This window comes from Ranitomeya variabilis, chromosome 1 (genome assembly GCF_051348905.1).
Source record: "Ranitomeya variabilis isolate aRanVar5 chromosome 1, aRanVar5.hap1, whole genome shotgun sequence".
In the NCBI taxonomy this organism is placed as follows: domain Eukaryota; kingdom Metazoa; phylum Chordata; class Amphibia; order Anura; family Dendrobatidae; genus Ranitomeya; species Ranitomeya variabilis.
Window position 1 is genome coordinate 291,149,557 of NC_135232.1, and position 144,179 is coordinate 291,293,735.

A 144,179-nucleotide genomic window follows, 5' to 3' on the forward strand; every position below is an offset into this window, starting at 1 on the left:
GCTGTTCCCCTGCTGAGTGTGTGGCAATCCCTCCTATCTCCTCCACCTCCTCCTCCTCCTGTCCCTGGGCTCCAACACCGCTAGTTGTTGCCTGGTAGTGCTGTACGCACAGTCCCAACAGTCCCTCCTCTGTTATTGGGGTTCAGTAACGTCAGCTGTTCCCCTGCTGTGTGTGTGGCAATCCCTCCTATCTCCTCCACCACCTCCTCCTCCTGTCCCTGGGCTCCAACACCGCTAGTTGCTGTCCAGAAGTGCTGTACGCACAGAGCCAAACACCTCGCCAATGTGTTAGTGGGGTTCAGCACCGCCAGCTGTTCCCCTGCTGTGTATACGGCAACGCGTACTGCGACCGCCACGCAGGCACAACAAGTTAAATTTAAGGGAACCTGTCCCCCCCCCCAGGCGTTTGTTACTGAAGGAGCCACCTTGTGCAGCAGTAATGATGCAAAGGGAAAAAGTGCCTCTTTTGCGCCGCCTCCTCAGCGTTGTTTGAATCAGTCCCGGAGCCTGCGCTGTTAGGTTAGCCCTTGGCCATGCACACATTTTGCGCTGCCCGTCTTCTGACATCATTTGGTGTCAGGCTGGCTGAGCCTGTGCGGCCGCGCTGGACGAGATCCCGCCTCGTAGTGTCTTCTGATTTAATCCCACTGGGGGCCTGAGATCCATGGACATGCGCAGTGCATATCTGAACCTCCACCTCTCACTCATCTCCCTACGGCTTCTTCAGACTGTGCGGTGTCAGCTGATCCCTAATAGCATGCCACGGCCATGACACTGCACAGTCTGAAGAAGCCGTAGGGAGGGGAGTGAGAGGTGAGGATATGCACTGCGCATGACCACGGATCCCAGGCCCGCGGTGGGATTACATTAGACGACACTGCGAGGCGGGATCTTGGCCAGCGCAGCCGCACAGGCGCAGCCAGTCTGACACCAAATGATGTCAGAAGACGGGCAGCGCAAAATGTGTGCATGGCCAAGGGCTAACCTAACAGCGCAGGCTCCGGGACTGATTCATACAACGCTGAGGAGGCGGCGCACGGCGCCAAGGGGGTAAGAATGACGGCTGTGCTGCATCACATCACAAAGGAAAGTTCCACCTACCGGACGGTATCACGGTAGGAGGGGACACTTTTCATAAGTGTTAGGTTCAGCATGTGCAAGGACCATAATTAAAAGAGCTAAGTTTACCTTTTCCAGCACTAGTGCTGTACACGATGGCTCTTTCAGCTACAAACGCCTGGGGGGGGTTAAAGGTTCCCTTTCAACTTGCTCCAGTGCAGGCTTCGGCCTACACTCTGCTCCCTCTCCTCCTCCTGCTGACCCTGGGCTCTAACACCGCTAGTTGGGGCCCAGATGTGCTAGCTGCACAGAGAAAAACACCAGCCAATGTGTCAGTGGGGTTCAGCACCGCCAGCTGTTCCCCTGCTGTGCAGCCAGCAACGTGTCCTGCAACAGCCACGCAGACACAAGAACTGAAATTGAAGGAAACCTGTCCCCCCTCCCCCAGGTGTTTCTACGTTGTGCAGCCACCTTGTACGACAGTAATGCTGCATGTGTGCAAGGTGGCTCATAAACTTATTCTCCTTGCCCATGTTGAACTGAACACGTCTAAAATGAGTCCTCTGCGACCATTAAAACGTCCCTCAGGTGTGATTTTCCTTTGTATTGACACGCAACAAGCTCCTTGGTAGCGCTGCCCGTCTTCTGGCATCATTGTTTGGCTGCCTGCGCCTCTGCGGCCGCCTTGCCCCACACAACGCCCCTCGGTGTCTTATTTATTTGTACTGCGAGGGTGTGATTGATGGGCATGAACGGTGCATTTCTTCGCCTGTCCCTCATCTCCTTCCGCCTTCTTCGGACTGTGCGGCTTCATGGCCGTGGCATGCGATAAGGGATCAGCTGACGCCGCATAGTCTGAAGCGGGTGTAAGAACCCAAGCGAGAGGCGAACATATGTAATGCGCCAGGCCATGAATCCCAGCCCCGCAGTGTTTTAACAATGTTAAGACACTGCGGGGCTGGGATTCATGGTCATCGCATTTCGCAACGGCCGACATTACATGATGTCAGAGGATGGGCAGCGCTAACAGCGCAAGGCCAAGGGATAACACGACAGGGCAGACTCCTGTGCAACAAATAACGATGCTCAGGAGGCCGCGCCAAGCACCAAGGTGGCATTTTTGCCAGCTGTACTGCGTCTCTTTACGAAGGGAACTCACGCCTCAAAATCAGTTTGACTGTGTAAGGGCCTAAATGTTATACGTGTTCCTTTCAGCGTGTGCAAGGAGAAAAATTAAAAGAGCAACCTTTGACTTGTGCAGCACTACTGCTGCATAAGGCGTGGCTCTTCTAGTTTGTAACACCTGAGGGGGGGTTAAAGGTTACCTTTAAAATTGGTTCAATTAGGCTTCGGCCTACACTCTGCTCCCCCTGCAGAGCCTGGGCTCTAACACCACCAGTTGGTGCCCGGTACTGCTAGCTGCACAGAGAAAAACACCAGCCAAAGTGTCAGTGGGGTTCAGCAACGCCAACTGTTCCCCTGCTGTGCAGCCGGCAACGTGTCCTGCAACAGCCACGCAGGCACAACAGACCCAAAGCTGCCGCCAGTGCAGGCTTCGGCCTACACTCTGCTCCCTCTCCTCCTGCTGACCCTGGGCTCTAACACCGCCAGTTGGGGCCCGGTAATGCTAGCTGCACAGAGAAAAACACCAGCCAATGTGTCAGTGGGGTCCAGCACCGCCAGCTGTTCCCCTGCTGTGTAGCCGGCAACGTGTCCTGCGACCGCCAGGCAGACACAACAGACCCAAAGCTGCCGCCAGTGCAGGCTTCGGCCTACACTCCGCTCCCCCTGCTCCTCCTCCTGCTGACCCTGGGCTCTAACACCGCCAGTTGGGGCCCAGATGTGCTAGCTGCACAGAGAAAAACACCAGCCAATGTGTCAGTGGGGTCCAGCACCGCCAGCTGTTCCCCTGCTGTGTAGCCGGCAACGTGTCCTGCGACAGCCACGCAGACACAAGAACTGAAATTGAATGGAACCTGTCCCCCCTCCCCCAGGTGTTTCTATGTTTTACAGCCACCTTGTACAGCAGTAATGCTGCATGTGTGCAAGGGGGCTCAGAAACTTATTCTCCTTGCCCATGGGGAACTGAACACGTCTAAAATGTGTCCTCTGTGACCATTTAACCGTCCCGGAGGTGTGACTTTCCTTTGTAATGACACGCTGCAACCCCCTTGGTAGCGCTGCCCGTCTTCTGGCATCATTGTTTGGCTGCCTGCGCCTCTGCGGCCGCCCTGACCCACACAACGCCCCTCGGTGTCTTATTTATTTGGACTGCGAGGGTGTGATTGACGGGCATGAGCAGTGCTTATGTTCGTCTGTCCCTCATCTCCTTCTGCCTTCTTCAGACTGTGCGGCTTCATGGCCGCGGCATGCGATAAGGGATCAGCTGACGCCGCACAGTCTGAAGCGGGTGTAAGGACCCGAGTGTGAGAGGCGAACCTATGTACTGCGCCAGGCCATGAATCCCAGCCCCACAGTGTTTTAACTATGTAAAGACACTGCGTGGCTCGGATTCATGGTCATCGCAAACCGCAACAGCCGACATGAAATGATGTCAGAAGATGGGCAGCGCTAACAGCGCAAGGCCAAGGGATAACACGACAGCGCAGACTCCTGTACAGCAAATAACAACGCTCAGGAGGCTGCGCCCAGCACCAAGGTGGGATTCTTGACATCTGTGCTGCGTCTCATTACGAAGGGAACTCTCGCCTCCAACACAGTTTGACTGTGTAAGGGCCTAAATGTTTTACGTGTCCCTTTCAGCGTGTGCAAGGAGAAAAATGAAAAGAGCAACCTTTGACTTGTGCAGCACTACTGCTGCATAAGCTGTGGCTCTTCTAGTTTGTAACCCCTGAGGGGGGGTTAAAGGTTACCTTTAAAATCGGTTCAATTAGGCTTCGGCCTACGCTCTGCTCCCCCCGCAGAGCCTGGGCTCTAACACCGCCAGTTGGTGCCCGGTACTGCTAGCTGCACAGAGAAAAACACCAGCCAAAGTGTCAGTGGGGTTCAGCAACGCCAGCTGTTCCCCTGCTGTGCAGCCGGCAACGTGTCCTGCAACAGCCACGCAGGCACAACAGACCCAAAGCTGCCGCCAGTGCAGGCTTCGGCCTACACTCTGCTCCCTCTCCTCCTGCTGACCCTGGGCTCTAACACCGCCAGTTGGGGCCCGGTAATGCTAGCTGCACAGAGAAAAACACCAGCCAATGTGTCAGTAGGGTTCAACACCGCCAGCTGTTCCCCTGCTGTGTAGCCGGCATCGTGTCCTGCAAAAGCCACGCAGACACAAGAACTGAAATTGAAGGGATCCTGTCGCCCCACCCCCAGGTGCTTGTGTGTTTTCCAGCCACCTTGTACAGCAGTAATGCTGCATGTGTGCAAGGTGGCTCATAAACTTATTCTCCTCGCACATGTGGACCTGAACACGTCTAAAATGTGTCCTCTGTGACCATTTAACCATCCCGGAGGTGTGACTTTCCTTTGTAATGACACGCTGCAACCCCCTTGGTAGCGCTGCCCGTCTTCTGGCATCATTGTTTGGCTGCCTGCGCCTCTGCGGCCGCCCTGACCCACACAACGCCCCTCGGTGTCTTATTTATTTGGACTGCGAGGGTGTGATTGACGGGCATGAGCAGTGCTTATGTTCGCCTGTCCCTCATCTCCTTCCGCCTTCTTCAGACTGTGCGGCTTCATGGCCGCGGCATGCGATAAGGGATCAGCTGACGCCGCACAGTCTGAAGCGGGTGTAAGGACCCGAGTGTGAGAGGCGAACCTATGTACTGCGCCAGGCCATGAATCCCAGCCCCGCAGTGTTTTAACTATGTAAAGACACTGCGTGGCTCGGATTCATGGTCATCGCAAACCGCAACAGCCGACATGAAATGATGTCAGAAGATGGGCAGCGCTAACAGCGCAAGGCCAAGGGATAACACGACAGCGCAGACTCCTGTACAGCAAATAACAACGCTCAGGAGGCTGCGCCCAGCACCAAGGTGGGATTCTTGACATCTGTGCTGCGTCTCATTACGAAGGGAACTCTCGCCTCCAACACAGTTTGACTGTATAAAGGGCTAAATGTTCTACGTGTTTCATTCAGCGTGTTCAAGGAGAAAAATGAAAAGAGCAACCTTTGACTTGTGCAGCACTACTGCTGCATAAGCTGTGGCTCTTCTAGTTTGTAACCCCTGAGGGGGGGTTAAAGGTTACTTTTAAAATCGGTTCAATTAGGCTTCGGCCTACACTCTGCTCCACCTGCAGAGCCCGGGCTCCAACACCGCTAGTTGCTGTCCGGAAGTGCTGGCTGCACAGAGAAAAACACCTCGCCAATGTGTCAGTGGGGTTCAGCACCGCCAGCTGTTCCCCTGCTGTGTAGCCGGCAACGTGTCCTGCGACAGCCACGCAGACACAACAGACCCAAAGCTGCCGCCAGTGCAGGCTTCGGCCTACACTCCCCTCCCTCTCCTCCTCCTGCTGACCCTGGGCTCTAACACCGCCAGTTGGGGCTCTAGGAAGACAAGCTTGAATAGGTCCCCATCCTGGTTCCAGTACCGTCAGCTGGTTCCGGGCAGAGCCTTTGGCTTAGGTGCCTCCCTCTGGGTATCCGAGTTCCACCAACGTCAGGTGGTCCTTGGTAGTGCTTTCAGGCACGGGTACCTCCTGCTTAGTAACCGGGTTCCAGTAACGTCAGCTGGTCCTCGGTAGTTCCATTGGCTCTTGGACCTTCGGCTACCCATCCGGGTTCCAGTACCGTCAGCTGGTTCTCGGCAGTGTCTTTTGCTCTTGTACCTTCTGCTCCCCATCCTGGTTCCAGTACCGTCAGCTGGTTCCGGGCAGAGCCTTTGGCTTAGGTGCCTCCCTCTGGGTATCCGAGTTCCACCAACGTCAGGTGGTCCTTGGTAGTGCTTTCAGGCATGGGAACCTCCTGCTTAGTAACCGGGTTCCAGTAACGTCAGCTGGTCCTCGGTAGTTCCATTGGCTCTTGGACCTTCGGCTACCCATCCGGGTTCCAGTACCATCAGCTGGTTCTCGGCAGTGTCTTTTGCTCTTGTACCTTCTGCTCCCCATCCTGGTTCCAGTACCGTCAGCTGGTTCCGGGCAGAGCCTTTGGCTTAGGTGCCTCCCTCTGGGTATCCGAGTTCCACCAACGTCAGGTGGTCCTTGGTAGTGCTTTCAGGCACGGGTACCTCCTGCTTAGTAACCGGGTTCCAGTAACGTCAGCTGGTCCACGGTAGTTCCATTGGCTCTTGGACCTTCGGGTAGCCATCCGAGTTCCAGTTCCATCAGTTGTTTCTCGGCATTTTCTCAGCCTTCTTGTACCTTCTGCTACATTTCCAAGTTCAAGACCCTAAAGACGATGACCCGGAAGACCACCCCTAAGATGATGACGACACCAGAGACGACAACCACCGAGATGACGACGACCCTGGAGACGATGACCCTGAAGACGACCCCGATGACGACGACCCCGGAGACGACGACCCTGGAGACAACGACGACAACCTGGAAGACCGAGAAGCAGAAGAACAAGAGGCTGCAGAACAAAGAGCAGAAGAACATTAAGCATAAGACTAAATATAAGAGCAAAAGATATTATCTAAATTATAAGCAGAAGAAGACTAAGCAGTGTATGGGGGTGAGTCCATTCCTCCTCGTGGTGCCCCTGGATAAAGCCTGATGCTGCAGGCCAAACTGAACGCGGACAAATGTAACTCTTTTGTGACAGGCAGAACGGAAGGTGTAATCTTCAAACTTTTATAGATAACAACTACGGGAATGCCTGTCACAAATAAGAATATGATGAAGAAGTTGAATATGAAAAAGATAATAGTTAAATAAAAAGAATATGAACAATGTAAAAAAAAAAATTATAGGCAGAAGAAGAAGAAGATGAATAAGGTGAAGATAGTTGATGTCAAAGAAGCTGATGATGAGGATAATGAAGAAGAAAGTGTGGGAGAAGTAAAAAAGAAGGTGAAGGACGTGGAAGTAGTGAAACATCAATATCTGACAAAATAAAATAAAAAAATAGTCAAAATCTTTCTAACGCCGAACGTCATAAAAAAAAACAAAAAAACCTGCTATTCTATTTGTTTGGGCTAAACCTCTGTGCCTTTAATGTCTCCGCCACCTCCCCCAATACATCCGACATTATTCTTAGTTGTTTTCCTTCATGTAGAATTAACCTACAAGGAAAGAAAGGGTTTATTTTAATTCCGATATTTTCGTCCCATTGACTTGCATTGGGATCGGGTATCGGTATCGGATTAGATCCGATACTTTGACGGTATCGGCCAATACTTTCCGATACCGATACTTTCCGATATCGGAAGGTATCGCTCAACACTAGTCTGGACTATTGAGGAAAAGTATGAGGAAATAAATTGTACTTTTACGTGCTGCCAATACCAGAAGAAAGAAGGTCAGATGGATTTAAAAGAGCTTTATCCAGACAATGCATTTCACAGCATATTTTATTGCTTCATCAGGTAAACATAAACAAAAATAACATTTGACAAGACCTGACATAGCTGCTGTAGCTGTGTATTTATGGCGGAATTTTATTTCCACTCGTATGTACCTGAAGGAGTAAAATCTACTTTAAAAAGTGTTATCTCAATAAAGTGCTTTTAAATCCACAAGAACCCTTTATTTACTTTTCCTTTACCTGGTAATCTAAATTAATATTAACCACAAAAATATATACTGTGACTCCACTCTATCCATGTTACTCCTTTTGCTTCACCGTTGTTCTGTATCTTTTAAAAAAAATAGCATTAGCTGAGTTGTGGGGCTTGTACACATGGGAGCTAATTAAATAAATGATAACACAATGTAAAATTTATAAAAAGAGACTTATTTTTTATTCTTTAAAGAGAATCAGACAGCAGGTTTTATCTACCTCATCTGAAAACAGCGTGATGTAGATAAAAAGACACACAATCTGAGTTTTTTGCTGTAGCAGAGCTGAGAAATCTTCCCCGCCCACAGCAGGCCCACACCAGGCTCTGTATATAAATGTCTACAGGCAGTGAGCTGCTTATCACAGAAGGGGTCAGAGTTGGACCAGGAGGCAGGTGCTGCTGTGTCCCTATAATGATAAGCTCCTGGTGCTAAAACAATCATTGTGAGCAAACTGAACCAAGGAGCGTGATAAGAGAGACATCACTGAAATCTGTGTTTTAACCCCTACAGCATGCTGTCTTCAGATTACATAGCAAAAACCTTCTGACAGATACCCTTTAATCCATTAGTAATATGAATGTAGTGTAAGCTGCACAATTTGAAATACTTCAAATTGGCATCTTTTTCGATTTCCAGCGTCAATGAGAATCTATTCTGAACCATGTGACTGCAATTCAGTTTAGCCGGCTCACAAAGCCTTTTCTGTTGCCCCACAGAAGACGTTGTGATGCTTTCTCAACAAAGGTCTTTGAGACTCGAAGAGAACTAAATTGTTATCACATAGTTCAGCAGAGGACCAGAACCGGACTAGGACTGGTAAGTAGATGATGATTGAAAAGTATTGCACACTACACTATATAAATATTGATAATAGATTAAAGTACAATTTCATCTGATTTCTTCTTTAACTTTTATGTCCTGACTACCATGTGCTAAAATATGTGTAAAAAAAAGCGTCACTCCAACTTGTGATAAACAATTTTAGGAAACAGAGGAGGGCTTAAGATCTGCTCATCTGAGCTGGTTGTGCATGAAACTGCAGGTTAGCATAGGAATGGATACGATATGGCTGCTGCTCTGCCTGCTGAACTTGGAAGTTTCCAGGCTCTGGAATATTGTAATGTTTGAGTAAATATATGGTTCTTGTAAGTGCTGCCAATACCTGAAGACAATGTTAGATGGATTTAAAAGACCTATGGAGACAACGCGTTTCGGAATATATATTATTCCTTAGTCAGGTACACACAAACGGAAATAGCACAGCTACTCATGATGTGATTTGATGGAGCTAATGTAGCTTTGTACAGTATATTAGGAGTTGATTTCATCTACTCAAATACTTAGGTGGTTAAAGCCATTCATGTTTTTTTTTTAATGCGATAGTTGTCTGTATACAAGCAATTTGTATGTTTTAATAAATAAAGGATTCATTAGGCACATACTGTATTCTCAAGACTTTATATTTAAGAAATGTGTAGGGTTAATGTGTTGAAACTTTGAGTTAACACTATACAAAATAAAATGCATAATACATGAACTGGGTGTTTTTCTCAACCAATTTAAAATGTGTAAGAAAATAAACAAATGAACCTCTTTTTAAGGTTGCAATATGTCATCTTTGAACAATATTTTTCGCATTTTATATAAACTTAATGCAAATATAAAGTTAAGTGACTTACGTACATTGCACTGCTACTGCGATCAGAAGCTTTATCATCAGACACATCCCTAACTGTTAATTTCAGCTTGTTTAGTATTATTGGACAGTAGGCCTTTTCAGGAAATTAGTATCTAGTTCCTTGTTTGAGAATTATACTTTCCAGAATGAAAATTATTAGAATAAATTCCAAGTCAAATTCTACATACATGTAAATTGTTGGTGGATAGCTTAAATACGTCTCTGAAGTCTAAATTCCATAGTGAGGGGCCGTAAAGCTATTTTTTGGTGGCTTCCTTTTTAAGTTCTATTTTAAAGAGCCCTTTCTCTATGTCAATCTCTCTTTTATTAAGTATTTGTATTATATTTATTATCTTTTAGATCCAAAGTGCATCTATATAATGGGAAGCAACAATGAAACATATGTATCCGCATTCATAATACTTGGATTCCCAGGTTTGCAGAGAATAAAAACATTTACTTTTATTATGGGAGTATTTGTTTACATGGCAACAGTATTCGGAAACATACTTATTGTTATCATGGTTCGGAAAGAGAGTCGCCTTCATTTGCCTATGTATTTTTTCCTTGCAAACATCTCTATGATTGATATTTTTTACACAACAAACATTGTCCCTCAGATGCTTGCCACATTTCTCATTGCGACTTATACAATCTCTTACACTGTATGTATTTCTCAATTCTTTTTTCATATCTGCCTCGGATCGGGAGAATGTCTTACTTAGGCCATTATGGCTTTTGACCGCTATGTTGCAATCTGCAACCCTTTACATTACCTATCTATCATGAATTATATGACATGTATTTGCTTCATAGGAGGAGTGTGGTTTGTATCTCTAACAGCTAACCTACCACCCCTGATTTTACTTTGCCAGATGAACTTCTGTGGCCCCAATATTGTCAACAATTTTTTCTGTGATGCTCCAGCATTATTAAAGCTTTCCTGCACAGACACACACATGATAGAAAGAATCAATTTTGTTGTTGCAGCCAGCATGATCATGAGCTCTTTTACTCTGATTATCTTGTCTTATTTCATGATCATAAGAAGCATTGTTGGAATTCCAACTACAAAAGGGAAAAAGAAGGCATTTTCCACTTGTGCTTCCCATCTCACAGTTGTGGGAATTTTCTTTGGTAGTTTGATAGTCATGTATGTACGACCAAATTATAATAATTCATCAGACTATAAGAAAATTGTTTCTGGCTGCTATACAATGGTTACACCCATGCTAAATCCTCTTATATATTCTTTTAGGAACAGAGACATGAAAAATTCTATAAAACGCAATTTAATGTGTACTGCTGGGTAAATCTTGCATAACAGATTTATGAAATAAAGATGGCACAATCAGATTGAAATGAAAAAGATCATCATTCAAACTGTTGTAATAAATTTTAGAGTATTCAATAGCCTAAAATGTATTTGTATGCCTAATAATAATTATTAAATAGGTTTTCCACTACTGTATTGTCAGCGGCTGGGTAGATCTGTAATACCTGGTGGCTGACACTATTGAAATGATGGAGCTGTTCTATTCTGGCAGCATTTGAAACAGAATAGGCCATCAATAAAAAAACAGCATTCAACCCTTTCAATCTTTAAATTATTCCTCCTTCATCAGTAAGGCAGTATGACCCATGCAGTTACTGCTGTTTGTCCATGAGAGATTACAAGGCTGTATATTCAATTTTTTTAACATGCTGGAAATGTATATTTACTAACTAATTTTTCTCCCTACTGAATGTTATTTAGAGAGCGCTTAAAGGGGTTGCCTTGGCAGAGGTATTTGATCACCTATCTACAAGATTGATAATTAATAGCACATCAGGAGGTCCAGCACCCAAGGTTCCCACTGATCAGCTGTCTATTGTGCCAACACCGGCCAGATCTGAAGAGCTGCTAAATGAATCTCCCTAGAGTGTCCGCTTCTAGCCTTTGCTGGCTATTACAGCATAACTCCTACTGTTATGGGTAAAAGCTATGCTGCAGTAGGTGGCAACGCCCGCTTCACTTTCAATGGATCTGTAGGCCGGCATCACACTAGCGTAGAATAGGGACGAGTGCTATGAGAAAACATTGCATAGCACCCGGACCACTGTTAATCTATGGGGCAGCTCACATCACTGTCTTTTTTCCAGGGCGTATTCAGCGTGAGAGTGAAATCGCAGCCCGAGTCGCACCAATGCAAGTCTATGGGTGCGAGAAAAAATTGGACACCACATCGACCATCAGTGTAGCTTGTGAGAAATACGAAACCATTTTCCTCATTTTATCCCATTGAGCCATTAAGTTCAATGGGGAAAAACAGTGAGAAATGTAAAGCCATACGCGTAACATACGGATGTCATACGGATGTCATACGTATACATAAGTGCGAGAAAATCTCATCATCGCATTGCAAACGCATTACACACGGATAACCATACGGAGAACACTTGTGCTCTCTCAGCATGGATACTCAGGCCGATTTTTCATACGGTAGGTGTGACCCCAGCCATACTCAGCATCTCAGTTCAAAATGTTTTCATATGGCCATCACTAGATCAAAACACGGCTAATCGCTGTGTGATGAATCCCCACCAATCTGGTATTGATGACTTGTCCTGTAGATAAGAGATCAAATACCCATGCATGGACATCCTATTTATGAATCTGACCTGTTTGGGCCTTAATGATTAAGCATTTTTTTTTTCATTATTACATTCCAAAATCCATTCCTCAGCAACTTTACAATCAAAGTTTATGGGAGCTTGTTCTTTGCAGGACAAGTTTTAAGTCCTCAGTTGTTATATACAATTTATATTTTCTTGGAGAGGGAATGAAAAAAAAATCAACAATTTAACCAAAGTCATGTCTGTATTGTAGTATTGTATTCCTATACTTTTCTTCTATCATTTTTATTTTAGCATGTACGCTGCGGTTTTAATAGTAAGTTATTTTAATTCTACAGCTTGTTACATTTGAGGTGTCTTTTTATTTGTTTTTTTCTTTTTTTAACTTAACTATTTTTTTTCATGTAAACAAAAGAGAATGATCGAAAGAAGTTTTCTTTATTTTGGGGGAGTGACTTTTTTTTAACTTAAAATAGTATTAGAATCATTTTACCTGTATTGTCTCATTGCGGAAAATGAAACAGTGCTCTGTTATTTGCTTGAACTGTATATATTGCCTTCATCTGCAGTCTCCCATTCTGCATTGACTGCTGCGGGTCCTGCTGAGCATAGATGTCAGTCCCAGTGTCTTGCTCAAGTTTGTGCTATCCGTCTGGTTACTACTGGCTCTTCAGCCAAGCCTATGGAAACCAGCGGTAGTCAGCGATGAGCGAACACTCTGGAGACCAAGTCCAACAATCACCCTACTGAGCATGCTCGTGATGTGGTGATATCTCATTGGTGGTCGGTTGTCAGCTGCTCTGGTGGTTTGAAAGCTCCGGATTGGTCCACGGGCAAGGTCCTGTCCGACTGGACTGAGGCTGCACATATAATAGGTTTTCAGAAGAGCAAGCCGGTGTATCAACCTAATCTCATTTGTGAGTTTACTTTGCAACTGTGTGGTCTGTGTCAGCTTGTGCTTAGGGTCGGCTGATAGCCGTTAGAATAAGGGCACCTCCAGAGACTAGTTTGTTCGTATGGATTCAGGGCTGGTGCATAGCCACTAGAATTTCGGCTCCTCAGGAGAGGAGTTGTTTGAATGTTGTTACTGACTGTCTGACCACTGCTATCTGTTCCCTTGGTGAGCTTCTATTCTCTGTAAAGTTAGCAGGGATTGTGTCTAGCATCATGTCTTTAGTTACTGTGTGCGAGTGACACGGCTCTATTGCATCACTACTTCATATGCTGCTCACTGTGTGACTTTTAACTCAGTGCGAGCAAGCAATTGCTCACTGGATTCTCTGCCATTGTTCACATTAGCTGCAGTTTTACATCTCTGCACGGTGTACCCTGGTTTGCGATTGCACTTCCTTATTAAATATATTTAGTCAATCCACCAACCCTAACAGCATACTAGTGCCAGGGTCTGGCTAGCAGTGGCGGGCAAGCAGCTACTTCAGTGGTCCAGCAGCTGGAGGGCAGGTTGTCTGTTCTTGAGCAGACAACTTCAGCAGTGGATTTTTCCACAGTTGTGGCACAAACAGCTAGTGAGGCCGCTATCAGGGTCTCTGCTACAAAACCTGTCCTGTCTTTCCCACATGCCCCACCCCCAGATAAGTTCTCAGGTGATAGTAAGGCTTGCAGGGGATTCGTGAACCAGTGCACTATTCAGCTCGAGCTCGTGTCCTCACATTTCCCATCTGAATGTGCCAAAGTGGGATTCGCAATATCTCTATTGATGGGCAGGGCATTGGAGTGGGCTATGGCGCTGTGGGAGCTCAGGCTCATGCTATACATCTGGCTGCTGATGGCTCTTCAGCCAAGCCTATGGTAACTAGCGGTAGTCAGCGATGAGCAAAAACTATGGAGACTAAGTCCAGAAATCACCTTACTGAGCATGCCCGTGATGTGGCAATGTCTCATTTGTGGTCATTGTCAGCTGCTCTGGAGACAGCTCCGGATTGGTCCACGGGCAAGGTCCAGTCCGACTGGAGCTTAGCTGCACGTATAAAAGGTTTTCAGAGGCACATGCCGGTGTGCTAGTATCAACCTAATCTCATGTATGAGTGTACTTTGCAACTGTGTGGTCTGTGTCAGCATGTGCTCAGAGTCGGCTGATAGCCGTTAGAATTCTGTCACTTCCGGAGATGAGTTTGTTGGTATGGATTCAGGGCTCGCGTAGAGCCACTAGAATTCAGGCTCCTCCGGAGAGGAGTTGCTTGAGTGCTGTTACTGACTGTCTGACCACTGTTGCTATCTGCTCCATTGGTGTGCTTTGATCCTCCATAAAGTTAACAGGGATCGTGTCTAGCGTCATATCTTTTGTTGCTGTGTGTGAGTGACATGGCTCTATTGATGAGCATCTGTTTCGTTGCTGTGTGCAGTTGACACAATTCTATTGCAGAGCATCAGCTTCATTACTGTGTGCGAGTGACGCTATTTCATGTGCTGCTCACTGAGTAACTTTTAACTCAGTGCGAGCAAGCAATCGCTCCCTGCATTCTCCGCCATTGTTCACATTAGCTGCAGTTTTACATCTCTGCACGGTGGACTCCGAGTTGCGATTGCACTTTCTCATTAAATCTATTTAGTGCAATCCACCAACCCTAACAGTATGTGTGTATATATGTATATACAGGTTGCGCCATTTATATGGATACTCCTAAATAAAATGGGAACAGTTGGTGATATCAACTTCCTGTTTGTGGCACATTAGTATATGGGAGGGGGAAAACTTTTCAAGATGGGTGGTGACCATGGCGGCCATTTTGAAGTCGGCCATTTTGGATGCAACTTTTTTTTTTCAAATGGGAAGAGGGTCATGTAACATATCAAACTCATTGAGAATTTCACAAGAAAAACAATGGTGTGCTTGGTTTTAGCATAACTTTATAATTTCATGAGTTATTTACAAGTTTATGACCACTTATAAAATGTGTTCAAAGTGCTGACCATTGTGTTGGATTGTCAATGTAACCCTCTTCTCCCACTCTTGACAAACTGATAGCAACACCGCAGAAGAACTGCTAGCATAGGCTTCCAATATCCATTGTTTCAGATGCTACACATCTTGGTTTTTAACAGCATAGACAATTGACAATTGTGAAAACTGAGGGTCCTGTTCCAATTTTTGTTTTGCCCATTCTGCAAATTCAGCACGCCGATCTGGGTCAAACTCGTTGAGATGCTGCAGCAGCTGGATTTTGTAAGGGTGCCATTTGTGAGTAGCTAATATCCACCAAAGGGATGTTCAACTGATGCCACTCTCCAGTGACATGCGGCTAGTGCTACACTGTGGGCTCTTGCTGAATGAAGCTAGGATAGCCACTGATGTTTCTTCATTAGTGAAAGTTTTCTTGCATCCACATTTTAGCAAATCCAACACTGAATCTGTTTCACAAAATTTGGCAAGCAAATTGCTAACTGTAGCATGGGAGATGGGTGGTCTCGTAGAGTGTCTTGCATTGAAATCTGCTGCAATGACTCGGGTACTGCGTTCAACAGCCATCAACACAATTTATTTCTGCTTCTCACGTGTTAACCTCTGTGACATGTTAATGTCTGTAAACCTTTATTTAGGTGTATCCATATAAATGGCTCACCCTGTATGTATATATACACCGTATTTTTCAGCCTATAAGATGCACTTTTTTCCCCAAAAAATGTGTAGGAAAATGGAGAGTGCGTCTTATAGTGCATATGTATGGTGTGGTACGGTGTAAAGTCTGGCTGTGGTGGGGAGGTGGGTGAACGGCATCGGAGGAGCAGTTTGTTACAGGATGCTAACTCCTGTTCCCGCTGCTAAAGAGAAATGAATATTCACTGCATTGAATATTAATTTCTCTGTAATATTAGCATCTTGGTATGATTTCCCCCCAACCCCGGTCCTGGTATGCATGGCTCCATCCTTATAATTGGCCCCCACCCCCATCATGGTATGCATGGCCCCATCAGTGAACATTAGAAAAAGGAAACCATTATACTTATCTACATGGCGTTCACAAACACCCTCCTGCTTCGGTGCTAGCATCTGCTTTATGCTTGTAAGCAGCACATGGCAGGGAGGTCATGCACTACTCACAAGCTGAGCACAGCTGCCGTAATACTTGCAAGGACTGTGCATGCAAAGAACAGTGAGTATTCATTGCCCTTCAGTAGCACGCAGCGTCAGCCACCGGCTTCCTGCAGATGCTGGCAGTCACGTGTGCCGCTAAGCGAGAAATTAAGGCAAAAAGCAGTTGCTGGCACCAGAGCAGGATGCTACGAGGTAGCACCTGGTAGGTAAGTGTAATGGTTTGTTTTTTAAAATGTTTTATGATGGGGGCCAATTATAAGGATGGGGCCAGGCATACCAGGACCGAGGTTGGGGGAAATCATACCAGAATAGGCAGGGATACCAGGATAAGGATGGGACCATGCATATTGGGACGAGATGGGGCGCTGCATACCAGGATAGGGATGGGGTCATGCATACCAGGATAGGGATGAGGAGCCATGTATACTAAGATGAAATGGAGAGCCCTGTATACCAGGATAGGGCCATGAATATCAGGATAGGGATGGGACCATGCATACTAGTATAGGGATGAGGGCAATCATTCCTGCCAGGATAGGGATGAGGGATCAATGCATACCAGGATAGGAATGAGGGGGCCATGTATACCAGGGTGGGGATGAGGGGGCCAGGTGTATCAGGTTGTGGATGAGGGGACCATATATACCAGGATAGGGGATATTAAGTACAGAATTGACAACAGTTTTTGCTTCAGTTTTTTTTCCCCTAATTTACTCCTCTAAAACCTAGGTTCGTCTTATGGTCTGGTGAGTCTTAAAGTCTGAACAATACATATATATATATATATATATATATATATATATATATATATATATATATATATATATATATATATATATACATATATATATATATATATATATATATATATATATATATATACATATACACAGTACAGACCAAAAGTTTGGACACACCTTCTCATTTAAAGATTTTTCTGTATTTTCATTACTATGAAAATTGTACATTCACACTGAAGGCATCAAAACACATGTGGAATTATATACTTAACAAAAAAGTGTGAAGCAACTGAAATTATGTCTTATATTCTAGGTTCTTCAAATTAGCCACCTTTTGCTTTGATGACTGCTTTGCACACTCTTGGCATTCTCTTGATGAGCTTCAAGAGGTAGTCACCGGGAATCAGGGGCGGACACAGACAGCTTGGGGCCCCTGTGCAGGAAACGTGTCTAGGCCCCCCTCCTTTAAAGGCGACAAAGCTACAATATATATATATATATATATCTCCACACACATACATGTATATATATTAAATAGTCTCCTTTATTATGTATATTGCCGTCCCTTATTATACAGTGCCCTCTCCTATTATGTACTACACAGACCCTTACATATTGGATTTTATAGAGCCCTGTGTTTTTATTACATACCGTCCTGTCTTGTTAGATGTAAAATGCAGAAGAAAGTTTCTTTTCTAAAGGAGGAGCTGATGGACTGGTAGTCTGGTCACCGGCTCCTCCATCAGTAGTCATTTTATATCTAACAAGAGAGGGGACTATGTAATAAAAGAAGGCGCTGTGAATAATAAAAATATCAAGAATACACTATGTAAGAGACTGCACTGTACATAACAGCAGAGGAAGCTATATAATAGAGGGCATCATACATAGCTAGAGAGGATGGAATAAGGGACGGTGTTATACATAACAAAAGAGGAAACTATGTAACTAAGGATGGTTTTATACATAATGAGTACACTATACACTAAGGGACTGTGCTAAAGATAAGTGAGTACACTATATACTAAGGGACTGTGCTATACATAATAAGTGAGTACACTTTATACTAAGGGACTGTGTTAGACATAATAATTATCGATAATAACGTCTTTCTCCACCTCCCCCTGTTCCTAAATCCATTATAAATCCCCCTTCCTCCCATCCCAATCCCCCTTCCTCTCACCCCAATCCCCCACATTCCTCATTGTTCTCCTCCCCCCGCATCCCATCATTGCCGTCTTCCCCACCTCCTTAATTGCCCTCTTCACCACCTTCATAATTGCTTTCTCCCCACCACCCCATTATTGCCCATTCCACCACCTCCATCATTGCCTTCTCCCCACCACCCTATCATTACCCATTCCATGACCTCCATCATTTCCTCCTCCCCACCACCCCATCATTAAACATTCCAGGACCTCCATCATTTCCTTCTCCCCACCATCCCATTATTGCCCTTTCTACCACCCACATAATTGCTTTCTCCCCACCACCCCTATCATTGCCCTCTCCGTTAACCCAATCATTGCCTTCTGCCCCATCACCCCATAATTGCCCACTCCGTCAACCCAATCATTGCCTTCTGCCCCATCATTGCCCTCTACATCAACCCAATCATTGCCTTCTGCCTCATCACCCCCATCATTGCCCTCTCCTCCACCAAGGGCTGCCACTAGGAATTTCAGAGCCCCACGCTGTCAAAATTTTCGGGCCCCTTGAGACTCCGCTAAGGCTTCACCCCAGCTCTGCCTCCACAACTCGAACCTTCCACAGTCTCATTGCCCACTCTTGGAAAAACTCCACTTCTGCACCACGTCCTCACCAATCACACATTAACAGTTCCCATCAAACACCAGATTACATACATAGCCTGCAGCTTTTGTTTTGGCAAAGTCAGGAGTGGAACAATCAGAGGAGAAGTATAATAGAAACACGTCACCACTTCCGCATTTATCGCCGCTCCTGGTTTTGGCTTACAAATACTAATGTATAATACTGACCACATACTGAACGTATGAACGTGGCCTTAGGATAGGTGATTACTTGTTTTCACAGGAGAACAAATGTAAGTGCATCTTTTCTACTGTGTAATAGTCACAGGACAGGGAGGGGTAAAACCTCCAAGTATTTTGACTGTATTGGAAATCAATAATCTTCCCCTTATTGATATCAGTGAGAACAAGTGACCTCAATACACAACACAGTCCCCTATACCAAGACAAATAATACCAAATAAAAGCAACAAATACCGCCACACCGTGACCAGACCACAAATTACCACCACATAGTGACCAAATAATATCACATACAGGGGACACATACCGCCACACCATGACTAAACCACATGTTACCACCATATAATGACCGAATATCACATACAGGAGACAAACACTGCCACACCGTGACCAGATCACATTTAACCACCAGAGTGACCGAATAATATCACATACCAGGGACAAATACCGCCACACTGTGACCAGACCATATTATCGTCATATAGTGAACGAATAATACCACATACAAGGTAGAATTACCACCACACTATGACCATGACACGCCATTACTGATGTAGTGATACCAAAGATGTGTATTTTTTTTGTACTTCCTAACTTGAAGGAGGGTAAGTTGAACTTTTTTTCATATTTTTCAAAGCATTTTTCTTTTACTTTTCTCTGTATTGTTAGTACTGTTAGGGGGCTTGAACCTTCAATAATCCGATTACTTGTGCTATATTTAGCAGTGCCACAGTATTGCTGATTATTGTAAAAATCACAATCTCCTATGAAAGTCAGCTGCAGGCTGGTTTTCACAGAAATCTGTCATGACTCATGACAGACACAGGCTGTCAACAGGCCTCTGGCCATCATGGCAACCCATCAGCTCCCCACCATCATGTCACAAGAGTGCCAATGGATGCATTGATCAACACTCTCCCCTGCCGACATGCTGTAAATGCTGCTGTCACAGATCCACAGCGGTGTTTAACAGGTGAACAGTTGCTGTTAGTGACAGATGATGGCTGAATATCACTGCCATCATTTGTCAGGAAATATGCGGGATCAGCTTGCGAACCCGCATGAAGGCAGGAAGACAACATATGATGTAAGCAGTATGTCATATTTCGTTAAGGGCTTATACAGTCTGTGGAGATTTTTCAAAACTAGTAGTAGGCAAAAATGATGTAGCTGACTACAGTATATCAATGCATCAGTGTATAACTATATATATGAAGTGCACTCATAGTACATACCTATATAAAATGTATACATACTGTAGAATATGCCCATGCATAATAAACACCTGTGTCTACTGCATATGTGACATACTATACAATAATGTATAAGGGTATGGTTCCACGGTCAGGAATCGGCAGCGCTTTGGATGCAGCACATGTCCGATCGGTCCGAAGCACTGCCGGCTTTTGTACGAGTGATGATTCCGCATGTGTTCATTGAACCATGCGGAATCACTGCATCCTATACATTGGACTGTGATATTTATCTTGCGGAGACTGAGCGTCTCCGCAAGATAAATAGACATGCTACGGTCTAGAAAGATGCGCCGCATGTCCGTCTCCACTGGGAAGCTGCGGGGGCCGCTGCATACATAGTGGACATTGGATTCCTTGAAATCTCATGCACTATGCTGTAACATCCGGCTGCTGCGGATTGGATGCTGCGGATGTACACAGTGTCCAATCTGCAGAGTTTACTGACAGTGGAAACATACCCTTATATGTGTCTATGTATTGTACCTGTGTGTTTAATGCAACAGATACAGTATATGTGAAAAAGTCTCCACTGGGGGATGGGCTCAGGGGTCAGTCCCAGCCTGGATCTGATACTGCAGTGATGACTGGAGTCCCGTCAGAGAATAGACCCAGTGATTTAGTGACTGTGTTCCCCAGCTCTGAGCTCTCTGGTCCCAGATGTGTGTGTATGAAAATCCTGCACTGACCAGAGAACACAAAGCTCCGCGGGTCACAGTCTGTAAATCACTGCTTCTAGTCTCTGACTGCAGCCCCTGCCTCCCCTCTTTACTCTGCAAACAATCCGTCACATTCAGACCGTTCTTTACCTCCTGTTCAGGGGGTGATTGAGGTCCTGCACACAGCTGCAGCTTCCTTCCAGGCATGAGTGTGCAGACGCCGTTCTGCACAGGCTGGAAGTGTGTGCAGGGAGAAGGGGGGTGATCTAACAACAAGCACCAGACAGGAGGAGCAGCTGTGAAGAAGACAGGAGATGTCTCACCTCTGCGCACGGATCCTATCCTGAAGCTGCACGCCGGCAGCTTCCTGTCTCGCACAGCCGCAGCGCGGAATGATGATGTCATTCAGCCGCTGCTGTCTGTGTGAGAAAGGAAGCAGGATGGATTCATTCCCTGCAGATCCGTTGCCATTTTCTCTTGCAGGCAGCGGAGCTGCAGGGATTGCTTCCTGCCTGCCGCACATGAGGGCAATCTGGCCAGGGGGCCCTCGGGGCCGGATAGACTGGCCAGATTGCCCTTTATATTAGCCGCCCTGCAGGGGCCCCCCAGAGCCTCCGGGCCCCGGTGCAGCTGCACCGGTTGAACCGGCGGTATGTCCGCCCATGCCGGGAATGGTTTTCACTTCACAGGTGTGCCCTGTCAGGTTTAATAAGTGGGATTTCTTGCCATATAAATGGGGTTGGGACCATCTGTTGTGTTGTGCAGAAGTCTGGTGGATATTGAGCTGATAGTCCTACTGAAGAGACTGTTAGAATTTGTATTATGGCAAGAAAAAAGCAGCTAAGTTACGAAAAAAGAGTGGCCATCATTACTTTAAGAAATGAAGGTCAGTCAGTCCGAAAAATTGGTAAAACTTTAAAAATGTCCCCAAGTGCAGGGGCAAAAACCATCAAGTCACCTCTGCTTCTGAGGATAAGTTTATCTGAGTCACCAGCCTCAGAAATCGCAGGTTAACAGCAGCTCAGATTAGAGACCAGGTCAATGCCACACAGAGTTGTAGCAGCAGACACATCTCTACAACAACTGTTAAGAGGAGACTTTGTGCAGCAGGCCTTCATGGTAAAATAGCTGCTAGGAAACCACTGCTAAGGACAGGCAACAAGCAGGAGAGACTTGTTTGGGCTAAAGAACACAAGGAATGGACATTAGACCAGTGTAAATCTGTGCTTTGGTCTCATGAGTCCAAATTTGAGATCTTTGGTTCCAACCACCATGTCTTTGCGCGACGCAGAAAAGGTGAACGGATGGACTCTACATGCCTGGTTCCCACAGTGAAGCATGGAGGAGGAGGTGTTATGGTGTGGGGGTGCTTTGCTGGTGACACTGTTGGGGATTTATTCAAAATTGAAGGCATACTGAACCAGCATGGCTACCACAGCATCTTGCAGCGGCATGCTATTCCATCCGGTTTGCGTTTAGTTGGACCATCATTTATTTTTCAACAAGACAATGACCCCCAAACACTCCTCCAGGCTGTGTCAGGGCTATTTGACCAAGAAGGAGAGTGATGGGGTGCTACTTTAGATGACCTGGCCTCCACGGTCACCAGACCTGAACCCAATCGAGATGGTTTGGGGTGAGCTGGACAGCAGATTGAAGGCAAAAGGGCCAACAAGTGCTAAGCATCTCTGGGAACTCCTTCATGATTGTTGGAAGACCATTCCCGGTGACTACCTCTTGAAGCTCATCAAGGGAATGCCATGAGTGTGCAAAGCAGTCATCAAAGCAAAAGGTGGCTACTTTGAAGAGCCTAGAATATAAGACATAATTTCAGTTGTTTCACACTTTTTTGGTAAGTATATAATTCCACATGTGTCAATTCATAGCTTTGATGCTTTCAGTGTGAATGTTCAATTTTCATAGTCATGAAAATACAGAAAAATCTTTAAATGAGAAGGTGTGACCAAACTTTTGGTCTGTACTGTATATATATATATATATATATATATATATATATATATATATATATATATATATATATATTGTGTATATATAGAGTTGTACAAAAAAGTATTTGTGCCCTTCCTGATTTCCTTTTCTTTTGCATGTTTACATGTCCGTCACACTTAAATGTATCAGATCACCGATCAAATTTACCAAAGATAACACAACTAAGCACAAAGTGCAGATTTTAAATGAAGGACTTTATTATTAAGGGAAAATGAAATCCAAACCTGTAGGGCCCTGTATGAATAAGTGATTAAACATAAACTGGCTTATCATATTTTTGGGAAACTGAGTTCAAATTCCCTAGCCACAAGCCATTTTGTATCCTCCCTTTTTTGTCTGCCCTGCTATTATTATTTATTATTATTTTCTTATTTGTAAAATAATACATACGTATTTTTAAATTATTGTTTTTGCTCCTCGAGTACAGGCACGTTAATACCATGCAAACGAACCACATGCTGAAAAAACAACGGAACCAAATCAGAAGAGGAAGGCAATTTAGGCAAAGGCACCAAATGGACCATCTTAGAGAACCGGTCACAAACCACCCAGATAACAGACATCCTCTGGGAAACCGGAAGATCTGAAATAAAATCCATAGAAATATGCATCCAGGGCCTCTCAGGGACCGGCAAAGGCAAAAGCAACCCACTAGCACGGGAACAACAAGGCTTAGCTCGTGCACAAGTCCCACAGGACTGCACAAAAGAACGCACATCCCGCGACAAAGAAGGCCACCAAAAGGACCTACCAACCAAATCTCTGGTACCAATTATACCAGGATGGCCAGCCAACACAGAACAATGAACCTCAGAAATCACTCTACTAGTCCATCTATCAGGAACAAACAGTTTCCCCACTGGACAGCGGACAGGCTTGTCAGCCTGGAATTCCTGAAGAACCCGTCGTAAATCAGGGGAAATGGCAGAAAGGACCACCCCTTCTTTCAGAATGCCGACCGGTTCAAGGACCTCAGGAGAATCAGGCAAAAAACTCCTAGAGAGGGCATCAGCCATAATATTCTTAGAACCCGGAAGATACGAGACCACAAAATCAAAACGGGAAAAGAAAAGGGACCATCGAGCCTGTCTAGGATTCAGCCGCTTGGCAGACTCGAGGTAAATCAAATTTTTATGATCAGTCAAGACCACAATACGGTGCTTAGCTCCTTCAAGCCAATGTCGCCACTCCTCAAATGCCCACTTCATAGCCAACAAATCCCGATTGCCGACATCATAATTGCGTTCAGCAGGCAAAAACTTATGGGAAAAGAAGGCACACGGTTTCATCAAGGAACCATCAGAATTCCTCTGAGAAAAAACAGCTCCTGCCCCAATCTCAGAAGCATCAACTTCAACCTGAAACGGAAGAGAAATGTCCGGTTGACGCAACACCGGGGCCGAAGTAAATCGGCGTTTAAGCTCCTGAAAGGCAGAGACAGCCGCAGAAGACCAATTCGTCACATCAGCGCCCTTCTTCGTCAAATCGGTCAAAGGTTTAACCACACTGGAGAAGTTAGCAATGAAACGGCGATAAAAATTAGCAAAGCCCAAAAATTTCTGAAGGCTCTTCATGGATGTGGCCTGAATCCAATCATGAATGGCCTGAACCTTAATCAGATCCATCTCAATAGATGAGGGAGAAAAAATGAAGCCCAAAAAAAAAACCTTCTGCACTCCAAAGAGACACTTAGACCCCTTCACAAACAAAGCATTATCACGAAGGATCTGAAATACCATCCTGACCTGCTCCACATGAGACTCCCAATCATCAGAAAAAATCAAAATGTCATCCAAATATACAATCATGAATTTATCAAGATAAGTCCGGAAGATGTCGTGCATGAAGGACTGAAAAACAGATGGAGCATTAGAGAGCCCGAATGGCATCACAAGGTATTCAAAATGGCCTTCGGGCGTATTAAACGCAGTTTTCCATTCATCCCCCTGCTTAATATGAACAAGATTATATGCCCCCCAAAGGTCAATCTTAGTAAACCAACTAGCCCCCTTAATCCTAGCAAACAAATCAGAAAGCAAAGGTAAAGGGTATTGAAACTTGACCGTGATCTTATTCAAGAGGCGATAATCAATACAGGGTCTTAAGGAGCCATCCTTCTTAGCAACAAAAAATAATCCCGCTCCCAATGGTGAAGAAGATGGCCGAATATGCCCTTTCTCCAAAGACTACTTAACATAACTCCGCATGGCGGTATGTTCAGGCACAGACAGGTTGAAAAGTCGGCCCTTAGGAAACTTACAGCCTGGAATCAAGTCAATAGCACAATCACAGTCCCTAGGCGGTGGAAGGGAACTGGACTTGGGCTCATCGAATACATCCTGAAAATCAGACAAAAACTCAGGAATTTCAGAAGAGGAGGGAGAGGAGATTGACATCAAAGGAACGTCATTATGAACCCCCTGACAACCCCAACTAGTCACAGACATAGACTTCCAATCCAACACAGGATTATGCACCTGCAACCATGGAAAACCCAGCACAATAGCATCATGCAAATTATGCAACACCAGAAAACGACAATCTTCCTGATGGGCTGGCGTCATACACATGGTCACCTGTGTCCAAAACTGGGGTTTATTTTTTCCAAAGGTGTAGCATCAATGCCCCTTAAAGGAATAGGATTCTGCAAAGACTGCAAGGGGAAATAACAACGCCTGGCAAATTCAAAGTCCATTAAGTTCAAAGCGGCGCCTGAATCCACAAATGCCATGGCAGAAAATGATGACAATGAGCAGATCAGGGACACAGATAACAGAAATTTAGGTTGTACAGTACTGATGGTAACTGAACTGGCGATTCTCTTTGTACGCTTAGGACAGACTGAAATAACATGAGAAGCATCGCCACAATAAAAACACAACCTATTCTGACATCTGAATCCTTGTTTTTCTGTTCTAGACAGAATCCTATCACACTGCATAGGCTCAGGCATCTGCTCTGAGGACAACGCCACAGCGCGCACAGCTCTGCGCTCACGCAAGCGCCGATCAATCTGAATGGCCAGAGACATAGAATCACTTAGACCGACAGGCGTGGGAAACCCCACCATAACATCTTTAACGGATTCAGAAAGACCCTTTCTGAAAATTGCCGCCAAAGCATCATCATTCCATTTAGTCAGCACAGACCATTTTCTAAATTTCTGACAATACAATTCTGCCTCCTCTTGACCCTGAGACAGGGCCAACAAGGTCTTCTCCACTTGATCCACAGAATTTGGTTCATCATATAATAATCCTAGAGCCTGAAAAAAGGCGTCTACATTAAGCAAGGCCGGATTCCCAGATTCCAGGGAAAATGCCCAATCCTGAGGATCGCCACGCAGCAGGGAGATGACAATTTTAACCTGCTGAATGGGATCACCAGAGGAATGAGGTTTCATGTTAAAAACAGTTTGCAGTTGTTTTTAAAACTCAAAAATGTGGACCTGTCCCCCAAAAACAAATCAGGAGTAGGAATCCTAGGCTCTAAAACCGGAGTCTGAACAATATAATCTGCAATACCCTGTATTCTAGCAGCAAGCTGGTCTACACGAGAAGCTAATCCCTGAACATCCATACTAGCACAAGACTCCACAGCCACCCAGAGGAAAAGAGGGAAGGAGAGACAAAGCAGACTACAGAAAAAAAAATGGCTCAACGCCCTTCTTCCCTTCTTCTGAGATGCATTTAACTCATTGTTGGCCAGTTGTGCTGTTGTGATCCGGTGGCCTTGGAGCCGCATGAGACCTTCTCTGGAGAAGGTGGTACCTGTACAGACCGCAACCCTAAACTGACACCGCAACTAGAAGTAGCCGTGGGGTGTACCTAACACATCCTAGACACCTCGACACAGCCGGAGGACTAAATAACCCTATCGATGGAAATGGGAATTCTATCTTGCCTCAGAGCAGAAACCCCAAAGGATAGGCAGCCCCCCACAAATATTGACGGTGAATATAAGAGTAAAGACACACACAGGCTGAAAACAGGATTTAGCAAAAGAGGCACTTCTAGCTAAATAGTAAAGGATAGGACAGAGTACTAAGCAGTCAGTATTAAAACTCTGAAAATATCCACAGCAGAAAATACAAAAACTCCACATCTAACTAAAGACATAGAATGTATATCTGCATCTCCAGAGAATCCAGCATGACTGAAAAAATCCAAACTAGTCTAAGCTGGACAAGACAAAACAATAAATTGTTCTTAACTGAAAAGCACACTGTATGTGTGCTGCAGGAAAATAAACAAGACACTTATCTTGGCTGAATTGGCAGCAGAGCAGAAGGAACAAGACAGGGATGTAAACCCTCCAAGAACAATGGACAACTGGCACTGACTAATGAATCCAGCACACCTAAATACCGAATAGAGCTGCAATCAGCAGAAACACCTGCCCGGATTACAACCCAGAGACAACTGCACCATCACAAACAACCACCGGAGGGAACCCAAGAACAGAATTCACAACAGGTATCTTACAAGGTGAAGAAGGAGAAATCTGTAATTTTACTCAGTACCATGCATCACGATTGCAGTGTTGACAGCAATGACAAAAAATTGAAACCAGAAATCATCCTGCATTACAATACAACAGAAGGAGGTGTAGATAAAATGGATGAGGTGGTGGGAGAATATTCGTGTAAGAGGCAAACAAAACGATGGCCTGTAGTACTATTTTCAAATATGCTTGATGTAGCAGCCCTAAATTCATTCATTATTTATACAGAAACTTATCCGGAATTTCATGCACAGAGGAAGGACAGGAGATGCATATTCTTGAAGGACCTTTGTCATGAACTTGTAATGCCTCACATGATAGAGCGAAGCAACTTGAAATGCTTGCCAAAGCAAATTAAAGAAGCAATGAAACGGTGTGGTGTACAGTTTCAGATTATTCCAGAGCCAGGAGAAAGAAAACGAAAGCGTTGTTTCATGTGTCCAAGAAACATAGAGAGGAAAACTGAGCGATATTGTTCCACTTGTAAGGAAACTGTTTGCAAAGAACACTCTTCTGAAAAAATTACATGTCAGAATTGTTTGGAAGACTAATATAATGGAAAAGAAAGTTAGAATAAAAATGTAGCTGCAGCTAGTTTGCTATAGATTTCTATGCGCTTTTGTGTGTTTTCATGTCTTTGTGTGAAATTTGGTAAAAAAAAGATTTTTTTGGTGTTTTCTGTGAAAAATTATAATTAAAATTTTGTCCACTATTCATATTTTATTGAGCAATTTTGAAATAAACTTGTGAAAGTTATTTGTGTGTTTTTCTACATTATGTGCATGGGGGCCTAAAAGGCCCCCAATACGTTAATATGTATATTTTTAACGTCATGCATTCTAGGGTTAAACTGATTAAGATGCTGTGGCATGGCCTTTAAAAAGTTGATTCTTTCTCGGAAACCCTCCAACGTGGCTGAATTACAGCAATTCTGAAAACATGAGAGGACCAAAATTCCCCCAGAGTGTTGTAAAAAACTCATTGCCAGTCATCGCAAATACTTAAGTGCAATTGTTGCTGCTAAAGGTGGCCCAATCAGTTATTAAGTTTAGGGGGCAATCACTTTTTTCACACAAGGCCCAATAGGTTTGGATTTATTTTTCCCTTTATAATAAAGATCTTCATTTAAATACCATATTATCTGTTTATTTGTGTTATATTTGTCTAATATTTAAATTTGTTTGGTGATCTGAAGGATGAGAAGAATAGTGAATCAGGAAAGGGACAACACTTTTTCACACATCTGTATATATGTATATATAGAGTATATGCAGTACAGGTGCTTCTTACAAAGCTAGAATATCATCAAAAAGTTGATTTATTTCAGTTCTTCAATACAAAAAGCGAAACTCATATATTATATAGAGTCATTACAAACAGTGATCTATTTCAACTGTTGATTTCTGCTAATGTTGATAATTATGGCTTACAGTCAATGAAAGCTCAAAAGTCATTATCTCATAAAATTTTAATAATTATCCCATTACTTGCCAAATTAGCAATTTTTAATTTTTTTTTAATGACATATTTTTAATGATTTGGGTCCTAATGAATCAAAAACATAATTTGCTTAATTTTTTCAAGTACGGATTTTTCAGAAAAGGGCATCCCAATATTCAATTAAAAATGACAATGACATGATTTCCTATTTTTAAAACATTCATTTTACAAACACAACACAAAAAATTGGACGTAATTATAAAAATTATAAAATCTTAGTTGCTAGAAGCTAAAGATTAGGCGTCCCAAAAAAAAGGACATTGGTAGATAATGGGTTAATAAAAACACCTGCAAAGACTTCCTAAGTATTTAAAAAGGTCCCTTAGTCTGTTTCAGCAAGCTCCACAATCATGGGGAAGACTGCTAACCTGACAGATGTCCAAAAGGCAGTCATTGACACACTCTACAAAGAGGATAAGCCAGAAAAGGTCATTGCTAAATAAGCTGGCTGCTCAAAGAGTGCTGTATCCAAGCATATTGATGGAATGTTGAGTGGAAGGAAAAAGCGTGTTAGAAAAAGGTGCACAAGCAACTGGGATAACTGCAGCCTTGAAAGGATTAAGAAAAGGCCATTCAAAAATTTGAGGGAGTGGACTGCTGCTGGAGTCATTGCTTCAAGAGCCACCACACACTGGCGTTTCCAGGACATGGGCTAAAAATGTCACATTCCCTGTGTCAAGCCACTTCTTACCAATAGACAACGCCAGAAGCGTCTTACCTGGACCAATAAGAAAATGAATTGGACTGTTGCTGAGTGGTCCAAGGTCTTGTTTTCAGATGAAATTAAATTTTGCATTTAATTTGGAAATCAAGTTCCCAGAGTCTGGAGGAAAAGTGGAGAGGCACACAATCCAAGCTGCTTGAGGTCTTGTGCGATGCTTCCACAATCAGTGATGGGTTGGGGAGCCATGTCATCTGCTGGTGTAGGTCCACTGTGTTTATCAAGACCAAAGTTAGCATGCTGACTGCAGAAAATTTTAGAGCACTTCATGCTTCCCTCTGCTGACAAGTTTTTCAGAGATGGGAAATTTCTTTCTCCAGCAGCACTTGGAACCTGTCCACACTGCCAAAAGTACCAATACCTGGTTTAAAAACAAAAGTATCACTGTGCTTGATTAGCCAGCAAACTCGCCTGACCTTAACCCAATAGAGAATCTTTGGGTTATTGTCAAGTGGAAGAAGAGAGACACCAGACCCAACAATGCAGATGAGCTGAAGGCTGCTATCAAAGCAACCTGGGCTTACATAACCCCTCAGCAGTGCAATAGGCTGATTGCCTCCACGCCACACTGCATTGATGCATCAATGCGGAATGGCATTTTCCCATGCTCCAGAGTTCACTGCAGTTCAGGCTGTGAGGGAGCGCAGCTTTAGTGTTGTCACTGTTAGTCACTGAAGCTCCGCTCGCAGCATCTCCTCATTCACCAGTAGTTTTCAGTCGGGGTTGTCGCATCTTGGCACCATCCAGGGTGAAAACTGTATATACCCCAGATATGGATTATGATGTTGAACACATCAATGGACAGGTATGATATATTATTGGTTTATTATTTTATGTTTATTACAGGAGATCAAGGGCGTCAAGGAATTAGGAGTACAATAAAGATGGGAAACTGCGCTGTGTTTGATTTAATTAAAATACTTTACTCTGGCTGTGTCTTTATATACAGTGGGGCAAAAAAGTATTTAGTCAGTCAGCAATAGTGCAAGTTCCACCACTTAAAAAGATGAGAGGGGTCTGTAATTTACATCATAGGTAGACCTCAACTATGGGAGACAAACTGAGAAAAAAAAATCCAGAAAATCACATTGTCTGTTTTTTTTATCATTTTATTTGCATATTCTGGTGGAAAATAAGTATTTGGTCAGAAACAAAATTTAATCTCAATACTTTGTAATACATCCTTTGTTGGCAATGACAGAGGTCAAACGTTTTCTGTAAGTCTTCACAAGGTTGCCACACACTGTTGTTGGTATGTTGGCCCATTCCTCCATGCAGATCTCCTCTAGAGCAGTGATGTTTTTGGCTTTTCGCTTGGCAACACGGACTTTCAACTCCCTCCAAAGGTTTTCTATAGGGTTGAGATCTGGAGACTGGCTAGGTCACTCCAGGACCTTGAAATGCTTCTTACGAAGCCACTCCTTCATTGCCCTGGCAGTGTGCTTTGGATCATTGTCATGTTGAAAGACCCAGCCACGTTTCATCTTCAATGCCCTTGCTGATGGAAGGAGGTTTGCACTCAAAATCTCACGATACATGGCCCCATTCATTCTTTCATGTACCCGGATCAGTCGTCCTGGCCCCTTTGCAGAGAAACAGCCCCAAAGCATGATGTTTCCACCACCATGCTTTACAGTAGGTATGGTGTTTGATGGATGCAACTCAGTATTCTTTTTCCTCCAAACACGACAAGTTGTGTTTCTACCAAACAGTTCCAGTTTGCTTTCATCAGACCATAGGACATTCTCCCAAAACTCCTCTGGATCATCCAAATGCTCTCTAGCAAACTTCAGACGGGCCCGGACATGTACTGGCTTAAGCAGTGGGACACGTCTGGCACTGCAGGATCTGAGTCCATGGTGGCGTAGTGTGTTACTTATGGTAGGCCTTGTTACATTGGTCCCAGCTCTCTGCAGTTCATTCACTAGGTCCCCCCGCGTGGTTCTGGGATTTTTGCTCACCGTTCTTGTGATCATTCTGACCCCACGGGGTGGGATTTTGCGTGGAGACCCAGATCGAGGGAGATTATCAGTGGTCTTGAATGTCTTCCATTTTCTAATTATTGCTCCCACTGTTGATTTCTTCACTCCAAGCTGGTTGGCTATTGCAGATTCAGTCTTCCCAGCCTGGTGCAGGGCTACAATTTTGTTTCTGGTGTCTTTTGACAGCTCTTTGGTCTTCACCATAGTGGAGTTTGGAGTCAGACTGTTTGAGGGTGTGCACAGGTGTCTTTTTATACTGATAACAAGTTTAAACAGGTGCCATTACTACAGGTAATGAGTGGAGGAAAGAGGAGCCTCTTAAAGAAGAAGTTACAGGTCTGTGAGAGCCAGAAATCTTGATTGTTTGTTTCTGACCAAATACTTATTTTCCACCATAAAATGCAAATAAAATGATAAAAAAACAGACAATGTGATTTTCTGGATTTTTTTTTCTCAGTTTGTCTCCCATAGTTGAGGTCTACCTATGATGTAAATTACAGACGCCTCTCATCTTTTTAAGTGGTGGAACTTGCACTATTGCTGACTGACTAAATACTTTTTTGCCCCACTGTAAGCCCTTAAAAACTATTGGATTAGTAATGGAGACGTGTCTAATTGACACCTCACCATTACTAAGCCGGGCTTGAAATCACCTTATAATACAAAAGTGACATCAACCCCCACTTATTACAGATGCGTCTTTTCTGGGGCAGCTGAGTGCTGATGTTTTTAGCCGGGGGGGGGGGCGGCAATATCCATGGTCCCTTCCTAGGCTCTCAATATCAGCCTGCAGATGTCTGTATAGCCTTTGGTGATCCCCTATTTTACTAGCAAGTAAATGCTAAGTATACAGCTTTGAGCTTATATTAATAGCCTGGGAAGCTCCATGGGTATTACCACCTTCCCACGCTATAAACATCTGCCCCCAGTAACTGGCTTTCCCTCTGTACTAATTGTATTTGTCACAGACATCTAGTTATCTACATATTCTATATGTATTTATTGTATCTAATCCATCTCTTCTATCCTGTCAGCTCCTGCAGTGCATTTACAGAACCCGACAGATGTATTACCGGCTTTTCTTCTATCTATCTCTCTATGCAATATAAATACATTAAAATATATATATATATATATATATATATATATATATATATATATATATATACAGTACAGACCAAAAGTTTGGACACACCTTCTCATTTAAAGATTTTTTCTGTATTTTCATGACTATGAAAATTGTATATTCACACTGAAGGCATCAAAACACATGAATTAACACATGTGGAATTATTTACTTAACAAAAAAGTGTGAAACAACTGAAATTATGTCTTATATTCTAGGTTCTTCAAAGTAGCCACCTTTTGCTTTGATGACTGCTTTGCACACTCTTGGCATTCTCTTGATGAGCTTCAACAGGTAGTCTTGATGGTCTTCCAACAATCTTGAAGGAGTTCCCAGAGATGCTTAGCACTTGTTGGCCCTTTTGCCTTCACTCTGCAGTCCAGCTCACCCCAAACCATCTCGATTGGGTTCAGGTCTGGTGACTGTGGAGGCCAGGTCATCTGGCATAGCATGCCATCACTCTCCTTCTTGGTCAAATAGCCCTTACAAAGCCTGGAGGTGTGTTTGGGGTCATGGTCCTGTTGAAAAATAATTGATGGTCCAACTAAACGCAAAACGGATGGAATAGCATGCCGCTGCAAGATGCTGTGGTAGCCATGCTGGTTCAGTATGCCTTCAATTTTGAAAAAATCCCCAACAGTGTCAGCAGCAAAGCATGCCCACACTATCACACCTCCTCTTCCATGCTTCTCGGTGGGAACCAGGCATGTAGAGTCCATCCGTTCACCTTTTCTGCTTCGCACAAAGACATGGTGGTTGGAACCAAAGATCTCAAATTTGGACTCATCAGACCAAAGCACAGATTTCCACTGGTCTAATGTCAATTCATTGTGTTCTTTAGCCCAAACCAGTCTCTTCTGATTGTTGCTTGTCCTTAGCAGTGGTTTCCTAGCAGCTATTTTACCATGAAGGCCTGCTGCACAAAGTCTCCTCTTAACAGTTGTTGTAGAGATGTGTCTGCTGCTAGAACTCTGTGTGGCATTGACCTGGCCTCTAATCTGAGCTGCTGTTAACCCACGATTTCTGATGCTGGTAACTCGGATAAACTTATCCTCAGAAGCAGAGGTGACTCTTGGTCTTCCTTTCCTGGGGCGGTCCTCATGTGAGCCAGTTTGTTTGTAGCGCTTGATGGTTTTTGCCACTGCACTTGAGGACACTTTCAAAGTTTTCCCAATTTTTCAGACTGACTGACCCTCATTTCTTAAAGTAATGATGGCCACTCATTTTTCTTTACTTAAAATGCTCATGGTAAAATCGCATTGCAGCCGGATAGCAATCGCAATGCATTCGGATGTAAATCGGATGCTAGGTGTGAAAAATCAGTTTGTACTCACATGAAAAATGCATGACACTCGCATGGCACTTGCATTACACTTGTCCAACTCTCCTGCATCAAAATCGGACCGATTTTAAAATTGCTAGTGTGTCTCCAGCCTGAATGTGACAATCAGAGAACTGTACACCTACACATAACACCCATAAGAGATTTTATTACTTGCCTTTTTAAAGCCATAGGCATGAAAGGGTTTGACCACTTTTCTTGTTAGTGCAGCTTTCATCATAAACTCTCTTCAGTCCATAAAATGGTTGCTTTTGGAGAAGTTTGTGATCAGCATGTAAAAAGCTCACATGGGAAAGCTGCATTTCCATTGGAACAGACTGAATAACTGGTCTGGTGTCATATACTTCCATTTGCAGCCATTTTATGGACAGAAATGCTGGCTAGCTTGTGAGAAAATATGCATCAAAATGAAAAAGTAGCCAAACCTTTAATGTAGACTTCATGTGGTTCAGTCAAGTTTTTCCATACCAAAGTCACCCATCAATGACTTTATTGACTTTGCATTATACGCTGGGGCACAGTTATGCTGACCCACAAAAGAGCTTTTCCCAAACGATTCCCACAAACTTACAAGTATAAAACTGTAAATACTGGTCCAAGCCCTGTCCAATGCTTAAATGCGGCATGGTTTATGGACCATGCTATTAGCACTAAGAATTTATATTGTGAAATGTGGACTCCTTGCTGGAGTACATTACCAGCACAATGCCACAATAGGGCAGAACGGCGGCTTAGTGGGTAGCACTGGAGCCTTTCAGCGCTGGGGTCCTGGGTTGAAATCCCACCAAGGACAACATTTGCAAGGAGTTTATATGTTCTCCCCATGTTTGTGTGGGTTTCCTCCTACACTTCAAAGACATACTGATAAGGAATTTAGATTGTGAGCCCCATTGGGGACAGTGTTCATAATGTCTGTAAAGTGCTGCGGAATAACATAGTGCTATATAAGCAAACCACAATAAATAAATAAATATTTGTAAGCTGAAGCATTAAAGGCCCCGTCTCACATAGCGAGATCGCTAGCGAGATCGCTGCTGAGTCACAAGTTTTGTGACGCAACAGCGACCTCAGTAGCGATCTCGCTATGTGTGACACGTACCAGCGATCAGGCCCCTGCTGTGAGATCGCTGGTCGTGTCGGAATGGCCTGGACCTTTTTTTGGTCGTTGAGGTCCCGCTGACATCGCTGAATCGGTGTGTGTGACACCAATCCAGCGATGTCTTCACTGGTAACCAGGGTAAACATCGGGTTACTAAGCGCAGGGCCGCGCTTAGTAACCCGATGTTTACCCGGGTTACCAAAAAAAACAAACAGTACATACCCGCCTTTCGGTGTCCAGGTCCCTCGCCATCTGCTTCCTGCTCTGACTGAGTGCGGCCGTACAGTGAGAGCACAGCACAGCACCGCTGACGTCACTGCTGCGCTCTGCTCTCAGTGTACGGCGGCACTGTCAGAGCAGGAAGCAGACGGCAAGGGACCTGGACACCGAAAGGCGAGTATGTACTGTTTGTTTTTTTTGGTAACCAGGGTAAACATCGGGTTACTAAGCGCGGCCCTGCGCTTAGTAACCCGATGTTTACCCTGGTTACCCGGGTGCTGCAGGGGGACTTCGGCATCGTTGAAGACAGTTTCAACGATGCCGAAGTCGTTCCCATGATCGTTGGTCGCTGGGGAGAGCGGTCTGTGTGACAGCTCCCCAGCGACCACACAGCGACTTACCAACGATCACGGCCAGGTCGTATCGCTGGTCGTGATCGTTGGTAAATCGCTATGTGAGACGGGGCCTTAAGACTTTGCTTCACTAAAACTAAATGGGCTACACCAAACCCCAGAGAAACAACCCCATATATTCACACATCCTCCATCAAACATTTTCATAGTATTCTCTATGTCGCATAACTAAACGTGCTTTGGCACACCACAGAATACATTCTCACTGCTCCAGAGTCCAATGGTGGTGCGTTTTACAATACTCCTTCCAATTACTGGCATTGTGCATGCTGCTGCTTAGTCATGGAAATCCGTGCGTGAGGCTTTTAGCACATAATTTTTGTGATGTTGTTAATTCCAGAGAAGTTTTGGAGCTCTGCAGTTATTCAGTCAGTGAATGCGACTTTTGTGCATCTTGTACCCAAGAACTCGATGACTTTCCTCTGTATCTTTAAATGTCTGCTTGGCTTCCTTTTTTCAATAATAAAACCCACAGTTAATTTTGAATATTTAGGAGGGAAGACATTGTTACAATGGTGGCATCTTATTATAGAACAATGCTCAAATAAAATTAACTCTTTAGAATGGAACTATTCTTTTAACCAGTGTTCCCCAACTCCGGTCCTCAAGAGCCACCAGCAGGTCATGTTTTCAGGATTTCCTTAGTGTTGCACAGGTGATAATTGCATCACTTTCACAGGCAATACTTCCATCACCTGTGAGATACTAAGGAAATCCTGAAAACATGACCTGCTTTTGGCTCTTGTCGACTGGAGTTGGGGAACACTGCTTTTAACAAATGACTGCATGGTTATGTACAGTATACGACTTTATACACCTAAATTAAATTATTGAGAGGTGGTTTTTGCCTCTTAATTATTGTAAAAAATGAGATGCACACTAAGGGTTTTGAAACATTCTAATAGGTGTTTTAACACACTTCAGTACTGGAGTCACAGGTACACTGCACAGTACTACAGTATAATGTCCTATATGCTGCTGGTGTTCTTGCTTTCTTACAGAGAAATAGGGATGCAAATGTCCATCATGTCGAGATAAAATTTTTGAATGTATGGAAGACATCCCCACCCACTAGCTCAGGGACAACTGAAAACTATAGCTAGAGCTTGTGGTGGGGACAGGTACAAACAGGCTGGATACAAGTCGTATAATGGCCAGCTATAAGATTATTCCTTAAATACGCAAATTACATTTTTTTCAGAAAGATCACCTGAAACACCAAGTGGGTTTGAATAGATATTATTATTAAGTCAAAGTTTTCTAGTCTAAATTGAAAAGTCTGCAGTCACTGTCTGTGAATGCAGACTTTTGAATCTCCCTAGTGCATGCACTGTGCTTTGCGAGGATTAGTTGCAGTCACACAGAGTGATTGCAGACTTATCAGTTTAGACCGGACATCCCCTTTATAGGAATATTTGAACAACTTATTTTCTACTATAAATTGTGATCGTACATGTAACACTATTAGGATTAATAAAATAAGTTGATTGAAGCTAAATGTTTTTTTACTGACTCTTTAACTTCTTTGTTCCTTAAACAGTATATAATGGGATTTAGAATCGGTGTAACCACAACATAAAAGACTGACACCACTCGATTAAGTGTAAAAGTGAATCCCACTTTTGGTCTTACATACATAAAAATAACAGTACCATAATAGATAAGAACAACAGTTAAATGAGACCCACACGTGGAAAAGGCTTTTCTTTTTCCTTTAGTTGTAGGGATTTTTAAAACGGTTATAATAATATAAACATAAGAAAAAAGTGTTACAGCAAACGAAGTTACAATTACTATAGAAGCACATATAAAATCCAAAAGATCATTTAAAAAAGTATCTATGCAAGAAATCTTTAGTAATGGAGGTGCATCACAAAAGAAATGGTTAACAATATTACTGCAAAATGTAAGCCGCGAGATCAGTAAAATTGGAGGAAAAGTAGTTGTAAAACCGACAATCCAAGAAGCTATGGTTAGATTACGACAGAAGGATGCGGTCATAAGTGATGGATATTGTAGAGGATGACAAATTGCCAAATAACGGTCAAAGGCCATAACACCAAGTAGAAAACATTCTGTAGAACTCAAGAAGAAGAAAAAAAATAACTGAGTCATGCAGCCAATAAATGAAATGAAGCGACCGTGTACAGTGATTGTTGCTAAAATTTTGGGGACTGTTACAGTTATGTAACAGACTTCAAGAAATGAGAAATTACGGAGAAAAAAATACATGGGTGTTTGAAGACATGCTTCTTTCCAGGTAATTAGGATGATCATTATGTTGCTCAAAAGAGTTAACAAATAAGAGTCCAGGAGTAGTGTAAAGAAAAAGTACTGTAGACCAGAAGACCCAGGAAAACCCAAAATCATGAATTCCAACGTTAGGCTTTCATTGTGCGCCACCATCCTTCATTGTGAACTGCTGTACATAAAAAAAGAGTATCAATTTTAACAAACCTGTCGAAAAATGTATGCCGGATCTCCGGCAACTACTTTTAGACCCAGTATTTTGGTCAATATGGTGGGTGTTAAAGAGAACAAAAATAACACCTTACTTATAAAAAAAATATTTGTGCTAGATAAATGTCTATTGCTCTATTATAGGGCAGATAATTGTGGGCAAGACCAAGCATTTTCTTAGAGCATTGGTCACAATTTATTAAAGGGGTTATGCCATGAACAAAAGTACATTTTAATCAAACGATCTTGGAATAAAAATATACTCCACAGTTGGATTCGTTTAACAAAATTGTTCCTGTGCTGAGATAATCTTATAAATGTGCCCCTGCTGTGTACTGTGTAATGGCTGTGTCTGACCGTGCAGGAACATGGTCTGATCATACGACAGCTCCTGGGCATGCTCGGGTTGTCTCTGAGTATTTCGGAGTGCTTGGAGATTTAGTATATGTATTCAAGCTGTCTAGTAGCCGCAAATCATGCAGCTGCGTCAACATAAACTAAATCTCTGAGCACGCCCAAATACTCGGAGACCATCTGAGCATGCTTGGAGAAACTCGAGTAACGAGTATACTGACTCATGACTACACTTTAGTAAGTCATAATATTTTTGTGCAATTTGTGTAAAAATATTGTGACAATTATTATTTACTCGTAAGTCTCGACCAGCTCCATCAATATGGGTGGAGCATGGATGAAATGGTTCATTCTTCTACTGCTGTCTGCTTTTGTTTGGTCAAAATCATAAAGGAAGAAGAAATACATACCCCCCATGAAAATATCAGTTGCCCCTCACTTGGGCAAGAATTAGTTAATTAGCTACCAGAAACTCTGATACGTAACCAAAATGAGAAATTTGGTGAACCAACAAATTTGGTGATCAACAATAAACAATAATCAACAATAAATCAGCTTCATAGTAAATAGTGAACAGGAGCAATCCTGGAATGGAGTTGTGAATTCAGAGGAGTTTCACCATGGGTGTTATTCAAATAGCATAGCGCGGCCTATGTCACAATATATTTGAAACACCTACCAGAGAGGGGATATATTTATTTTTTCTCCTATTTAGTTCAAGGTTAAAAAAAAGAGATGGAAGTTTATCAAGTTAAAATATTTATACTTACTAACTCGATTAAATCCAGTGGAAGGCAAAAATCATAGACAATTTTCTTTATCATTGATAAATCTCTTCTCCTTGCCTTATAGGTAGATCCATGAATCAACAATCTACTTGTTAAAAACAAATCATAAAGGACTTTTTCACCCTTTTAATTAGGTTCATCAGTTTGGTTCTTAATGAAAGCCTGCAACCTGAAATCAAAAGCTGCATAAAAAAAGGCAAATCAAGAAAAAAAGAAAAGCTTCATAAAAGATTAAGATGCCATATTTCTTCCACATCCGTTTTCATATTTGAGGCCCAGAATTTAAAATCTTATATGTTCTTTTGGGGTGGTTAAAAGCTTTAATTACCAATAATTAAATTATAAAGGGAATTTATTACCATGTTTTTGCTACCTTATGTGAGAGCAGCATAATGTAGGAAAAGAGATCCTGAATCCAATGTATCACTGAGTTTACTAGCTGAAGCAGTTGTGACATAAGCAGAGTCCTTTCATATAGCATGAAGCAGAACTCAGAAAGCTGCCCCACCCACAGCACAGCTTCCTATGTACATTGTCCATTGACAGTGAGCTACTTATCAGAGGAATCACCCTGGTTGGAACAGGGATTACATGTGCTATGGCCAGGGCAACGATAATCTGCTAGAGATAAAACCTTCATTATAAGTAAACAACAGCACACAGCTTAATAAATTACTCATCACTGAATCCAGTGTCTCAGCTGCTACCTCATGCTGTCCTCAGATTACATAATAAAAATCTGCTGACGGATTCCCTTTAAGATTGTCACACTGATGTATATATTTATTCAAAATTAAGGTCTATTTGACTCAAGCACATCGATAAAAGTCAGCATGAAACAATTCCAAAATATGCACTATATTTTACTGAAGATATTGCATTACTATGTTATTTGTATATCCCCCATGTGATATATGTGCTGCAAGGGATGCAATATGGCTAAAATACTGATGACATATTGATGCAATCACATTAATGTTTTGATGACGGTAGAATTCAGCTGTATCCAGTTCCACCTGCTTCTACACAAATACAGCAGCATTAGCTCTAGAATACAATGGATGGAATACTGATGAAAAATACCTGTCTTAAATCATCTTTAAACCTCATTCACATTTTAGTTGCACATATGTGATTACTTACAGAGTCAGTGTTGGTTTTGTGTTTAATCCTCATTAGATACACATTTGTTGGGCACCTTTTGTTTTTCCGATTCGATGACAGGATATACCGTATATATACTTACCCTCTATGCATATTGACATGCCCCCTGATGAAGAAAGGGTGAAACGCGCGTTGGGGCAGCAGTGCAGACACCAAACCAATACTGACTCTGTAAGTAATCACATATGAACAGCTGTGGATTCTGTCACACTAGGGTGTGACCACTCTTAATTGTCTGTGGCCAAATTGCATCTCGTAAAGATAGTTTACATGCACGAAGAAAACACACAAGACAGAGCCGAGCAGTTGTGTCTCAAAGGAATTCTGATTTTATTGGTCAAGAAGCCCAGTTTTTGTAGGGAAAATTAGGTGATTTCAGCACATTACCTCATTTGTTTTTCATATATAATTATTGTAGGTCGAGCTGACATCTGTCTCTCACGCATCTTATTGATCTTTTATCTTTATAGGGGATACTCAAAAGATATTATAAGCCATTTTCCATTACTAAAAGCAATTTTCCATTTTCCATTACAAACAGAGTCCATCTGGAGGTTGACATAACCTGGCAACAGAAGTAAATCTTATAACAAGAATGAATCAGAGCACATTACCACTACATGATTCTAATATTCAGCAAAGTGTATTCTTATGTAAAGCATACAAGATTGCAGCACATCAAATATTGCAGATATACAATATAGTCCTTTTCCTCCCTTAAGAGACAATTTGCAGACGCCTCTCACCCAGCCAAACCAGATATCACGCGTTTCACTGACGAGGGGCAGTACACCAAAACACAGTTTCTGCAAATTGAGATTTTGGGTCTGCCTTTTATTATAAGTCATGTGACAAGGTTCATTAAAGGGTCGATATTGACTTTTAGGATTGCTATTTACTATAGGTGGCACTAGAGTTCTAGACTTCCTCTCTGAAGAGACAATTTGCATATTTCGAACAGGATCATTGTGGCTTAAAAGTCACCTCACTTAGCATATCCGGCTTGACATGTCACTCTCAGCAAGGAGAAACGCTGCCTCTTGGATTCCGGTCAGACACTTCTCACCCAGCCAAACCAGATCCTACGTCATGTGACAAAGCTCATTAAAGGGTCAATATTGACGTTTAGGATTGCTTCTTCCTATAGGTGGCACTAGAGTTCTAGTCTTTTTCCTCTCTGAAGAGACAATTTCCGTTATTAAAAAGCACACATTATAATAAATTTGGCACTTTTTTCAGTGTTTTCCTAACCTTAGCTAAAATTAGGTTTTTTGTTAAGGTTAAGTTCAAGAGTAAGGTTATGCTCTTTTTAGGGTTTAATAGCATTTAAATGAAAGAGTGCAGTCAGAATACAAGGATCGAACTGGCCGATGACTCTCCCAACCCCAATGAGACAGTTTCATGTATCTCAATTAACTATTGCTATAGCTATTAATGCTAATATCCATGTTTTATGTAACAGTTACATAAAATAGCTACATAAAACATAAAAAATAATAAATATATTCTACACATTGTTATATTAAACATTTACGGCATATAGATATTAATGTTAGTTTACATTTTAAAGTAACAGAGCAAGTTTATGCATATTTTCTGACGTGACTCAGCAACAACACAGAGAGCATTGACTCTGGGGGCTGAATACTAATGCACATCATTATTTTCATATTTATATATTTAAAATAATGAGAAAACCATGTATCATTTCCCTTACACTTCACAGATACTTGCAACTTTTTGTTGATGTACTGTATCATATAAAATCTGAATAAAATACATTTAAGTTTGTGAATGAAAGCTAAAAAATGTGGAAATTGGTAGGACTACTTTTTAAAGGCACTGTACAAGTCAAAAATATAACTTACGTCTGCATATTTGGTATCCATGTAACCAAATAAATAAAAAAATAAAGTTAGAGACTGCTGAACTAAACACTTTTTTTTATTTAAAATTGTTACACAAGGACTCAAAGAAAAATCCATTTATGCCTCATTTTTTGCCTTTTTGAAGATAACAAAAGTAATGGAAAAATACATAGAATATACAGAATATCATGAAAAAAAGCCCTTATTCTGACAAATAGCTGTATTATGTTATTTACCTATGACTTCGTAAAACATGTACATTTCAAGGCTTTCATTTATAGTATTGCTCCTTCTCCAACTGATCTCTTCTTCAACAAAATAAAATAGCAAATCAGAACCTGCTGTGAGAGCACATTGCTTCTAACTGGAAAAATTACATAGATATTATATATATATATATATATATATATATATATATATATATATATATATATATATATATATATATATATATATATATACAATTAATTTTGTCTAATGGTGCACTTCATATCATATTTGCATTTTTTTTTCTTTTCCTCCTGGGTAAATAACATGCATGTTTATATCTCCCAAAGGGCCCAATTATTTTTGCAGGGCTTATTTAGCTAGAGAAGGAACCATTTTATAGATATTAGTTATCCCATTCTATGATTATGCAAAGATATTAGAATGTGTTGTAACTCCTCTATTGCATTCCACAAAATCTTGTATTTTGACATCATGACATTTTTCTTTCATATAAATGTCAGTTACAGGTCTTAATGTCCTTATTAGTAAAAATGAGCAAATTTGCTGGGGTTCCCTCTTATTCGGCAAGCTATAGTGATTGACGAGTAAGCTGCCGAACCTGGCTTCCTGGATCAATACATGTGTCAGCTGATTGGCTGGCGCAATCCAGGAAACCGGGTTCCAGCTGCAGCTTATAGCGCTTGCCAAATAGGAGGGAATCTGAGCAAATTCGCTCATCTCTATTTATTAGATCCTTTTTAAAAGCCTCATTTTATTTGTTTCTGATCAATTTTTGTTATTTATTTTATATAAAAAAAATGATCTTTTCTAGTCTCCTAATTCAATTATCATTTTAAAATCAGATCCATTGCACAGATCAATACTGAATGTTTTTTGGTGATCAGTTTAATGGATCCATTGACTTTTATTAGCACTTTTCACAGACAAATATGTGGCGCCCCAGAGGGTCCAGTCTCCCTTGCATTTTATTGCATGCCCAGAGCCAAGGACCGGGTCATTGCTGCCATGACATCCCCTGAAGAACTGACCGGCCTAGACCGAATACCCCCGGCTCTATCTGGCATTGCAAATAGGAATCTGATTGTGCAGAATTTCTTTCATCAAATTCTGTCTGATTTGCTGATGTTCATTATACAGACTGGAATCGGATGGTACACAGGTAAGTCCAGCGGATGACACAGCATACAACTATGATGGGATGGAAAAGGGAGAGGAATGCCCTTACAGTAGGAATTGAGGGACAGGACACCTGATACCAGTCTGTGCCTATCCCTAAGCTCGCATAATGCACTATGTGCATCCTGTTGTGAATTCCGCTCTTGGGCTCCCTCCAGTGGTTGTAAGTGGCACTTTTGTGAGTTCTGCTCTTGGGCTCCCTCCGGTGGTTTTGAGTGGAATGGCTGCTTCTTGGATTTAGCATCAGCAGCTGCTTCCACTGATCGTCTTTCTGGCTTGGCTATTTTAGTCTGGCCTTATCCCTCAGTCAATGCCAGTTGTCAATTGTTCCTGCTTGGAGTCACAGCTCTTTTGGATTTCCCTGACACTCTGACCAGTTCAGCAAAGATAAGTCCTTGCTTGTCCTTTTGCAGTCCACTGGTTGTGGACTTATTGTTCAGCACATTCTATGTTTTTCTCTTTAGTCCAGCTTATCAGTATGGATCTATTCAGCTAAGCTGGAAGCTCTGGGCATCAGATTTTGCCCTCCACACCTTTAGTCAGGTGTGGAGATTTTGCATTCTCTGCGGTGGACTTTTTCTAGTTTTTATTACTGACCGCACAGTGTTCTTTCCTGTACTATCTATCTAGCTAGAAGTGGCCTCCTTTGCTACATCTTGTTTCATTCTATGTATGTCATTTCCTTCTCCACTCACAGTCATTATTTGTGGGGGGCTGTCTATCCTTTGGGGAATTTCTCTGAGGCAAGATAGCTTTCCTGTTTCTACCTTTAGGGGTAGTTAGCTCTCAGGCTGTGACAAGGTGTCTAGGGAGTGACAGGAACATCCCACGGCTACTTCTAGTGTTGTGTTAAGATCAGGCACTGTGGTCAGTATAGTTACCACCTGCTCAGAGGTCGTCGCATGTCGCTCCTAAATCACCAGACCATAACACATCCTTCCCCCTGCCACCGTCACGGACTTGTCCTTGATTGTCAGCTCAATATACCCTGGTTAGTGAACTGGCCATCAAGGACGCTAGCCTTACCACTGCAGATGGTAAAAACACAGGGGAAGTGACAAATACAAGACAGAGAAAAATAAAGGAACAAACACTCAGCCCCAGGTTGTGCTGCTAAGCTCCAAACCAGTAGAGAGACCCACCAAAAATCCAAACTCCCACATTAACAGTGGCTACATCACCGACACAAAATAACTATAATGACGATCAGTTCATGGGTCATGTGACTATTTAAAGGATGGTGGAAGTGGTTACCAACTAACATCAGCTGATGCTTGATCAAAACGAAAAAAAAATTACATTACAGCAGAACCAGAACTGCTGTGAATCTAAAAATGAATCGCGACACTATACCCCTTTCACCGAGTGGCCAGAAATTACTTATGGCAAGGACGTATCAACCCACTTGTATGTACCTCCGCAGTCACCTGATTCTCAAAGTCATGGCAAACGCAGCCTGATGGTGATGGTAATAGCGTAGGCTATCACCTAAGTAGACTTAGCCATTGTATCTTTCAAAAGTAATGGAATGCACATAAGGTATTGTAAGAGGTAGTTAGACCACAATGAATGAGCCTTATTCACTGTTCATAGGGAAGGCTGCAGCTGGCATGTGGCTGACTCCCTTGCCTACACACTGAAGCGGTAACTAACAAGGACACAGGGTGCATTCCATTACTTTTGAAAGATACAAAGGCTAAGTCATCCTCAATACTTCTGTTTTCCTAGCAATTGATACCAAAGGATAGTCCACTATGGGTTTCAACAGTTTTATTTATTTCCATTCTGCTGGCCAATCAAGACCACTTTTGACAAACTTCCATAGGGCAATCTGACAGCCCAGGACCTGCATACAATAAAACTACCATAAGATTGTCATCCTGACAAAGGCTTGTGCCTGAGCCAAAACATTGGAAACCATTCTCTTTTGCACAAGATATATTAAAAAAAAACTTTGAAAGCAACAGTTCTATCTTCACGTTTTTAGAGTGTGCAGGGGTTAGATCTTTTGTATGGTCTGCATGGAATAACTCTATTACCAGTGAGCAGCCGATGGATCATGTGACTATTAGTGTTGGTATCGGCCGATACCGTCAAAGTATCGGATCTAATCCGATACCGATACCCGATCCCAATGCAAGTCAATGGGACGAAAATATCGGAATTAAAATAAACCCTTTCTTTCCTGGTAGGTTCATTCTACATGAAGGAAAACAACTAAGAATAATGTAGGATGTATTGGGGGACGTGGCGGAGACATTAAAGTCACAGAGGTTTAGCCCAATCAAATAGAATAGCAGGAATTTTATTTTTTTTTATGACGTTCGGCATTAGAAAGATTTTGACTATGTTAATTTTTTTTTTATTTTGTCAGATATTGATGTTTCACTACTTCCACGCCCTTCACCTTCTTTTTTACTTCTCCCACACTTACTTCTTCATTATCCTCATCATCAGCTTCTTTGACATCAAGTTCTTCACCTTATTCATCTTCTTCTTCATCTTCTACCTATTTTTTTTTTTTTTACATTGTTCATATTCTTTTTATTTTACTATTATCTTCTTCATATTCAACTTCTTCATCATATTCTTATTTGTGACAGGCATTCCCGTAGTTGTTATCTATAAAAGTTTGAAGATTACACCTTCCGTTCTGCCTGTCACAAAACAGTTACATTTGTCCGCGTTCAGTTTGGCCTGCAGCATCAGGCTTTATCCAGGGGCACCACGAGGAGGAACGGACTCACCCCCATACACTGCTTAGTCTTCTTCTGCTTATAATTTAGATAATATCTTTTGCTCTGATATTTAGTCTTATGCTTAATGTTCTTCTGCTCTTTGTTCTGCAGCCTCTTGTTCTTCTGCTTCTCGGTCTTCCAGGTCGTCGTAGTCTCCAGGGTCGTCGTCTCCGGGGTCGTCGTCATCGGGGTGGTCTTCAGGGTCATCGTCTCCAGGGTCGTCGTCATCTCGGTGGTTGTCGTCTCTGGTGTCGTCGTCATCTTAGGGGTGGTCTTCCGGGTCATCGTCTTTAGTCTCTTGAACTTGGAAATGTAGCAGAAGGTACAAGAAGGCTGAGAAAATGCCGAGAAACAGCTGATGGAACTGGAACTCGGATGGCTACCCGAAGGTCCAAGAGCCAATGGAACTACCGAGGACCAGCTGACGTTACTGGAACCCAGTTACTAAGCAGGAGGTACCCGTGCCTGAAAGCACTACCAAGGACCACCTGACGTTGGTGGAACTCGGATACCAAGAGGGAGGCACCTAAGCCAAAGGCTCTGCCCGGAACCAGCTGACGGTACTGGAACCAGGATGGGGAGCAGAAGGTACAAGAGCAAAAGACACTGCTGAGAACCAGCTGACGGTACTGGAACCCGGATGGGTAGCCGAAGGTCCAAGAGCCAAAGGAACTACCGAGGACCAGCTGACGTTACTGGTACCCGGTTACTAAGCAGGAGGTACCCGTGCCTAAAAGCACTACCAAGGACCACCTGACGTTGGTGGAACTCGGATACCCAGAAGGAGGCACCTAAGCCAAAGGCTCTACCCGGAACCAGCTGACGGTGCTGGAACCAGGATGGGGACCTATTCAAGCTTGTCTTCCTAGAGCCCCAACTAGCGTTGTTGGGGCAAAGGGTCAGCAGGGGGAGCGGAGTGTAGGCCGAAGCCTGCACTGGCAGCAGCTTTGGGTCTGTTGTGTCTGCGTGGCTGTTGCAGGACACGTTGCCGGCTACACAGCAGGGGAACAGCTGGCGGTGCTGAACCCCACTGACCCATTGGCTGGTGTTTTTCTCTGTGCAGCTAGCACATCTGGGCCCCAACTGGCGGTGTTAGAGCCCAGGGTCAGCAGGAGGAGCAGGGGGAGCAGAGTGTAGGCCGAAGCCTAATTGAACCAATTTCAAAGGTAACCTTTAACCCCCCCTCAGGTGTTACAAACTAGAAGAGCCACAGCTTATGCAGCAGTAGTGCTGCACAAGTCAAAGGTTGCTCTTTTAATTTTTCTCCTTGCACACGCTGAATGAAACACGTATAACATTTAGCCCTTTATACAGTGAAACTGTGTTGGAGGCGAGAGTTCCATTCGTAATGAGACGCAGCACAGATGTCAAGAATCCCACCTTGGTGCTGGGCGCAGCCTCCTGAGCGTTGTTATTTGCTGTACAGGAGTCTGCGCTGTCGTGTTATCCCTTGGCCTTGCGCTGTTAGCGCTGCCCGTCTTCTGACATCATTTAATGTCGGCCGTTGTGGTTTGCGATGACCATGAATCCCAGCCCCGCAGTGTCTTTACATAGTTAAAACACTGCGGGGCTGGGATTCATGGCCTGGCGCAGTACATATGTTCGCCTCTCACACTCGGGTCCTTACACCCGCTTCAGACTGTGCGGCATCAGCTGATCCCTTATCGCACGCCACGGCCATGAAGCCGCACAGTCTGAAGAAGGCGGAAGGAGATGAGGGACAGGCGAACATATGCACTGCTCATGCCCATCAATCACACCCTCGCAGTCCAAATAAATAAGACACCGAGGGGCGTTGTGTGGGTCAGGGTGGCCGCAGAGGCGCAGCCAGCCAAACAATGATGCCAGAAGATGGGCAGCGCTACCAAGGGGGTTGCAGTGTGTAATTACAAAGGAAAGTCACACCTCCGGGACGGTTAAATGGTCACAGAGGACACATTTTTGACGTATTCAGTTCCACATGTGCGAGGAGAATAAGTTTATGAGCCACCTTGCACACATGCAGCATTACCGCTGTACAAGGTGGCTGTAAAACATACAAACGCCTGGGGGAGGGGGGACAGGTTCCCTTCAATTTCAGTTCTTGTGTCTGCGTGGCTGTTGCAGGACACGTTGTCGGCTACACAGCAGGGGAACAGCTGGCGGTGCTGAACCCCACTGACACATTGGCTGGTGTTTTTCTCTGTGCAGCTAGCACATCTGGGCCCCAACTGGCGGTGTTAGAGCCCAGGGTCAGCAGGAGGAGCAGGGGGAGCGGAGTGTAGGCCGAAGCCTGCACTGGCAGCAACTTTGGGTCTGTTGTGTCTGCGTGGCTGTTGCAGGACATGTTGCCGGCTACACAGCAGGGGAACAGCTGGCGGTGCTGAACCCCACTGACACATTGGCTGGTGTTTTTCTCTGTGCAGCTAGCACATCTGGGCCCCAACTGGCGGTGTTAGAGCCCAGGGTCAGCAGGAGGAGCAGGGGGAGCAGAGTGTAGGCCGAAGCCTAATTGAACTAATTTCAAAGGTAATTTTTAACCCCCCCTCAGGTGTTACAAACTAGAAGAGCCACAGCTTATGCAGCATTAGTGCTGCACAAGTCAAAGGTTGCTCTTTTAATTTTTCTCCTTGCACACGCTGAATGAAACACGTATAACATGTAGCCCTTTATACAGTGAAACTGTGTTGGAGGCGAGAGTTCCATTCGTAATGAGACGCAGCACAGATGTCAAGAATCCCACCTTGGTGCTGGGCGCAGCCTCCTGAGTGTTGTTATTTGCTGTACAGGAGTCTGCGCTGTCGTGTTATCCCTTGGCCTTGCGCTGTTAGCGCTGCCCGTCTTCTGACATCATTTAATGTCGGCCGTTGTGATTTGCGATGACCATGAATCCCAGCCCCGCAGTGTCTTTACATAGTTAAAACACTGCGGGGCTGGGATTCATGGCCTGGCGCAGTACATATGTTCGCCTCTCACACTCGGGTCCTTACACCCGCTTCAGACTGTGCGGCGTCAGCTGATCCCTTATCGCATGCCACGGCCATGAAGCCGCACAGTCTGAAGAAGGCGGAAGGAGATGAGGGACAGGCGAACATATGCACTGCTCATGCCCATCAATCACACCCTCGCAGTCCAAATAAATAAGACACCGAGGGGCGTTGTGTGGGTCAGGGTGGCCGCAGAGGCGCAGCCAGCCAAACAATGATGCCAGAAGATGGGCAGCGCTACCAAGGGGGTTGCAGCGTGTAATTACAAAGGAAAGTCACACCTCCGGGACGGTTAAATGGTCACAGAGGACACATTTTTGACGTGTTCAGTTCCACATGTGCGAGGAGAATAAGTTTATGAGCCACCTTGCACACATGCAGCATTACCGCTGTACAAGGTGGCTGTAAAACATACAAACGCCTGGGGGAGGGGGGACAGGTTCCCTTCAATTTCAGTTCTTGTGTCTGCATGGCTGTTGCAGGACACGTTGCCGGCTACACAGCAGGGGAACAGCTGGCGGTGCTGAACCCCACTGACACATTGGCTGGTGTTTTTCTCTGTGCAGCTAGCACATCTGGGACCCAACTGGCGGTGTTAGAGCCCAGGGTCAGCAGGAGGAGCAGGGGGAGCGGAGTGTAGGCCGAAGCCTGCACTGGCGGCAGCTTTGGGTCCGTTGTGTCTGCGTGGCTGTTGCAGGACACGTTGCCGGCTACACAGCAGGGGAACAGCTGGCGGTGCTGAACCCCACTGACACATTGGCTGGTGTTTTTCTCTGTGCAGCTAGCACATCTGGGCCCCAACTGGCGGTGTTAGAGCCCAGGGTCAGCAGGAGGAGCAGGGGGAGCAGAGTGTAGGTCGAAGCCTAATTGAACCAATTTCAAAGGTAACCTATAACCCCCCCTAAGGTGTTACAAACTAGAAGAGCCACAGCTTATGCAGCAGTAGTGCTGCACAAGTCAAAGGTTGCTCTTTTAATTTTTCTCCTTGCACACGCTGAATGAAACACGTATAACATTTAGCCCTTTATACAGTGAAACTGTGTTGGAGGCGAGAGTTCCCTTCGTAATGAGACGCAGCACAGATGTCAAGAATCCCACCTTGGTGCTGGGCGCAGCCTCCTGAGCGTTGTTATTTGCTGTACAGGAGTCTGCGCTGTCATGTTATCCCTTGGCCTTGCGCTGTTAGCGCTGCCCGTCTTCTGACATCATTTAATGTCGGCCGTTGCAGTTTGCGATGACCATGAATCCCAGCCCCGCAGTGTCTTTACATAGTTAAAACACTGCGGGGCTGGGATTCATGGCCTGGCGCAGTACATATGTTCGCCTCTCACACTCGGGTCCTTACACCCGCTTCAGACTGTGTGGCGTCAGCTGATCCCTTATCGCATGCCACGGCCATGAAGCCGCACAGTCTGAAGAAGGCGGAAGGAGATGAGGGACAGGCGAACATATGCACTGCTCATGCCCATCAATCACACCCTCGCAGTCCAAATAAATAAGACACCGAGGGGCGTTGTGTAAGTCAGGGCGGCCGCAGAGGCGCAGCCAGCCAAACAATGATGCCAGAAGATGGGCAGCGCTACCAAGGGGGTTGCAGCGTGTCATTACAAAGGAAAGTCACACCTCCGGGACGGTTAAATGGTCACAGAGGACACATTTTTGACGTGTTCAGTTCCACATGTGCGAGGAGAATAAGTTTATGAGCCACCTTGCACACATGCAGCATTACCGCTGTACAAGGTGGCTGTAAAACATACAAACGCCTGGGGGAGGGGGGACAGGTTCCCTTCAATTTCAGTTCTTGTGTCTGCGTGGCTGTTGCAGGACACGTTGCCGGCTACACAGCAGGTGAACAGCTGGCGGTGCTGTACCCCACTGACACATTGGCTGGTGTTTTTCTCTGTGCAGCTAGCACATCTGGGCCCCAACTGGTGGTGTTAGAGCCCAGGGTCAGCAGGAGGAGCAGGGGGAGCGGAGTGTAGGCCGAAGCCTGCACTGGCGGCAGCTTTGGGTCTGTTGTGTCTGCGTGGCTGTTGCAGGACACGTTGCCGGCTACACAGCAGGGGAACAGCTGGCGGTGCTGAACCCCACTGACACATTGGCTGGTGTTTTTCTCTGTGCAGCTAGCACATCTGGGCCCCAACTGGCGGTGTTAGAGCCCAGGGTCAGCAGGAGGAGCAGGGAGAGCGGAGTGTAGGCCGAAGCCTTCACTGGCGGCAGCTTTGGGTCTGTTGTGTCTGTGTGGCTGTTGCAGGACACGTTGCCGGCTACACAGCAGGGGAACAGCTGGCGGTGCTGAACCCCACTGACACATTGGCGAGGTGTTTGGCTCTGTGCAGCCAGCACTTCCGGACAGCAACTAGCGTTGTTGACGCCCGGGCTCTGCAGGTGGAACAGAGTGTAGGCCGCAGCCTGCACTGGAACAAGTTGAAAGGGAACCTTTAACCCCCCCCAGGCGTTTGTAGCTGAAAGAGCCATCTTGTACAGCACTAATGCTGGAAAAGGTAAACTTAGCTCTTTTAATTATGGTCCTTGCACATGCTGAACCTAACACTTTTGAAATGTGTCCCCTCACACGGTTAAACCGTCCGGTCGGTGGAACTTTCCTTTGTCATGTGACGCAGCACAGCCGTCATTCTTACCCCCTTGGCGCCGTGCGCCTCCTCCTCAGCGTTGTTTGAATCTGTCCCGGAGTCTGCGCTGTTATGTTATCCCTTGGCCAGGCACACTTAGCGCTGCCCGTCTTCTGACATCATTTGGTGTCAGGCTGGCTGCGCCTGTGCGGCCGCGCTGGGCAAGATCCCGCCTCGCTGTGTCATCTAATGTAATCACTCTGCGGACCTGTGATCCATGGGCATGAGCAGTGCATATCCTCGCCTCTCACTCCCCTCCCTACGGCTTCTTCAGACTGTGCGGCGTCACGGCCGTGGCATGCTATTAGGGATCAGCTGACGGCGCACAGTCTGAAGAAGGCGTAGGGAGATGAGTGAGAGGCGGAGGTTAAGATATGCACTGGTCATGTCCATGGATCACAGGTCCGCAGTGGGATTAAATCAGAAGACACTACGAGGCGGGATCTCGTCCAGCGCGGCCGCACAGGCGCAGCCAGCCTGACACCAAATGATGTCAGAAGATGGGCAGCTCTAAGTGTGCCTGGCCAAGGGATAACATAACAGCGCAGACTCCGGGACAGATTCAAACAACGCTGAGGAGGAGGCGCACGGCGCCAAGGGGGTAAGAATGACGGCTGTGCTGCGTCACATGACAAAGGAAAGTTCCACCGACCGGACGGTTTAACCGTGTGAGGGGACACATTTCAAAAGTGTTAGGTTCAGCATGTGCAAGGAGCACAACGAAAAGAGGCACTTTTTCCCTTTGCATCATTACTGCTGCACAAGGTGGCTCCTTCAGTAACAAACGCCTGGGGGGGGGACAGGTTCCCTTAAATTTAACTTGTTGTGCCTGCGTGGCGGTCGCAGGACACGTTGCCGTATACACAGCAGGGGAGCAGCAGGCATTACTGAACCCCACTAACACATTGGCGAGGTGTTTGGCTCTGTGCGGACAGCACTTCTGGACGGCAACTAGCGGTGTTGGAGCCCAGGGACAGGAGGAGGAGGAGGTGGAGGAGATAGGAGGGATTGCCACACACACAACTGGGGAACAGCTGACGTTACTGACCCGCAAGAACAGAGGAGGGACTGTTGGGACTGTGCGGACAGCACTTCTGGACAGCAACTAGCGGTGTTGGAGCCCAGGGACAGGAGGAGGAGGAGGTGGAGGAGATAGGAGGGATTGCCACACACACAGCTGGGGAACAGCTGACGTTACTGAACCCCAATAACAGAGGAGCGACTGTTGACTGTGCGTACAGCACTACCAGGCAACAACTAGCTGTGTTGGAGCCCAGGGACAGCAGGAGAAGCAGAGGAACACAATGTAGGCCGAAGCCTGATTGGAGAAAGTCGAAAGGGAACCTTTAACCCCCCCCCAAGGCGTTTGTAGCTGAAAGAGCCAGCTTGTGCAGCACAAAAGATGCAAAAGGAAAAGGTGGCTCTTTTCATTATGCTCCTTGCAAACACAGAACTAAACACTTATAAAATGTGTCCCCTGAAACCGTGAGACCGTCCCGGAGGTGGGACTTTCCTTCGTAATATGACGCAGCACAGCCGTCATTCTTACCCCCCCGGCGCCGTGCCCCGGCTCCTCAGTGTTGTTTGATTCCGTCTCGGAGCCTGCGCTGTTATGTTATCCCTTGGCCAGGCACACTTAGCGCTGCCCATCTTCTGACATCATTTGGTGTCAGGCTGGCTGCGCCTGTGCGGCCGCGCTGGCCGAGAGCCCGCCTAGCAGTGTCGTCTAATGTAATCCCACCGCGGGCCTGGGATCCATGGCCATGCATATCCTCGCCTCTCACTCCCCTCCCTACGGCTTCTTCAGACTGTGCGGCGTCACGGCCGTGGCATGCTATTAGGGATCAGCTGACGGCGCACAGTCTGAAGAAGGCGTAGGGAGATGAGTGAGAGGCGGAGGTTCAGATATGCACTGCGCATGTCCATGGATCTCAGGCCCCCAGACGGAATCAAACAACGCTGAGGAGCCGGGGCACGGTGCCAAGGGGGTAGGAATGACAGCTGTGCTGCGTCATATTACGAAGGAAAGTCCCACCTCCGGGACGGTTTTACGGTATCAGTGGACACATTTTATAAGTGTTAAGTTCTGCGTGTGCAAGGAGCTAAACAAAAATAGCTACCTTTTCCTTGTGCAGCATTACTGGGGGGGGACAGGTTCCCTTACATTTCAGTTGTTGTGTCAGCGTGGCGGTCGCAGGACACATTGCCGGCTACACAGCTGGGGATCAGCTGACATTACTGAAACCCAATAACACTGGGTCGTATGTTTTGACTGTGCAGACGGCACTTCTGAGCCTCAACTGGCGGTGTTGGAGCCCAGGAATTTAAGTTCAGGTGGTAGAAAGATGAACACAACAGGAGACCTGGATAACGTAGACAGTCACCTAATTATTTAATCAGGAAGAGGAGTGGCAAATTCCTGCGAGATCCAGGCCTTGTTCATTTTCAGGAAAGTAAGCCGGTCAACGTTATCGGAGGATAGTCGCATGCGACGGTCAGTTAGTACACCACCTGCAGCACTAAAGACGCGTTCCGATAATACACTAGCCGCAGGGCAAGCCAGCACCTTCAATGCATACTGGCTTAGCTCTGGCCATGTTTCCAGCTTTGAGACCCAAAACTTGAAAGGTGAAGAGCCGTCTGGGAGTACAGCAAGAGGGCAAGACATGTAGTCTGTCACCATCTGACGGAACCGTTGCCTCCTGCTGACTGGAGCCGTCTGTGATGGTGTAGACTTTTGTGGCGGGCACAGAAAACTGTGCCACAGTTGGGCCATACTGGTCTTGCCTTGGGCAGAGGCACTGCTTCTGCTCCCTCTTTGTGCAGAGCCTCCACCACTGCCTGGACGCACTGAGCTGCTTTGTAATGCACTAGCAGCACTTCTCTCAGTTGGACTGGAGAAGATGATGGAATTCACCAGTGTGTCTTGGTACTCCCGCATTTTTTGCTCCTGGTTCAACGGTGTGATGAGGCTTTCTACGTTGTCCCGGTAGCGAGGATCGAGGAGGGTGAACACCCAATAATCAGACATGTTGAGAATGTGGGCGATGCGGCGGTCGTTTCTCAGGCACTGCAGCATGTAATCCACCATGTGCTGCAGACTGCCAACTGCCCAAGAAACGCTGTCCCCTGCTGGAGGCGTGATCTCTGCCCGCTCGTCATCACCCCACCCTCGCTGTACACACTGACTACTGGACAATTGTGTAACTCCCTCCTCTGGACGGATGTCTTCCTCCTCTATTGACTCCTCCTCATCCTCCTCACAAACTGTCCCCTGCCTACGCGTTTGTGAGGAACCACGTGGCGCTGACTGTCCAGAAGATGATGGAAATGGTGAATCCTCATCCTCCACCTCTTCCACAACATCATCCCTTAGCGCTTGCAGTGATTTTTCAAGCAGGCAGATAAGGGGGACAGTCATGCTGACTAGTGCATCATCTGCACTCGCCATCCGCGTGGAATAATCGAAGGGACGCAAAACCTGGCAGACGTCATTCATAGTGGCCCACTCTGTGGTTGTGAAGTCTGAACGGCGCTGAGTGCGACTTCTTTGCGCCTGATGCAGCTGGTACTCCATTACAGCTTGCTGCTGCTCACACAACCGCTCCAACATATGTAACGTGGAATTCCACCTGGTAGGTAGGTCACATATGATGCGATGTTCCGGCAGGCGGTGTCGGCGCTGCAGAGCCGCAATGCGCGCTTTTGCCGTGCTGGAACGCCGCAAGTGAGCACACTCTAGGCGGACCTTGTGCAGCAGTGCATCAAGATCCAGATAGTCCCTCAAAAAACTCTGCACAACCAAATTGAGCACATGTGCCAGACATGGGATGTGAGTGAGGTTGCCGAGGCCCAGAGCTGCCACCAGATTTCGGCCATTATCACACACTACCATGCCTGGCTGGAGATTCGCTGGCACAAACCACACATCGCTCTCCTGCTTGATGGCATTCCAGAGCTCCTGCGCTGTGTGGCTTCGATTCCCCAAAGAAATTAATTTCAAGACGGCCTGTTGACGTTTGGCCACGGCTGTGCTCATGTCGGTCGTAACAGGTAAACGTTCACGGGTCCATGTGGCGGTGGACTGTGACGGCTCCTGCAGCGATGATTCTGAGGAACTGGTGTAAGAGGAGGAGTCAATGCGTACAGAATAGATTCCTGCAATCCTTGGAGTGGGCAGGACACGTCCTGCGCCACTCACACGATCTGTACCCGGCTCAACGACATTAACCCAATGGGCAGTGAGGGAAAGGTATCGCCCCTGTCCATGTTGACTGGTCCACGCATCGGTGGTGAGGTGGACCTTGCTACTGACGGCATTCAGTAGCGCGTGTTTTATGTGTCCCTCCACATGCTTGTGCAGGGCAGGGACGGCTTGCCTGCTGAAGTAAAAGCGGCTGGGCACATTGTACTGTGGGACTGCCAATGACATCAAGTCACGGAAGCTGTCAGTCTCCACCAGCCTGAATGACAGCATTTCCAGTGACAGAAGTTTGGCAATGCCTGCAGTCAGAGCCTGTGCTCGTGGGTGGTTTGACGAGAAAGGCCGCCTTTTCTCCCATGCCTGTACTACCGATGGCTGTACACTGGGCTGGGAGTGTGTGGATGACTGGGAAAGTGGTGCTGCGGGTGGAATTACAGCGTGTCTCTGGACAACAGTGCCAGAGGTTCTTCCACGGCGATCCTGGGAGGAAGCCGAACCAGCTGCGTGTGAGCTGGAGGAAGAGGCAACATGAGCTGAAGAGGTGGTAGCTGCCGCTGTTGGTTGGCCTAGCTCTTCAGTGTGTCTTTCTAACTCCGCCGCGTGCCTGGTGCGCACATGTTTCCACATGTTGGAGGTATGGAGGTTGCTGATATTTCGACCTCTTTTGACTTTGTGATGACACACCTTGCATTTGACATAGCAAATGTCATCTGCAACTGTGTCAAAAAAGGCCCAGGCACTGCAAGTCTTGGGAGCGCCCTTTTTGGCTTTTCGAAGAGACATGCTCCTAACGGGTGCCAAAGCGGAGGCTGCAGGATCCGCAATCTTCCCCCTCCCTCTCCCTCTTTGGGCCGTACGGGGAATCTCTTCCTCAGAGCTGCTCCCACCACCTTCCTGTCCCTCACGCCAAGATCTGTCCAGGACCTCATCATCTACACTACCCTCTGCCCCCAACTGCTCCTCCTGGGTAGTCTCAGCAGCAGAGCACGCACCAGAAAGTGGCACCTGAGTGTCATCAGCGGAAGCGTCCTGCGATGTGGTGACCGGAGGCACTGGCCCACCCACCTCTTCAGAGGAAGAGAGAAAAAGCGGTTGGGCATCACTGCACCCTGCCTCTTCTTCCATTTCTCCAATGCTGCTTGGCTGGCCCCCTGTTTCCAAGCCAAGAGATTCAGAGAACAGAAGTAGAGACGGCTCCTGTCCTGGGATCTCTGTCTGCCTGGGCAATTTGGCAGGTGGTGAAGAGACAGATGGCTGCTCTCCAGTGCTCTGTGTCTGAGAGGATGTGGCACTAATTGAAGTTGATGCATTAGCTGCCATCCATCCGACAACGGCTTCAATTTGTTCTTCACGCAGCAGCGGTGTACGGCGCTCTGCGACAAAGCTGCGCATGAAGGACTGTTCCCTGGTGAAAGTGGGTGCTGATGAGTCACCGGTGCCCGCAGCAGGCACAGAATCCCCACGTCCTCTCCCTGCTCCGCGCCCACGCCCACGTGCCTTACTCACTGCCTTCTTCATATTGGTTGACTGATAAAGATAAGCAGAAAAGTACTAACGGCTTTGTGTGCTTATTCCTGAACAACTCCTAACAGGTATAAGAAACACTAATTTTCTAAAGTGTGGACTAGAGTTTAATATGAGCTAATGTGGCCTACACAAATGTAAAGTGGTGTCACTGGTGTGTTTGGTGAACTTTATTATTTATTTATTTTTTGGGGGCTGAACTGACAACAGAGAGAGCTGCAGTCACACGGAGACCGTGCAGACAGCCTTAACGGCGCTGCAAGGCCCAAAAACCCTCCTCTACGTTATCCTATGTAGTGTTTTTCCAATAGTTAGCTGGAGACGGGTGGAAAGACACTAATAGGAATTTTTTGAAAAAATGTGCAGCAGCCTGCACTACTTAAAACAAAAGGAAAATTGATTTTACGGTATGACGCAGTGAAGAACCCTGAGCTGGAGACAACCAGGCTATGGCTGCTCACAGACTACAGGGCGAGCTGCAGTCACACGGAGACCGTGCAGACAGCCTTAACGGCGCTGCAAGGCCCAAAAACCCTCCTCTACGTTATCCTATGTAGTGTTTTTCCACAAGTTAGCTGGAGACGGATGGAAAGACACTAATAGGAATTTTTTGAAAAAATGTGCAGCAGCCTGCACTACTTAAAACAAAAGGAAAATTGATTTTACGGTATGACGCAGTGAAGAACCCTGAGCTGGAGCCAACCAGGCTATGGCTGCTCACAGACTACAGGGCGAGCTGCAGTCACACGGAGACCGTGCAGACAGCCGTAAATGGCGCTGCAAGGCCCAAAAACCCTCCTCTACATTATCCTATGTAGTGTTTTTCCACAAGCTAGCTGGAGACGGGTGGAAAGACACTAATAGGAATTTTTTGAAAAAATGTGCAGCAGCCTGCACTACTTAAAAGAAAAGGAAAATTGATTTTACGGTATGACGCAGTGAAGAACCCTGAGCTGGAGACAACCAGGATATGGCTGCTCACAGACTACAGGGCGAGCTGCAGTCACACGGAGACCGTGCAGACAGCCTTAACGGCGCTGCAAGGCCCAAAAACCCTCCTCTACGGTATCCTATGTAGTGTTTTTCCACAAGTTAGCTGGAGACGGGTGGAAAGACACTAATAGGAATTTTTTGAAAAAATGTGCAGCAGACTGCACTACTTAAAACAAAAGGAAAATTGATTTTACGGTATGACGCAGTGAAGAACCCTGAGCTGGAGACAACCAGGCTATGGCTGCTCACAGACTACAGGGCGAGCTGCAGTCACACGGAGACCGTGCAGACAGCCGTAAACAGCGCTGCAAGGCCCAAAAACCCTCCTCTACGTTATCCTATGTAGTGTTTTTCCACAAGTTAGCTGGAGACGGGTGGAAAGACACTAATAGGATTTTTTTGAAAAAATGAGCAGCAGACTACACTACTTGAAAACAAAAAAAAAGAACAGTATGAGGCAATGAACCACCCTCCCTGAACTGAATACAACCAGCTATGGATGGCCTATGGCTGCACTCAGACTAGAGAGTGGGCTGCACTCACACACACACACACACAGACCTTGCAGATCGCTGTGAAAACAGCGCTACAAGGCAAAAGCAAGGTGATTAGTAGGTGAACACAGCGGTTGCTAAATTAGCCTTTGAAAAGCACAAAGAAGCAAATCGCTATCTCTAAACTGGCCCTCAGTCAGCAAACAGCGTCCTGTCACTAACTGAATTCACAGCAGAGTGAGCGCAAAATGGCGCCAGCGACTTTTAAACTGCACCATGACATCATTTCAGCAGCCAATCACAGCCATGCCAGTAGTTTCATGCCCTCCATGCTGAACAGGATGTGCCCACACTTGGAATCATTCTCATTGGCTGAATTCGTGCAGTTTGAATCTGGGAACTTCCGATTCCGGTATCCGATACGCGGCACGTATCGGATCTCGGTATCGGAATTCCGATACCGCTAAGTATCGGCCGATACCCAATACTTGCGGTATCGGAATGCTCAACACTAGTGACTATATAAAATATAGTCGAAGTGGTTACCAATAGAGTTGAGCAAATTTCTTGGGTCCCCGCTTATTTGGCAAAGTTAGAGCGCTTACTGAATAAGCTGCAGAGGGAACCCAGATACATGGAGCACTCTGGTTGATCAGCTGATCGGAGCCGCAGCTGCATGTGTCGCGGCTGTGCCACTGTCACAGCACAAGCATGGGAGAGCCTGTGTGTTGGGCTCTCCTTGTATTTGCTGTGACCCTGAAACAGCTATGACACATGCAGCTGTGGTGCCGTTCAGCTGATCAGCCATCACGCTACATCTATCCATGTTCCCTCTGCAGCTTATTTGGTAAGCATTATATTTTGCCAAATAAGAGGGGACCAGAAAAAATTTGCTCAAGTCTAGTTGCCAACCAACATCAGCTGACCAGCCTAAAAGCAGCTGTCAAGTAGAGACAACATTTACATTACAGCAGAACTGGAGCTGCCACGGATCCCCTAAGGAATTGTGACACTCAATTTTACCACACAGTGAAGGGCATAAAAAATAAAATAAAAATAAAAAATCCTGACATGCTGGTTTTTATTCATTTTGCTTCTCAAAAATCGGAATAAAAAGAGATTAAAAATTAGTACTTTTACCTCAAAAAACCTCACAGGACTGTTGAAATAAATATAGAAAAATTGTTGCTCTCAAAAAATGGCAATACAAAAACTTGCTTTTGCAAAAATAACTGGTTTTTAGTGTGCGATAATAGCAAAGCATCAAAAAAAATATAAACCTGGTTTCGTTGTAATATCATTGACCTGAAGAATAAAGTAGTCTAATCACTTATACTCCACATTGAGTGACATAAAAAATAAATAGAACAAATTCTTGACCAGCTGTTGATTTGTTCATTCAGCCTCACAAAGATTACAGTAAGGCTCGGCTCACATTTATCCTGTGCTCTACTCTGAACTCTTACACCAGAGTTTCTGTGTAAATCTCTGAAATACGTGATTCAGATCAAAGCTGGGGCTAAAACAACATTTTTGTGATGAAAACTTATTTTTTCTTCACTGCCCAATGGTGTAAAATTTTGTGAAACACTTATGCAATTAATATGATCACTGTAGTATAAGATCAATTCATCAATAGGTGCTATTTGTAACATGTGGTCACTTATGGGGGGTTCTACTGTGCTTGTATCTCAGCAGCTCTTCCAGTGTGGTCATGGCATCCGCAAACCATAACAGCAAAATCTGCCCTATAATATGGAGCTCCTTCCCTTCTGTGCTTTCCACTGTTCCTGAAAAGTAGTTCCCAATTACATGTAGGACATTCGAGAGAAATTGCCCAACAAACTGTGAGATTTATTTGTTTCACATTAGTCCTTATAAAAATTAAAAACTTGTAACTAGAATAACATTTTAGTGATGTAGTGATTCTTTCTTTACTACATAATGGTATAAAATTCCGTGAGGCACATGTGGTGTCAACATGGTCACTGCACTCCTAGATGAATTCATTGGGTGGTGTAATTGGTAAAATGGGGTCAATTATGAGAGGTTTTTCCTGTTCTGGCAACGCAATGTGACGTGGCACCCCCATACCATTTAAGCAAAATCTTAAATCCTATATGGTGGTTCTTCTATTCTGATCTTTGTAGTTTTCAAATACATATGTGGTAGTGGCATACTCAGAAGAAATTACATAATAAATTGCACCATTCTGAATGAAATACTGGCACTATATCGCCTGACGTGTATGTGCTCAAGGAAAGATCTAACGTTTTCACCGATAACAATGTTTATCAATGACATAATAGGCATCAATCATACAAGTCAATTGCTTGGAGGCAGTAGAGTAGCTACCAGGGGGGCAGTGGGTGCGGTTGCCCTGGGCCCACCACTCACAGGGGCCCACCCGGAGCTACACTACCCTTAACTTTATCAGCGTGCACAGCCCGCTGATATAGTTAAGCACCATGTTTGAACAGGGAGACACGATCTCCCTGCGCTACCATGGGCAGTGACCGGGGAGAGGAAGAGGAGCATATGCCACTCCCGGGTCCCTGTGATGCTGAGTGCCGGCACTTTACTTGTGATAGCTGCCTCCAGTATACAGCAGATGCACCCACTTTGCACACTGAATGGGCATGTCTGCTGCAGAGAAGTCAGGACCATGGCCCTGCATCTTCCATCCAGAAAGGAGCAGGAGAGTAACAGGACACAGAGCTGTAAGTAACAGCTCACACTTCTGCCTTCACCCACCGACAGTGTCTGCACTATGCAGGGAGGAGGTGGCAGAACGCTGTTTCCTCCCTGATAAGACCCAGCCTCATGCTGTATTTGCTGTTTTTGCAAACTCCATCTGAGGCACAGTATATTTATGGCAACTGCTTGAACTTTTAGGCTGTGTGCCCATGTTGGGTTTTTCATGAGTTTCTGCCGCGTTTCCGCATGCTTAAAAAACACATTCCCATGCAATCTTATGGGATTCCGTAGTTATTGTGCCCATGCTGCGGATTTTCCCACTGCGGAATCGCATAGCGGTGAAATCCACAGCATGTTCATTATTTCTGCGGAATCACCGCCATAGGATTGCATTGAAATGCTCACTTTACACATGTGGCTAAGCCCACCATGCGTAATGTGAGCGCTTCATGTGCGGATGGTACCTGGGTCTGGAGGAGAGGAGACTCTCTTCCAGGCTCTTGGGAACCATATTCCTGTAAAAAAAAGAATTAAAATAAAAAATATGGATATACATACCTTCTGATGCCCCCCCGCCGAGTCCTCCCAGCTCTTAGCGGTGCCCGCAGCTGCTACCGTTCCCAGGGATGCATTGCGTGAATCACCTAAGATGATGCCGCGGTCAAGCGTCACAAAGGTCCTTCGCACAAAGCATCCCTGGGAATGGAATGTACCGGGAGTGCCGGTGAGGATATTGGGGGCCATCAGAAGGTGAGAATAACCATATTTTTTATGATTTTTAACATTCTATCTTTTATTATTGATGCTGTGTAGGCAGCATCAATAGTAAAAAGTTGGTCACACTTGTCAAGCACTATGCTTGACAAGTGTGACCATCCTGTCAACCACTATTCCAAGTGATGCTTCAAAACACTTGTGTTTTCCGGGAAACGCATGCAAATTCCACATGTGTTTTACCAGCAGCAGCGAGTTGCGGAGATGCTGCGGACATTTCCGCAGCATTTCTGCAACGTGGGCACATAGCCTTACACAGATCGGGTCACTATCAGTGCCAGTCGCCCAAGCATCACCGGATCCGTAAAATACTCCAGAGCAGCTGCCATAAATCTTATGGTGCCTCAGATAGAGAGACAAGACTGGTCAGTAATGTGCACTGATAGATGTGACCCTGGCAGCAGGACTCCACAGATGAGGATACATGTCACTTTCCTAATATATATATATATAGTGTGATGCAGTCCTATAGCCAGGGTCAGCGTCCTATCAGAACAGTGTTTCATATCAGTAAATCCAAGATGGTAAACATGACAACCCCATTACGAAACCTTTTATTAAAAAAAAAGTTGAGGCTGAATATATATGATAAATAGCCAGACAGAAAAAAATAGAAACAGTCAGTATGTGCGTATTGAAAGTTACATATGGGTGCAGACCCCTGAACATATACTGAGTGTAGACAACAAGGGGGAGAAGGGAAAAAGAGGAACAGGCGAGCCAGGGGGCACACTTCTTTCTTTAGATTGATAATATTCTACCTCTTTCTCTTTCTTCTGGTTCCCTCCATTCTGTTTCCCTCTTTGGGGTCTTGTCCACTCAGGGAACTATTCCCATACACTGGCCTCTATATATACACACCCACTATATGTTTCTATTTTTTCTATTTTCTTCTATTTAGCTCTTTGTCATATATATCAGAGCTGTGCAAATAGCAGCCTATAGAAAGGGACAGACAGAGACCAGAATCTAAGGAGTGGGAGCTAATGTGGGGTCCATTATACAGTGTGGGAGCTAATGTGGGGGTCATTATACAACGTGGGAGCTAATTCCCGGGGGTATTATAAAGTGTGGGAGATAATACGGGGGGGTCATTATGCAGTGTGGGAGCTACTGCGGGGTTCATTATATAGGGTGGGAGATAATGCAACGGCAGTGAGGGTACAAACGAGACATTTTACAATGTAAGGGGGCTCAGTGATGCAGTATGAGGAGTATTGCTTGTGTTCCACATAGCAGGTGCAGTAATAGGGACACATACAGCAGCAGTGGCTCACCATTGGGGTATCAGCAGGATGAGGAATTTGTGGAAAAATGGAGAAGGTGCAGGAAATGTGAGAAGTCAGATGTATCTTTGTTGTAATCTCTGCAGGTGAGTCGTTGCTGGAGAAGATGTGTCGGTCTGGGCCAGATGGAAAAGACTGGAAAAGTGAACGATTCCATCAGAAAGGACGTCATCTGTAACTGTGGTGTAGTCACTTGTATGCTTTGTAGAACTGGTATTCACCACTATTTGGTCACAATATGGCGGTAATTAGTGTTGAGCATTCCGATACCGCAAGTATCGGGTATCGGCCGATACTTGCGGTATCGGAATTCCGATACCGAGATCCGATACTTTTGTGGTATCGGGAATCGGTATCGGGATCGATATTAATGTGCAAAATAAAGAATAAAAATAAAAAATATTGATATACTCACCCTCTGACGCGCCCTGGTTGTAACCGCCAGCCTCCGTTCATAAGAATGAGCGTTTGAAAGTCCTTAGATGACGTCGCGGCCTGTGATTGGTCGCGGAGCGGTCCAATTTTACACATTAATATGGATCCCAGGGCCTGAAGGGGAGTTTCCTCTCCTTCAGACCCTGGGAACCATCAGGATACCTTCCGATACTTGGTGTCCCATTGACTTGTATTGGTATCGGGTATCAGTATCAGCGATATCCGATACTTTTCGGGTATCGGCCGATACTATCCGATACCGATACTTTCAAGTATCGGACGGTATCGCTCAACACTAGCGGTAATACAAGTGTTGGTCTTTGTGGAGATTTTTTTTTTATTAACAGCAGGATCATTTACTGAGATCATTCTTCTATATCCATGATTAGAGTGTGTCACCGTAGTTGTAATCAGGTGTCGCTCCACTCTGCTTGGAGGTATAGGGAATGGAAACTTGTATTGCGGAGGACCAAGTATCATGTATATAAATAAATATTTGCTTATTGTATCAAGATCTTTGTTCTCTATCACCACTTCAATGCTGAAGTTTTTTGCCTACAAGTTATACCATTCATTTCCTCCTATTATCCCATCTGAAAATTAAAAACTTGGAGCCAAAGCAACATTATAGTGGAAACAATTGAAATTTTCCATTTTGCTCAGGCCAATGTTATACAATTCTTTAAATTGCCTGATGGTTAAGAATCTTCACTTTTTTCTAGATGAGTTCCTCAAGAAGAGTAGTTTCCAAAATTGGGACAGTTGTGGGGGTTTCAGCTGTTTTTGCATGCCAGGGGTGCTTTAAATGTGACAGGGCATCTGCAATCTATTACAACCAAAATTCTGCTCCAGGATTGGTGCATTTTCCGTTCTGAGCTTTGCCATTCAACAGTAGTTTTCAACCATATTTTCCACCATACTCAAAATTAATGGCACAACAAATGTTGGTGTCCATTTTCTCCTGTTACCCTTGTGAAAAAGAAAAATTTGGGGTTGAAGCATCTTTTTTGAGGGAAAAATATGTTTTTATTTTTATGGCTCAAACGTTATAAAATACTGTGAAACACCTGTGGATTCAAAGTTCTCAATACACCTCTAAATAAGTTCCTCAAGGGGTGTAGTTTCCAAAATTGGGTTACTCATTGGGGATTTCCACTATTAAGGCACATCAGGGGTAGGCACACGAGATATGGTGACCACAATCTATTCCAGCCAAATTTGCGCTCCAAAAGTCAAATGCTGCTCCTTCCCTTCCGATCCCTGCCATGCGTCCAAATAGTATGTTCTACCACATTAGGCGTTTCAATGTACCTAGGAAAAATTGCAAAACAAATTATATGGTCCATTTTCTCTTGTTTATTTTGTGAAAATGAAACATTATCGGTGTACCCAAGAGAAATTGCACTGCAAATTTTGGGTTCCATTTTCTTCTGTTACCATTGTGAAAATGAACATTTTTTTGCTTAAGCAACATTTTTGAGGGAAAAACATATTTTTTATTTTTTTTGGCTTCACATTATAAAAAAAACCTGTGTATTCAAACTGCTTACTGCACCATTATATGAGGTTCTGAAGTCCTGAAGGAGTGTAGTTTCCAAAATGGGACTTCTTGTGGGGGTTTCTACTGTTTAGCCACATCTGGCTCTCTGCAAATGTGACATGGAGTCTGCTATCAATTGCCGTTAATGTTGTGTTTGAAAAGTCAAATGGTGCTCTTTCCGTTGCAAGCACTGGTGTGAGCCCAAACAGTAGTTTTCCACCACATGGGTGAAGTCAGGAGTTTTTGCAGAACAAAAAATTTGGTGGTCAAAAAGAGAGAATAGTGATAAACTTTTTGCAGTTATTAGGGAATAACTGCTATCAATCAGAATTTGGCCTAGTATCTGATTTCTAAAATGACTTGGAAAATTGCCTTACTCTTGAAAAATAAGAGCTAATACTGTAAATAATGAAGCAGAAAGAAGGGGGGGGGAAGGAAATGTATCTGACCACGCTGAGAAGTAATCAGTTTTCATTGTAGGAATCCAGGTGGAGGGTGCTGCTCCTGCTGGTGAGACACAGCCAAATAAATGAAAACGCCAAACTCTCCCTCAAAAAACAAGCACTAATGTTGCTCATTCAGCAAAAAAATAAAAATGTTACAGCTCTCAGAATAGGAAGATGCAAAAACAAATTAATTTTTCAAAATATTGTTTTTAGTTGTTAAAATATCGAATCATAAAAAAATATAAATCTGGTATTGCTGTAATCACACCGAACAAATCCGTCGTATCACTTTCATTGCATGGTGAACGACGCAAAAAATAAAAAATAAAAACAATACCTGAATTTCTGTTTTTTTGTTCATTCTGTGTCTGAAAATGTTAATAAAAAGTGATCAAAAAATACTATGTACCCTAAACTGGTACCAAAAAAAATCTGCAACTAGTCCCACAAAAAATTAACTCTTGTACAGCCCTTTTCGCCAACAGATAAAAAAGTTACAGCTCTGAGAATATGGAAACAAAAAGCCCCCACTTTTTATAAAAAGTATTTTTCCTGTGTGAAGCAGCCTCATCACTTATTCTGCACAATGAACAGCGCAAAAAATAAAAATAAGAACTATTATTATACTGCTATTTGTTTCTCCCAAAAATCAGAGTAAGGCTTGGCTCACATTTATTTTTCACTTTCTGCTGAGCCCGTACATCAGGGTTTGCATGTAAATTACCCCAAACCATGATTCAGACAAAACCCCGACGGAACCACTCATTTATGTGGCAGATGGATTCACTTTGGACTGGTCTGTGTTCCTGCGGTGTCCCATGATTTTAGGCATCTTTTTAGCGCACAAGTGTGGGCGACCACGGATCTGTGCACACCTAAAAAGATGGAGACAACAGGAGCAGATGCCAAATGGAGTACAAAGTGTCTCCATCTGCCTCATGGTGGGTGGTTCTCTTGGGGGTTTCATCTGAATTGCATTTTTGCGGGATTTACATGGAAGCCCCCACCTAAGTGCTCAGCGTTAAACACAATATTGTGATCCCAGCCTTATTCTGGATGCGATTGAATAATACTATGTACCCCAAAATGTTCCCAATAAAAACCTAATTTTATCCATCACAAAACCAGCCCCCACTCAGGTTCATCATCTGTCACTATAAGGCTGGGGTCACACTTGGCGTAAGACAATACGCCACGTATTATACGTCCGTACTACGGCCGTAATACGGAGAAATGTTCCCAAAATATTGATCCGTAGTCAGGGTGTGTCAGCGTATTTTGCGCATGGCATCCTCCGTATGTAATCCGTATGGCATCCGTACTGCGAGATTTTCGCGCAGGCTTGCAAAACCGACATCTAATGGATTTATGTGCTCAAATGTTTGGGAAAACATATATACAGTATATATATATATATATATATATATATATATATGTCATTGAGACACATATATATATATTCTGTATTTAGATTTCATTCAGCGCGATATCTGTGAAAAGCCGGTAATTCAATTGCCGGCTTTTCATTTCTCCTGCACAAACCCGACATGATATGAGACATGGTTTACATACAGTAAACCATCTCATATCCCTTTTTTTTTTGCATATTCCACACTACTAATGTTAGTAGTGTATATGTGCAAAATTTCAGCGCTGTAGCTGCTAAAATAAATGGTTAAATGGCGGAAAAAATTGGCGTGGGCTCCCGCGCAATTTTCTCCGCCAGAATGGTAAAGCCAGTGACTGAAGGCAGATATTAATAGCCAGGAGAGGGTCCATGGTTATTGCCCCCCCCGTGGCTAAAAACATCTGCCCCCAGCCACCCCAGAAAAGGCACATCTGGAAGATGAGCCTATTCTGGCACTTGGCCACTCTCTTCCCACTCCCTGTAGCAGTGGGATATGGGGTAATGAAGGATTAATGCCACCTTGCTATTGTAAGGTGACAATAAGCAAGATTAATAATGGAGAGGTGTCAATTATGACACCTATCCATTATTAATCCAATTGTTTGAAAGGGTTAAAAAACACACACACACATGATTTAAAAGGATTTTAATGAAATAAACACAGCGGTTGTTTTAATAATTTATTGCTCTCTCAATCCATTTCCAGGCCCTCGCTTGGCAAAATAATAAACGCACAAGATACATACCTTCTGATGTCCGATCACGTCCCACGATGTAATCCATCTGAAGGGGTTAACTAATATTACAGGCACGAGCTGCGATAAACCACTCGCTCGTGCCTGTAATCCCCGGGTGCTGAAAGGAAAGCTGGATCTGTACTTACATTGAGTCGCGGTGATGCGCCCCTGCTGGATGTTCTCATGAACTGCAGCCTGGGAACTTTTTCCCACGCTCCAGGTCATATGAGGACATCCACCAGGGGGCGCATCACCGCGACTGAAGGAAATGTAGGTCAATGACCTACATTTCATTCATTCGCCGGGGAATTACAAGCACGGGCACACAGCTGCATTAGCAGGGCTCCTGCTTGTAAAATAATTAACCCCTTCAGATGGATTACTTCATGGGACGTGACGTTTCATCTGAAGGTATGTATCTTGTGCGTTTATTATTTTGCCAAGCGAGGGCCTGGAAATGGATTGAGAGAGCAATACTTTTAAATCATGTGTGTGTGTGTTTTTTAACCCTTTCAAACAATTGGATTAATAATGGATAGGTGTCATAATTGACGCCTCTCCATTATTAATCTGGCTTAATGTCACCTTACAATAGCAAGGTGGCATTAACCCTTCATTACCCCATATCCCACCGCTACAGGGAGTGGGAAGAGAGTGGCCAAGTGCCAGAATAGGCGCATCTTCCAGATGTGCCTTTTCTGGGGTGGCTGGGGGCAGATGTTTTTAGCCACGGGGGGGGCCAATAACCATGGACCCTCTCCTGGCTATTAATATCTGCCCTCAGTCACTGGCTTTACCATTCTGGCGGAGAAAATTGCGCGGGAGCCCACGCCAATTTTTTCCGCCATTTAACCCTTTATTTCAGCAGCTACAGCGCTGAAATTTTGCACATACACACTACTAACATTAGTAGTGTGGAATATGCAAAAAAAAAGGGGATATGAGATGGTTTACTGTATGTAAACCATGTCTCATATCATGTCGGGTTTGTGCAGGAGAAATGAAAAGCCGGCAATTGAATTACCGACTTTTCACTAACACCGCTGCGTATTTCTCGCAAGTCACACTGCTGGTCCGTGTGGAATCCGTATTTTTCTCGCCCCCATAGACTTTCATTGGCGATTTTTTTGCGCAATTCGCTGACAAACGCAGCATGCTGCGATTTTGTACGGCCGTAGAAAGCCGTATAATACTGAACCGTAATATACGGCTGATAGGAGCAGCCCCACTGAGAATAATTGTGCCGTATGTAATGCGAGTTTTACGGACGTAGTTTCTGCGCTCTTACGTCCGTAAAACACGCATGTGTAACCCCGGCCTAAGGGGTTCCTATGTTACTGGTAGAATACAGACTCTGGAAAAGCGACATGACTCCTGTCCCATCAAATATGATCCACTGAATTCTGCTCTCCTAAATCCAAATGCCCCCCTACTGAGCCCCACTGTGTCTAAACCACAATAAGAGGCCACATGTTTGGAATTTTTGTAATGGAGAAAAGGCACTTAATTTACGTGTGCATATCGCTAGAAACACAAGCTGGACACAATGTGGTGCTACACGGTTTGGGGGCACAATGTATGGGTACTAGACTGGCAGATTTGCAATTCTCCAGAATAATGCATGGTGTGGATGTTACAATATTGTAATTGCTGCCATAGATGAATTGAGAGGTGTAGTTTCCACAATTGGGTCACTTTTGGTGGTTTTCATCTGTTCTGGCACCTTCGGGGCTCGGCAAATGTCACCCGCAGACTATTCTAGCAAAATCTGTGCTCCTAAAGCCAAATAGCGCTTCTTCCTTCTTAGCCATGACATGTGGCCTTACAGTAATTTCTGACAACATATGGGGGAGAATCGTATTTGGGAGAAATTGCATAATAATTTGTGGGGACTAGTTTCATGTATTAACCCTTGGGTACCTGACAAATTTGAGATACGGCCTTCCCAAAACCCTGTCTGATGACAAATGCACACTTAGCAGGATGCAGCAGGCCTCCACTGATAAAGGCTAGGGGCGGCACAGGTGCAAAACTACTTGATATATGAACTATATCAGATCCTTTTTTGCAGGATGTGGCCAGGCCTCTTTATGTTGGGTAGGTTTTTCTGGGGCGTCTGTCACTGTGTGCTGCATATTATAGTGCTGGGCAGCCCGCCTGTTAATACAAGGGGCGTCATTAATAGGTTGCATACCAGACACTGTGCACCACACTTATCAGTGTGACTGGCGTCCTATGTGAGTTATATCAATGTGCATTTTCTCTACTAGGCAGCCAACCCCTGCAATATTTGGTTGGTGTGGGGGTGGCTGTTTTAATCAAGTAGTTTGCACCTGTGCCGCCCCTAGCCTTTATCAGTGGAGGCCTGCTGCATCCTGCTAAGTGTGCATTTGTCATCAGACAGGGTTTTGGGAAGGCCGTATCTCATGGTATGTATTTTGAGTTTTTTCTATGTGAGTTGTACCTGACAAATTTGCAGCAAATGCAAAAATTACATTCTCACCACTAAAATCTCATATTTCCACAACTCAGTGTCATAAAATTCTACTAGGCATTGTGATGCAGTGACCCCTGTAACAGGTAGGGGGTGCTGCATGGTCTCCCCAGTATGCGCACAGAGGCGTATTGAGGCCGTGAGAGTGCGTGGCAGTTGTGTGCATGGATGTGATAGTGAGACAGTGTCCGGCATTGTGGTTAATGGGAGGTATGTGTCACAGGGATGGATGCTCCCTGCGATGCAACCCGGAGCATCTTGTCTTTAGAGCACGTAAGCACTAAATATGTCATTTAGTGCACCTGGGTCCGTGTTGTGGGTAGCTATGAGAGAAGGAAGGGTTTGGCTATCCACATACCTCACCTCTGAGTGGGGGCACTCACTGTACCTTTTCCCCTGCAGGAGTTTGAGGACCTGCAGTAATGTCATGATCATGTGACCAGTGCATGTGATGTTACCTCACCTGTGGGTGTGGTTACAGGCTACCTAAAGGAGGTGTGTTAGCACATGTAGTGATTGTCTGTGAGTCTGTCAGGATGGACAGACTTCCATGTGTCCAGGCGGGACACTACAGAGCGTTCCTGTATGCTCTCTGAGTGTGGACCTGAGTGGTTCTGTGCTGGAAGGTCCTGGAAGCCTAAGTGTTGGGAGTGTGGACTCCCTGAAGAGCATGTGGTGGGACTCTGATACTGGTGGCCTGGGGTGTTGGACGGTCCCAACCGGGCGACGGACATCCTGAATATCACCCGGACAGGTCACCTGTGGTGAGCACCTTGGACTGACGAGGAGTCAGCCTGTGGAGCAGGAGCTCCTAAGAGGTAACCCCAGGTATGGGGAAAGGACTATGTGCCTTGATAAAGGACAGTTACTGAACTGTGCGGCATGCAGTCACCCATGGCAACTGGACAAAGTAAGGTCCTGCGTAGTTACTGACTGTGCTTCAAAGCTGTGTACTGTGAAGTGCTATGTATTATGTGAGGTCTGTGATGTGTAACATGGCCTATAGTGGTTTATGCTGAGTGGATAATAAACCACATGGACTGTTTATGTGAAAAACCGTGCCTGTCTATGTTTATCCTGCTACCAAGCGGGTGTCCCCCAAGACACGTGGTAAGCACAATCTCACAGCATTTATGGGTCCAAAATTCTCATTACAACCCTATTTGAATTCCTCAAATGGTCTATTTTCCAAAATGGGGTCAATATGGGGGGTTTCTGCTGTTTTCACATGTCAGAGGCTCTTCAAATGTGACATAGCATTGACAATCTATCCCAGGCAAAAATAGCTCTTTCCTTCCCTATCCCTACCATGTGCCCAAGCAGAAGTTTTTGACCACATATGGCTATAGTTGCACTTGGGACAAATTGTGCAATAAATTACGAGGTCCATTTTCTCCTATTATCCATTGTAAAAATTACAAATTTGGGGCTAAAACAACATTTTCTCGAAAAAAAATAAAAATTGTCAATGTGACTACCTAATGTTATCAAATTCTGTTAGGTACCTGTGTGTTCAAAATGCTCACTGTTTTCATGGATAAAATCATTGAGGGGTGTAGTTTCCAAAATGGGGTCACCTGTGCGGTGTTTTCACTGTTTAGGCACATCAACGGCTCTCCAAACGTGACATGATGCCTGCAGAACATTCCATCAAAGTCTGCACTCCAAAACGTCACTCCTTTCTTTCCAAGCCCTGCCGTGTGCCCAAACAGTGATTTCCCTCTACCTAAAAATGGGGCTAAAATACATATTTGTTGGTAGAATGTAGTTTTATTGTTATCACAGCTCTATGTTTTAACCCCTTTCTGCCATCAGATGTTCTATTCCGTCCATGGGACTTAATTCCCATGGACAGGATAGTATGTGTTAGGGCTAGCGGAACGCACCAAATAATTAGAATAGATAGAGTAAGGTGCATTCGCAGCCCGGGGTCCACCGTGCAGAGATGGAACCTGCTGCTAAGTAATGATGGACTATATGGTGGTACAATGTGGATACACACACGGGTTAACCTCACCCTGTGTGGAGGAAGCGAACCCTGTTGCGTCACAGGGCCGTGGTCCGCACCAAGAGCGCAAGCAAGGAGTCCCAGAACTCAATCCCAAGACACAGGATTTGAGTTCATATAGACCTCTTGCGCTCGACACCGCAACTGGGGTGTCAGAGAGAAAGAAATAATATTAATAAAGATGCACAAGAGTGCGGTGCCGCACTGGTGGACGCCACTAACCACCCAGGCTTGGGTCAGGAAAGCGCTGTGAAAGCGCACGGCGCCTCACTGGCGGTCACAGCAGTAGTCGCTGTTTTGTGTGATACATGCTGATGGCTAAGTCTGGTGCTAGATATCAATCATCCACCTTACGCGAGCAGTCATTCAATAGGGATGGGATATTTAAGGACGACTTGCACTCATCAACACACACACATATACAAATGTACACTAGCGCATGGCCGTGCGGTCATGCGAACCTTTTATAGCTGCAGCATGTACAGGACCTTCCTAGAAGGACCAATGGGAAGCTGCCACAGAAGTTGAGCTCCTTCAGGACCTTCCTGGAGGACCAATGGGATCTGCTGCAGTATCTGAGCATGTGACCCTCGATTTCCAATGGGAGATCTTGCCCTGGGCATGCTCAGAAGGGGAAAAGCAGGACTTAGTCCCAAAAGCGTCTGCTCGCCGCTGCCCAGCACTGGCTTCAATGGCAGAAGCTGGAAAAGCAGCATTAACCCTATGCACAGAGTGAGACTGAGCAAGACGCTGGGACCGACGTCTCCGCTGAGCAGGCTCCACTGTGGCTGAAGAAGAATGGTAGACCGCAGCGGAGATGGTTCGCGTTTGCCCCTGTGCAGAGGCGGGAACTCTACACCTAACAGTATGTCATATGCGATCAGAAACGCTCACAGGGGAGTGTGGCCGATTGCGGCTGGGTGTCAGCTGATTATCACAGCTGACACCTGAGACTAAGTGCCAGGAGCAGTCAAGGACCGCTCCTGGCACTTTAACCCCTGGAACACTGTGATCAAACAAGATTGCAGCATTCCCATGGCATAGAGAATCATCGCACAGCGAGGGGGCTCCCTGCATGCTTCTATGAGACCCTCAGAACAACGTGATGTGATCGTGTTGTTCTGAGGTTCTCCCTACCTGCAGACCCCTGGATCCAAGATGGCTATAGGGTGCTGCAGGGAGGTGGCTTGTCAGTGCCTGCAGACAGCAGGACCTGAGAAGCCTCCTTCACTGCCTGTCAGATTACTGATCTGACACAGTGCTGTGCAAAGTGTCAGATCAGCGATCTGACTTTATACAGTGATGTCCCACCCTGGGACAATGTAAAAAAGTAAAAAAAAATATTATACTGTGTAAAAATATTTTGTAGAAAATTCCTAGATAAAGAAAAAATATATATTGTTCCAATACATACATTTCTTTATGTAAATAATAAAAATAAAATAAAAGTACACATTTAGTATTGCCGCGTCCGTAACAACCCGACCTATAAAACTTTCCCACTACTAAACCCCTTCAGTGAATACCATAAAAAATTAAATAAAAAACGAGGCAAAAAACAATGCTTTATCATCATACCGCCGAACAAAAAGTGGAATAACACACTATCAAAAAGACGGATATAAATAAACATGGTACCACTGAAAACGTCATCTTGTCCCACAAAAAATGACCAACCATACAACATCATCAGCAAAAAAATAAAAAAGGGATAGCCCTCAGAATAAAGCGATGCAAAAATAATTATTTTTTATATAAAATAGTTTTTATTGTATAAAAGCACCAAAACATAAAAAAATGATAAAAATGAGGTGTCGCTGTAATCGTACTAATCCAAAGAAAAAAATTGCTTTATCAATTTTACCACAAGCGGAGCAGTATAAATGCCCCACCCAAAAGAAATTCATAAATTGCATGTTTTTGTTCATTCTGCCTCCGAAAAAATCGTAATGAAAAGCGATCAAAAAATGTCATGTGCCCAATAATGGTACAAATAAAAATGTCAACTTGTCCCACAAAAAACAAGACCTCACGTGACTCTGTGGGCCAAAATATGGAAAAATTATAGCTCTCAAAATGTGGTGATGCAAAAACTATGTTTTGCAATAAAAAGCATCTTTCAGTGTGTGACAGCTGCCAAACATAAAAACCCGTTATAAAAACCTGCTATAAATATTAAACCAAACCTCTCTTTATCACCCCCTTAGTTAGGGAAAAATAATAAAATAAAAAAACGTATTTATTTCCATTTTGACGTTAGGGTTAGGGCTAAAGTTAGGGTTAGGGTTGGGGCTAGAGTTGGGGTTAGGGTTTTGATTTCATTTATGGTTGAGGTTAGGGTTGGTATAAGGGTTAGGGGTGTGTCAGGGTTAGGGGTGTGGCTAGAGTTATGGTTAGAGTTGGGATTAGTTTAGGGGCATTTTTGGGTTAGGGGTGTGGTTAGGGTTATGGTTAGGGTTGGGATTATGATTAGGGGTGGGTTTGGGTTAGGGTTGGAGTTAGAATTGGGGGGTTTACACTGTTTAGGCACATCAGGGGCGCTCCAAACGCAATATGGCATCTGATGTCAATTCCAGCCAATTCTGCATTGAAAAAGTCAAACGGTGTTCCTTCCCTTCCGAGCTCTGCCGTGCGCCCAAACAGTGATTTATCCCCACAAATGGGGTATCAGCGTAATCAGGACAAATTGGACAACAACTTTTGTCATCCAATTTCTCTTTTTACCCTTGGGAAAATAAAAGTTTGGGGGCTAAAATATTTTTGTGGGAAAAAATGATTTTTTATTTTCACGGCTCTACATTATAAACTTTAGTGAAAACACTTGGTGGTTAAAAGTTCTCACAACACATCTAGATAAGTCTTTGGGGGGTCTAGTTTCCAAAATGGGGTCACTTGTTGGGGGTTTCTACTGATTAGGCACATCAGTGGCTCTGCAAACGCAACGTAACGCCTGCAGACCATTCCATCAAAGTCTGCATTCCAAAATGCCACTACTTCCCTTCCGAGCCCCGAAGTGTGCCCAAACAGTAGTTTTCTCCCACATATGGGGTATCAACATACTCAGGACTAATTGGACAACAACTTTTGTGGTCCAATTTCTCCTGTTACCCTTGGAAAAATAAAAATTTGGGGGCTAAAATATTTTTGCAGGAAAAAATGATTTTTTATTCTCACAGCTCTGCGTTATAAAGTTTAGTGAAACACTTCGAGGTTCAAAGTTCGAGTCATAACACATCTAGATAAGTTCCTTGGGGGTCTAGTTTTCAAAATGAGGTCAATTGTGGGGGTTTCTACTGTTTAGTCACATCAGTAGCTCTGCAAACACAACATGACACCCACAGATCATTCCATCAAAGTCTGCATTCCAAAACGCAACTACTTCCCTTCTGAGCCCCGATGTGTGCTCAAACAGTAGTTTTCTCCGACATATAGGGTATCAGCATACTCAGGACAAATTGCACAACAACTTTTGGTGTTCAATTTCTCCTGTTACCCTAGGAAAAATACGACACTGGGGGCTAAAAAAATGATTTTTGTGGAAAAAAAAATGATTTTTTTATATTCATGGCTCTGCATTATAAACTTTAGTGAAACACTTGGGGTTCAAATTTCTCATAACACATCTAGATAAGTTCCTTGGGAGGGTTTTGTTTCCAATTTGGGTCACTTGTGGGGGTTTCTACTGTTTAGGTACATCAGGGGCTCTGCAAACTCAACGTGACGCCCGCAGACCATTCCATCAAAGTCTGCATTCCAAAACGGCGCTCCTTCCCTTCCGAGTTCTGCCATGCGCGCAAACAGTGGTTTACCCCACATATGGAGTATCAGAGTACTATGGACAAATCTCACAACAACTTTTGGTCCAATTTCTCCTGTTACCCTTGGTAAAATAAATAATTGGGGCGAAAATATCATTTTGTTAAAAAAAAATATGATTTTTTATTTTTACAGCTCTACATTATAAACTTCTGTGAAGCACTTTGGGGCTCAATGTGCTTGCCACACATATAGATAAGTTCCTTAGGGGGACTACTTTCCAAAATGGTGTCACTTGTTGGGGGTTTCCACTGTTTAGGCATATCAGGGACTCTCCAAACGTGTCATGGCATCCGATCTCCATTCCAGCCAATTTTGCATTGAAAAAGTCAAACGGCACTCCTTCCCTTCCAAGCTCTGCTATGCGCCCAAACAGTAAGGGGTATTGGCGTACTCAGGACAAATTGTACAACAACTTTTGGGGTCCAATTTCTCCTGTTATCCTTGGTAAAATTAAACAAATTGGATCTGAAGTAAATTTTTTGTGAAAAAAAGTTAAATGTTCATTTTTTTTAAACATTCCAAAAATTGCTTTGAAGTTCCTGAAGGATTAATAAACTTCTTGAATGTGGTTTTGAGCATCATGGGTGTTGTAGTTTTTAGAATGTTGTCACCTTGATTATTTTCTGTCATATAGGCCACCAAAAGTCACTTTAAATGTGGGGTGGCCCCCAATAAAATGGTTTTGTTGTAAAAACTGAGAAATTGCTTGTCTACTTTTAACCCTTATAACTTCCTAACAAAAAAAATTATGAAACAGCACAAATAAGCCAGCTCACCCGATCATCTTGTCTGGACCTCCTTCATGCATACCGACACTTTGCACGGACAAGGGCAAAGCAACCATAGCAGGCTCCAATCAAACAAAGTGTGTCTAGTGAGTAGAGAAGGTATAAAATGTAACTTTTAATCTACATAGATAAAAATAATCCAACATATGGTATCCAGCACAATAAAACACACTAGCAGAAACTGTGAGCGATCAGCGTGTTTCGACTTTAAGTCTTGTTCATGATCTAACTTTCAGGACACATTGTCAGACATTTATAGTGTTACCATAGTATCTTATTGTTTGGTTCATAGCATGTGATTAATCGTGCCAATCAGAATAACATAAGCATACATAAGTGGTCACTAGAAGAAGAAAGTGATTATATAGACAATTTAAAAACCAAAGATTTTTACATAAAAAATTAAAAAAAGGAAGAAAAAAGACTTTTAAACAAATATCCAAATCCGTAGTATTCAATATTGTGTAATTAAATCATGTCTAGCATTTAGACCATGCGGAGTGCGAGTCTCTAAAGTAAACATCCAATAAGACTCTCTATTTTGTAATTTTATTTTACAATTTCTACCTCTATGTAGTTTATTTATTTTTAATATACCACAAAATCTAAAGTGAATCGTATTGCCCTCATGTTCTCTAGCAAAATGCTTTGATGCTGCTGATATTCCTACAGCTGAAGTATTTGTTGTAGAGGTGCCATCTTATTCGAGTCTTTAATGGGCAAGGTGTACATCCCGTGTATTGTACTTTGCATTCTGTACATACAATTAAATATACAACATAGGAGGTGTTCTTTCACCTGGAATTTTATCCGATTGACTGGAAAATAGACTTGGAGATAAGATAGAGCCCAAGGTGGGTGCTCATTTTGCCACAAAGCCAATATCATTTTTCAAAATTTCTCTTAATTTTATATCTTGGATAAGCATGGGTATGTATTTTAAAAAGAAATTATATCTCAAAAATTGTGCTGATTTAAAGTAGACGTTGTTAAATATGAATTATTGGTTATTCATTTATTACACTCAACTTTATACTGAGCACATTGCCTTTTGCTGACATTACATGTATTGCTTCTATATATTTAGCTCAGAGTAAAAGTTAACACCATATAGAGAGAAAACGTGCTCTGTGGGACAAATATAATCACGACTCACAGGAAAGAGGGGCTCTCTCACTCACTCTTGGGGTCTCTTCACTCTCTGCGGACTTCATACACACTCTACACAGAATTCAGAATTCAGAATTCAGACGGAATGAACAGCTGGTATGTGAGTTAGCCACGTGCTTCTTGATGGCTTCTACTATGCTTTTGACAGAAGAGATTTACCATTCAGAATCTCAGGAATTATTGGGAACTAACTTTCATATGGACAAATGCACAATCTTTTTGTAACTATTTCACCTATTTTATGTCTCGCTGCAATGATGTATTTTGTGGACAATCCAATAAAACACTTCATTTTTTTATAAGAGATATCATATTCTTTAGAGTACAGTATCTGTTAAAGAGTCCTGAATAGTTAAATATACAAAATAAGTATGTTTAACATACGTGTGGGAAGTGTTATTTATTATCTATTTTGTGACATAACTCTTTGTTTTAAGAGCATAAGAAATAAAGTTTGAAAATTGAAAAATTTTTCTTCAAATTTCTGATATTTTCACAAATAAACGCTAGTCATATAGAAAATTTTTAACCCCTGTCATGAAGTACAATAGCTCATGAAAAAATAATCTCAGAATCAGTGGGAACCGTTGAAGCGTTCCACAGTTATAACCACATAAAGTGACACTGGTCATAATTCAAAAATTTGACTTGGTCAAAATTGTCTCTGTCACTAATGTGTTACAAAACTGACAGACTCCATGGTTGGAAGGTGCATGACTGTTATTGAAAAGAAGTGCGGTTATATTGGTCATCGATATATATTATTTTAAATGTCAGAATTATATTTTTGTATATTTTGAGTTTGGTTGTTGTTTTATTTTGTTTATTTTAATATTATTTCATTATTTATATTTCTTTATTTTATTATATTTTATTATCATTTTGGTTATTATTCTCACTTTATTTTCATCTATTAAACAACTGAGATAAGAAAATGCATATTTTTTTATTTAGCTGCATACTAATTATGCACTCATCTTCTAAGAAAGACGAAACATCACTTTCACTTTTTTAAATATTTAGGTTTATTAATTTTTCTTAATCAACTGACAGCTCTGTAGTTGTTCAATAATAAAATGTGTAATCAAAAATACATATTGGCTAATAAATGTGCACAAAGTGTATATCTGAGATCATTCAATCAGTCATACTCAGTGACTACTCATGTACAGAACCTGCCTACAAATAATTTTTATCCTTGTATATGTATTCACAGGCTGAGAATGGAATTTTAATTTTCAATCTGCTTGAGCACTGAAGGTAGTCCACAACAATAAGCCTAGACCTTCATCTATCCCTAAGTGAAATTAGCTGTTCACTCTGACATCCTAACCCTACACCGAGCAAGCATAAAATGGAGCTACTTGGCTGGCTTCCATGTTTTATACTTGCTGTGACATCCACCCTGATTGGCTACGCTAGATCATGTGATGTGATATCTGCAAATCTTTATGGAGGAAACCCGTCTGGCTGTGACTGACGCTATCTGCACTGAGACATGCATAAAAGACAGAAGATTTCTATTGTTGTTTTTGCAGCTTAAGAGATCAGTCAACATATTTTGATTCAGGGTTTTTTCTCATCCTACATAAAAGTTGAGTGGAGGTCCGACATCAAGCCTTCCAATAGATCAGCTATTTTGAGCACTGATGCCGGTCTGATGTAAAATGTGAATAAAGTTCATGTTCAATAGAATTCGAGCTGAACTGCAGTTTTCATAATCAGCTACTAAACTGTGAACGTTTTTCATAATCAGCTACTAAACTGTGAACGTTTCTTTTCTAGGACTGTTTGGGGGATGACATCGGACCGACACAGATATTATATTGATAACCTATCCTTAGTGTCATAGCATCATAAGTTTGAAAACTACTTCAGATAGGACCAACAGTATTGATAATATGCTGTGGTATATTACGCAAAACCCCTGACGAAGCTACCTTGCAGTGGCAATACGCGTCTGGCATCTCCAAAGGCTCCCCACCATATGGCCGTATAGGTATTGCTCTGCTGGGTCTTTCTTGCTTATTGTTAGCATCTCTAACATTGGGGCACCCTATCCGTCTATCTCTTGTGGGCTATGGCTCTATTTAGCCATTCATGCTCCACTGCAGATTTGGGTTGTCATCATCAGTGAAGACTTTATTATAGATAGGCCCATTTCAGAGCATCTTATTATTTTTGGGTTATTCTTTTGCATGTACATGTTTTCATTCATAGGATGCTATTAGGCATTGTTATCCCTTTTGTCTATATTTAGTATTTTTTTGTGCTATACTATTGATGTACAAATGTTCCATTTATGTGACAATGTACTTTTCACAAGGTGAATAGTTATTGTTGTTAACATGTATGTATGTTATCTTTAGCCATCTATGCACTTTGATATTCTGGCATATGGAAGGAGGGACTTTGGCTTTATTATGAGCCATCTGAGTTGTCAATATGTCATATTAGTTACTTTTTAAATGTTTTTATGGTATTGGTCTGTTTTGTATTCAAATAATAAAAACTATTTAATTGTTTGTGGTGATCCCTGATATTGGTCTGCAGCTTTTTTCTCTTGTTAGTATTTATTACGCAAAAATACCCTTGAGGTTAGGTTACAAGACATTGTATTAATTATTTTAGCAGTTACCATCCTCTTTTCTCAGAGGGTTTCTAACAGAGTGCACATGATTAGATTCACTGTGTATATATAAGTACTAAGTAGCATATCCTTGGTCAATTTACAGTCCATGTTAACAGAACGTCTCTAGGAAGCAAGAAGGAAGATGCTTACAAAAGTATGTAAGGATTGTAAAGCTTGCATCATAAACTACTAGAAATGTTCGGAGTAAAAAGGTATAGAATACTGATATCTTTCAGCAAAAGTATAAAAATAGGATCTGAAAGCAAATTCATACAATCAAAGCTGGGTAAAGCTAACAATCTCTGATGACTTTACTCTCACCTTGTAGACATTTTCATCAGGGTTTGCCATTGTGCTATTCAAAGTGATAATTACTTTCAAATTCAATCAGGAGACAATGTTAGGATCTTAACAATGTTAGGATCTTAGGATTTCCAGTAGATATTTTCTAGAATAATGCACTTAATTTAATAAATAATTATAGAAACAGTAAAATGATCACACTTAACATGCAACCAGCTCATAAACATAAATATGTAACACATATTAAATACCCCTTGGCTGCACAGCTTGTTTCAGCTTTCGTGGGAGACCACATTTTTGATTTTTTTTCAGCGGATTAGTCATATGATGGTTTGTTTTTATTTCAGGATGAGTGGAGTTTGTCAGTGGCATCATTTTGAGGTACATATAACTAACTAAAAATTGTAACTCTTTATGGGAGGGAATATAAACAAAACAGCAATTCTACTGTTTTGTTTCATGCTACACTAATAAAATGTTTTGCATTTGCACAATTATAATAATACCTACATTTTATTGTTTTATTTGTTTATCAAAACCTTTGTACAATTAATACATTTTTTAAAAGAAATTGTGATTTGGTCACCATATTTTGAGAGCTATAAGTTACACATAATTCCGTCAACAGAGCTGCATGACGGCTTTTTCTTTGCACGTAAAGCTTGAGTTTTCTTTTTTGACATTTTGTGGTATATCAACTGTTTGAGCCCTTTTTATTACACTCTTTGGGATGCAAAATGAACAAAAAAACAATTCTATATTTGGTTTATTTTTTTCTAAACACCATTCACGTTTAGGAATTATTGTCAAGCTATCACCATTCTGTGGGTAGATATGATCACAAAAATATATTTTCCTCCAATTGTTCCACTTCTGGTTTTGGCTTACAAATACTGATGTAAAATACTGTAAAAATACTGATAGTGTGACGGCAGCCTTAGTGTGTGGCCTCCCTTCCTTTCAGCTAGACACTACATTTAAACAGCTTCCCATTTGCTGTGTGTCCATATTTGGGACCCGGACCTGCTCAGCCCTTGTTCACACAGATGTCACAATTACGCATTGTAAAGTTTTAATGCTAGAGATTAGTTAGGACCATCCCGAATTCAGGTACACCTTGAGGGAAGTTTTTTACGCTTTTTTTTAAGTCAAAATGGTGTTTACTAAGTACCCAATGTTGTTTTTATTCACTATTGTTTTTACTTATTTACTTGCAGAAAAGTATGAGTTTATTTTATTTCTGTCTTTGGTTTTGTCTATTTATATGTGTATGTAGCTCTTTCATAGTCCAGCATTAGAAATAAGAAATAAGCCTTTGAATTGATATACAAAATGAGAGTATAGATTTGAAGCCTCTGTCACTCCAGTTCTATTCCTTGCTCAGTGCTGCCACCTGCTGCTGGACTAACAGGTTTGTTGTCTGAAGTTACACAGCATAGAGATCCTTGGTCAAACAGAAAGAGCTAAGGGCCCCTTCACACTGTGCAATCAAAGTCTGAACGAGCGTTCGATTTGTGACGTTTATCCGTCCTCGTTCCGAGGTTGCAAAGTGTGACATGGCGTTACGATTTGCGACGCAGCCCAGCATCGTACGATGTGAAAGAAAGAGCAGAACTTTCTTTCGTCGTAAATGTCTCGCTGTGGCGGTCGAAATCGTAGTATGTGACGGCGGTCATACGAGCTCGTAATGCGACTACGTGGGTTGGGCTTCCGCATACCTGTCTCTTGATTGGGCGTGACGTTTTAGCACGCCCATGCTGGTAATACGTCACGCTCGGAGTCGTAGGACTATGGCGGTGTGAAGGGTAGCGTACGATTGCGACGCGTGACGTTCACATCGCAACTACGTCAGAAAAAGCGTTAACATCGTAGAGTGTGACCGCTGGCTACGAGCTCGTACTGCGATGTCGAATATGACGCAAATGCGTCGTAATCGTAGCAGAATCGACCAGTGTGAAGGGGCCCTAACTCTGGACAGACAATAGAACCTAGTTTGCATATCAATTCAAATGCTGATTTCTCAGTGAGTGAAGAAGGAACTGGCAAGTAAAAGTATTGCTAGACTTGTCTTGAAAAGAGCTGTAAACACATACAGTGCCCTGAAAAAGTATTTATACCCTGTAGACATTTCCACATTTTTTCACATTACACCACAAGGTTAAACATATTTTATGTGGTTTTTATATTATACTAGATGGTGGCCCGATTCTAACGCATTGGGTATTCTAGAATATGCATGTCCACGTAGTATATAGCACAGCCCACGTAGTATATTGCCCAGCGACGTAGTATATTGCCCAGTGACGTAGTATATAGCCCAGCCACGTAGTATATAGCCCAGCCACGTAGTATATAGCCCAGCCACGTAGTATATAGCCCAGCGATGTAGTATATTGCCCAGCGATGTAGTATATAGCCCAGCCACGTAGTGTATAGCCCAGCCACCTGGTATATAGCCCAGCGACGTAGTATATTGCCCAGCGATGTAGTATATTGCCCAGTGACGTAGTATATAGCCCAGTCACGTAGTATATTGGCCAGTGACGTAGTATATTGCCCAGTGACGTAGTATACAGCACAGAGCCACGTAATATATTGCACAGCGACGTAGTATATTGCCCAGCCACGTAGTATATGGCCCAGCCAAGTAGCATATTGCCCAGTGATGTAGTATATTGCCCAGTGACGTAGTATACAGCACAGAGCCACGTAGTATATTGCCCAGCCACGTAGTATATTGCCCAGCTACGTATGTCACAGGTTAAAAAATAAAAAATAAACATACTCACCTTCTGATCCTAGGGCTCATTGTAGTTCTAACATACTCACCATACTTGTAGTGCTGTCGCCTGTGCGCGGAACAGGCGGCAGCTTCCGGTCCCAGGGTGTGATGACGTCGCGGTCACATAACCGTGATGTCATGGCAGGTCCTGCTCACGCAGGCGCGCAGGACCTGTGATTACATCACGGTCACATGACCGTGATGTCATGGCAGGTCCTTCTGCCATATGATACCAGAACCTGCAGCTTGCACAGAGTGGTTACCGGAGGGTGGCGAGGAACGGGAAAGGCGGGGGAAGGTGAGTATATAATGATTTTTTTTTTTTTTAATTATTTTTAACATTAGATCCTTTTACTATTGACGCTGCATAGGCTGCGTCAATAGTAAAAACTTGGTCACACAGGGTTAATAGCGGCGGTAATGGAGTGAGTTACCCGCGGCATAACGCGGTCCGTTACCGCTGACATTAACCCTGTGTGAGCCATGACTGCGGGGAGTATGGAGCGGCTGCCCGGCACTGACTGCAGGGGAGTAGGGAGGGACTAATCAGACTGTGGCCGTTGCTGATTGGTCGCGGCAGCCATGACAGGCAGCTGGCGAGACCAATCAGCGAATGAATAACCGTTACGGAAGTTGAGGACAGACAGACGGAAGTACCCCTTAGACAATTATATATATAGATATAAACACAAAGTAGCAAGTATTTGTGAAGTGTAAATGAAATGAAACATGGTTTTCTAATTTTTTTAGAAATATAAATCTGAAAATTGTATCATGCATTTATATTGAGCTTCCTGTTGTCTGACACCCCTAAGTAAAATCCTGAGTGACCAAATGACCACAAAAGTCACATAATTAGTAAATTGAGTCCACCTGTGTGTAATTTATTTTTAGTATAACTACAGGTGTTCTGTGAAGAAATCAGAGGTTTGTTTGAGAATTCATTAGGAAACAAACAGCATCATAAAAACCAAGGAGCACACCAGATAAGAAATAAAGTTGTAGTGAAGAGAAAAGCAGGGTTAGATTCTAAAAAAAAATAACACAGACTCTGAACATTTCACAGAGCATTGTTCAATCCATCATTGAAAAATGGAAGTATAGCACAACTGTAAACCTACCATGGTCACTCTTGAAGAGCTACAGAGATCTACAGCTTAGAAGGGAGAATCTGTCCATATGACAACTATTAGGTCACGTTCACTGTAGCATAAAACACAGCCGAGTGCTATCTGATGTTTTGCATTTTGCCCAAAACATTCAACTTATGAAAGCAACTTCTTCCTCATGCTAGCTGTGTCCTGTTAGGACTGGCGGAGCGCACCAAATAATAATAATAATAATATTAGAGAATATAAGGTGCGTTCGCAGTCCGAGGTTCACCGTGCAGAGATGACACCTGCTGCTAAGTAATGGCGAATGGACGCTTGCTCACATGTGGGCTAAACCTCACCCAGTGTAAAAGGAAGCCTTAAATACACTGTGCCCTGTTAGCAGTCACAGTGTGCAGCTGAAAGACACTAGTGGGATCCCTATGAATCCCCCACTAAACTGGTGATTGGACTCGCTCTGACCCTCGGTGGTTTTTGATCCCGTGCCTGAGGACGCCCTGAGTCAGATGCTGAGTCCAAGCGGGAGTTCCCACCCTACGGTGCCGTACAGGCAGCTACTGCGAATAGATGCAGAAACGTGTGCTAAGTGTGCAGGTAGCACTGTGAGGCGCTAGGTAGCTTCCACCATTCGCAAGAAGTCATCAACACAAGGAATGGGAATGATTAAGGAGCTGTCATCCATCGACAGACATTCATCTACAAACACACGTTATCAAATTTATACTAGCGCATGGCCTTGCGACCATGCAAACCTTTTATAGCTGTAGCTCTCAAGGACCTTCCTAATGGTCCAATAGGAGCTGCTACAGGACCTGAGCGTGTGATCCCTGACCTCCAATGGGAGGTCATCCCGTGTTCATGCTCAGTGTGGGAAAAGCAGGACATAGTCCCTGAAATGCCTACTCGCTGCTGACCAGTGCTGGCTACAAAGGCAGAGCCTGGAAAGGCAACAGTAACCATTCGCACAGTATCAGCTTGAGCCAGATGCTGGGACCGACATCTCCACTGAGCAGGCTCCACTGCGGCTAGAGGAGAATGGGTGACCACAGTGGACATGGTTTGAGATTCCCACTGTGCAGCGACGAAAACTTGACCCCTAACAGTGTCCTCTACATGGCTTTTTGTAAACAGCAAACAGGAATTCTTATGGCTTGCTTTTAAAAATGGCTTTCTTTTTACCACTTTTCCATACAAACCAAATTTGTGGAGTTTGTGACTAAAGGTTCGCTCACACAGCCATTGATTCTCCCATGCAAGAGAACTGGGCTGAATATGAAAATGTTACTCAGTTCAATCTCTGTCAGAGTTTGATTCAAGTATCAACTTAATGTTTTCCGATTCTCTCGCATGAGATAATCAATTCACAGGTGAAGAAAAGATGGGGAACTTAATTTCTCCATCTTCTCCATTGTCTGTGTCCATGGTAATTGGACTGGACTTGGATGACATCTGAAGTTTCACAAACACCTGTAGACTAATATGAGTATGTGTGATCCAATTATCAGATGCACTCATAGCATGGTGCAATTATTTTCTTATGTTGAATCAGCATGAGAAAACAATCCTAGATCTGCACTGCAACATAGTATAACAAAACTAACACTACACATAATCCTGAAAAGACCATCAAAACATCAACATAGTGGTAGCATGATCATGTGGGAATGTTTTTCTTTAGCAGGGTCATGGAAGCTAATCAGAGTTGATGGGAAAATGTTATGCATCTGGTTTCAAACCCTTGAGGTCATCTTCTCTGTCCATCGAGCCACAGCAGATACACCTTTTCTCAGGAGTTTTAGTTTCTTTTATCCTAGCTTCAGTCTTTTTAGGGTAACAGGTGTTTTCATTTACTAATTTGTCTGCCTTATATACTTTACCCCTGCTGGTATTTCCTCCTGGTGATAGTTTAATTTAGACGTCCAACCATACTGATGTAGTTTAATCAAGTCAGTGAAAGACTAGCTAGGGTTTATCTTTCTGCTGTTTATGTTCTTTACCCTGTACCTGTCTCATGTGTTTTTTAGGAAGTAGATGGTATATTCTCTAACAGGATATATTTAGTCATACTCACTTTGGAATCTCTTCCTATTTCAACACACCTTTCCTTATGTAGGTAATTTTGCACTCTGCTCTACCCTCCATATCTTTAGGAGGAATGTGAAGTGCTTCAGGCAGTATAGATCTGAATTGCCATTTTCTAACCAGTAGTTAGGGCTGAGCTAACTCAGGAATAACTAGATACTGTGGGTTCAGTTTCTCTAGGCTATACATGAACCAGTTGCAGGTTTTTTTGTGTTACCTATTTTTTCGAGTGAGTTGCTACACTATCATAACATATTTTCACCAGCCCACACCATTTTTTCTGTGCTCAGTAGTCATCATGAAGTGTCACAAATCAACAGAGGCAACAACAGCATGCATTGTCTGCCGCTATGCATTTTATACTACAACCAAAATGTCTTCTGAGCCTAAGGAAAATGTACTGTATTGTTTCAATGGGGACCATAATAAGTTTTCTATCTTTCTTTCTTCATGAAGTTGTATTTTTGTCTCTGTCCTGCCTCATCCGGAGGAGAGTGTCAACGCATGGGTATTGTTCTGTCTTTGGAGTTCCTCAAGCTCAGACATTTTCCCTGCCTCAGGATTTTCCAGTGTTTTCCTCAGTTGATGCTTTTTTATTTCATTTATTGCGACCCCAATAAAGTTGCTAAATCAATGATCAGCAGGTCGCTACAAGGAAATTGTAAAGTGGAGGAATACAGCTCTCAGTTCAGATGCTAGGCAGTTGAAACCTCCTGGAATGACCACGCTCTCCACAGTCAATTATGCCAGGGTCTTTCTTGTCAGATGCAGGATATAATGGTTTATAGTCCCTCCCTATGGTCCCTGGGAGAGGTCATGTCACTGGCAGTGCATTTGGACGGAGTCTTAGCCATAAGAACACATTTGAAAGTGTTTCAGTCATTTTTCCCTCTCATCTTATTGAGTGAGGCAGGAGAACTGATGCATATTGGGGCCTGCAGAGAGTTCAAAGAGGGAATTGAAATTGGAACATCTGCTTTTTTCTGTCCAATGAGGCATGTCACCATTCAGTGTTTCAGATAAAATAATGCATTTCCTAAATGTATAGAGAAAGAAAAAAATAATTAATAAGTAAGGACACTGGTTCTAAAGGTTTGAAGTTATCTCTCATGCATACTGGTTGTTTTTTACAAGTGTCATTGGTTACCAATTCTGGAGTTATAGTTACCTGACAGTCAATGACAGTGATTTTGCTATTGAGCATGGGTTCACAGTTTCAACTTTCGCTCAAGTATCCACATTTGTTTATTCTCCCTTTACGCAAAGTCATGTTACTTGAGAATGTGTGTATGAGAGTGGGAGTGTTACGCATAGAATTTATTTCTGTTATGGTGTTTACTTCTTCACAAGCTCAAGTTTTGTTGGGTATGCCCTGGTTGGTGAAACACAATCCTACATCAATTGAGAGACTTGAAAAGTTAAGTCTTAGGGGATTTTCTGTTTTTCCAGTTGTTTATGCAAATCCCTGGCATCTATAAGATTCATTCTTACAGATTTTCTTCAGGATTTTTAACCCCTTCATGACCCAGCCTATTTTGACCTTAATGACCTGGCCGTTTTTTGCAATTCTGACCAGTGTCCCTTTATGAGGTAATAACTCAGGAAAGCTTCAACGGATCCTAGCGGTTCTAAGACTGTTTTTTTGTGACATACTGGGCTTCATGTTAGTGGTAAATTTAGGTCGATAATTTTTGCATTTATTTGTGAAAAAAATGGAAATTTAGCAAAAAAATTGAAAATTTCGCAATTTTCAAATTTTGAATTTTTATTCTGTTAAACGAGAGAGTTATGTGACATAAAATAGTTAATAAATAACATTACCCACATGTCTACTTTACATCAGCACAATTTTGGAAACAAAATTTTTTTTTGCTAGGAAGTTATAAGGGTTAAAATTTGACCAGCGATTTCTCATTTTTACAACGAAATTTACAAAACCATTTTTTTTTAGGGACCACCTCACATTTGAAGTCAGTTTGAGGGGTCTATATGGCTGAAAATACCCCAAAGTGACACCATTCTAAAAACTGCACCCCTCAAGGTGCTCAAAACCACATTCAAAAAGTTTATTACACCCTTCATGTGCTTCACAGCAGCAGAAGCAACATGGAAGGAAAAAATGAACATTTTAACTTTTTAGTCACAAAAATGACCTTTTAGCAACAATTTTTTTTATTTTCCCAAGGGTAAAAAGAGAAACTGGAACCCAAAAGTTATTGTACAATATGTCCTGAGTACGCCGATACCCCATATGGGGGGGAACCAATGTTTGGGCGCACAACAGGGCTCGGAAGGGATGGAGCGCCATTTGACTTTTTCAATGAAAAATTGGCTCCAATCTTTAGCGGACACCATGTTGCGTTTGGAGAGCCCATGTGTGCCTAAACATTGGAGCTCCCCCACAAGTGACCCCATTTTGGAAATGAGACACCCCAAAGTGCTTATCTAGATGCATAGTGAGCACTTTGAACCCCCCGGTGATTCACAAATTGATCCATAAATATGAAAAAGTACTTTTTTTCACAAAAAAATTATTTTAGCCTCAATTTTTTCATTTTCACATGGGAAACAGGATAAAATGGATCCTAAAATGTGTTGGGCAATTTCTCCTGAGTACACTGATACCTCATATGTGGTCACAAACCACTGTTTGTGCACACGGCAAGGCTTGGAAGGGAAGGAGCGCCATTTGACTTTTGAATGAAAAATTAGCTCCAATCGTTAGCGGACACCCTGTCGCGTTTGGAGAGCCCCTGTGTACCTAAAGATTGTAGCTCCTTATCTAGATGCATAGTGAGCACTTTGAACCCCCAGGTGCTTCACAAATTGATCCGTAAAAATGAAAAAGTACTTTTTTTTCACAAAAAACTTATTTTAGCCTCAATTTGTTCATTTCCACATGGGCAACATGATAAAATGGATCCTAATATTTATTGGGCAATTTCTCTTGAGTACACTGATACCTCACATGTGGGGGTAATCCACTGTTTGGGCACATGGAAGGGCTTGGAAGGGAAGGAGTGCCATTTGACTTTTTGAATGAAAAATTAGCTCCACTTTAAACCCCCAATGCTTCACAGAAGTTTATAATGCAGAGCCGTGAAAATAAAAAATCTAATTTTTCTTTCCTCAAAAATTATGTTTCAGCAAGCAATTTTTTATTTTCACAAGGGTAACAGGAGAAATTAGACCCCAATAGTTGCTGCCCAGTTTGTCCTGAGTATGTTGGTACCCCACATGAGGGGGTAAACCACTGTTTGGGCACACGTCAGGGCTCAGAAGGGAAGTAGTGACAGTTTGAAATGCAGACTTTGATGGAATGGTCTGAGGGCGTCACGTTACATTTGCAGAGCCCCTGATGTGCCTAAACAGTAGAAACCCCCACAAGTGACCCCATTTTGGAAACTAGACCCCCCAAGGAACTTATCTAGACATGTGGTGAGCACTTTGAACCCCCAAGTGCTTCACAGAAGTTTACAATGCAATCTCGAAAGGCAGCCGAAACCACAAGTTGCTAAGACAGCAAATGCACCACCAGTATCTTACAAGATGCAAGTTTAGTTGGTTAGCCAGTGGATGATTAGGAGCTTCAACGCATAATTGGTGAAGGATATTTCGATTATCAACTTGTGTCCTAGGAGTACCCCATACATTCGAAGAGAATGACAACATGGATGGTGGTGTAGATGACACTGATCATGTGCTACCTAACAGTTCAGCTTGGCTGACAAAAAGATGAGCATGACGAGAAGGAGGAGCATGACATCTTACCTTAATTTCTGAGCAGTTTAACTTTACCAAATGAGCAGGGGATGTCATTTCATGTGCTGATGTAGAGCCATGGTTCCAGTGCTACAAGAGCCTGGATGTCCACAACTTATTTTCCTTTTGTAGAGTCTGCAGAATGCCAAAGAATCGTCTGGCAGCAATGTAAACTTCAACACATGAAAAGCCAGGTCATATGAATCACCACCACTGCAAGCAGACCTTTCAGGTGCTATAGAGTCTTCTCCTCCAAGATGTGGCATTGCATACTCTAGTGCTGACCACAGGAAAAGCTGATATTGATCCAGATTAGATATGGTGCCTGCAAAGTGTATTGCTGATGCTAAAAATCTCCTCTGATAACCTCATCTTATCATCACTCTTGCTTCATTCTCTGGTGTTATCCAGCATAGAATCATCATCTTCATAATCATTCCTGATTCAGCTAACAGATGCCTCTGTGTGATATTTACCATTGCTCAGAGTACTACTATCACAGACACTGTCTGTTGTGAGTTCAGGGACTTTGCCGCAGAGTAGAAACTGGTGTCATTCAGGGCCGGGTCAGCGCCCTGAAAGACACCCGGGCAAGTGCTGTCAGGGACACTGGGGCACTATGGTGGCCCAGTACCAGGGCCCGCAAATGGCCCTCCCCACCACTTGATCAGGGCCCTGATACTTGTAATGATTGCCTCTCCCTGTTTCTACATTGCAGCATCTTCTGCGTCTTCTGACTGTGATGCTTCAGGTCAGATGGCATGATGACATGACTAGTGTGCACCCTCAGCTCTGAAGAGTCACAGTGTAGAGAGCCAGAAGACGGCAATGCTGAGGAGCGGCCAGTGAGGGGACTTTGCTTCTGTTTGAAGCATTATGTGGGGCCCATCATATCCTTGAGCATCATATGGGCCTGATCATATACTGGAACATTATAAGGAGCCCATCATCTACTGGAGCATCATATGGGCCCCATCTTAAACTGGAGCATCATATGGGACTCTACATATACTGGAGCATCATATGGGCCCGATTATATACCGGATCATCATATGGGCTCATTTTATATGGAGCAATATATGGGGCCTATTCTGTATGTAGCATTATATGGGATCCATTATTCTGTATGGAGCATTATATGATGTCCATTATACTGTATGGAGCAATATATGGGGCACATTATTCTCTAAGGAGCACTATGTGGTTCCCATAATACTGTATGTAGCAATATATGGGACTCATTATTCTGTATGGAGTACTATAAGGTGCCCATAGTACTGTATGGAGGACTATACTGTCCATTTTCTGAGCTATTGATATCACTCATGTAATGTAAGAAGTAAGTGAAACCTTTGGCATTGTACTATACCTATATTTCTCTGCCATATCTGTGCATCATGAATCATGGTATGTGTTAAAGTTGCTCACTGAGACTCTTTTGTCTGGTGCACACGAAAACCTTGACCCGGCCCTGATGTTATTGACTGAAAATTTCACTCTGCACAGCATTAACCATTATAGCGGCAGAGGAGGAAGATTGAGCAGAATGCTGACTCACAGTCATATGCTACATCATTCTCCTGTAATTAAGATGAATGATAAAATATATACTCCTTAATGCTCTACCACAATCACAATAAATCTTTTTCTATGACGAGCACTACTATTTCTACACAGTAAAACCTGTGATAGCCCCTATGATTGGCTGTACTACACCATGTGATCAGATTGCTGTATGGCATTATGTTGTAGCCCATGCTGAAACACCAGATAACATTAGCCAGCTCACTGTGTGTACATCATTTATGACGTTGGGCATTTTTTTAATTGCAAACTGCAATTGTAAACACAGGTTTTTCAAATTTGCGTGAAACCTAGTGTTTCAGAAAACTCAACTCAAACTTGATCCTCTGCTGATTGATCTGTTCATTTATATTGTTAGTCATCTCTGCTTTTTATTCATACAGGAATTTATCTCAGAAGAACAGAGCTGTTTTTGAAAAATATCATGCACTGAGAAACCTGCTTCAAGCATTGGTAGGAATGTGGCTTTTTTTCTGCTATATCGCTGCCTGCCTATGATTGCTCAACTTCATATTCAGTAGGGGGAAAAAGTACATGCCCCCAGTTAAAACCTGGACTTAAAGGGAACCTGTCACCTGAATTTGGCGAGACAGGTTTGCGGTCATATGGGCGGGGTTTTCGGGTGTTTGATTCACCCTTTACTTACCCGCTGGCTGCATGCTTGCCGCAATATTGGAGTGAAGTTCAAGCTGTGTCCTCCGTAGTACACGCCTGCGCAAGGCAATCTTGCCTTGCGCACGTGCAGTATGCTTTGCCCAACTGCGGGCAAAGCCAAAAAGCATTAGTGCTCATGCGTCGGTGCACTATGTCCCGAAACACAGCGAAATACTTCTGGGACTGCACACTAATGCTTTTCAGCTTTGCCCGCAGTTGGGCAAAGCATACTGCACGTGCGCAAGGCAAGATTGCCTTGCGCAGGCGTGTACTACGGAGGACACAGCTTGAACTTCACTCCAATATTGCGGCCAGCATGCAGCCAGCGGGTAACTAAAGGGTGAATCAAACACCCGAAAACCCCGCCCATATGACTGCAAACCTGTCCCGCCAAATTCAGGTGACAGGTTCCCTTTAACAAAAATTAGTTCATTAGGTGCCAAATACTTTGATTGCTAATATATTCACAATGGAGAGGTGAAATTTAAATAGTAAATTAAAAAAATAACTATTACATTGTATATCCAGTTCAACATGAAAAATTTTGTGAAATGTCCTCATAAATATTTAAGCAACATAGAAAATATACAGTGCTTTAGAATATAGAAAACTGCTTAACTTAAGTAAGTAATTTAAAGATAATCATTATTGTTGAATAAATGGAAGATGGGGCCTAAGAATTAATTCCACTGCACAGTGGAACACATTTATCCTAGTCCGACACTACACAAGAATGTAAAGATGGACATACTTTAATAAGAAGCAGAAAAAATACATTCAAATGAATTTCAGTTCTATGTATTCTAAAGTGAATGTATTTTTTCACACTGTTCATCAATATTTTTCACATGTACGTATAGATATGTATTTCATCTTTTTCTTTCTGCAGATTTTGAAAAAATGTTTAACAATAAAAGTGTTTTTACGGAATTCATTATAGTTGGATTTCCCGGATCACCTGGTTTACAATATTTCTTCTTTTTCTTATTATTGATTACTTATTTATTAACTTTACTGTGCAACTTTCTGATAATGATAATTACAAGTACTGAGAAATGTCTTTTCACGCCAATGTACTTTTATATTCGGAATCTCTCTTTTCTAGAAGTTTGTTATGTGTCAGTAATAGTCCCTAAAATTTTGGACACAATTACAATCCATGGACGATTTATTTCATTTTTCAGCTGCATAAGTCAGCTGTTTTTTTTCTTCTTCCTGAGCTCAACAGAATGCTTTCTATTTGGTGTCATGGCATATGACCGCTACATTGCAATTTGTCATCCGCTGCATTACGCAGCCCTTATGAATAGTGACAAATGCCGTTGCCTTACTATAGGCTCAATTATTGGGGGGTTTGTAACTACATTTCCTCATATAGTTTTAATCTCTCAGCTCCCTTTTTGCAGAAGTAATGTAATTAACCATTTCTTCTGTGACTCGCCTCCACTTCTACAGCTTGCCTGTGCAGACACATATCTGATTGACTTACTGGATTTTTCCTGTGCTTGTTTGGTTATATTAACCTCAATGTTGGTGACTTTGCTTTCATATTTTCATATAATTGCAACAATCATCATTATCCCTTCTAAACGAGGCAGAAGTCGAGCATTTTCTACTTGCTTCACACATCTGATTGTCGTTTCCATTTATTACAGCACTGTTATATTTATGTACGTGAAGCCAAAAGTGACTTTTTCTTTCACTCTTAATCGTGTGGTGGCAGTTTTTTACACCATAATAACTCCTATACTTAATCCTATAATTTATTGCTTGAGAAACAAAGAAGTAAAGGAGTCAGTGAGAAAGAGGCTGCACCTCATTAATTATCCACTTTTTAGAGCTCATTAAAAGCTCTACCTCATTACTGTAGTTATTAGCTTAACCCCTTCATGACCCAGCCTATTTTGACCTTAATGACCTGGCCATTTTTTGCAATTCTGACCGGTGTCCCTTTATGAGGTAATAACTCAAGAACGCTTCAACAGATCCTAGCGATTCTGAGACTGTTTTTCTGCGACATATTGGCCTTCATGTCAGTGGTAAATTTAGGTTGATAATTTTTGCGATTATTTGTGAAAAAATGAAAATTTGGTGAAAATTTTGAAAATTTCGCAATTTTCAAATTTTGAATTTTTATTCTGTTAAACCAGAGAGTTATGTGACACAAAATAGTTTATAAATAACATTACCCACATGTCTACTTTACATCAGCACAATTTTTAAAACTTTTTTTTGCTAGGAAGTTATAAGGGTTAAAATTTGACCAGCGATTTCTCATTTTTACAACAAAATTTACAAAACCATTTTTTTAGGAACCACCTCACATTTGAAGTCAGTTTGAGGGGTCTATATGGCTGAAAATACCCCAAAATAATAATAATAATAATAATAATCTTTATTTATATAGCGCCAACATATTCCGCAGCGCTTTACAGTTTAACAGTTTCAAACACAACAGTCATAGGTAACAATGTTAACAATACAGTAATAAAGCAAAATAAGACAAAATAAGACGACCCTGCTGGTGAGAGCTTACAATCTACAATGAGGTGGGGGGAGATAAAAAGTACAGGTGTGTAATTACAATGATGTATTTACAATAATGGTCCAGCCATCTTCAGGGGGTGGGGGGTAGATGGAGATAGTGAATGGACTACACACACACACTAACATAAAATGACTCATTAGGGAACGTGATAGGCCGCTCTGAACAAATGAGTTTTGAGCGAGCGCCTAAAACTATGCAAGTTGTGGATGGTCCTAATATCTTGGGGTAGAGCATTCCAGAGGATTGGCGCAGCAAGGGAGAAGTCTTGGAGTCGGGAGTGGGAGGTACGGATTAGTGCAGAGGTTAGTTGAAAGTCGTTTGCAGAGCGCAGCGGTCGGCTAGGCCGATAGACAGAAATGAGGGAGGATATGTAAGGGGGTGCCGCACTGTGGAGAGCTTTGTGGGTGAGAACAAGTACTTTGAATTGTATCCTGTAATGAATGGGCAGCCAGTGTAACGACTGGCAAAGAGCGGACACGTCCGAGTAACGATTAGCCTGATGGACGACCCTGGCTGCTGCATTAAGGATAGACTGGAGAGGGGAAAGTCGCGTGAGGGGGAGGCCAATTAATAGAGAGTTGCAGTAGTCCAGACGGGAGTGGATTAGGGTGACAGTGAGAGTTTTTGTTGTCTCCATGGTGAGAAAAGGGCGGATTCTAGAGATGTTCTTTAGGTGTAAGCGGCACGAGCGGGCAAGAGATTGTATGTGGGAGGTGAAGGAGAGATCGGAGTCAAACATAACACCCAGACAGCGTGCCTGCTGCCTAGGCATTATTATAGTGCCACCCATGGAGAGGGAAATGTCAGATTTAGGGAGGCTAGTAGAAGGCGGGAGCAGAAGAAGTTCAGTTTTGGAGAGGTTGAGTTTCAGATAGAGAGCGGACATGATGTTAGAGACTGCAGACAGACAGTCAGTGGCGTTCTGTAGTACAGCGGGGGTAAGGTCAGGGGCTGACGTGTATAGTTGTGTGTCATCAGCATAAAGATGGTACTGAAAGCCAAATCTGCTGATGGTCTGTCCAATTGGGGCCATGTAGAGGGAGAAGAGAAGGGGGCCAAGGACTGAGCCCTGAGGTACCCCGACAGTGAGAGCAAGAGGAGATGAAGTGGAGCCGGAGAACAGAACACTGAAGGAGCGTTCAGAAATATAGGAAGAGAACCAGGAGAGAGCAGTGTCCTTAATGCCTAGTGACTGGAGCCTAGAGAGTAGGAGAGGGTGGTCAACAGTGTCGAAGGCTGCAGAAAGATTGAGGAGAATGAGCAGAGATGACACCATTCTAAAAACTGCACCCCTCAAGGTGCTCAAAACCACATTCAGATTTATTAACCCTTCAGGTGTTTCACAGCAGCAGAAGCAACATGGAGGGAAAAAATTAACATTTAACTTTTTTGTCACAAAAATTATTTTAGCAACAATTTTTTTATTTTCCCAAGGGTAAAAGGAGAAACTGGAAAACTGGACCCCAAAAATTTTGTACAATTTGTCCTGAGTACGACGTGACCCCATATGTGGGGGGGGAAACAATGTTTGGGCGCACGACAGGGCTCGGAAGGGAAGGAGCACCATTTGACTTTTTGATTGAAAAATTGGCTGCAATTTTTAGCGGACACCATGTCGTGTTTGGAGAGCCCCTGTGTGCCTAAAGATTGGAGATCCCCCATAAGTGACCCCATTTTGGAAGCTAGACCCTCCAAGGAACTTATTTAGATGCATAGTGAGCACTTTGAACCCCCAGATGCTTCACAAATTGATCCGTAAAAATGAAAATGTACTTTTTTTCACAAAAAAATTTATTTAAGCCTCAATTTTTTCATTTTTACATGGGCAACAGGATAAAATGGATCATACAATTTGTTTGGCAATTTCTCCTGAGTACACCGATACCTCATATGTGGGGGTAAACCAAGGATCAGAAGGAAACGAGCGCCATTTGACTTTTTGAATGAAAAATTAGCTCCAATTGCTAGCGGACACCATGTCGCTTTTGGAGAGCCCTTGTGTGCCTTGGAGCTCCCCCACAAGTGACCCCATTTTGGAAAATAGACCCCCCAAGGAACATATCTAGATGTGTGGTGAGCACTTTGAACCCCCAAGTGCTTCACAGAATGTTATAATGCAGAGCTGAGAAAATTAAAAATCATATTTTTCCACACAAAAATAATTTTTAACCCCTGTTTTTTAATTTTTCCAAGGGTAACAGGAGAAATTAGACCCCCAAAGTTGTGCAATTTTTCCTGAGTACGCTTATGCCCCATATGTTTGGGTAAACCACTGTTTGGGCACACATCGTGGCTCGGAAGGGAGGGATGACCATTTGACTTTTTGAATGCAAGATTGGCTGGAATCAATGGTGGCGCCATGTCGCGTTTAGAGACCCCTGATGTGCCTACACAGTGGAAACCCCTCAATTCTAACTCCAACACTAACCCCAACACACCCCCTAACCCTAATCCCAACTCTAACCATGACCCTAATCATAACCCTAACCCCCACACACCCCTAACCACAACCCTAACCCTAACACACCCCTAGCCCTAATCTCAACCCTAACCCTAACCACAACCCTAACCCCAACACACCCCTAACCCTAATCCCAACCCTAACCATAACCCTAACGACAAGCCCAACCCTATCCCCAACATACTTCTAACCCTAATTTTAACCCTGATTCCAACCCTAACCCTAATTCCAACCCTAACTCTAGTTCCAACCCTAACCCTAAGGCTATGTGCCCACGTTGCAGATTTGTGTGTGGATTTTTCTGCACCATTTTTGAAAAATCCGCAGGTAAAACACACTGCGTTTTACTTGCGGATTTACCGCAGATTTCCAGTGTTTTTTGTGCTGGTTTCACCTGCGGATCCCTATTGAGGAACAGGTGTAAAATGCTGCGGAATCCGCACAAAGAATTGATATGCTGCAGAAAATACAACGCAGCGTTTCCGCATGGTATTTTCCGCACCATGGGCACAGCGGATTTGGTTTTTCATAGGTTTAGATGGTACTGTAAATGTGATGGAAAACTGCCATGAATCCACAGCGGCCAATCTGCACCGTGTGCACATAGCCTAATTCTAACCCTAAACCTAATTCTAACCCTAACCCTAATTCTAACCCTAATCCTAATTGCAACCCTAACCCTAATTGCAACCCTAACCCTAATTCTAACCATAACCCTAATTGCAACCCTAACCCTCACCCTAATTGCAACCCTAACCCTAGTGAAAAAATAAAAATATTATCTTTACTTCATTATTTTCTCTACCTATGGGGGTGATCAAGGGGGGTTATTTACTATTTTTTTTTTATTTTGATCACTGTGATAGGTTCTATCACAGTGATCAAAATGTACCTGGAATGAATCTGCCGGCCAGCAGATTCAGCGGGCACACTGCGAATGCGCCCGCCATTTTGGAAGATGGCAGCACACATGGAGAAGACGGACGGACATTGGGAGGGACACCGGGTCTTGGTAGGTACGGGGGAAGAGCAGAGGGGCGGAATAGTGGAGAGGAGGGCAGTGGAGGACAGGACAGAAGGGAGGAAAGACTGATGGCAGCGGCAGATCGCCGCTGTCAGTCAGTGGCAGGGGCAGATCGTAGTCTCCAGCCATCGCCGATGATATTGCAGCATCGGCCATGGCTGGATTGTAATATTTCACCAATTTTCATTGCTGAAATATTATGATTGCTCTGGCTATTTCACTTTCAACAGCCAATCAGAGCGATCGTAGCCACAGGGGGGGGCAAAGCCACCCCCCCTGGGCTCAAATACAACTCCACCTGTATCAGCAGGTCGGGTGAAATTTCAGTTAACCCTTTTACCCGATCTGCAGGAACACGATCCTGCCATGACACCACATAGGCATCCCAGGTCGGATTGGCACCGACTTTCATGACGCCTACGTGGCGCCACAGGTAGGGAAGAGGTTAAAGGGGTTGATTTGAAAACCAAATTTCATGTACTCTCTTAGGAAAAACTGGTTTAGGCCTTATTTAAATGGACAAGAGCAACCGGCATGTCTGTAAGTTTTTTTTATATTTTGATTGACACATACATTAGAATTTGTGAGTTTAGTCTGCAAATTGGGCTTAAGTAGAACACGTCTCTGGACATGTGATTAGAGCCATGGGGTATAATGTTTTCATGTGCTTTCTGTTCAACCATTTCATCTCTAGGTTAATTTCCCCCTTTCCTGTCCAAGTAAAAATTCTTGTTCGGGTATTCAAATAATTTTTGTCTCTTCTTTTAAGATATATTAACTGTTAAGCAGTTTTTATGTTTCTTTTTTTTGTTGCCGATATCATGGGAAAGTATAATAAAAAATAGAAAATATGTGTCAATTTTTCACTTTTTTAATGACAAAAGAACCACCAAATTAATTTCAAGTTGTGTTTCCTTTTTTTACGTAGAAATTGTTATTTATTGGAAATATTTTTTTAAGTAGGGCCGTGGCTATAAACAGTGATTCAGACTGGTAGTTTCTCTTTTCTTTTAATTTTGTTTTATTTATTTATGCCTATTTTATTTTTGATTTTTTTTCTCTATATTTTATACTGTGACCTTCATGAGGTCTTACAAGACTTTTGAGGACATTTTAAGATTTTAATTCATTCTTTTATTGCTCATTTTCCGTGTAATTTGTATATCAGCCTCAGTTAAAAGCCAGGGTCACACTTGCGAGTGTGATGCGAGAAACTCGCATTAGCCTCTCGCATCAAGTCCCGGCACTGCCGCTGGCATTCGGGACAAGAGTGTGTGGCTTAATAGAAATGTTAGAAAGGGCAGCTGGAGCAGAGTTCTCTTCACTTGCTATTAGAGGAAGTGTTACGCGCAGTCCAAGAAATATTACATGATGGAGGGACCGTCACAAATTGTCTGTCTGTGGAAACACACTAAAGTGTGAAAGTACTCACTGTTTCCAGCCTACCATTCCCTATCGCAGGGGGTAGGTTAAACAAAGTTGGTGGTGAGGTAGCCACGTGGCTCTGGTCCTGGCTAGAAGCAAACAAGATTACCAGCATGCAAGAGAGCACATGTGCAGCTTTATCTCTCCTGACAGGATGACTTCACTCCTTTGTGGAGGAGATTATGTGGAGAAAGATGTCCCCTCAGTGTGGACTCGCATGGAAAACTATGATGGGAGAAGTAGTGTTTGCTTCCTTAGGGAGCTTGAACCGCCCAGAACTGGAAGTTACCTCAGGAAGTGTGATAGTCCTGAGCTGGAATTTACCTCAGGAAGTCTGTGTGAGAGTCCTGAACTGAAATTTACCTCAGGAAGTCTGTGTGAGCCCCGAGCTGGAAGGTGTCAAGAATCTCCAATGGCTAGGGATAGCACAGGATTAGCAAAGTATAATAAATATCGGACGAGCTCTAGGGTGATGGAACCTGGGCTGACCGCTGCCCTACGCCTGACAAACGCAACTAGAGATAGCCAGGGAGCGTGCCTACGTTGGTTCTAGACGCCACGCACCAGCCTAAGAGCTAACTAGTACTGCAGAGGAAACAAAGACCTCACTTGCCTCCAGAGGAATTAACCCCAAAGATATAGTTGCCCCTCACATGTATTGACGGTGAAATGAGAGGAAGGCACACACATAGAGATGATGTATATAGCTTTAGCAAATAGAGGCCCGCTGAAAACTAGATAGCAGAATGACACAAAAGGGGACTGAGCGGTCAGCAAAAAACCCTAATCAAAAAAACCATCCTGAGATTACAAGAACCCATGTGCCAACTCATGGCACATGGGGAGAACCTCAGTCCACTAGAGCAACCAGCTAACAAAGAGACATTCTAAGCAAGCTGGACAAAAAACCAAACAACTGAAAATCAGCACTTAGCTTATCCTGAAAGATCTGGGAGCAGGTAGGCAGGTGTTATGACCCCAATGGCGAGGGTCTCAGAGGAACGTGGAAGTCTGCAGAATACAAAAATCCAGCTCATAGGGTAGTGGTAACTGGGTTGACCATATATCTACTCCTAACGCCAACACTAGAAGTAGCCGGGGATCATTCCTACGTTGATTCTAGATGACACGCGCCAGCCGGAGAATCTAGCTACCCCTAGTAGAGGAAAACAAAGACCTTTCTTGCCTCCAGAGAAGGGGACCCCAAAGCTGGATAGAAGCCCCCCACAAATAATGACGGTGAGGTAAGAGGAAATGACAAACACAGAAATGAACCAGGTTTAGCACAGAGAGGCCAGCTTACTGATAGCAGAATAAAGAAAGGTAACTTATATGGTCAACAAAAACCCTATCAAAATCCACACTGGAAATTCAAGAACCCCCGAACCGTCTAACGGTCCGGGGGGAGAACACCAGCCCCCTAGAGCTTCCAGCAAAGGTCAGGATATAGACAAGCTGGACAAAAATACAAAACCAAAACAAATAGCAAAAAGCAAAAGGCAGACTTAGCTGATATAACTGGAACCAGGATCAGTAGACAAGAGCACAGCAGACTAGCTCTGATAACTACGTTGCCAGGCATTGAACTGAAGGTCCAGGGAGCTTATATAGCAACACCCCTAACTAACGACCCAGGTGCGGATAAAAGGAATGACAGAAAAACCAGAGTCAAAAAACTAGTAACCACTAGAGGGAGCAAAAAGCAAATTCACAACAGGCAGGAACCAAACAGAGCACATCTGAACACATTGATAGCCGGCAAGGGAAATGACAGAAAGGCCAGGTAAAATAGGAAACACCCAGCCTCTGATGGACAGATGGAAACCAAAGGCCGCAACCCACCAAAGTCACCCAGTACCAGCAGTAACCACCAGAGGGAGCCCGCAAACAGAATCCACAACAGTACCCCCCCCTTGAGGAGGGGTCACCGAACCCTCACGAGAACCCCCAGGGCGATCAGGGTGAGCTCTATGGAAGGCGCGGACCAAATCAGTCGCATGAACATCGGAGGCGACCACCCAGGAATTGTCCTCCTGACCATAACCCTTCCACTTAACCAAATACTGGAGTTTGCGTCTGGAAACACGAGAATCCAAGATCTTTTCAACAACATACTCCAATTCTCCCTTCACCAGCACCGGAGCAGGAGGCTCGACCGAAGGAACAACAGGCACCTCATACCTCCGCAACAACGACCGATGGAACACATTATGAATAGCGAACGATGCTGGGAGATCCAAACGGAAAGATACAGGGTTAAGAATCTCCGAGATCCTATAAGGACCGATGAACCGAGGCTTGAACTTAGGAGAAGAGACCTTCATAGGGACAAAACGAGAAGACAACCACACCAAGTCCCCAACAAAAAGTCGGGGGCCCACGCGGCGACGGCGATTAGCAAACTGCTGAGTCTTCTCCTGAGATAACTTCAAATTGTCCACCACCTGATTCCAAATGTGATGTAGCCTGTCCACCACCACGTCCACTCCAGGACAATCTGAAGACTCCACCTGACCAGAGGAAAAACGAGGATGAAACCCCGAATTACAAAAAAAAGGAGAGACCAACGTGGCCGAACTAGCCCGATTATTAAGAGCAAATTCGGCCAGTGGCAAAAAAGCAACCCAGTCATCCTGATCAGCAGAAACAAAACACCTCAAATAAGTTTCCAAGGTCTGATTAGTTCGCTCCGTCTGGCCATTCGTCTGAGGATGGAATGCAGACGAGAAAGACAAATCAATGCCCATCTTGGCACAAAACGTCCGCCAAAATCTAGACACAAACTGGGATCCCCTGTCAGAAACTATATTCTCCGGAATCCCATGCAAACGAACCACGTTCTGAAAAAACAAAGGAACCAACTCAGAGGAGGAGGGCAACTTAGGCAAGGGCACCAAATGAACCATCTTAGAAAAGCGGTCACACACAACCCAGATAACGGACATTTTCTGTGAAACCGGGAGATCAGAAATAAAATCCATGGAAATGTGCGTCCAAGGCCTCTTCGGGATGGGCAAGGATAACAACAACCCACTAGCCCGTGAACAGCAAGGCTTAGCTCGAGCACACACTTCACAAGACTGCACAAAGGTACGCACATCCCTAGACAAGGAAGGCCACCAAAAAGACCTGGCCACCAAGTCTCTTGTACCAAATATTCCAGGATGACCAGCCAACACAGAAGAATGGACCTCGGAGATGACTCTACTGGTCCAATCATCCGGAACAAACAGTCTTTCTGGTGGACATCGATCCGGTTTATCCACCTGAAACTCCTGCAATGCGCGTCGCAAGTCTGGGGATACGGCGGACAATATTACCCCATCCCTAAGGATACCAGCAGGCCCAGTGTCTCCAGGAGAGTCAGGCACAAAACTCCTGGAAAGAGCATCTGCCTTCACATTCTTTGAACCTGGCAGGTATGAAACCACGAAATTGAAACGAGAAAAAAATAACGACCAACGAGCCTGTCTAGGATTCAAATGCCTGGCAGACTCAAGGTAAATGAGATTCTTGTGATCAGTCAAGACCACCACGCGATGTTTAGCACCCTCAAGCCAATGACGCCACTCCTCAAATGCCCACTTCATGGCCAAAAGCTCCCGATTACCCACATCATAATTGCGCTCGGCGGGCGAGAATTTTCTAGAGAAGAAAGCACATGGCTTCATCACCGAGCCATTAGAACTTCTCTGTGACAAAACCGCCCCCGCTCCAATCTCGGAAGCATCAACCTCCACCTGGAAAGGAAGTGAAACATCTGGTTGACACAACACAGGAGCAGAAGAAAACCGGCGCTTAAGTTCCCGAAAGGCCTCCACGGCCGTAGGAGACCAATCAGCAACATCAGCACCCTTTTTAGTCAAATCAGTCAAAGGTTTAACAATACTGGAAAAATTAGCAATGAACCGACGATAAAAATTAGCAAACCCCAAGAACTTCTGAAGGCTCTTAACAGATGTAGGTTGTGTCCAGTCACAAATAGCCTGAACCTTAACGGGATCCATCTCAATAGTAGAAGGAGAAAAATTGTACCCCAAAAAAGAAATCTTCTGGACTCCGAAGAGACACTTTGAGCCCTTCACAAACAGAGAATTGGCCCGCAAAACCTGAAACACCTTCCTGACCTGTAGAACATGAGACTCCCAGTCATCAGAAAACACCAAAATATCATCCAAATACACAATCATAAACTTATCCAGATATTCACGGAAAATATTGTGCATAAAGGACTGAAAGACTGACGGAGCATTGGAGAGTCCAAAAGGCATTACCAAATACTCAAAATGGCCCTCAGGCGTATTAAATGCGGTTTTCCACTCATCACCCTGTTTTATCCGCACCAGATTATATGCACCACGAAGATCTATTTTAGTGAACCACCTAGCCCCCTTAATGCGAGCAAACAAATCAGTAAATAATGGCAATGGATACTGGTATTTGACTGTAATCTTATTCAGAAGGCGATAATCTATACAAGGCCTCAGGGAACCATCTTTTTTTGCCACGAAAAAAAAACCTGCTCCCAGAGGGGACGAAGATGGACGAATATGTCCCTTTTCCAAGGACTCCTTAATATAATTCCGCATAGCAGTATGCTCTGGCAGTGACAGATTAAATAAACGACCCTTAGGGAACTTACTGCCAGGAATCAATTCTATAGCACAGTCACACTCTCTATGGGGAGGGAGCGAATTGAGCTTAGGCTCCTCAAAAACATCCCTATAATCCGACAAAAACGCAGGGATCTCCGAAGGAGTAGATGAAGCGATAGAAATCGGAGGTGCATAATCATGAACCCCCTGACATCCCCAGCTTAGCACAGACATTGTTTTCCAGTCCAGGACAGGATTATGAGTTTGTAACCATGGCAGACCAAGCACTAGTACATCATGTAAATTATACAGTACAAGGAAGCGAATCACCTCCTGATGAACGGGAGTCATGCGCATGGTCACTTGTGTCCAATACTGCGGTTTATTCATAGCCAATGGTGTAGAATCAATTCCTTTCAGAGGAATAGGAACTTCCAGAGGCTCTAGACTAAAACCGCAGCGTTTAGCAAATGACCAATCCATAAGACTCAGGGCAGCGCCTGAATCCACATAGGCATCGACGGAAATGGAAGACAGTGAAAAAATCAGAGTCACAGACTAAATGAACTTAGACTGCAGAGTATCAATGGCAAAAGATTTATCAACCCTTTTTGTGCGTTTAGAGCATGCTGATATAACATGAGCTGAATCACCACAATGAAAACACAAACCATTTTTCCGCCTATAATTTTGCCGTTCACTTCTGGACTGAATTCTATCACATTGCATAGTCTCAGGTGCCTGTTCAGAAGACACCGCCAACTGGTGCACGGGTTTGCGCTCCCGTAAACGCCGATCAATCTGAATGGCCATAGCCATAGACTCATTCAGACCTGTAGGCGCAGGGAACCCCACCATAATATCCTTAATGGCCTCAGAAAGACCATTTCTGAAGTTTGCAGCCAGGGCGCACTCATTCCACTGAGTAAGCACCGACCATTTCCGAAATTTCTGACAATATATTTCCGCTTCATCATGCCCCTGAGAGAGGGCTAATAAAGCCTTTTCAGCCTGAATCTCTAGGTTAGGTTCCTCATAGAGCAATCCCAATGCCAGAAAAAACGCATCCACACTGAGCAATGCAGGATCCCCTGGTGCCAATGCAAATGCCCAATTCTGAGGGTCGCCCCGTAGGAACGATATAACAATCTTGACCTGTTGAGCAGGGTCTCCAGAGGAGCGAGATTTCAAAGAGAGAAACAATTTACAATTGTTCCTGAAATTCAGGAAGGTAGATCTATCTCCAGAAAAACACTCTGGAATAGGAATTCTAGGTTCAGACATGGGAGTGTGAACAACGAAATCCTGTATGTTTTGAACCTTTGCCACGAGATTACTCAGGCTGGAAGCCAAACTCTGGACATCCATGATAAACAGCTAAGATCAGAGCCATTCAAGGGTTAAGAGGAGGTAAGAAGCAGCTAGACAGCAATTAAGGGCTAGGCAGCAAAACTCTGAAGGAAAAAAAAAAAAATTTCCCTTGAACACTTCTATTTCTCCTGCTTCAGCCCAAACAATTAACACTTTGTGGGCCGGCTATACTGTCAAGAATCCCCAATGGCTAGGGATAGCACAGGATTAGCAAAGTATAATAAATATCGGACGAGCTCTAGGGTGATGGAACCTGGGCTGACCGCTGCCCTACGCCTGACAAACGCAACTAGAGATAGCCAGGGAGCGTGCCTACGTTGGTTCTAGACGCCACGCACCAGCCTAAGAGCTAACTAGTACTGCAGAGGAAACAAAGACCTCACTTGCCTCCAGAGGAATTAACCCCAAAGATATAGTTGCCCCCCACATGTATTGACGGTGAAATGAGAGGAAGGCACACACATAGAGATGATGTATATAGCTTTAGCAAATAGAGGCCCGCTGAAAACTAGAAAGCAGAATGACACAAAAGGGGACTGAGCGGTCAGCAAAAAACCCTAATCAAAAAAACCATCCTGAGATTACAAGAACCCATGTGCCAACTCATGGCACATGGGGAGAACCTCAGTCCACTAGAGCAACCAGCTAACAAAGAGACATTCTAAGCAAGCTGGACAAAAAAACCAAACAACTGAAAATCAGCACTTAGCTTATCCTGAAAGATCTGGGAGCAGGTAGGCAGGAACCAAACAGAGCACATCTGAACACATTGATAGCCGGCAAGGGAAATGACAGAAAGGCCAGGTAAAATAGGAAACACCCAGCCTCTGATGGACAGATGGAAACCAAAGGCCGCAACCCACCAAAGTCACCCAGTACCAGCAGTAACCACCAGAGGGAGCCCGCAAACAGAATCCACAACAGGAAGGCTCCTCCCAACCGTTTCTTTGGCAGCTTGTTGTGAGGAGAATAATCACTTAACTTTCATACACACATTGGCCAGTAGACAGCAGCAAAGCACATGTATGAGTCATCAATATACAATGCAATGTATTACATTTTCTAACTCACAATGCCCAAACTAATACTGACACATTGGAACTAATCTACTGCCACACGACAACTGCCTCATTCAGCAGCAGTAGAATGGGTAGTGGGATACCAAAGACTCCTTCACTGTCCCTCAAGCTAGGAGGTCCCTAGGCTATCTGTTCCCGAGATAACCCCAGAAGATGAAGATGGTCTTGGTCTTGTACCTTGCTATGCCCCTAAATGTACACTAATCTGTTTCTTTCCCCACCCAGGGACGTGTGGAAGTGTATAGGATAACACTAACCTGACACACAGGGGAAAAAGACAGGGATAAAAGAAAATTACAAACATACTCACAAAATGATCGAGTGTGGATCAAGTGAGCAATAGGAGGAATAAATGAAATGGGAAAGATGAATAAGATAAAACACACACAATACAAGTCCACACAGATATATCCAGAAACAACACCAACCAGCTGCTACTAATTGAGACTTCTCCTTCACCACCAAACAAGGAAGTTGAAAACTATCACCAGCAAATTCCTAGAGCAAGTGGTGAGCATATGTACTTGAGAGGAATGGCAAAAATTGAACAGCTGAAACAATTCAGGATGGAGAGTTCCAGGAGATCGACAGACCTGATTAACCCTAGCAATAACAGAGCAAGGAAGACCTGCACTACTAAAAGGAAGGTGAAGCAGGTATAATAAGCACAGGGGTTTGTATAATACTAATGCTGCGATCTTCTGGCCCTTCTCTGTCGTGGTCTTCCCGTGACAGCATGTAAATATTTGTATATTGGTCATCGTGTATTTGTATAACTGCATATTAATTTATTAATATAAGTGTTGGGGACAATTTTCATCTGATTTTTTTTGGTGCATTGAAGGGTTTTCCTCCTTCAGGGTTGAGCACACTTTTCCTCCCATCTTTTCCAGAAAGGTTTTAATTAAGAGCTGTATGGCTTATACTGTCTTATGATTTTAATAGAAATTGTACATTGCTATATTTTCCTTGCAGTAGTAATAGGTTACAGTCTGTTTTCTCCACAAATAACGGCAAATTATTGGGAAGTCCAACGGCTGGAAATTATGTGGTGCGCTTAAAGTGAAGAAACACATCTAACAAATTGAGGTTGTTGTAAACTATGCTAGCCAAATAGTTTTTCATTTTTTTATGTAATACTCTTGGTCTTCCACATCAGAAAGATGGGATTTCTCAGTTTCTCTAAAAGAGGTCTAATTTTTTATTCTTAGTTTTTCACAAAACGTGTAATGCAATTATTTTTAAACTTCACTTCCAATACACACCAATGTGGTAGGTAAAATAATGCAGTAGTGCTCCCTAGAAACCACATATCAAATATTGAATATAATATAGTGGTCATGATGTTAGGGCATGGTTGATGTTAGCAATGCACCATAATTAAGCAAAGCAAACTATCTACAAAGAAGAGGAATCCAAGGAAATACACAATAAATACTTAAACATGTACAAAATAAATGTGGACAAGATTAAAAAAGAATATTTATTGAGAAAACTACATACTAAAGGGAGAGAGAACAAGATAACAGTAGCATATTCATATTTAAAGATCTTATCTGAATTTTTGTTTTTTTTAATCCCAATCTAAACATGTATGCAATGTAGTGTAAATGTGGTAAAATGATCACTGTCTATCCATTACTGCTTCAATCCTCTTCTGAACAGCATGCTCTCAAGTTAGACAAGTCGATTCACTAAGAGGTTTATGTGAGGACTATATATCATTTTATCAGTGTAAGTATATGGTAGAGATGTAGTGTTTTATTTTAAATATTTGTTTACTTGTGGCCTGGATTAGTAACAGTATATGGTCTAGAAGAGAATCAGAGTGGTACTGAAAACTGGAGAAGACAGCAATTGTTAAGTTTTTGATACACTTTCAGAAAGTTACAAGCATATTTCAAAAGGATTAGGAAAACAAAATGTGCTAAATAGGGTTGAGTGACTTTTACTTTTTTAGGATCGAGTCGCGTTTCGCGAAACCCGACTTTGTCAAAAGTCAAGTCGAGTGAAATTGGCCGATTATCGCGCAAAGTCGGGGATCGACCGAAACCCGAAACTCAATGTAAGTCAATGGGGGAGCAAAGTCGGCAGTGAGTGGAGGACAGGAAAACACCTACAGTGCCCATTTTAATGTCAAAAACATCAATTCATGTCACTTAAGCTTGTGAGTCTTAATTTACCTTACAATAATAGTTCGGCATTGAAAATTGGGGGTCAAAGGGCTAAAGTTGTGGGGGGTAGGGCTGGCTCAAGTTTTTCGTGGGCCCAGGAAACGCGGACTACGTCACGGCGGTGGAGCTGGGAGAGGTCAGTATTTCAACTTTGCAAGTGGTGTGATCCTGAGCAAGCAGGGGGGGCCATTGTTCGCATCGGCACTGGCACAGGGCCCCTCAAAGTACGGCGCTGTGTTTGATGGCGGGGGCGCCTCTCACCGGCAGAGACACTTTTGCGTACTATGAGGGGCCCTGTGACAGTGTCATCGCCAACGAGTATGCCCTCCCCACCTGATGAAGGAACCTGCACTTTCATCTGCGCCTTCCTCTTTGTCCCCGTGTAAGGTGGTATAGTATGCGGGAAGGGGAACCTGACTTTCAGCAGGGTCAGATTCTGGCTGTGTAGAGTGCAAGGGGAATGTAGTGGTCTGGGTTAATGTACCAGCAGACTCATGTAGCAGTGGCTGGGCAATGGGCAGGATGAGGAGGAAACACAGATATATGCCCAAATAATAAAGTGGGCTAAATGCAGTTCAAAATTGGTAAGAGGACTAACCAGGCGGCATTGCTTTGTTCAGTGGAGGACAACTGTAATGAGTGGCAGACAGTTAGTAGGCCCACCCAAACAAGTAGCCCAAATGCAGTTTAAAATTCTAAGTACAGGCCGAAAGCCTGAAGATTGAAGCTCAGGAGAAAAGCACAGGAGAACACCAATGAGCGGCAGACACCGTTAGTAGGGCCCAACCAAACTAGTAGCCCAAATGCAGTTTAAAATTTTAAATACAGGCCGAAAGCCTGAAGATTGAAGCTCAGCTTTAATCAGTGGAGGAGAACACCAAGGAGCGGCAGACACTGTTAGTAGGGCCCAACCAAACTAGTAGCCCAAATGCAGTTTAAAATTCTAAATACAGGCCGAAAGCCTGAAGATTGAAGCTCAGCTTTAATCGGTGGAGGAGAACACCAAGGAGCGGCAGACACCGTTAGTAGGGCCCAACCAAACTAGTAGCCCAAATGCAGTTTAAAATTCTAAATACAGGCCGAAAGCCTGAAGATTGAAGCTCAGGAGCAAAGCACAGGAGAACACCAAGGAGCGGGAGACACCGTTACTAGGGCCCAACCAAAGTAGTAGGCCAAATGCAGTTTAAAATTTCCTATAGGCCGAAAGCCTGAAGATTGAAGCTCAGCTTTGTTCAGTGGAGGAGAACACCAAGGAGCAGCAGACACCGTTACTAGGGCCCAACCAAACAAGTAGGCCAAATGCAGTTAAATATCTGACATCGGATGAAAACTGAGGCTCAGCTTTGTAGAATGGAGGACAACTGTAATGGGAGGCAGACACAGATAGTAGGCATAAATAAGAAAGTAGGCAAAATGCAGTTCAAAATTGGTTAGTGGAGTACACAGGCGACATAGCTTTGTTCAGCGGAGGACAACTGTAATAAGTGGCTCAGACAGACAGAGTAGGCCTACAATTAAAAAAGGTGGCTAATTGCAGTTCAAAATTTGGAATAGGAGTACACAGTCAGCATAGCGTGGTTCAGCGGAGGAGGACAAGTGTAATTAGTGGCTCTGACACACTGAGTAGGTGTAAATTTAAAAAGAAGGCTATATACAGTTCACAATTGGTAAGATGAGTACACAGGCGGCCTTGCTGGGTTCAGCGGTGGAGGACAACTGTTGTGAGAGTCTGACACAGTTACTAGGACATAATAAATAAGTTGGCTAATTGCTGTTCTAGATTGGTAAGAGGAGTACACAGGCAGCCTACCTTGTTTCGGGGGGGACAGTTGTAATGTGTGGCGAAGACAGACAGACAGAAAGACAGAGGCCTAACATAAAAAAGTGGCTAAATGCAGTTCAAAAGTGCTAGCAGGACTAACCTGGGGCCTAGCTTGTTTCAGGGGGGGACAGTTGTAATGTGTGGCGCCGACAGACAGACAGAGGCCTAACCTAAAAAAAGGTGTCTAAATGTAGTTAAAGAACTGCTAGCAGGACTAACCTGGCGGCCTAGCTTGTTTCGGTGGGCTGTTGTAATGTGTGGCGCCGACAGACAGACAGACAGACAGAGGCCTAAAATAAAAAACGGTGGCTTCATGCATTTCTAAACTGCTAGCAGGACTAACCTGGTGGTCTAGCTTGTTTCATGGGGGGACTGTTGTAATGTGTGGCGCCGACAGACAGACAGAGGCCTAAAATAAAAAACGGTGGCTTCATGCAGTTCTAAACTGATACCAGGACTAACCTGGCGGCCTAGCTTGTTTCAGCGTGGGAGGACAACTGTTATGAGAGGCTGACACAGTTACTAGGCACAAATAAGTAAGTTGGCTACATGCAGTTCACAATTGGTAACAGGAGTACAGAGGTGGCATAGCTTTGTTCAGCTGAGGTCAACTGTTAGAAGTTGCTGACACACTTAGTAGGCCAAAATACTAAAGTGGGCTAAATGTCAGCCAAGGAATTGGTTATAAATAAACTGGTGGCATAGCGAGGTGCAGGGGTGGGCTGCTCTGCAGAGTTGAAGACCGGGGTAGTTGGCGCAAAGTATTAAGGGGTCTAAATGGAGGCCAAGGCCCCTGTATATTTTTACTATCATCTATCATTGCAACAAATTTGTATTGGCAGTGCCATTTAAGGATTTAACAGCACAGACTACACAGTGGTGGGGCAGGGAGAGGAAAGTTTTGCAAGTGGTAGAGCACAGTTCGAGCTGGGGTGGAACACTCTCTCGTGGGCGGCGGTACTGGCCCAGGGCCCCTCATATTACGACGGTGTGTCTGACATTGGTAGTGCACCACCACCATCAGAGACACTTCATTGTACTATGAGGGACCCTGTGCCGTGGCCCAAGAGTGGGCACACCCACCTGTCCAGGCAAACGGCACTCGCACGGGTGCTTGCGCCACGTTGTGACCACGGTCCTGTGGGGGGAGTCAGCCCATTTAGGGAGGTATACAAATGGCCTATGGTGGACATTCGGCACCTGCAAATGGTGGAATTGGAGCAGTCAGTAAGAGGAGGCCAAAAACAAGAAATTTTTCTGGCAAGCTACGTGTCAGCAGGGGAAGGTGGGGCAAAATAATTTGAAATACATGATTGGTTCATTATAATGAAGGTTAGATCATCAACATTTCGGGGAGCCAGACGTGTCCTTTTTTCGGTCAGTATTGAACCAGCAGCACTGAAGTCTCTTTCTGAGAGCACACTAGCAGCTGAGCAAGCGAGCTCCTGTAGTGCATATTCTGCCAATTTGGGCCCGATGTCTAGTTTAGATGCCCAGTAATCAAAGGGGAATGACCTGTGAGGGAGAACATCGATAATGGCAGAAAAATAGTTGGTAACCATACTGGACAAATGCTGTCTCCTGTCACTTTGAATCGATGCAGCAGTACCTGCCGTGTCTGCGGTCATTGCAAAATCACTCCACAACCTGGTGAGAAATCCCCTCGGTCCAATGCCACTTTGGCTTTGTGCACCTCTAGCACCTCTGCCATGTTGCCCCCTACAGCCCATGTGAGAACCATCAGCGCCGCTGTGTGCTGGGAATGCCTGAACCAAACTGTCTACAAGAGTTACTTGTTTGGTAGCCAATATTTGCTCAAGGTTCTCATGTGGCATGATATTTTGTAATTTGCCTTTGTATCGTGGATCCAGGAGGCAGGCCAACCAGTAATCGTCATTGGTCATCATTTTGATAATGTGAGGGTCCTGTTTTAGGATACGCAAGGCATACTCTTCCATGTGGGCCAAAGTTCCAGGTGTCAATTCACTGCTTGTGCTGGGTTGAGGAGCACTTTCTTGAAAATCTACCTCACTTGTGGCCCGCAAAAACCCTGTACCTGACCTTGCAATGCCACCAGTTTCTATTGCCCCCTGAGAAGCATCCTCCTCCCATAAATATTCAGCCCCATCATCCTTCTCCTCCTCCTCTTCATCCGCCACCTCGTCCCGAAGACTTCCCTGACCAGACAATGGCTGACTGTCATCAAGGCTTCCCTTGTCCTCGGCCGCAGATGCCTGCTCCTTGATGTGCGTGAAACTTTGCATCAGCAGACGCATTAGTGGGATGCTCATGCTTATGATGGCATCGTCCGCACTGACCAGCCGTGTGCATTCCTCAAAACACTGAAGGACTTGACACAGGTCTTGGAGCTTCGACCACTGCACACCAGACCACTCCATGTCTGCTATCCAACTGCCTGCCCGTGTATGTGTATCCTCCCACAAATACATGACAGCACGCCTCTGCTCGCACAGCCTCTGAAGCATGTGCAGTGTAGAGTTCCACCTTGTTGCAACATCTATTATTAGGCGGTGCTGGGGAAGATTCAGTGATCGCTGATGGTTAAGCATACGGCTGGAGTGTACGGACGACCGGCGGATGTGTGAGCAAAGTCTGCGCACCTTCAGGAGCAGGGCTGGTAAATCAGGGTAATTCTTGAGGAAGCACTGCACCACAAGGTTCAAGGTGTGAGCCAGGCAAGGTATGTGTTTCATTTCGGAAAGGGCTATGGCAGCCATAAAATTCCTTCAGTTATCACTGACTACCTTGCCTGCCTCAAGATGTACACTGCCCAGCCATGACTAAGTTTCTTGCTGCAAGTACTCGGCCAGTACTTCCGCGGTGTGTCCGTTGTCGCCCAAACACTTCATTTGCAGCACAGTCTGCTGACGCTTACCACAAGCTGTTCCATAATGGGAAACCACGGGTGCAACACTGGCAGCTGCGGATGGAGTGTTCGTGCGACTGAGCTCTGTGGATAAGCTTTCGCTTCTGGAGGTGGAGGAGTAGGAGGAGGTGCAAACGCCTACAGCCAACTGTGGGCTAGGCAGAACTGTGCCACTATGGCTGTCCCCTGTGGATCCTGCATCCACCACATTAACCCAGTGTGCCGTGATGGAAACGTAACGTCCCTGGCCATGCCTACTGGTCCATGCATTAGTTGATAGGTGCGCCTTTCTACTGACCGATTGCCTCAGTGCATGGACAATGCGTTTTTTGACATGTTGGTGGAGTGCTGGGATGGCTTTTCTCACAAAGATGTGTCGACTGGGTAGGTCATAGTGTGGTACTGCGTAGGCCATCAGGGCTTTGAAAGCTTCGCTTTCAACCATCCGGTAAGGCATCATCTCTAACAAGATTAGTCGAGCAATGTAGCCGTTCAAACCCTGTGTACGCGGATGAGAGGAAGAGTACTTTTTTTTCCTATCTAGAGTCTCTTGTAGGCTGAGCTGGACTGGAGAGCTGCATATGGTGGAACTAACGGGGGGTGGTGGACATGGCAGATTGAGAGAGGCTTGGTGATGGTATTCTTGATGTGGGCCTACCTACAGTGTTTCCAACCAAGAACCTTGTGATACCCTGACTGCTTTGGCCTTGCGACAATACCTCCACATTTGTTACTGGTGGTGCCATAACCGGTGGGCTTCCAGTGAGGAAGCAAAGTTGCGTTGCTGACTAACTTCAATATGAGGAGGTGCATCAACGGTACGGGAAGTTTGGTAGTTAGTCCATGCTTCCAAGTGCCTGCTGGTTAGATGTCTATGCATTCACGTTGTATTTAAACTTCGTAGATTCTTCCCTCTGCTAAAGGTCTTGGAGCATTTCTTACATATTACTTTGGACTGATCATTCGGATCTTGGTTAAAAAATTACCACACTGCACTCGCCCTACTATGGAATACCTTTTCAGGCTTTGCACGCCGTGCTACTATCACCGGATTGCAACGCTGTCCTACACCTGTTGTGGTTTTTGACACACGTTTTGGGCATGATGCGGGCCTGCCAGATGACAGCTTTTGCGATGTAGATGGATGCTGCAGATCATCCTCCTCCACTTCTGAGCTACAGGCAGCGGCACCCTCTTTCCCCAATGGCTGCCAATCAGGGTCAACAACTGGGTCATCTATCACCTACTCTTCTATGTCCTGTGCACCTTCCTCTGTGTCACCGTGTAAGCTGGTGCAATAGCGTTCGGGACGGGGCACCATAGTCTCATCAGGGTCAGATTCTGGCTCAGTACACTGCGAGGGCAATGTTGTGATCTGAGTCAATGGAACAGCATAATGATCTAGCTGTGGCTGTGCATCTGTGCACTCCATGTCCGATTCATCTTGTAATGGGCATGGCCTGTTAACAATTTCCCATTCTAACCCAGGCACGGTATGTGTAAAGAGCTCCATGGAGTAACCTGTTATGTCGCCTGACGCATCCTTCACTGTTGTTCTGGGTGAAGGACACAAGGAAGCAACTTGTACCTGACCGGGAGCATCCACTGACGATGCGCTGCTTTTCAATTTTGCACTTTCCGAAGAGGAGGCGAAAGAGCTAGAGGCAGAGTCAGCAAGGAAAGCCTAAACTTTTTCCTGCTGCTCCGGCTTTAAAAGCGGTTTTCCTACTCCCAGAAAAGGGAGCGTTCGAGGCCTTGTGTAGCCAGACGATGACGCTGGCTCAACAACTCGAGACTTAGGTGCTATATTGCTTTTCCCATGACCACCTGATGCTCCACAACCACCACCACTACCATCATTACCAGCTGGCAATGACCGCCCATGGCCACAACTTCTTCCACCAGACTTCCTCATTCTTGGAAAACTGTAACCAAACTAACAACCGTTAGTATGGTACTGTAAAACCAGGTAGAAGGTGTACGTAAACTTGTTGTGAATTAAAATCTCCCTTTATAGGTGTGGGAGACTGCTGGGAAAATCAGACCCACTGTATTACACTACACAGTTTCAGTGTCAGAAAGTGGCTGACAGATATGCCACAAACAGGACTGACGCAGATGCACTCAGTGGCAATAGAAATTTCCCTTTATAGGTGTGGGAGACTGCTGGGAAAATCAGGCCCACTGCATTACACTACACAGTTTCAGTGTCAGAAAGTGGCTGACAGATATGCCACAAACAGGACTGACGCAGATGCACTCAGTGGCAATAGAAATTTCCCTTTATAGGTGTGGGAGACTGCTGGGAAAATCAGACCCACTGTATTACACTACACAGTTTCAGTGTCAGAAAGTGGCTGACAGATATGCCACAAACAGGACTGACGCAGATGCACTCAGTGGCAATAGAAATTTCTCTTTATAGGTGTGGGAGACTGCTGGGAAAATCAGGCCCACTGTATTACACTACACAGTTTCAGTGTCAGAAAGTGGCTGACAGATATGCCACAAACAGGACTGACGTAGATGCACTCAGTGGCAATATAAATTTCCCTTTTTTATGTGTGGGAGAATGCAGAAAAAATCAGGCCCACTGTATTACACTGCACAGTTTGAGTGGCAGAAAGTGGCTGGCAGATATGCCACAAACAGGACTGACGCAGATGCACTCAGTGGCAATAGAAATTTCCCTTTATAGGTTTGAGAGACTGCTGGGAAAATCAGGCCCACTGTATTACACTACACAGTTTCAGTGTCAGAAAGTGGCTGACAGATATGCCACAAACAGGACTGACGCCGATGCACTCAGTGGCAATAGAAATTTCCCTTTATAGGTGTGGGAGACTGCTGGGAAAATCAGACCCACTGTATTACACTACACAGTTTCAGTGTCAGAAAGTGGCTGACAGATATGCCACAAACAGGACTGACGCAGATGCACTCAGTGGCAATAGAAATTTCCCTTTATAGGTGTGGGAGACTGCTGGGAAAATCAGGCCCACTGTATTACACTACACAGTTTCAGTGTCAGAAAGTGGCTGACAGATATGCCACAAACAGGACTGACGCCGATGCACTCAGTGGCAATAGAAATTTCCCTTTATAGGTGTGGGAGACTGCTGGGAAAATCAGACCCACTGTATTACACTACACAGTTTCAGTGTCAGAAAGTGGCTGACAGATATGCCACAAACAGGACTGACGCAGATGCACTCAGTGGCAATAGAAATTTCCCTTTATAGGTGTGGGAGACTGCTGGGAAAATCAGGCCCACTGTATTACACTACACAGTTTCAGTGTCAGAAAGTGGCTGACAGATATGCCACAAACAGGACTGACACAGATGCCCTTAGTGGCAATAGAAATTTCCCTTTATAGGTGTGGGAGACTGCTGGGAAAATCAGGCCCACTGTATTACACTACACAGTTTCAGTGTCAGAAAGTGGCTGACAGATATGCCACAAACAGGACTGACGTAGATGCACTCAGTAGCAATATAAATCTCCCTTTTTATGTGTGGGAGAATGCAGAAAAAATCAGGCCCACTGTGTTACACTACACAGTTTCAGTGTCAGAAAGTGGCTGACAGATATGCCACAAACAGGACTGACGCAGATGCACTTAGTGGCAATAGAAATTTCCCTTTATAGATGTGGGAGACTGCTGGGAAAATAAGGCCCACTGTATTACACTACACAGTTTCAGTGTCAGAAAGTGGCTGACAGATATGCCACAAACAGGACTGATGCTGATGCACTTTGTGGCAGTTTAAATCTCCCTTTTTATGTGTGGGAGACAGCCGAAAAAAACCTGGACCACTGTATTACACTACACAGTTTGAGTGGCAGAAAATGGCTGGCAGATATATTTAAAAAAAAAGGGACTGTACTACAATAACAATCTCCCTACAATGATCTCAGTCAGGACAAGTATGGCAGCCAGCAACAAAAAGGGCTGCTGCACACAAAAGTGTGGATAAATAAACAAGAGAACTGTGCAGAAAGGAAAGAGCAACAGGATTTTTGCTTTTTAAAAAGCAGTTGGTTTGCACAGCGGTGAACACACAGCAATTCAGCTATCAGGGAACCTTATAAGCTACAGAGCTGATGCACAGAAATCTAACCTCCACTGTCCCTGCAAAGAAAAGGTGGTGTTGGACAGTGGAAATCGCTACAGCACAAGCGGTTTGGGGGTTTATCTTTCCTCCCTAACAATATCCCTTCTTCTGATGAAGCTGCAGCAAACTCTCCCTATGCTACGATCGGCAGAAGTAAGATGGCGGTCGGCGTGCACGCCCCTTTATAGCCCCTGTGATGCCGCAGAAATCAAGCCAATCACTGCCATGCCCTTCTCTAAGATGGTGGGGACTGAGACCTATGTCATCACGCTGCCCACACTCTGCGTGCACCTTTATTGGCTGAGAAATGGCGCTTAAAGCGTCATATGAAACGTGACTTTGGCGCGAAGATCGCCGAGCGCATGGCCGATCCCACGCTGAGATCGGGTCGGGTTTCACGAAACCCGACTTTGCCAAAAGTCGGCGACTTTTGAAATTGTCCAATCCATTTCACTCAACCCTAGTGCTAAACTTTCTTAAATCGTACAGTCCTTGAATCACGGTGGCTCAGTGGCTAGCACTGTTGCTTTGTAGCACTGAGTTTCTTGGTTCAAATCCCACCAAGGACAACACCTGTTAGAAGTTTACACATTCTCTCCATGTGTGTGTGGGTTTCCTCCAAATGCTACTTTTTCCTACCACACTCCAAAGGCATAATGGTAGGCAATTTGGATTGTGAGCCCCAATGTGTACAGCGATGATAATGTCTGTAAACCACTGCAGAATATGATGGCACTACATAAGTAAGCTTAATAAATACATAATCTGCAGTTAGCATAAAAATATACCAACTACTGAAGCCTATTGAACCATAATTGCCGTGCTTATCCACAAATTTGGTACTGTAATTAGTGATGAGCGAGCATACTCGGTAATGCTCCGTACTCGCGAGAGCATTGCTGTGCTCGCGGTGCTAGGCGAACACCGAGTATTTCCGGGATTATTTCAGGTTCCCGCCCTGCATGTTTGGCACTCTTTAGAGCTCCAATCAACATACAGGGATTGTCTGCCACACACTGTAATGCCACAGCCAGTGATTGGCTGGCTGCTCAGCGTCATCAGGTCTATATTAGACCTGGCGCCGCCCTGCTCAACACAGTCAGCTCTGGAATCACCAGTGTAGGGAGAGTTGCTACAGCGATAGGGGCAGAATAGGTGGGATATACAGTTACTGTGGGTATGCTATAATTGTATACATAAATCCAGCTAAACCAACAGTCCTTCTAAGGACTAATTACGGGGTATATAAATTGCAGTGCTAGGTAGGCAGGGAGTGTATGTGGGTATATAGATATCAGTAGCAGGCAGGCATTGCCTTTAAAATGCAATAAAATGCTGAAAATGTTTTACCAGTCCGTTGTGGCAAGCGCCCTCTTTTTTGCTATCATTTGCTGGGGCAGTAGTGTGCGAGTAGCTGACGCTAATAAGCTCAACAAACTTATCAAAAAGACATGCGTGGCTGTTGGCCTCCATCTTGACTGTTTTGAGGAGGTAGTGGAAAATAGGATTCAGATGAAGTGTAAGGCTATAAAGAACAATAATACACACCCACTATACGAGCTGTTCTTGAAGCAGAAGGGCACATTCAGCATTCGTCTAATCCTACTTAGGTGCAAGAAGGTAAAATTCAGGAAATCGTTTGTGCCTACTGCTATGGAGATATATAACAATTTCCTAAGGGTGAAAGACGACAATGACCTATGACTGGTACACTAATGGCAATGATCAGAGATTTAAGTAACTACATTCACCCAAATTTTTTTGTAACGTAATGTGGTTAGTCATTTGCGAGATCTGTGTCTAGTAATTACTTTATGCAATGCTATTTGAAACGTATCGTATCGTATTGTATGTGGCATACTTCATTGCATACATCAAGAGGGTCCATTCCATTACTATCTGCTTCTGCCTATTATATATATTGACAGTATATACGTAGCTCTGGGTATCATTGGCCAGAAATATTTTTTTTTGCATCTTAATCCTGTTTATTTAGTTCCAAAGCAATCCAGAGCCCACATTTTTTTTCTCCATTTGCTTGTTGGGACTGAGGCATACAGCCAGATCCGTTTCATAGAACAGCTATTTTAAACAGGTTTGCCCAAAAATTTGTGCCATTTCAGGCCTCCATAGAATTGTTTTTGTTGTGTCTTAGCCTACTTATGAACACAATTTTGCAGACCAAAAAAAGAAGTACAGGCCAGATATTTGAAAGAGGGCTATCTCCATCACAAGCCTCATCTATCTGTGGGCTAAAAATTGTGGCATTCCAGGCCTCCATTCAACTGTTTTTGCTGTGTGTTACCCTAGTTCTTGACACTATTTTCCAGTCAGAAAATAAAAATAAAGGCTATATATTTTACAGTCTGGTATCTCCATCATATGCCTCATCTATATGTGGGCTACAAATTGTAGCATTTCAGGCCTCCATTCAACTGTTTTTGCTGGGTGTTACCCTAGTTCTTGACACTATTTTCCTGTAAGAAAATAAAAATACAGGCCACATATTTTAGAGTGGGTTAACTCCGTCACACGACTCAGATATCTGTGGGCTAAAAATTGTGTCATTTCAGGCCTACATTAAACTGTTTTTGCTGTGTTCTACCCTAGTTAGTGACAATATTTTGCTGTAAAAAATAAAAATGCAGGCCACATATTTTATGGTGTGGTATCTCCAACACACGCCTCATCTATCTGTGAGATACAAATTGTAGCATTTGAGACCTCCATTGAACTGTTTTTGCTGTGTCTTACCCTTGCTATTGACGTTATTTTGCTGTAAAAAAAATAAAAATATAGGCCCCGTATTTCACAGTGTAGTATCTCCGTCACACGCCTCTTCTATCTGTTGGCTATAAATTGTGGCATTTGAGGCCTCCATTCAACTGTTTTCCAGTGTCTTAGCCTAGTTATTGACACCAGTTTGATGAAAAAAAATTGTTAGTTACAGGCCAGATATTTTAAACTGTGGTTTTCCCGCACACGGATCACATATAAGTTTGCTCCAAATTCAGCCATTTGTAGTGAACGTGGAAACTATTGTAGTCCATTTTAAATGGGCAAGGCGCATGGCAACGAATGGGGAAGGGGATGTGATGGTGCATGCAGAGGCCGAGGCCGTGTGCAAGCTGAAATTGGGCCACAAGAAACCACCACATCTTCTCTTCTGACCTTCCTGTCCAAATTATTAAAAATTATTATAAATTATTAGAACACCACTGTTAAACTAAGAGCAGTGTCAAAAGGTTGTTGTGTGGATAGCGGATAATGCTTCCAGTTACTTTGCCACCACCATCACCATGTCTTCCACATGGTCAAGTCTGAGTACTCATAAGTCTGGACAGCATATTCCTTACCCTGATCATCCTTTTTCCCACCATGCCGAGTGCCCGGAGACAAATGATCCTACACTTGGACACTCCGAAGAGCTGTTAACTTTTCCATTTATAGATTTGGGCCTCTCACCTGGTCCATTTGAAGCGGGGCAAGATGAGATCATGCAGCGCCCCAGAGTCCTGGTCATTGCAGTACTGATGCTCCGCCGCTAAGGGGGGCTATGGTACGTCTGATGGCACTGAAGGAGTTCACCTGACCAGGTATCACAGACACCAATACACTTCACAGTCTGGCCTCCAGGGGGAGCTAAGGGTGCTATGTATTAGGCCACTCCTCACAATCTGGTAAAACTGGGGGTTAGATAGGAAGTTAGTCAGAAGCTGACTGGGTTGGAACCAGGCAACATCCTGTGGCAGAGGGTGTTGCAGGGGAAGATTCAGGGGGGTCCCTATCAGGGGTGGGATCCTGACAGAGGCCTAGCGAACAGAAAGAACGTTACGGGACCAAACCTGCACTTCATCGCGGCGGTACCCCAAGAAAGGACAAGAAGCGAGGTTTATTGTGCTGAGAGAGAAACGAGATCAATGCAACAAGGAGAAACACCAGTAGGAGTTGTGCTGTAAGATGAGGCAACATCGTACTGAGGCGCGTAGCCGGTGGCCGGAAACGCCGAGGAAATTTTGAGCTCCAGGCCTTACTTCAAACCTACGGCAGGACAGTCAGTTATAGGCGGGCTGTCTCACTCAAATCACCTAAGCAGACATAGGGGGCAACATTTGGAGAGGGGCGACACTAGGGTCCCGGAAGAGCTCCGAGCCTACCCGTCATACGGGTGCGTCCTAGCCATATCATCTGGGGGGACAAAGAAGAACATCATAATCGAGTTGTGAGGGAACTTCAGAAACAGACACAACAGTTGTGGGGACTATCCTGTAAGCACAGCAGGGAAGGACCACAACACACAAGCGCTAGAAGGTAGGCACAGATTTCCACCTAGAAAAAAGCAACAATCTATATCCTGACTGTAAGTCACATAGACAAGACCACTATAATTCATATATAACAAAGCAAAAGTGGAAAAAATATAAAACGTAACTTTTATTAACTAAAGCCACAAAAAAGGACCAAACCAAACACCCAAGTGAATAAAAATTGGGACAGAAGTCTTTAACAAGTGGTATGATGACCATAAAGACCAATTGTCCCCTGACAGGATTAATTGATTTATCTATATATATTTTTTTAGAAAAATCAACATAACACTAGGATATATCCTGTAAGAGAGCTGAAGTCAGGATACATGAATAACACTCAGCATCATCATATACCTAGTTCCATGTAAAAACAATACATTGCCAGTAGCAGACGCATATAATATAACCAATGCCACTGGTGGCTATGTACATATAGTAAAAAAGGAACAATCTCACCCGTTCCTAGGTGTAGGCTGAGGAGCGCCGGACAACCTCTGATCAGGGAAAAATCCGGAGGAAAGAGACGACAGTCCCTATGTCAGTCCCTATGGGGCTATCAGTAAGCTATCCCCAATGCTCCTGCCCTTACAAGGGCAGTCCACAGCTACCCCTGTATACACATGCCCTGCACTCTCCCTATAAATGGTACGTCCCGACGTGTTTCATTCAAGCTGATTCTTCAGGGGACTCGCTTGTGCAGGACAGCATAGAGGGTGGCAGGACTGCTTGGCCCTCCTTTTTAGCACATAGGCACCTTTTCTCCATGCACAAGCGAGCCCTGAAGAATCAGCTTGAATGAAACGCGTCGGGACGTACCATTTATAGGGAGAGTGCAGGGCATGTGTATACAGGGGTAGCTGTGGACTGCCCTTGTAAGGGTAGGAGCATTGGGGATAGCTTACTGATAGCCCCATAGGGACTGACATAGGGACTGTCGTCTCTTTCCTCCGGATTTTTCCCTGATCAGAGGTTGTCCGGCGCTCCTCAGCCTACACCTAGGAACGGGTGAGATTGTTCCTTTTTTACTATATGTACATAGCCACCAGTGGCATTGGTTATATTATATGCGTCTGCTACTGGCAATGTATTGTTTTTACATGGAACTAGGTATATGATGATGCTGAGTGTTATTCATGTATCCTGACTTCAGCTCTCTTACAGGATATATCCTAGTGTTATGTTGATTTTTCTAAAAAAATATATATAGATAAATCAATTAATCCTGTCAGGGGACAATTGGTCTTTATGGTCATCATACCACTTGTTAAAGACTTCTGTCCCAATTTTTATTCACTTGGGTGTTTGGTTTGGTCCTTTTTTGTGGCTTTAGTTAATAAAAGTTACGTTTTATATTTTTTTTCCACTTTTGCTTTGTTACAGATTTCCACCTGCAAAGGGAACTCTGGAGGTGCCATCGGACCGGCCGGACTCGGGTAGCCTGGTTGACCGTATTCCGGACTGAGGATCCTGAAGCCTTCAGTAAAGAGGTAAAGAGACTGCAACCTGGTGTCCTCGTTATTCACCGCGACCTGCACCGCACCATAACATCATCACATTCTCAACTTTCACTGGACGCCCCTCAGCAGGGTCATGGACCGGGCCTAGCCACCGTGACAACCCCAGGACTGAGACACAGAGGCCCGGTACCGGGTATCCCTCGGCCCTGCGGCAGTGGGGGCGCTCCAAATTGGCATCACAAACAGGATCTACTTAAGCCTGAAGAATCAGGTCATGTGTGCCTTGGTACTGTGATTTATTATACTTGGACTGTGACTTATTGCAAAGACTGCGCATTGCCACTTGCCGCCAAAAGTTCCCGCCAAAACCCGCCGCCATTGCAGCGCCACAGGGAGCGCAGAGGAAGAAGAAGGGCGTACCATGGGAGGAGACTACCAAAGTGGCGCCAAAAGTAGCGACCGCCCCCTCTGACTTTTGCTGCGAGATGACGACCTGCCCAGAAGCAGAGGAGAACCACCCCCTGATTTGCAACGGCGGGAACGAGGTGAAGAGGGAACTCGACCTTGGAGAAATGGCAGAGCCAGGTGCATGCGTTGCCGCCGAATGCCGGACAGCGAAGATGATCAACAAGTGCCCGAGCGGCGGCGAAGTGACCCCGGGTTGTCCCCACCGACTGGAGACGGATCCGAACCCACCGCAGTTGAAGGACTCGAACTCCTTGGAGCCGCTGGCAGAGGATCCAAGCCCGCCTATCCCGACCACGGAGCCATGGCGAGCGGAGCCACATCGGGAGGCCGCCTTGGAGGAGCCGCGGTCCGGGCTGCAGCCGACTCCAGCGTCCTTGTTAACGGAACAGATCGACAACGGTGGAATCACATCAGGCGCAGGTATGGAAGGCGCCCCTACTCCCCCGACCGATTCTGCTCCCCCGACCGATCCTGCTCCCCTGACCGATCCTGCTCCCCTGATCGTTCCCGTTCCCGCGACCGCTCCTCACCCCGACAATAACCGTTTCCTCTCGGTGGAGCGGGTGGTGCTGACTCCCGACACGATGGGGAAGCTGGTGCCTCCGCTACCGACCAGGATGGGGTAACCCCTAGATGTGAGCTCAGAAGGGGTGATCTTCCAGTGGGACACCCTCCGTATTGGGCCAGATGGAGCTTGGGAGGAGGGCCTCACCCTTGCTGTGCTCACTTGGGAACAATATAAACAATGCTTGATCCTACATTGGAAAAACCGAAAAGAGACAGAACAAACTGACGCGCCAAAAGTACAACACCCAAAGCCTGCGCACGGCAGGAAAGATGCGGTAAAGAGGGGAACTGTGCTGGCCTTTCACCCGTAAACGTGGTTGGAGCTCCATACAGGAACCGGGACTACCGACTGACGTCTTTGTTACCAGTTACAACGTGAAGACTCCCTTCCGCAACTGATATGGTGATCCATTATTGCAAAGGGGGGATCAGGTGACCTACACCCGCCACCGGAGTGCACAAGGATGGTGCGCTCGGAACGTCCAACGATGTGGGCCTGAGGAGGTGTCACCTGTTACCCCGACCATGACTGATCCGGACTTGACAGATCTTGTTACTATCACCAAAGTACACCTTGTTGCGGCTACCGAGCTTGCAGCCAGGGTTAGCCTTCGAATCCAGACACCAGGTGATCTGACTGCACCCGAGAGACCAACCACCGATACTCACATCGCATCAGCCGGAGACCAGGGACCGAAGCTGCCACGGTCAGGAGATATCCACTACTGGCTGATGTCTTGCAATTTACTATGACGCTTTAAAGTGCTTTGCAAACTGTATATAGTTAACTGTCCATCCTTCTATGTGTCTCATTGCTGCTACAACCCGATTTGGGTTAACTCTTAAAGGGATCCCTTAGTTTACCCGGGATCCCTATTTTTGCCTTTTTGCCTTTGTTTCTCGTTCATCATTGTTGAAAAGAACTGCTGGATCATGAACACTGCATGATTACAAACTTATTGTAAATAGTTTTCACCTTCTTAAAGGTGCCCTCTACTGGTTTTACAAAGAAATGGACTCTTTGCGAAGAAACTGTTCTTGGAAACAGCACCGGAGTCCTTGCTGTATACGAACTTGCAGCTTGAGAAGTTGCACTACCCCCGAGAGACTTGGTCCCCTCTTAAAGGGGACGTTCACCAATAGCACTTAAAGTCGAATAATGCTTACATGTAGAAGTTATATGTAGTTAGCTAGTTAATTGTAAGAAATGTTTAATAATGCGTTAGAGAATGAGGACAGGAAGTGAACCCATACGGGGTTAGTCGGTGAGTCCTCCTAGGAGCCATACAGAGATGGCTCAGTGATCTTGAACTGAGAGAAGGATGATAAGTTCTATACTGTGTATAGTAGCAGAAAGGCAGTAGGCCCGGACGAGAATGGGGCAGTCCTGCAACAGAGCGAGAGGCAGTAGGCCTGGGGCAGATAGACAGGCGGTCCTGCAGATTTAAAGGTGGAAAATGAAGAAAAGTTGATTAGCCTTATAGCGTTTTATAAGAAGGTCTTTAGTGGATTCAGCGTATACGTCCTTAAAGGCAATGTTAAATTATTGTTCAGAAATTGCACTAAGTAGAATACCCGGTTGGGTAAGAGAAGTTATTTATAGTATGTTGTTTAAAATATTTAACCATGTTTGTAACGTTCAAGTGTCCTCACCTCCCATAAAGGGAAGCTCTGTTCAAATTTACTTGTTATTGCATTTCAAAAATTGTACGTCTTTTTGCTGACATGTATTGTTGTTTTCTTCCCAGTCCAGGAGTACTGGATTTAACCGGGGGGGGGGAGGAGTGCAGCGCCCCAGAGTCCTGGTCGTTGCAGTACTGATGCTCCGCCGCTAAGGGGGGCTATGGTACGTCTGATGGCACTGAAGGAGTTCACCTGACCAGGTATCACAGACACCAATACACTTCACAGCCTGGCCTCCAGGGGGAGCTAAGGGTGCTATGTATTAGGCCACTCTGTTGTGAACTATACTTCTTGGCTCCCTCTTGTGGTCACTAGTGATTTGGCACTTGGATTGTCTTTTACCAGGTTGGTACTCACCTGCTTCGTTAGGCATGGGGTGTTGCTATTTAGACTTCCTGGATTCTCAGTCCAGTGCCTGGCATCGTTGTAATCAGTTCATTTCTGTTTGCTCCTGTCTTCAGGTCCTGGTTCTTTGCAAGATAAGCTAAGTCCTGCTTCCTTATTTTTTGTTATTGTACTTTGTTCATATTTTTGTCCAGCTTGTACAAAATGTGATTCCTGATATTGCTGGAAGCTCTAGGGGGCTGATATTCTTCCCCCTCACCGTTAGTCGGTTTGGGGGTTCTTGGATATTCAGCGTGGATATTTTGCAGGGTTTTTTGCTGACCATATAAGTCATCTTACTATTTTCTGCTATTAGTCAGTGGGCCTCTCTTTGCTAAAATCTAGTTCATTCTTATGTTTGTCTTTTCTTCTTACCTCACCGTTATTATTTGTTGGGGGCTTGTATTACTTTGGGGTCTTTTCTCTGGAGGCAAGAGAGGTCTTATTTTCCCTGATAGGGTTAGTTAGTTCTCCGGCTGGCGCGAGACGTCTAGGACCAACGTAGGCACGTTCCCCGGCTACTGTTAGTGTTTGTGCTAGGATCAGGTATATGGTCAGCCTAGTTACCACGTCCCTATGAGCTGGTATTTATGTTTGCAGACTTTTGCTGTAATCTCTTAGATCCTTGCCATTGGGATCATAACAGTATGCCAGGCCATGAATAGTTAATGCATTGCAGAAGTGGGATTAAAAGAAAAGGAGTTCTGAGTTGTTTTTTTTTTTTTTTCTCCTCTTTCTTCCTTCCCCTTTTTCTCAGAGTGGCTGTAAGCTTTGCTGCAGACATGAATGTTCAGACCTTGATTACTAGTGTGGATCAGCTTGCTGCACGAGTGCAGAGCATTCAGGATTTTGTTGTTAGCAGTCCTATGTCTGAGCCTAAGATACCTATTCCTGAGCTGTTCTCTGGAGATCGATTTAAATTTAGGAATTTTAGGAATAATTGTAAATTGTTTCTATCTTTGAAACCTCGTTCATCTGGAGATTCAGCTCAGCAAGTTAAAATTGTTATCTCCTTTTTGCGTGGCGACCCTCAGGATTGGGCTTTCTCGTTAGCGCCAGGAGATCCGGCATTGGCGGATATTGATGCATTTTTTCTGGCGCTCGGATTGCTTTATGAGGAGCCTAATTTTGAAATTCAGGCAGAAAAAGCTCTACTCGCTATCTCTCAGGGCCAGGATGAAGCCGAAGTGTATTGCCAAAAATTTCGGAAATGGTCCGTGCTTACTCAATGGAATGAATGTGCTCTGGCCGCAAATTTCAGAAATGGCCTTTCTGAAGCCATTAAGAATGTGATGGTGGGTTTCACAATTCCTACAAGTCTGAATGATTCTATGGCGCTGGCTATTCAGATTGATCGGCGTTTGCGGGAGCGCAAATCCGCTAATCCTCTGGCGGTGTTGTCTGAACAGACACTTGTTTCAATGCAATGTGATAGAAACCCCGATCCAGCAATGCAATGTGATAGAATCCTGACTAGAACCGAATGACAAAATTATAGACGACAGAATGGGCTGTGTTTTTACTGTGGTGATTCTACACATGTTATATCAGCATGCTCTAAACGCCTAACCAAGGTTGTCAGTCCTGTCTCCATTGTTAATTTGCAGCCTAAATTTATTTTGTCTGTGACTTTAATTTGTTCATTCCAGGTGTAATGTTCCAAAAATATAAACTTTATTGAGCCATGTAACAGCAACGTTTCGACCCGAAGGTCTTTGTCAAGCATGCTGGAAGGAGCGCTGGTTCTTTACTACTTTCTTGGACTTTGGATTATCCAGCAAGGTTCTCTGGATCAGGACCGGGCGCCCTAACTTGTGAGTGCTGTCAGTCTCTTTCTTTTTCTGTTTAATTTGTTCATTGTCTTCCTACCCTGTTATGGCGTTTGTGGATTCAGGTGCTGCCCTGAGTCTTATGGACTTGTCGTTTGCCAAGCGCTGCGGTTTTGTCCTGGAGCCTTTAAAAATTCCTATTCCTCTCAGAGGAATTGATGCTATGCCACTGGCGGAAAATAAACCGCAGTTTTGGACACAAGTGACCATGTGCATGACTCCTGAACATCGGGAGGTGATTCGTTTTCTTGTTCTGCATAAAATGAATGATTTGGTCGTGTTGGGTCTGCCATGGTTACAGACCCATAATCCTGTTTTGGATTGGAAGGCTATGTCTGTGTCGAGTTGGGGTTGTCAGGGAATTCATTGCGATTCTCCGCCGGTGTCTATTGCTACTTCTACTCCTTCAGAGGTTCCTGAGTATTTGGGTGACTATCAGGATGTATTCAGTGAGTCCAGGTCCAGTGATCTTCCTCCTCATAGGGACTGTGACTGCGCTATAGATTTGATTCCTGGCAGTAAATTTCCTAAGGGACGATTATTTAATTTGTCTGTACCCGAGCATGCCGCGATGCGTTCTTATGTCAAGGAGTCTTTGGAGAAGGGGCATATTCGTCCATCCTCTTCCCCTCTTGGTGCGGGATTCTTTTTTGTGGCCAAGAAGGACGGGTCTTTGAGACCTTGTATAGACTATCGGCTTCTGAATAAAATCACTGTTAAGTTTCAGTATCCTTTGCCACTATTGTCAGACTTGTTTGCTCGGATTAAGGGTGCCAAGTGGTTCACCAAGATAGATCTTCGTGGTGCGTACAACCTTGTGCGCATTAGGCAGGGAGATGAATGGAAAACTGCATTCAATACGCCCGAAGGTCATTTTGAATACTTGGTGATGCCCTTTGGGCTCTCTAATGCTCCTTCAGTGTTTCAGTCCTTTATGCATGATATCTTCCGGAAGTATCTTGATAAATTTATGATTGTTTATCTGGATGATATTCTGTTTTTTTCGGATGATTGGGATTCTCATGTAAAGCAGACATAGGGGGCAACATTTGGAGAGGGGCGACACTAGGGTCCCGGAAGAGCTCCGAGCCTACCCGTCATACGGGTGCGTCCTAGCCATATCATCTGGGGGGACGAAGAAGAACATCATAATCGAGTTGTGAGGGAACTTCAGAAACAGACACAACAGTTGTGGGGACTATCCCGTAAGCACAGCAGGGAAGGACCACAACACACAAGCGCTAAAAGGTAGGCACAGATTTCCACCTGCAAAGGGAACTCTGGAGGTGCCATCGGACCGGCCGGACTCGGGTAGCCCGGTTGACCGTATTCCGGACTGAGGATCCTGAAGCCTTCAGTAAAGAGGTAAAGAGACTGCAACCTGGTGTCCTCATTATTCACCGCGACCTGCACTGCACCATAACATCATCACATTCTCAACTTTCACTGGACGCCCCTCAGCAGGGTCACGGACCGGGCCTAGCCACCGTGACAACCCCAGGACTGAGACACAGAGGCCCTGTACCGGGTACCCCTCGGCCCTGCGGCAGTGGGGGCGCTCCAATTACATGTAGCGATGCCCAAATATTTGAGCAGCCATGGTCACACGAAGGCGATGGTGGGAACGTGTCACAAGAGGTGGATGATGATGAGACACAATTGCCAGAAAGTCAGGAGGAGGACCAGGGTGTGAAAGTTGAAGATGAGGTGGTGGATTTTATAGTAACTGACCCAACCTGCCAGGAGGACATGCAGAGCAAGGACAGCAGCAAACATAGGGAGGACAGCATAACACCCCAACAGTCAGGAAAAAGCAGTGTGTTGGCCGCAGACAGAAGGCGGGCAACCAATCCCCGTAACACCAACATGACGGAAGTTGCCAGTTCAACCGTTAGGTCTTCCCGAATCTGGTTGTTTTTAAAAGACTCTGCCGATAACCCCGAACAGGCCATATGCACCACCTGCCAAGCCCACATCAGCAGCGGTAGCAAAACTACCAGCCTGACCACCACCAGCATGATTAGGCATGTGGCAGCAAAGCAACTGACTTTGTGGTTCGAATCCCAGGGTCCAGGAACACTGTCTGCGGGTGACACCACTGCTTCTTCCGCTGTTGTGCATGGAAGCCAATCCCCTGTCCATGGTGCTTGCGAACATGCCTCCTGCTCTGCACCTGTCGCTGCAAACACTCAACTTGCACCATCATCAAGCACATCCATGTCCTTTTCCCAGCGCGGCGTTCAGTTGAACATACTCCAGTCCTTGGAACTCAAGCGTAAATGCACAGCCAATGCCCCACAAGCAACAGTACTAAATTCACACATTTCTCATCTGCTTGCGCATAAAATGTTTTTTTTAGGCTCGTGGAGATGGAAGCTTTCCACAACTTGATGATGTTGTCCTTCCCAAGTTACTCAGTCCCCAGCTGCCACTATTTCACCCGGTGTGCCATCCCAGCATTACACAAGCATGTGTCTCACAACATTAGCCGTGCACTCAACAATGCTTCTAATGGGAAAGTCCACCTAACCACAGACATGTGGACAAGTGCTTGTGGGTAGGGATGGTACATCTCACTAATTGCACACTGGGTTAACATAGTGGAAGCCGGGACTCAGTCAGACCTTGGAATGGAACACGTCCTCCCGATGCCGAGGATTGCGGGCCTTATGTCAATCAGGGTTGCCCCCACAGTCTTCAGCTCCTGCGCCTCCTCCTCCTCTTCAGTCTCCATCTTTGAATTGACTACATCAGTCACAAGCTGGAAGCACTGCAGCACTGCCTCACCCAAGTGGCAACAGGTTGTGCTGAAGCTAATATGCTTAGGTTACAAACCGCACAATGCTGAAGAGTTGTGGACAGCTCTGAAAGAGCAGGTAGATCTGAGGCTTACACTGCTGAACCTAAAGTCATGCACGGTCATGTGTGACAATGGCCAGAACCTGGTGGTGGGTCTGAGGCAAGGCAAGCTCACATACGTACCATGCCTGGCCCATGTGCTTAATATCATTGTTCAATGGTTTCTGAAAAGCTACCCGAAGCTGCCGGATCTTCTTGTGAAAGTACACTGCCTGTGAGCCCATTTTAGAAAGTCAGCTACAGCATCCGTCGCCCTTGCCATGTTTCAGTTGTGTTTGCAGCTTCAGGCTCACCAATTGGAGTGTGATGTCTCCACACATTGGAACTCTACACTGCATGTGTTGCAAAGGATTTGTGAGCAGAAGAGATCAGTTGTTGACTACCAGCATCAACAAGGGCATCGGTATTCATTTCAGACTCCACACATAAGACCTCAGGAGAGGACATGGATGTCAGACATATTTATCATCCTACAAAACTTTGAGGAGTCCAACAAGATGGTGAGCAGCGATGACACCATAATTAGTGTCATCATCCCACTTCTCTGTATTCTGAAAAGCTCACAATGAAAGAGGATGCATTGCAGGTGGAGTACGATGAGATGGAGCAAGGAACCATACAGGGTGATTACACACAGCCCAGCCTCATGTCATCCCAATGTGGATTGGTTGACAATGAGGAAGAGGATGTCACGGGAGACCTAGGCAGGAAAGAGCTAATAACCTGGGCCCCTGCGATTTCCCTCAGACTAGGGAAACCCTGACTGACCCTCTCTCAGAGTTTACACTGATGGTGTGCATGTCTGGGCCTCCACCCTCACCCTATCTCCTGTTTCAACCCTAGGATGAAACCACGACCCACCACCCAGTGAAGAGTCCACACTCCAATACCCACAGTTAGCACAGACAAGGATAACGGAAAAATAACCACCACGCCGCAGTCACTCAGGAATACACTATAAATGCAAAGGGCAAAACAAATACAAATATAGGAAGGAGCAAATAAGACAAAGGGAAATACACCACCAGCAACGATACTCCAACTACTAGCTCACCACTCCAGACCGAGGCAACCATGCACAAGACAGAAGCTATAATCGGCAACGCCCAATGTTCAGGAGAACTATTTAAAGGCAGTGGGCATGGCCCAGCTTCCAATCCGAGCACCAGGTAAATTAACCCCGGACCAGCTAGATAAAATCTAGCCGACGCCAATGAGCGCATAGTGGTCAAAAGCGGAATTACCGCTGTCTGTCGAACGACCTGGTCTGAACAGCGTCTGACATGACAGAGGAGGAGGAGGAAGAACAGGAGCTACTTTCATGTGTTATAGACAGTACTACAATCACAACTGTTATACCGTCAGCATGTTATACGGTCAGCATGTTCAGCATAGATGGCCTGAGGACAGGGTGGTGGAGAAGGAGAGAATGGGGATGACATGGAAGTCTTGCCTGTTAGTAGTCTGGCACACATGGTTGACTTTATGTTGCACTGCCTTTCCTGTGACCCTCGTATTTTCCAAATTTTGGGTGACAGTCATTACTCATTGGAGACACTTCTAGACCCACTCTGCAAGGAGAACTTTCAATCTCTTCTTCCAGAGGCAGACAGGTGTACTAAAATGGTGCAGTACCAGAAGGCCATTGTTGTGGAATTGTTAAAAAAATTCCCATTTGAAAATGCTGGTGGCAGAGCTCACAGTTTGTTGGAAAACCAAGGAGTACAGGCGAGAGAGACATAACTCTAATCCAGCAGAGGCACTGGAACACTGGCAAAGTTTGGGGACAGTTTTCTCAGACCCTCCAATCGCACAGGCCTGGGGCGCGGGGTAGTCTCACATGGAGTGCAAAGTTTTGGACGATGCTGACAGAGTACCTTGCTGATCGTACCAACGTCCTCCATGATTCCTCTGTGCCTTTTAATATTTGGGTATCCAAGCTGGACATGTGGCATGAACTGGCTCTCTATGCCTTGGAGGTCCTGGCCTGCCCTACCTATAGCATTTTGTCAGAGTGGGTTTTTAGTGCCGCTGGTGGAATTATACCCGATAAGTGCATCCACCTGTCAACTGAAAATGCTGACAGGCTGGCTCTTATAAAAATTAAAAAGGGCTGGATTGGGCCAGACTTCTCTACACCACCAAACGATAACAGCGAAACAAAACCTGAAATCCAATGTCATTTTTTGGGAGGTCTATTCCCATGCGCCTCTTCACACCCACACATGGGTGTTAGGACTGGCGGAACGCACCAAATATTAATTAGAGGCGATATAAGATGTGTTCACAGTCCAGGGTCCACCGTGCACAACAGACATCTGCTGCTCGGTAATGAGAGACTAGGAAGGGAATGATTCGGAGCTTTCATACATTGACAGGCATACATCCACAAACACATGTTAACAGGTTTACACTAGCGCATGGCCAAGCGGCCATGCAAACCTTTTATAGTACTAGCGCTCTGGGACCTTCCTGATGGTCCAATAGGAGTCGCGACAGGACCTGAGCATGTGACCCCCAACTTCCAATGAGAGGTGGTCCCGTGGGCATGCTCAGTATGGAAAAAGCAGGACTTAGTCCCTTAAATGCCTGCTCGCTGCTGATCAGTGCTGGCTACAAAGGCAAAGCCTGAAAAGGCAGCAGTAACCAAGAGCACAATATCAGCCTGAACCAGATGCTGGGATCGACGTCTCCGCTGAGCAGACTCCACTGCGACTGGAGGAGAATGGGAGACCGCAGCGGACATGGTTCTAGATTTCCCCTGTGCAGCGGCAGGAACTCGACACCTAACACATGAGTATACGCTTCCTGATTTTGCCTATTTGCTGTTATCCTCCTACTTCTCCTCATTCTCATCAGCCACCACCACTAGATCACCAGGGTGAATGTGTTCCGTGATGCAACAGCCAAGTTATTTTTTCAAGGTTCTTTATGTTGCCCATACAAAAAGTGTTTGCACAGTATGTTGAGGTGTACCCCCTAGGAGGAGTGCTTGTCAGCTCATATACTTAGTGTATTGGCATTACAAGTATAGGAGACCCGCTCCTTTAAATTGGGAATAGAATTTTTAGGAGGCCATCCTCCACGTCTCTTCAGACAGTACCACTAGATCACCAGGGTGAACATGTTCTGTGATGCAATAGCCAAGTTATTGTGTTAAAGGGTGTTTATGATGCCCATAAAAAATGTTTACACAGTATGTTGAGGTGTACCCCCCAGGGGAAAATGTTTGTCATTAAAAGTATAGGAGACCCGCTCCTTTAAACTGGGAAAACATTTTTAGGAGGCCATCCTCCACGTCTATTCACACACCACCACTTGATCACAAGGGTGGACGTGTTCCATGATGAAACAGCCAAGTTATTGTGTTAAAGGGGATTTAAGATGCCCGTAAAAAAAAACTTTTACACAGTATGTTGATGTGTACCCCCCAGGGGCAAATGTTTGTCAGCCCATACACTTAGTGTATGGGCATTACAAGTATAGGAGACCTGCAACTTTTCATTGGGAAAATAATTTGTAGGATGCCATCCTACTCATCTCTTCAGACACCACCACTATATCACAAGGGTGAACATGTTCCGTGATGCAACAGCCAAGTTATTTTTTTCAAGGGTGTTTATGATGCCCATAAATAAAATGTTTACACAGTATGTTGATATGTACCCCCCCCCCCCCCGGCGAAATGTTTGTCAGCCCATACACTTACTGCATGGGCATTACAAGTATAGGACACCCGCTTCTTTAAACTGGGAAAAATATTCGGAGGCCATCGTCCACATTTATTCCAAGGGGGTTTGGGGTGCGTGCAAATTTGGGGCAGGCCTTCCATTCACTTCATGGGCAGACTTTATGGGAGTACCAAATGACTAATAATGGGAACTTTGTTTTCATGTGGTCATTCAAGACATTGGTTCAAAGGGTTATTGGGGTGCATGTAAATTCTCTGTAGGGCAGGCCTTGCATTCAATGCATAGGCAAACACTATGGGAGGACCAAATGAATAATGGGAACTTTGGTTTCATGTGGCCATCCAGTACCTCAGTTCAAAAGCTTATTGGGGTGTGTGTAACTTTGGTGCAGGGCAGGCCTTGCATTCAATGCATAAGCAAACAGTACGGGAGTACCAAATGAATACTGGGAACTTTAGTTACATGTGGTCATCTATGACGTCTTTTCAATGGGTTGTTGGGGTGCATCCAAATTTTGGCAAGCCCTGCCACTCACTGCATACGCAATAAGAGTATAAGGGACCCACTGTTTAATAATGGGAACAACAAAGCATTAGCAGCTGATGGCTCTCTAAGAATAGTGAGGGCCGAATGATGGCCTTATAAAAATAGACTTTGTGACTTTCAAAGTCCCTTCTTCATATATCAATGTGTCTAATGATGTGTCACACACCACATGGCAAAATAAGGATGTAAAATGTTAAAATGATATTTCCCAGTGAATGCATTTGTCTTGGTTGAAAGCATTGCTAAAGTTGAAAAAGGTATCAAAACGCTACATGTGAACATAGCCCAAGTCATGGAGGAACATTTTTGTTTTGAGTTATTTATTTTGACTTACATACAAATCATAACCTTGAAAATGATGTTCCTTAACATATTTCATAGAAAAAGCCATTTTGGTTTTGTTTTTGTATGCTTTATTGTGCACCTGTAAAAGTGGCGTAAGACTCTGATAACATTGTTCACAGCTGTGACCCGGGAGTCAGAAATGCTTCCAGGTGTATTCCCCAAGATGTTCCCATGTAATTTGAGCCCTATTCCCACTGATTTCCAACGTTTTTAGACCCTAAAAGGACCCATGGGGGGGTCGCGGCAAAAATGCTTGGTTTTCCCATAGACTTACATTGGGCTCGTTGCACTGGTTGAGCACCCGAGCAATCCAATTTGCTCAACCCAAGCAATGAGCAAGTCGATTTTTTTAATAAATATTGTATCTTTATCTACAAGTTGTGCGACTGGCGCAATACGGGTGCAAATAATCGTACGTGACAATTTAGAAGGGGTAATAATCTTCATTACTCCACATGTGCAGTGTGTCAGAAAGCCGATTTTTTAAAAAATAGCATATCTTTATCTACAAGTTGTGCGACTGGTGCTATCCGGGTAGAGATAATCACATGTGAGAATTCATCAGGGGCAATAATCTTCATTATTCCGCATTTGGAGTATGTCAGCAAGACAAAAAAAATAGCCACACATTGGTAGATACAGTGAATTTGTACATAAGACATTTTTTAAGGGTACTTGTGAAAAATAAAGCCAGTATTCTTTAGTTTCATAAGCATAACACATTCAAGATGCAAAAGGGTGATGTTACGGGACGTGGATGTGGTGGTGCCCACCAAGTCCATGTGACAGAACCGAAGGTGACTGTTTCTCATTCTAGTTACCTGTCAAAATTTGGTCAGCAAACTACACCACTAACGAACCCAGACAAGTGCAAGGATGTTGTGGGCTGGACAGCAGACAAAGGTTCCAGTGTGTTGACAAGCAGCACCATGAAGTCTTCCACATGGTCCAGTTTCAGTAGCCAAGAGGCTGGGCCTCTGAATCCTAAACCTGGTCTTGCTTCCTAACACCATCAAGAGTCCCAACAGACATATGACCCAAACACTGGTCACTCTGAGGAACTGTTTAGGATCTCTTGTAATTTGTCAGGCCTCTTAATGTGTACCATTAAAGAGGATCTTGTGGAAGTGGAGTGCCATGATGCCCAAACATTTGAGCACCTACGGCCAAGAGAAAGGCATGTTGGTTAAGATAAATTGATGTCTGAAGAGGAGGAGGATAATCATGAGGTACAGTTGCCATCTGGTCATCTTCAAATTGCAGCTCAGAAGGAGGATCAGATTGAGGAATAGGAAGCCAACGTGGTCAATGATGAGGCCACTGATCCAATCTGGCATTGAGGCATGCCTAGCGAGCACAGCAGTGAAGAGGGATGAATCTGTAGCAAGAAAACAGGCAAGAAAAGGTAGTAGTTTGACCAGAGGTAGAACTCGGTCAACTGTTCCACAGAGCCGCCCCACTCTGCTATATAACAGGCCAAAGGTGCATTGTTCCTCTGTATGGCAGTTTTGTTCTGAAAGTCCTTCAGATAAAACAACATTAATTTGCAGAATCTGCCGAGGCAAGAGCACTGCCAACCTGAGCACTGTCAGCATGCAAAAGCACATGGCCGTCAAGAACTCCAGAAGGTGGGCGGAAAGCTTGAGTACAAAATCTGTGTCTGAGGGTCAAACCACTGCCCCTTCCCCTGTGTTATGGCCTTCTCAATCTGCTGACCATGAAGCAGGAGCTGATGTCTCTTACCCACAACCAGCGGTTGCACATGCACAACAGTCAGCAACCACGTCCACTTCATTCTCCCAGCACAGTGTTCAGTTGTCCCTGCCCCAGACATTTACTAGGGGCAGAAATATCCAGCCACCCACCCACAGGCCCAAATAATAAAAATCCGCATTGCCAGATTGCTAGCCCAGGAAATGTTGCCGTTTTGACATGTGGGACCTGAGTCTTTCCACGACATCTTAACGGTGGCAGCCCCACTGTACTCAATTCTCAGCTGACACTTTTTTTCTCGGTGTGCCGTCTCCACATTACACAAGCATGTGTTACACAATATCAGCCGAGCTCTGGCCACTGCAGTCACAGGGAAGGTCTACCTAACCACAGACATGTGGACAAGTTCTTGTGGAAAGGGATGATACATTTCCCTAATGGTACACTGGGATAACCTGGTGGAGTCTGAGACAGAGTCAGATTAAAAAAATGATCTTCACATCCCAACATAGACTAGGTGTGAACATGTGCTATCCTAGAGTCACCAACTCATATACAATCAAATAAATAAGGCAGAACTCTGTACCACCATAGCTTGCAAACATGAAATATGAAAAATTGAGAAAGCTTAGCACATAAATTGGCCTATTCATGTGTACCTGGAAGCCACAGTAAGGTGTTTCTCATTTCCAAGACCTAACAATGCCAATCCTCTCTTAGAATAAAGTCTTCATCTGTATGAGAACCTGTGAGTCCTCTCTTAGACTGAAATCTATATCTCTGTGAAGGGGTAGGTTCCTGTTTTGATTAAAAACACCTGAAGCTAAGAGGCGGAGTGCTCAGTCAGAAGGCTAATGAATACAAATTTCAAAAAACTGACCTTCACATAGACTAGGTGTGAACAGGTGCTAACCTAGAGTCACCAAGTCGTATTTCATTCTTGATTTACTTGAGTGTCTTCTAACGGATAATTTTTTTCTCTTTGAGGGTTGTTTTTGCAGACTCAGGGGACCGCTATGGGAGCGGCATGTGCTCCATCATATGCAAATCTGTTTCTTGGCTTAGGCTGATTTCATTACACTGATGATGTTTTGATGAATTGGGAGGGTGACGAGACCAGCCTGTTATGATCCCAAGTGGTGGAGGATCACAAATAGATCAGCAAGCTGATTAAACTAAGGACGAGCTCTAGGGGGATGGTAACTGGACTGATCGCAAATCTGAACCTATCCAAAACAACTAGAGGTAGCCGGTGAACGTGCCTAAAAAATTCTTAGACGTCTCGAGCCAGCCTGAGGAACTAGCTACCCCTAAAGAGAAAGAAAGACCTCGCTTGCCTCCAGAGAAATAATCCCCAAAGATATAGAAGCCCCCAACAAATATTAACGGTGAAGTAAGAAGAAGGCACATACATAGGGATGAAATCAGATTCAGCAAAAGAGGCCCACTAGTACTAGAAAGCAGAAAATAGAGCAGGGGTCTATGTGATCAATAAAAAACCCTTACAAAATATCCATCCTGAGATTTCAAGAACCCACACACCAACTAACGGTGTGTGGGGAGAAACTCAGCCCACTAGAGCAACCAGCAAGCGAGGGAATTACATTATAGCAAGCTGGAACAGAAAACATGATAAACACTGCTGATCAAAAAATGAGCAAACAAAACTTAGCTTATCCTGGATGGACTGGGAGCAAGGTAGTCAGAAGGAATCTGAGTAGCACTGATTACATCGACAGCCGGCCAAAAGTGGAAGTAAAAAAGAGCTATATAGGAACCTCCCAGAGGATAACGAACCAGCTGATAGCCAGAGACCAGCAGGATAACAAACAAAGCCACCAGGGGGAGCCCAAAGCAAAAGTCACACCATACCACCAGTGACCACAAGAGGGAGCCCGAAAACAGAGTTCACAACAGTACCCCCCCTTAAGGAGGGGTCACCGAACCCTCATGAAAACCCCCAGGGCGATCAGGATGAGCCACATGGAAGGCACGAACCAAATCGGCCGCATGAACATCAGAGGCGACAACCCAAGAATTATCCTCCTGACCATAGCCCTTCCACTTGACCAAATACTGGAGCCTCCGTCTAGAAACACGAGAATCCAAGATCTTCTCCACCACATATTCCAATTCTCCCTCAACCAGCAGCGGGGCAGGAGGCTCAACTGGAGGAACCACAGGTACCACATACCTCCGCAACAACGAGCGATGGAACACATTATGAATAGCAAATGATGCCAGGAGGTCCAGACGGAATGACACAGGGCCAAGGACTTCCAGAATCTTATAAGGACCGATAAACCGAGGCTTGAACTTAGGAGAGGAGACCTTCATAGGAACGAAGCAAGAAGACAACCACACCAAGTCCCCAACGTGAAGTCGGGGACCCACACAGCGACGGCGGTTGGCAAAGAGCTGAGCCTTCTCTTGTGACAACTTCAAATTGTCCACCACATGATTCCAAATCTGATGCAACCTATCCACCACAACATCCACTCCAGGACAGTCAGAAGGCTCCACCTGACCCGAGGAAATACGAGGATGAAACCCCGAATTACAAAAAAAAGGAGAAACCAAAGTAGCAGAACTAGCCCGATTATTAAGGGCAAACTCGGCCAACGGTAAAAAAGTAACCCAGTCGTCCTGGTCAGCAGAAACAAAACATCTTAAATAAGTCTCCAAGGTCTGATTAGTTCGTTCGGTTTGGCCATTCGTCTGAGGATGGAAGGCCGACGAAAAAGACAATTCAATGCCCAACCTAGCACAAAAGGTCCGCCAAAATCTAGACACAAACTGGGATCCTCTGTCAGAAACAATGTTCTCAGGAATCCCGTGCAAACGAACCACATTTTGAAAAAACAGTGGAACCAACTCGGAGGAGGAAGGCAACTTAGGCAAGGGCACCAAATGGACCATCTTAGAAAAACGATCACACACCACCCAGATGACAGACATTCTCTGAGAGACAGGGAGATCTGAAATAAAATCCATGGAAATGTGCATCCAAGGCCTCTTCGGGACAGCAAACCACTGGCACGAAAACAGCATGGCTTCGCCCGAGCACAAATTCCACAAGACTGCACAAAGGAACGCACATCCCGTGACAAGGAAGGCCACCAAAAAGACCTGGCCACCAAGTCTCTGGTACCAAATATTCCAGGATGGCCCGCCAACACCGAAGAATGAACCTCGGAGATGACTCTGTTGGTCCATCTATCCGGGACAAACAGTCTCTCCGGTGGACAGCGGTCAGGTCTATCCGCCTGAAACTCTTGCAGCACACGTCGCAAATCTGGGGAGATGGCAGACAAAATCACCCCTTCTCTAAGGATACCAGCCGGCTCTGAATCTCCAGGAGAGTCAGGCACAAAACTCCTAAAAAGAGCATCAGCTTTCACATTCTTCGAACCCGGCAGGTACGAGACCATGAAATCAAAACGAGAGAAAAACAACGACCAACGAGCCTGTCTGGGATTCAGCCGCTTGGCCGACTCGAGATAAATCAAATTCTTGTGGTCAGTCAAGACCACCACACGATGTTTAGCTCCCTCGAGCCAATGTCGCCACTCCTCAAATGCCCACTTCATAGCCAACAGCTCCCGATTACCGACATCATAATTCCGCTTGGCAGGCGAAAACTTTCTTGAAAAGAAAGCACATGGCTTCATCACAGAGCCATCGGGGCTTCTCTGCGACAAAACAGCCCCCGCTCAAATCTCGGAAGCATCAACCTCCACCTGGAAGGGAAGTGAGACATCTGGCTGACATAAGACCGGAGCTGAAGAAAACCGACGCTTCAGCTCCCGAAAGGCCTCCACAGCCGCAGAAGACCAATTAGTCACATCAGAACCCTTCTTGGTCAAATCCGTCAAAGGCTTAACAACGCCAGAAAAATTAGCTATGAAGCGACGGTAAAAATTAGCAAAACCCAAGAACTTCTGAAGACTCTTAACAGATGTAGGCTGCGTCCAGTCATGAATAGCCTGAACCTTGACTGGGTCCATCTCAATAGTAGAAGGAGAAAAAATGAAACCCAAAAAAGAAATCTTCTGGACTCCAAAAAGACATTTTGAGCCCTTCACAAATAAAGCATTGTCACGTAGGACCTGAAAGACCATCCTGACCTGCTTAACATGAGACTCCCAATCATCCGAAAAAAACAGAATATCATCCAGATACACAATCATAAACTTATCCAGATATTCACGGAAGATGTCATGCATAAAGGACTGAAAGACTGAAGGAGCATTAGAAAGTCCAAAAGGCATCACCAAGTACACAAAATGGCCTTCAGGCGTATTAAATGCAGCTTTCCATTCATCACCCTGTTTTATATGCACAAGGTTATACACACCATGAAGATCTATCTTGGTGAACCAACTAGACCCCCTAATGCGAGCAAACAAATCAGTTAACAATGGCAAGGAATACTGAAATTTGACCGTGATTTTATTCAAAAGGCGATAATCAATACAGGGTCTCAGGGAACCATCCTTTTTAGCCACAAAAAAGAATCCTGCACCAAGAAGGGATGAGGACGGGCGAATATGTCCCTTCTCTAAAGACTCCTTTATATAACTCCGCATGGCAGCATGCTCCGGCACAGATAAATTGAAAAGTCGTCCCTTAGGAAACTTACTACCAGGAATCAAATTTATAGCACAATCACAGTCCCTATGAGGAGGTAGAAAATTGAGTTTGGGCTCCTCAAATACATCCTGGTAGTCAGACAAAAACGTAGGGACTTCAGAAGGAGTGGACGAAGCAATTGACACCACAGGAGCGTCACCATGAATTCCCTGACAACCCCAACTTGATACCGACATAGCTTTCCAATCCAGGACTGGATTATGAGTCTGCAACCATGGTAGACCCAACACGACGACATCATGCAAATTATGCAGTACAAGAAAGCAAATCATCTCCCGATGAACAGGAGTCATGCACATGGTCACTTGTGTCCAGTACTGAGGTCTATTCATAGCCAATGGTGTAGAATCAATTCCCCTTAGTGGAATAGGGAATTTTAAAGGCTCCAAATCAAAAC

At 44.3% G+C, this 144,179-nt stretch overlaps 2 protein-coding genes across 2 annotated transcripts; one reads left to right on the forward strand and one right to left on the reverse strand.

Moving 5' to 3' along the window:
• Positions 1-37,137: 37,137 nt before the first annotated feature.
• LOC143793625 (olfactory receptor 6B9-like) lies at positions 37,138-38,073 on the reverse strand. Its single transcript, XM_077280685.1, has one exon. The coding sequence runs from the start codon at positions 38,071-38,073 to the stop codon at positions 37,138-37,140; it is 936 nt and encodes a 311-aa protein (XP_077136800.1).
• Positions 38,074-38,134: 61 nt separating this feature from the next.
• LOC143793626 (olfactory receptor 6B1-like) lies at positions 38,135-95,621 on the forward strand. Its single transcript, XM_077280686.1, has 4 exons — positions 38,135-38,188; positions 40,904-41,010; positions 43,513-43,691; positions 94,663-95,621. The coding sequence occupies exons 1-4, from the start codon at positions 38,135-38,137 to the stop codon at positions 95,619-95,621; spliced, it is 1,299 nt and encodes a 432-aa protein (XP_077136801.1).
• The last annotated feature ends 48,558 nt before the right edge of the window (positions 95,622-144,179 follow it).

Bases quoted from the DNA above. Each gene is read 5' to 3' on its own strand.
- LOC143793625 (XM_077280685.1), bottom strand. From the start codon at position 38,073: ATGGTGGCGCACAATGAAAGCCTAACGTTGGAATTCATGATTTTGGGT.
- LOC143793626 (XM_077280686.1), top strand. From the start codon at position 38,135: ATGTATGCCGGATCTCCGGCAACTACTTTTAGACCCAGTATTTTGGTC. The intron at 41,011-43,512 runs GTAAATCTTATA...TTGCATGCCCAG, and splicing joins GACATAACCTGGCAACAGAA to AGCCAAGGACCGGGTCATTG. The intron at 43,692-94,662 runs GTAAGTCCAGCG...TTCTTTCTGCAG, and splicing joins TGGAATCGGATGGTACACAG to ATTTTGAAAAAATGTTTAAC.